The sequence below is a fragment of the Anomaloglossus baeobatrachus genome, chromosome 6, assembly GCF_048569485.1.
Source record: "Anomaloglossus baeobatrachus isolate aAnoBae1 chromosome 6, aAnoBae1.hap1, whole genome shotgun sequence".
NCBI classification, from domain to species: Eukaryota; Metazoa; Chordata; class Amphibia; order Anura; family Aromobatidae; genus Anomaloglossus; species Anomaloglossus baeobatrachus.
In genome coordinates, this window is record NC_134358.1 from 294,657,450 (window position 1) to 294,801,628 (window position 144,179).

General features: G+C 44.7%; 1 protein-coding gene across 1 annotated transcript; it reads right to left on the minus strand.

Moving 5' to 3' along the window:
- Positions 1 to 9,090: 9,090 nt before the first annotated feature.
- On the minus strand, positions 9,091 to 100,039 carry UBE2QL1 (ubiquitin conjugating enzyme E2 QL1). The gene is made up of 2 exons (XM_075314882.1): positions 98,817 to 100,039; positions 9,091 to 9,924 (listed from the first exon to the last, which is right to left on the minus strand). Exons 1-2 carry the CDS (start codon positions 99,609 to 99,611, stop codon positions 9,793 to 9,795), a joined length of 927 nt encoding a protein of 308 aa, XP_075170997.1. The 5' UTR covers positions 99,612 to 100,039; the 3' UTR covers positions 9,091 to 9,792.
- Between the last annotated feature and the right edge of the window lie 44,140 nt (positions 100,040 to 144,179).

The following is a 144,179-nucleotide window of genomic DNA, read 5'->3' on the forward strand; positions in this document are numbered from 1 at the left end:
TTACATTTTTTTTTATTTTTTTACATATTATTTTTTAGATTATTACACTTAGCCTCAGCATTGGACTTAAATATTTTAATTTAATCGCTGGTTACATAGAATACAATTCTTCTGTACTGGTCAGACACAGCCTTTTAGACCATACTCTGAGGTCATTACGTGGCTTCGGGTTACCTTGGTAATTATTGGGATCTGCAATTCTGAGTACGGGGTCTTGATATAGTTCCAGAGTAGCCACTACTGCGATTGACAGTAACATCTCCGGTGTTCAATCTGACCAGTACTAAAAACGATCAGGACCGATGCAGCTATAATACATAGCTGACATACTGTAGTTGTACTTTCATCCTTCAAGAGGTGCTATTTATTTATTCCTAAGAGCTGTAAAAAGTCAGGACTGAATAATAAGTCCCAGTAATGACCACTGCAAAAACAGGTATTGGCAATTATTAATGAAATGGACAGCAAGCATGCTGATGTGGGTCATAAATAGACAATACAAGGCATTACACAAGGAATGCTGAACATTAACTGGATTAACTTGTTGATCATTGGTAACCCCTGTGGCATTTTGCATTGTTCTGGTGATAATCTATCTGAATCTCTGTGTTCTTATTGAAGGTACATCTGTGCTTGGTATGGACAGATGGCCTCAGGCCTTTGTCATAAAGACCTGTCCTACATATTTTTAGCTTCCAGGCAGATGATGACCACTGCAACCTTGTATGTAAATGACCCTTAAATGACCCGCAAAGACTGGGACCTGATAAGATGGTATATTCATGTGGTGACGTTACCATGATGGGCAATGTATGCTTGAGGTAGTACTGTGGAATAAGGCTAGGTTCACACACTGCGTTTTATTGACGCTGTGTTTTCTGCGGCAAAAACCGCACAAAAACGCACCCGCAGCAAAAAAACGCGGCAAAAACCGCACGCGTTTCGCCACGATTTGGTGCGTTTTTTTGGTGCGTTTTGCTGCGTTTTTGCTCACTGCGTCTTTATGCGTTTTTTATCAGTGAACAAAAAAAAAGGTCTGATGTCATTTCCTTCTTCAATGTGTTCTTCATTCTCCACTAGTGTATGCAGAAGAGCAGACAGCTGCAGAACTACAAGGCTCAGCATACTCCATCCAATAGTCTATGCAGGAGAGCAGACAGCAGCTGCAGAACTACAAGGCTCAGCATGCTCCATCCAGGACTGTATGCTTGAGGGAGAGTCAGGGGGAGCAGACCTACAAGGCTCAGCATCCTCCATCCAATAGTGTATGCAGGAGAGCAGACAGCAGCTGTCGAACTACAAGGCTCAGCATCCTCCATCCAATAGTGTATGCAGGAGAGCAGACAGCAGCTGTCGAACTACAAGGCTCAGCATCCTCCTTCCAGGACTGTATGCAGGATTTCTTTGCCCCCCCCAAACAAAAAAATGACGTGGGCTTCGCCATATTTTTGTATGCTAGCCGGGTACAGCAGGCAGGTACGGGCTGCCCCCAACCCCCAGCTGCCTATTTGTACCCGGCTGGGAACCAAAAATATAGGGAAGCCCTTTTTTTTTTAATTATTTCATGAATTTCATGAAATAATTTAAAAAAAAAATGACGTGAGCTTCGCCCAATTTTTGAGTCCAGCCGGGTACAACTAGGCAGCTGGGGATTGGAATCCCCAGTGCAGGGTGCCCATGCTTTCTGGGCACCCCCGCTGTGAATTGCAGACCCACAGCCACCCCAGAAAATGGCGCTTTCATAGAAGCGCCATCTTCTGGCGCTGTATCCAACTCTTCCAGCTGCCCTGATGCCCGGTGGCTCGCTGGGTAATAATGGGGTTAGGGCTAGCTGTATAGCTGGCCCTAAGCCCGAAATTCATGGTGTCACGCCAATATTAGACATGGCCACCATGAATTTCTAGTAAAGATAAAAAAAAAACACAACACACAGAAAAATATTTTTATTAGAAATAAAACACAACACAATTAGTGACTCCATCTTTATTGAAATAAAGAACCCCCCTCCACAGTAATCCTGGGTCAAGGGTCCCGCACCATCCAATACGGATCCAATATCATCTGATCGGTTTGCTGGAAGGCAAAGCGATCAGATGATGTGTCAGGTTCTAGGGGCTGAATCACATCACACATCAGCTGATTGTATAAAAGCCGTTTATACAATCGGCAGATGCATCGGTGCAAAAAAAAAAAAAAATACTCACTTATGTGCTGATTACCGGCAGCTCCTGGAGCGATGGGGCGGGAGTCTGATCCTGTCCGATCGCTGCAGCAGCTGCCGGTAATCAGGGATGAAGTCTCCTGATGCATCCGCTGATAGCTTAAACCGGCAGGGCGCCCGCGTCACCGCGATACTTACGATCACCTGATGCGTCAGGTGACTGCATCAGGTGATCCATCGCCAGGTCCTGCATCTATCGGAGGTGTCCCAGCACCAGCACCAGCGTCTGCACACAGCCGGAGCGGGGGTGGCGATACCGTGAGAGGAGATGGGAGCGGGCATGGCACCGGGAGGCTGCAGACAGGTGAGTATAACTTTTTTTTTTTTTCTACTGTTCACTTTTGATTTTGCAGCCGCTTCCACCTCCCGGCCAGACATGGCGCCGCACGGCAGCATACATGCACAGGACGGGAGGTGGAAGCGGCGGTGACGGTACCGGGAGGATTCACGCTTCTGTATTTGCTGACAGAAGTAATCCTCTTCCTGTACATGTTACGACCCACCTCCTGCGTTTATAGCTGCGTTTTCGGTCTTAGAAACGCACTAAAACGCACCAAAACGCAGCTATTTGCGTTTCTCATTGCGTCTTTCAACATCCCATTGCACTCAATGGATGAAAAGCGCAGTGAAAAACGCGGGAATAATTGACATGCTGCGTTTTTGTGGCACCACAAAAACGCAGCTGAAAAAACACGCTGTGTGCAGACAGCAAAAATGAAAACTCATAGACTTTGCTGGGGAAGCAAAGTCATGCAGTTTTCTGAGCAAAAACGCACCCGAAAACTGCGCAAAAACGCTGCGAAAAACGCACTGTGTGAACTTACCCTAAAGCTTAAATAACTTACTGCTGCCTATGATTGTAAAGTGCCAGAACACAATGTGTATCTAGTTTGCGGCTTGTGGGCTGCATAGTTGAGCAAAGCACCTACAATAGGTATCAACTGGACCATGGAGCGATGGAAGGTGACTTAGTGGTATAAATCACATTTTTTTTTATATCATGTGGACTGTATAGTGCAAGTGTGTTACTTACCTTGGGAAGAGATGGCACCAGGATGAAGTATGGAAAGAACTTTAACCAGGGGAGGTATGATGCCCTGTGAAATACTTTCCTGACGGCGATATTCTCTGTCTGTCACACTGCAAAAACTGTTCAGGTATGGTTTTGTAAGAATCTGTCAGCCACAAAACTCAATTTAAACTACAATGGATATTGTTATCCCCCCCAAAAAAGCTAAATTTATTAATTATGCACATGTGTGGAACTTGGTGCACTCTTTATGTGGCCAAACTCTCAGTTCACCGTTCTGCCCACTCACCCTTTGTTGACTGACAGATTAAGTACTGTCTGTAATGAAAACTCAGCTGTGCACTCATACACTGACACTGCAGGAATCTTGGGGCAGCAGGTTAGGGGTCACGCATATTTGCATATAAAAAAGTTGGTCTGATTTTTATCCAGAAAAGTTGGACAGGTGAAATTTATTTGGTATTCCATATGTCCCGCCAGATTATTTCTCGCCTACCATCCGTATACAGTTCATGTTTTTTCTCAGTAGCTATGATTCTACTAATCATTTTTAGGACCGTTTACAGTGTTCTATTTACAGAATGGTATAATGTATCCAGAAAAATTGGATGGCATACAGAAGGTCCGTGGGCTGTCCATTTTTTTTCTTGCACCCATTGCCTTCCATTGGCGAGTATCTGCATTTTTACAAGACCAAATACAGCATGCTGTGATTTCTTCCTCAGGTCAAATACAGTTGAGAAGAAAAAAAAAATCATAGATCAGCACTGACTCATTGAATAACATTTGTCAATTTTTTATCGGATTGCACTGGTCGCTTTTATAGGCAAGTGTGAGCGAATCCTTAAATTGAACCACTGTGTATCAGTGTAGCGATATATCATATTTTATATATTATATTAATTATTATATTTATATTATATTATATATATATATATATATATATATATATATATATATATATTTTATACATTTCAGACAGGATGCCTTCAGAGCTTGGATAGAGTTCAATCCTCAAGTCAGAGATTTTTTAGTGGTAAGAGGGGTCCTACACAATATTAGGGAGGTATTTTTAATGTTATGGCTATTTGGTACATACAGAATACCGTACACTTTTTACATTTAGCAGCTATATTTTGATTTCAAGTGAGCATATATCTGCCAAGGACAGTGCTACTCTACAGGACTTGTGTTATTGCTGCTCAGTTCCAATCATTACTATTGCAATGCAATAATATAGCCCATAAACTGAAATGAGGTATTTTTGTAAAAACAAAAAACAACAAAAAAAACCCCAAACAAATAATTTGTGTGCAAAAAAAATTCACAATTATCATAATATATGGATAACAAGACAGATGTTTGCAAAATCATACTGCGAGAACCTAAATACAGGTCCCTAACACATTACAAACGGATGAATCTGTTGATGTTTCCTGGTTCTTCACCATATAGCAATACCATGTATATTTTTGAAACTCTATTCAATTCACCAAAAAAAATATCTTAATCTACCTTTTAATTATTTCCTTTAGAACGACTATACCAATCACAATAAGTTCAACAAATAGTACATAGAGGTGACTATAAAAAAAAGTGGGGGTTGTTTATCTGTTTAATACCCTGAGCCTGACCCATTGGGCCCTGCCTGTCCACAGAGTTTTTAGGCACCCTAGGGTTTAGATGTTGCCCCCGTTCCTCGATGGCTGTCCCTTTTTGAATCTTTTGCACCCTATTTTAAAATGCCAGTTTGGATTTCGGGGTAACAAAAAGAGCTTAGAGTCCCCTTATTACAGGTTCTACACCAAAAAGCAAAGTGTGTACTATGCTAAATAATCCCAGTATAGACATAAGGCCCCTTTACACACTGAGACTTTCAGCAATCCCACCAGCGATCCCAACCTAATAGGGATCGCTGGTAAGTTGCTAGGAGGTTGCTGGTGAGAGGTCACACAGTCAGACGCTCCAGCGATCCCACCAGCAACCTGACCTGGCAGGGATCGCTGGAGCATCGCTACATGGGTTGCTGGTGAGCTGTCACCAGCAACCAGTGACCAGCCAGCAGCAACGCACTGAAGCGATGCTGCGCTTGGTAACTAAGGTAAATATCGGGTAACCAACCCGATATTTATCTTGGTTACCAGCGCACGCAGCTACACGTGCAGAGAGCAGGGAGCAGCGCACACTGCTTAGCGCTGGCTCCCTGCTCTCCTAGCTACAGTACACCTCGGGTTAATTACCCGATGTGTGCTGTAGCTACACGTGCAGAGAGTAGGGAGCAGAGCACACTGCTTAGCGCTGGCTCCTTTCTCTCCTAGTTACAGCACACATCGGGTTAATTACCCGATGTGTACTGCAGCTACATGTGCACAGAGCAGGAGCCGCGCACACTGCTTAGCGCTGCTCCCTGCTCTCCTAGCTACAGTACACATGGGGTTAATTACCCGATGTGTGCTGTAGCTACACGTGCAGAGAGTAGGGAGCAGCGCACACTGCTTAGCGCTGGCTCCTTGCTCTCCTAGTTACAGCACACATCGGGTTAATTACCCGATGTGTACTCTGCTACACGTGCAAGGAGCAGGAGCCGGCACTGACAGTGAGAGCGGCGGAGGCTGGTAACGAAGGTAAATATCGGGTAACCAAGGACAGGGCTTCTTGGTTACCGATGTTTACCGTGGTTACCAGTGTCCGCAGAAGCCGGCTCCTGTTGCCTGCACATTTAAGTCCCCTTTACACACTGAGACTTTCTAGCGATCATGCTGCACAGCGGGAAACAAAGGACCAAAGACTGGTCCTGAACGATTTGTAGCAATCAGCAACTTCACAGCAGGGGCCAGGTCGCTGATGTGTTTCACACACTGCAATGTCGCTGGGGAGGTCGCTATTATGTCACAAAACCGGTGACGTTACAGCGATGTCATTTGCGATGTTGCAGTGTGTAAAGCCACCTTAAGGGTGGGATATTACTTCTAGTCCATGTCAGGGTGAGGGTATGTCCCCCTCCCAGACACCCTATTATACTGGGAATGTCAAACGGGTATATAAAACCAACCTTTAATATCCTCTATTCATGTATATACTGGCAGTAAAAACTCACACATGTAAAAATCGGTAAAGAAAAACAACCGTGTTGCACCTCAAACTATTTAGATTTGTGGGTCAAATTCCCACCTAGTATCTGTTACATATATAATCCATATCAATAAAGGATCAGAACAAAGGCATCTATTTATATATTATTGTGCTCATCTCACTCGACACGTTCCGCCTGCTTTGGGTTCATCAGGAGTGGCAGATGTATAGTCAGATATTCAAACTGGGTACAGTCTTCCGCATTGTGTGCTAATGCTATGCTGTTACCACCAGTAGGTAGGATAGTAATGTAAACATCCTAAGGCTGCAAGAGTAACACAGGTAGTGTGCACATGGGTGTGCACACATTAAATGTTGGTTGTATATACCTGTTTGACATTCCTAATATAATAGGGTGTCTGGCAGGGGGATAGACCCTCACCCTGACATGGACTAGAAATAATATCCCACACTTTAGTCTATACTAGGATTATTTATTAAAGTACACACTTTGCTTTTTGGTGTAGTACCTGTTATAAGAGGACTCTAAGCTCTTTTTCTTACCCCAATATCTACATTTCAAATAGTGTGCAATAGGTTCAAAAAGGCCATCGAAGAACAGGGGCACCATCGCAATCCTAGGGTGCATAAAAACTCCGTGGACAGGCAGGGCCGAATAGGGTCAGACTCTGGGTATTAAACAGATATACAAGCCACCCTTTTTTTTACAGTCACCTTTATGTAGTTTGTTTAATTTATTGTGACTTTTCGTGGTTCAGCTGATAGACTAATGTGTATGAGGCCTCCAGGCTTGTCTGTCCAACAGATGATGTCGGGGGACAGAAGGATCCGATTTCGGACTGCCGATCATTTCTTTCTCTAAGCACAGTCTGGCGGCAGCTCTCTTACAGGAGGAGTAATGGGCCATAGATCAGTGGTGGTTTTACTACAGGTTTTGAGAAAGATAAGATTTTAAGGAAGAGATTGCCAAACTTTTATTTGAATTATGCACTAAAACATTTTGACCCCACTTTTGTGGGAAGTCTGATATACATGTAGTAAATTATGCCTACCTTTTGAACTTTACTTGATACATCTGTTGTACCAAATACTTGCATTCTGCATAAAATAAAATTTCAGAAGCATCTCCTATTAAAACTTTAAGCCATTATGGTGTTACTGTTACTGGAAATGTATGATTAAATAGTCAATTGATTATTACTAGTGTCTTGGTAAACGGTAGAACTTACACACTCTTGTGTGGAAAACCCCGCCTAAACTGCCTCGAGAGAAATAAGTGGGAAAAAAGTATTTCTATATTTATTTAGAAGGACCACTAATGCCCATTTATACACCTTTATTTTAGGGGAGGTAATTCAATAGGGATTAGTGGAGTATATACACTCTGACACTGTGCAATCAGTGCTGCCATAGTCAGACTGTGTAGGGACAAACTACTAACAAGAATGCGATATATAGGGACTAATTCATCCAACCTCTTACTTTTAAAATTTGGCCGACAACGTTGAAAGTGGTAAATTTAATGGGCAATGGGGAGTTCAGCAAAAATTTTGGAACATTTGGCGTTTTCACAGTAGATTAAATCACCACAAATCTTCACCGCCAAAATGGGTGAAGTTGGGAAAGGAGCAGGGCATGACCTCCCCGTCATATTCATCAAATGTGCTGGTGTTTTGTATGCCGGAACTGACACTCCAGTCGCTGACTGGAGTAGCATTTCTGGCTTGTCGCACAGAAGAGCACATCACTCAGAAGTGCCAAATTCATTAAGTAGTATGCGCCTCTTAAGGAACTTGGCATCTTCTACTCCAGCAACACTGGCATAGCACGAGCTTGTATTACACCAATCTCTAGGAGTCGTCCCTATAATTTTCAATGTATTGATACGTTTTCAGGTGAAGAATGGCAGAATGCAGAGTTTTAAGGAAATATATTTTAGAATCACTTTATGCCAGATACAGGCATCTACTCAGACCAGATACTGTTTTAGAATTAAAAAGTAATGTCATCACAAAATGACGGTTCAAACAAAGCACAGGTGCTCAGTGATCCCTTGTCATGGCCAAAAAGTTCAGAGCAATTTCTGTGGCTATCATCAAGGCATGGCGATATATGCAATGCAAGTAAGTGGGAAGGTGCACTGAACTGTATGGCCAGGGAACAAGAGTGCCTGTGCTTGGTTTGAACAGTCATCTTGTGCTGATAGACTCTCATTAACTATGAAAATTATAGAAACAAAAATATTATGAAAAACAACAACGGTAAAATGATAAGATTGAATGTGACATTACTGTATATGCTGTAGGATAACGACAAAGTGATGACAACCTGAAATCTGATTGTAAGTACTCCATGTTGACTGTAAAATCGCACATAATTTGTGATTTGGACTAATTTGACTTTACTTATTTTTTTAATATATCATTGTTTGTTACGAATAACAATGGAAGCCAAAGTCTGTATTCATATTCGCTGTAAATAGACAACACTTTACCATCAGCCAAGATAACAGAAACACACAGGGACAGAAAAGAAACAAATATACACCTTACATTACACGGTAGCAGACTTCATAATGAGCTAAGAGAAATGTCAGGCTGAGAATCCCGCCAGGGTACATCTAATTACTGTAGTAATGAGTCAATTTGAGGAGACAGGGGGACCTTTACTAATGGCATGAAAGCCTAGAAGTCGACCCCCTGGCTGCGGCTCATTGTGGTGGCTACAATCAGAAGAAATCTGCAAACACTTTTGAAATGATTTTATTTTACAATAGTTCCACACTATAACTCTTTATTTTTTTTCCACTGTTATATTTCGTCAGTTATCCAACACAGATCACATCGAACACAAATGAGGTCTAAAGTTTGAGTCACAGCGGACCACAGCTCCACATAAAGACAAATCTTCAATGTTGTGTTGACCTGCCAGGAAAAGAGACAAAGATAAACAGCACAGCAAACATGGACCTGCAATGCACTGCTTGCCTATTAAATATTAAAGGCTTCATGTACATTTACATAGATTGAGCAGCAGTGACTAGGACATCCACTGTTGCTTTTTGGCGCTGCTGTCAATGGAAGAAGCCGAAAAACCATGCGTCTAGGATGGACAATGAAGCAATCTCCGACTCCTCTCTACAGTGACCTGAAGATGTTCAGTCATCAGTCTTGAAGAATGACTGTAACACGACATTCTGTGCCACGCACTTTTTCTTCCTCCGTGTCTTCCAGTGTAAACACTTCTGAACATAAATAAATTAGGTCTTTCTGTCAATCACATTCTTAAACTGAAGCTGAAGTAGAAAAAGACAGATGGATGATGTATGATGTACAGCACTGAGGAGATGGCATGGTGACTTTTTTTCTTATATATATATTTAATTTTTCTCTCGGTGAGGTGGTTTTCTGCCACCTGTCTTGAAGTCTATTTACCAGGGTGATATACGTCAACCATCAGATACTGGCGGAGTAACCCAACCATATTTCTCATGGGTCTTCACCAAACTCTTAAATGTTGCTTCTGCCTCTTTGCGGCTAAAGGCCTTTTTAGATTTTCCAGCTTTTCTGCAGATGCGACCCTAAAGGAATAAAAATACAGAACACTATCAATAACCTTCAAACAATGTGATTCACAATGCTAAATATTTATCAGGACATTGTGCCTAGGCATCTGTGTGCGTTAATTTAGTATATTAAAACACATGAATAATTTAAAGCATAATTAAAAATAAAGTGATAATGAAATCATCTACATAATCTTAGCTTATCCAAATGCTCTAGGAATATATCAAATGAAACATATAATGAAAGCAAGCTTTACTACACAGTGTAGGTAATTTAGGATTGTGAATTGGTTTGAAGCAGAGGTTTCAAACACGCAGCCCGTGGGCCGCATACGGTCCCTCAGGCTTCTTCTTGCAGTCAGCCGGCCCGTGTACCCCGTGATGATCGTGGTCACTGCCTGTAGTAGTCATCGCTTTATTTCATTTGAATGAACTGCTGGCGCCGTGCAGAGCTCTCTGCTGAACTAAACCTAAGGCAGCAGTCGGCCAATAACAGCAGGCTAGCAGCTGACGTAGTGATATGACGTCAAGTACTGGACTATGATTGGCCGGTAGCTGCCATTGGTTTAGGGCTGCAGAGAGCTCTGCACAGTGCCAGCAGTCCATTCAAATGAAATAAAGCGCTGACAACTGGGGGCACCAGATGCAATTGTCACGTGGTCCATGGGCCAGCAAGTCAGAAGAAGCAGAAAAGAGGAAACCTAGGGAACGGAGGATAAGTAAGAAGATTTTTTTTATGTGTATATGAAGAACGGCATATAAGGGGAAAATACTACAGGATGGGCACAAGGATGGACATTTAACTACAGGATTGGAACAAGGATGGGCACATTACTACAAGGAGACCAGGATGGGCACATTACTACAGGATGGGGACAAGGATGAGAACATTACTACAAGATGGGGACAAAGATGGCCACATTATTACAAGGGCACCAGGAGGGGATTATTAATGCAAGATGGGAACAAAGATGGGTATATTACTAGAGGAAGGGTACCAGGATGGGCACATTAGAACAGGATGGGGACTAGGATGGGGACATTACTGCAAGAAGGGGACCAGGATGGGCACAATACAGGATGGGGACTAGGATGGGACACATTATTACAGGATGGGGACTAGGACAGGACACATTATTACAGGATGGGGACAGTAGTACCAGATGAGGACCCCATGGGAAAATTACCACAAGATGTTGGCCAAAATTGATATATGGTGCAATTGTAAAACAATAATACTTACTAAAAGGAAATAAAATATAAAGAAAAATCAATTCAAAATAAAAGCATGGAATTTTTTTTACCGTTAAAAATGCTTTTTTATATATCAACTTAAATAACAAACAATTATAAAAATATGATAGAATTTTTTTTTAAAAAAAGTGATTCTAAGGTGTATAGAAAAAAAATTATATGGTATTACTAAAAATGTCACTTTGTCCTGCAAAGAATACGGCCCCCCAAATATTTTTTTTTCTATGTGCGGCCCATACACCCAGCCGAGCTTGAGACCCCTGGTTTAAAGTAACTCCTTCTATACTATGTTTCAACTTCTCTGAACCTCTCTTCACCTTATATTGGAGACTCCCTTTAACATAACAAAAACATTGACATCTGCTGATTAATATAATGAAAGAAGAGGCTTATAGGAGAAAATATCTCTATGGTTCATGAAAACAAGTTAAAGGTACATTCACACATATAAAAGGTACACACATTGACCTTTGCAAGATTTTTGAGTTATTCGTAGGTGTCAAAAAAATTACAAGGTTTGATGTTTTAATGGAAGTTTCTTCAAGCTCTGGCAAAATGAGCAATGCGGAGGTGGGATGGGGCAGGTCATGACGAGCTCTGGCGTACTTTAAAACAGAAATCTTACTTCAGTCTAAGACTGGAGTAATATTTGTGGCACGGTGCATGGAGGCACACGTAACTCGTCAGACGTACCTGATTCATTAAGTGGCATGAGCCATTTAATGAATTTGGACCATCTGACTTCTCCACAAACCATCAAGAAAAATGCTGGTTTGATGAATCAAGGCCATTGTTTTATTCTCTGAATAATTGATAAACAGTTTTGTATCGTAGCATCAGATCACACCCTTTCATCACTTTCCTTTGCCATTAGTTGTATGTGGTTCAGGTAAAAAAAGAACTGTACAGACACTGGTGACATATATAATACCCAACATTTCCAGCTATATCACACAAATGATTTTAACCCCTTAACGACTGCATTACGTTGTAAAACGGTGGCAGTTAAGGGTACTTATTTCTTACTGCCGTTTTAAAATGGTGGTGAGAAATAAGGCTATGTTCGCACGTTGCGTTTTTTTCCGCGTTTCTGCAGCGTTTTTGGCAGCAGCGTTTTTGCGCAAAAACGCATGCGTTTTTGATTTCCAGCAAAGTCTATGGGAAAAGCAGAAATCCTGTCTGCACTTTGCTTTTTGTTCAGCAGCGTTTAATTTGCATATTTTTGGTCAAAAACCATGCTGAAAAAGAAGCAGCATGTCAGTTGTTTTTGCCATTTCTGCAGCGTTTCCTTAACATTGGAGTCAATGAGAAATGGCAAAACGCATGTTGGAGTGAATATTCTGCGTTTAATGTGCGTTTTACATGCTTTTTACCAGCGTTTTCCTGATCAAAAATGCAGGTGCAGTAGGGAAAGAACCCAGGCACAAACGTCATTACCTACATCACTTCCTTTTTACTATAAATACAGAGCTGAGTAGGTTTCAGTGCCTGCTACTATTGTGATTTCTCATAATATAAATACTTTGAGCTACTGAAATATAAAATGGCTTGGTTCCAGCGAATGAAGATAGATGTTGCTAAATTAATTGCTATGGTAAGTACATGATTTATTTTCTTTTTTATACATATTTATCTTTAAATATAGTTTTAAACTTATTGCTAAATGCCTTTAAAAATAAACTTAATATTCCTTGACAACTACACAAATTGTTGCAATCCTACAACTAAAGTAATTAGTGTGTTTAACATGTTAGAAATACATACCTTCTTTAATTGTTGTATATGTGCTATGATGTTTGTTTCTTGATTTTGCTACACAAATGTTATAATGATAATGTAAAGCTTTATAATCTTATAAATTTAGTAATCACTTCATTACAATTTTTTAAAATTATGTAACAGGTTGAATCCATGCCATGCCTATGGGATCCTACATGCCCTGAATATATGCAAAAAAACAAGAGGATGGACTGTTGGGGAACAATTTGTGCAGAACTGTTCCCACAATGGCATGAGGCTGATGCAGCCTTACAACATAAAATTGGTATATTTGTTGTTTAAATTAATTAATTTATAATTTTACTCTAATTTTTAGAATTAATTTTTCATTTTTGTTTTTTATTTACTTGCAAAATTAAAATAGAGCTTGACGTGCGGAAAAGGTGGCGTTCTGTTAAGGACAGATTTCACAAGCTAAGGAATGAAGGCATGAAAAGTGGCAGTTCACCGAAAAAACCCAATTTTATCTATTATGATGAACTGTCATTTTTATGCACAAGTCGGAAAACTAGAGAGTAAGTATTCATGTAACAGTATGTTAACATTGTTTTATAAAAATAATGTTATCATCACAATAAATTACATTGTTGTTATTATTGCAGGTAGAATTAGAAAAATTAAAGATGTTAAGAAAAAAAAATACATGCATGGCAGCCATATGTGGGATGCTGACTTGCTATGAGGAAGAGGGTAGTTTCCCTTCATCAGGCTCCATAATTTCCAAAATCGAACAGATTTTTGACGAAGTCAAAAACCCACCAACCCAAAAGAATACTGCAACTATTGCCCCAAACCCAATCTACATACCAAAACCTTATTCTCTAAATCAAAATACCTATAATCAAAATGTGCACCAACAATATTTGCAACAAGCCATACAAACTCAAAACCCCCAATCTAGCCAAATGAATATACAACCCCCGTTAAATGTAAATTTGCAGTCACAACAACAACCTCATGGATATTTCAGTAGCCAATTATTTTCAGATCATTAATTTCATAATGTTCTAATCTTATTTTTCTGTGTGATGTTTATAAAAAATTATGTATTCTTCATACATATAAATTATATGTTGCACATATGTTGTAATGTGCTTAAAAAAGGCTTTATGACGTTAATAAAGCTTTGTAAAGAAATAAATTAATTTTTTGCTCCAAAATCTGTGTTTGTATACTCTAATTTTGCTACATATGAAGTGTTTTCATGTTCAAACTTGATGATTTTAGAGTTATCATTGCTTCAGGAAATGACATCATAACAAATTAACATAAACTAGACAGGAAAGGCAGACATTTTTGTATTTGAATCATTTAACTTTATTTTTGAGTCCAATAACATGACAAACGCATATGCGTTTTTTTGAAGAAAAACGCATGTAAAAAGCGCTAAAAACGCACTAAAAACGCGATAAAAACGCATGCGTTTTTAGCGCTAAAAAATGGTCAAAAGCCATTTGGTCAAAAACCAAGGGAAGGAAAACGTGCAGAATAAACTGCAGGTACTCCGACGCAACGTGCGCACATAGCCTAAGTCTGTAATGCCCCCCAGTATCTCAAAATCTCCAGGATTTCAACACTTGGGTGTAGCTGAGACCCGGGAGATCACGATCACGATTCTGGTCTCCGATCACGTGATTGCTGTTATACTCCGTTTAACGGCGATCATATATAAAGAAAATGCAGCTCCAGGAAAAAAAATATTTCTTTATCAACTGGTGTGATCAAACATGTCTCAGATGGGAGAGAAATGTCCTGACCCAGTCCAGTAAAAGTCCCTTCGGCCTCCTTCCAGCTCAGTAGCTTGTAAAATGGCAGGTGCATGCCTTGTGCACCTGACGAAATGTGCCTTAAGTTCTCTCTCATTTAAAATGGTAAAACATTTCAAATGAGAGACAAAAGTCCTTCCTGGTCCCCACCAGTACCGTCATTAGAGTGGAGTCCCTGGCAGCACCCTTCTCCTCTTGAAAAATGGTGGGCGCATGCACACTGCATGCATGCCTGGCTCTCACCCAGCACTCTGCAAGGAGTGTGACTGCGATGACATCACTGAGGTTACCGCAGTTCACACTTGCACTCTGTGTTACCCGGCAAGTGTGATCTACAGTAACCTCACTGACGTCACTGCAGTCACACTGCACACAGAATGCCTGCTCTATCTGCATTCTCTGAGCGTTCCCCCATATACTGGAAGACTGAGTAGTCGTCAGACCTTCAATATTGATTATGGCAGACCACGATTAGGGATTTTGCAGAGAAATTGGTGAAGAAATGTTTCTCTTGGTTTCATTCTTTTACTAATTTTCTATTTTATGTCTTGCAGGTTCGCTTTTGTGGACTACGTCGGATTTGGTGAACTGTTGGAATAGCTGGATTTTTTTTCATTGGGATTTTCTTTATAAATTGGTGAAAGAGTGAATGTGTTAAAAAGTGTTTTTTCAATTTATTTTTTCTATTATTGACTGGGTTAGTAATGTCGGGTATCTAATAGACACCTCAACATTACTAAACCTTGGGCCTGATGCCAAGTTGACATTATATAGCTGCCATCAACCCCATATATATCTATGATTGCCACCGCACAATGGAAAATGGGAATAGCTAGGGCAAGGCACCAGGATTGGCGCATCTGATGGAGGCCCCAGTTCTGGAGCAGCTGTAGCCTGCTAATTTTAGGCTGGGAAGGGCCCCACCCACTCTGAGAATACCAGCCTGCAGCTGTCTACTTCATCTTGGCTAGTGATCCAGTTTGGGGGGAAACCACACTTTTTTAAAAAATATTTATAAGTAAATTATTTAAAAAAACAGCTTGGGGTGACCTCTGTTTTAGATTACAAGCCAAGGTAAAGCTGCCACCTGCGGACGGCAAGCTGTAGCTGTATGCTATACTCTACCTGGCTATAAAAAATAGGGGGAACCCCACATCAGTTTTTAAATTATTTATTTTTTTGGTAAAATACAAAGCTAAACTCCTTTTAGTTCCACATGAAAGGCACAAAAGGGTGCAAGCTTAGAATATGTAGGGGGTGGGACATTATATAGGTGTTTTACATCTATCTCTCTATCAATCCTGAGATTTACCCACCACGCCAAATTTTGAAAAGGAAATATTCGCAGGTGTGCTCTGCCATATTGGTTAAAATTGGTGTGAGTGCAATGCGATGTTTTCTCTCATTGCACTGGCAGATTTTATACGCAGATGTGAGTGAACCCTAAGGCTATGTGTCCACGTTGCTTTTTACCTGCTTTTTACCTGCTTTTTCAACTGCAGCGTTTAATGCCAAAATGGATGTGTTCTGCTTTTCAAGCAAAGTCTATGGGAATTTGGGTTTCTTGTGCACACTATGTTGTTCAAAAAGGTGCCTTTTTGTGGCAGAAATTTGGGCAAAAACTCAGCTTTGCAGTTCAAAACTAAAATGGCAAAAACAATTGACGTCAATTGTTTTTGCCATTTGAGTTTTGAACTTCAAAGCTGAGTTTTTGCCCAAATTTCTGCCACAAAAAGGCACCTTTTTGAACAGCATAGTGCGGACAAGAAACCCAAATTCCCATAGACTTTGCTTGAAAAGCAGAACACATCCATTTTGGCATTAAACGCTGCAGTTGAAAAAGCAGGTAAAAAGCAGGTAAAAAGCAACGTGGACACATAGCCTAAAAGTGAGAAATGTGGTGCTACAGCAACATTTTTGTTAAAGAGAAAGAAATTGTTCAATATGAAGACTTACTGTTATCAAATTATGTGAAGCACCTGTTGGTTGAAAATACTCACTATACCCCTGGATAAAATTTGTGAGGGGTCCAGTTTCCAGAATGGGGTCACTTGTGGGGGGGGTTTCTGCTCTTAAGTACCATAGGAGCCCTGCAAATGTGACATGGTGCCCACAATCTATTTCAGATTTTAAAAAATTCATATATTGCTACTTCCTTTCCGAGTCCTCCCATTTGTCCAAACAAAACTTTTAGACTAAATGTGGGGTATCGCTGCACTCATAAAAAAGTGGGTAACAAACTTGGTTCACTTTTTGGTGTTACCTCTTGTAAAAGTGAGACATTTGGTGCTAAAACAATATTTTTGTTGAAAATTTTCAATAAGACAAAAAAATATTATCAAATTTTGTGAAGTACCTGTATGTTCAACATGCTCACCATACCCATGGATAAAATTCTTGAGCGGTCTAGTTTTTAAAATGGGGTCATTTGTGAGGGGTTTCTGCTGTTTAGGTACCTCAGGGGCTCTGCAAATAATATATGGTGCTCGCAGTCTATTTTATTTTAGCCAAATTTGTGTTCCATTTTGCTGCGCAATCCCTTTTAAAAGTAAATAAATATTGAGGGTAAAGCAACATTTTTAGGTAAAATGTAAATTTATTTTTTTTTTCATTCCGCTTTGAATTCATTCCTGTGAAGCACCTGAAGGGTTAATAAACATCTTGGATGTGGTTTTGAGCAGTTTCGGGGGGCAAATTTTAGAAAGCTGTCACTTTTTGGTATTTGCTGTCACTTAGGCCTCTCAAAGTTACTTCAAATGTGATGTGGTCCCTAAAAAAATGATTTTGCAAATTTTGTTGTAAAAATGAGAAATTGCTGATGAACTTTGAACCCTTCTAAGTTACTAATAAAAAATTGTTTGTTTTTTTTTTTTTTTTCAAAAATTGTGCTGATGTAAAATTAGACATGTGGGAAATGTCATTTATTAACTATTCGTGTGTCCTAACTCTGTGGTCTGTGAAATTTTCACCAAATGTTTGATTTTTTCACAAATAAACACAAAAAACACCATCCTTAATAAACTTGTAACATAAAGCACAATATGTCCCTAAAAAAATGTATCAAAATCACTAAGATTCGCAGAAGCGTTTCAGAGTTATTACATCATAAAATGACAGTGGTCAAAATTGGAAAATTTGGCCTTGGTCATTAAGGTCAAAATTGTCTCTGTAACTACGGGGTTAAATGACAAATCACATCAATTAATTGTTTTCAATTAAAATGGGAACATTGATATATTTTTATCAGACTATGGAGAAAGACTGCCATTCACTGAGTAGGACCGCCCACTTGACCCATATTGATACAAAGAACAGGGATTTCAAATTAATAAAAATCAAGGTTTTCTGAAACTTTTCACACAAAAGTGTATATCAATGTGCTCAGTCCCTCCTGCTCTAGAACATTCTGTTTACACATCAGGTATCATTTTTATCATGACTGGTTCCTTTAAGAGGAATCTCTCAGGATGTTTTTGCTTTGTAATCTAATAGCAGCATGATGTAGAGGCTGAAACTTGTGATGTGTCACTAGGCTGTGTGCTGCTGTGTCAATAAAATCAGTGTGTTAGGCTGCTTTCACACTTCCATTTTTTGCACAATCCGTTTTGTCATTTCTTATCTGTCATTGAAAAATTTAATGAACCCATCCCGGGGAGGAGAGAGGGAGGGGGAGAGGGAGAGAGGAAGAGAGAGGGAGAGAGGGAGGGAAAGAGAGGGAGGGAAGGAGGGAGGGGTGCACACAAAAACGACGACGCACACACGGCGCACACAAAAACCATTGCATTGTGCGCTGCTTCTGCCCACACAAAAACCATTGCATTGTGCGCTGCTTCTGCCCAACGGTCACTCATTCCATGACTGATCCGTCGCAGGACGGATGCAACGCAAGGCCTTCAGTCGCAATTTTGCAGGATTCAGTTTTTTTTCAGAGCGACGGATTGTGACTGATGGAAAAAAACGGAAGTGTCAAAGCAGCCTTATCAGCAGATTATCGAAACAGGATTAGGGGTCGTGGCTCTTTGCCAACTGCTCTGCTAACTCCACCCAACCACTAAATAATAGCTTTTTGTCAATGTACAGAGTACACAGAAAGCTGTCAATCAGTGGTGTGTGTTATACAAGGCTTAGCATTCTGCTAGATCTGCAGCAGAGGAAACTGTACTTGTATCAAAATGGCAGCAGGCAGACTAGCAAGTGACAAACTAGTGATATCAGACCCTACAGCATGCTGCTCTCAAATTACATAGCACAAACCTGGTGACAGATTCCATCTGGATGAGAGAAGTGCATTGCAGATGATATTTAGTAACGGTTCAGTACAAGTTCTGTAGTGTGTTAGTGTGATGCATCTTTAATTGATGCGTCATATACTTTTCTATCCTACTTCTGACTTCATTGTTTTATCGTGGGTGCTAAATAGAAAATGATCCCATTTACAAAGTGGAATGAGGCCACGGATGTAATTCCTGCTGGTATTACTCTTACTTCTAACAGGTTCCAAGCTTTTAATCTATTTTTAGCAGCAAATAAGACAAAGAATGCTCACAGCAGCCTGACTGTTTAGAGAGATTATTGCACTGAGCGATGGCAAATGTGTGGGCGGCAGTGACCTGAGCCTTTCCTATGATTAGGACAAACCGAACTTACATTTCCAAATAACGATTTCATATTTGGTTATCATCGGAACTAATGTTATTACATGGTAAGTAAATATGTAGCTAATTTATATTAATGCGTCAGGAAAAGTAGAATATTTTAATACTCTAGTTCCAGACATATTTAAAGATTGTCCTGAATCGAATGTGATTGGCTACACCAGTGATTAGGATTAGGATGTAATTCCTAGAGAAGTGAGCAGAGCTGTCCATCATCAGGGCCAAACTAAGAAGGTGTAATATACCAAATATGAGTATTACAATACTTTGCAAGCATTAATGATTTGCACTCCTTATTTAAAGGGGTTGTCCATTATTGATTACTCCAGCTTAATCATTACAGGGCCAATTAAAATAAAAGCAATGGATACTAACATCTTGCAGTAGTGCTATTACAGTGATATCGGCGCCACTATTCTTGGTGGGTTACACGACATTGCGTCACAGGTCTGCATTAACCAGTCAATAGTCCATTAGTTGAGGTTACGTCCACAGAGCAAAAATAAAGGCTACAGCTAATTACCAGACGCTCATTAGATGGAGCAGTCTCGTGACATAATGATGCATGACCCACCGGTAATAGCACCAGCATCTATGGAATGGCACCTCTGCGGAAGGGGAGTATATCATTTTCTTAAATGGTGTCCCAAAGTGATTAAGTAGGGGTTGTCCATTAGTGGTCAATCCCTAAGTATGCACTGCTCTGTATGAATGTACATAAGTACTGTTCGTTATAATGGTATGGTTCACAATAATTGTACATGACTTTGCAGTGTTACAGAGATAATTAAAAAAAATTCCTTAAAGGGAACCTGTCTCGTGCAATATGCACCCAGAACCAGGAGCAGTTCTGGGTGCATATTGCTAATCCCTGCCTAACCATCCCTATATCTAGTAGCATAGATAAAGAGATCTTTAGAAAATTATTTCTAAAGATCCTTTATGATATGCTAATGAGCGCAGGAACTCGCAAGGGTGTTACTTCGCCCAACTAGTCCGCCCTCTTAGCATGTTAGCACGCCCACAGCAGCGTGCTAACATGCTATTCAATGCCCATCACCCAGCGTTATTAGTAGTGTACCTGTGTGTGTGTTTTTACAGCCTCAGACACATGGTTTAGGCTCAGTGCGCATTATCAGAAGTCACCGAACCTCCGGTTGTGCGCACTATGAAGCTGGTGTACGCGTCTCGGCTTCAGAGGGATCTAATGTGCCTGACCGGAAGTGCTGGGGACTTTTGATAATACGCACTGTCGCTAAACCCGGCAGTGACAACAGACACAGGTAATCGCATCACTGCCAATGACACTGGGCAATGGGCATTGACTAACATGCCAAGATGCACCTGTGGGCGTGCTAACATGCTAAACGGGCGGACTAGTCAGGGGATATAATGCCCTTGTGACCAGTCCCTGTGCTCATTAGCATAACATAAAGGATCTTTAGAAATACTTTTTCTAAAGATCTCTTTATGGATGCTACTAGATGCTGGAACTGTTAGGCAGGGATTAGGTGTATGCACCCAGAACTCCTCGGGGTACTGGGTGCATAGGGGGCCTGACAGGTTTACTTTAATTTTATATACAGACACAATAGAATTTGCTAGTCAATGTGATCGGTTAACATTCTATATAGGCTCCAGCCACTGGATAGAGCTTAGGGCAGTTTGAACAAAAGAAGCTCAGTGCTGAGAGTAGTTCATCATGAAATGCAGAAATTTGCAGGAACAGCAGTCAAGTCTGAAAACCTTGAGGCATAATTCCCTCAGCTAAGACTGCATACCCTCTGAAATGGGGAACTGCTAGATTGATCACAGGGAACTGCCCTATATTTCAGTGGATAAAGCAGCAACTACTAAGGGAACAGTTAAGGGGGTGTTACACGCAGCACCCGCCCCTGTCGTTTGTGCGTCACGGGCAAATCGCTACCTTTGGTACACAAAATCATTTGGAGCAATCACACATCCTTACCTGCCTAGCGACGTCGCTGTTGCCGGCAAACTGCCTCCTTTCTAAGGGGGCGTTTCATGCGGCGTCACAGCGGTGTCACTAAGCGGCTGCCCAATAGAAGTGGAGGGGTGGATATGAGCGGGACGTAACATCCCTCCCATCTCCTTCCTTCCTCATTGACGGCGGCCGCAGGTAAGTTGCAGTTCGTCGATCCTGAGGTGTCACACGTAGCGATGTGTGCTGTCTCGGGAACGACGATCAACCAGCGTGCTCAACAATCAACGATTTTTTAAAAAGGAATGACGTGTCAACGATGGACAATAAGGTGAGTATTTTCCATCGTTAACGGTCGTTCCTTGCTGTCACACGCAACGACGTCGCTAACGATGCCGGATGTGCGTCACGGAATCCATGATCCCGGCAATATATCGTTAGATCCGTCGTTGCGTGTAATGGGGCCTTAAGAGTACACCAAGGACGTAGATATAAAGCCTGAGGCCTCTCCTTGGGATAGACTGCACTGAAGTCCACCAACCTCTGAATGATACACCCAACCAGTAAATTGAAGTTTGACTTTTCTCTCCTGTTCTTTTGAACCCATATTTAAGATATTATCACCACACTGCGGTACCGGAGGATACAGTACAGCGTGGTGTTTCCTACACAATTCTATTTTCCACTATGTTGTCGATTACGTGAAATAGAAGGCACGACCACCATTGCACTCAGGTATCACCACTTGCCCATTACCCTCATATCTGTGCACCACAAATGCTTATACAATATATGTAAACATAAGGTATTATAAAATAAGTTCCCATAGTACTGAATATGTATGGCAATAAAGGAAAAAAATATAGATTTTTTTGTTTGAAATATACACATGTTCGAAAGAGTTCTCTATCTCTAGATAGAGTGCCTCAGCCTTCCGGTTAAATAGGTCAGTTGCAGGTAATTCATATATGTCAAAACTCTTATACAAAGGTTGGTATAAAACATGGTCTCAGTTGGGAGGATAATGTCTCACACAATTTACTGCATCACTGAAAGAATAATAATAGACCCTATACAACAGAGATAAAAAATCAAGGCTGAAAATCAATCATTGAGAAAACATCTCTACTTGGTATTGTGTGTTCTGAGGCCTTTTATTGATGAAGGGGTTAATTGTCTTCAGCCCAGCAGGGTTCCATTAGGTATGAATGCTGTATTTCAAGGCCACTATCAGCAAGACTAACAATACCTGAATGTCTCTAACAAGAAGAGAAGTAGTGGAGAATGCCTCCCAGCTTCACCTACAGAATGAGTAACCTTGATCTGCTTTACCGCACAGATGTAATGAAGTGAAGCTTAGCTTCCTGCTGAAATCAGTGTGTGCCAGGCATTCGTTTTAGATAAAGCTACAAACATATAAAGAACGCAGTTATTGCAATAAGTGGTCAGCACGAAAAAGAGACAGATTACATCTCTACCTGGACCTGCTCGAGAGACAGCTGCGTCTATCACCAAACACTGTTGTAGCCACTCTGTGGGTGTCATAAGTGTAAATGATCGCTTATCGCAGTGGAAGAGAACCTCTGCAATGTAAAACCTGAAATGTATACTATGGGTGGTTAAATGTATTATGGGCTAGGTGTAAGAATTGTCAGCGTGCTGGGTGGCTCTGCCTATTCACATACCTCCACCCATGGGTATGTCTAGTCTGATATATAAGAATGATTGTTTGGTTACTTGGTCTCTAAGTGTTGGGAAGCAGTTTACTTCCTGGAGGCACCCTGTGAGGAGTCCATGTGGGTGTAGAGCTAGCTGCAGACTTCACCTGAAGATACACTGGCTAAGAGGCCTTTGTTATGTTGCTGCAGTGCTGGTTTATGTGTGTGAATAAACCAGCTGGACTGTTTAAATAGAATACCGTTCTTGTGTGCTTTAATCTAGCAGCCAAGCGAGGGTACCCCAATTAATTTGGTGAGAACAGCCTTACATAAGTGATGGAAGAGACGTTATGACCAATATCTTTGGATGGTTGATGCCCTCTTTGTCCAGGAATGCTGGTGTAGCTGCTCATCAAGACAAAATGAAAGACTTTGCTGTCTATCACTTCAGGAGATGTGATGAGCTCCTTACTATGGTCAAAAGGACAGTACCACACTTTATTTAAACTCCCAGCATACTGTTGGGAGTTGCCAGTTGTCAAGCTTGGTTACACCCTATACTCTGGTGCTATTGTTCTGTTGTGCTCATCCTGGTACCTGGGTGCTGGACCAGGGCACGGGATTTCGTGTGTTTGATATGGATTCAGTACTCAAGAAATTAAAAAAATAAAAGGAAAAATAAAGAAAATAAGAACGAAGTGAGCGCTTCATACTTACTGAGGCTCCGTTGCGGCTGTACACTGCTCTCGCAGCTTCTTCTTCACTTACTGGGTCAGGAAGAGCCGGGTAAATTGCCAGGTTTGTCGCATCTAATGGATGCAACAATCCCGGGCAGCTGCAGGCTGCTATTTTTAGGCTGGTGTCTGGCCTAATAACCATGCACCTCCCCAGCCTGAGAATACCAGCCCCCAGCTGTCAGGCTTTGACTTGGCTGAGTATCAAAATTGGGGGGTGGGAGGGGGAAATCGCACATCGTTTTTTTAAACTATTCATTTAAATAATTTAAAAAGCCACATTCGGTTCCTCCTCTTTTGATACACAGCCAAGATGAGCGCATGGCTGGGGGTTGCAGCCTGTGTCAGTGAGCTTTATCTGTGCTGGATATCATACAGGGGGACCCTACGCAAATTTTTTTAATTTATTTTTACTGTACGATATAGGTGCACACAGTATAATATATTGATGCACACAGTGCCTGTGATTGAAAGCAGTCAGCTAATATGCTGCCACTCAGGGTGGGAGCACATCTGAATGCAACTAATTATAGGTGCCGGTATGCGGGAAAGCAATGAATATTTACAGTGGGTTTATTATTGGTCTGGGAAGTGAATGATCAGCCTGGAAGCAGTGTACCGCCATGACGGACGCTTGTTATGTAAAGCGCACGCTCTTATCCCTTCTACCAACATTTTTAAATCCCCTGATTCTGGTCACCATAGACTTATATGGGGATCAGAATCCAGACCGAAACCAGATTTTAAAAACAAGATAACATGGACCCGCCGGCCCTGGTTATCTGCGAGTCCACTCATCACTAGTCAAGGCAATTTGGTTGTAAAAAAATGCATATAAAAACTGCAGAGTCTGCAATTTTATTGCTATAGGAGAAATGAGGTAAGCACATGCCAGACGTGTCTAGTAGCAATTATGATCCTCTGGGGAGATTTTAAAAACGCTCAATCCTTGTTCCTCCTGATAGCACAATTAGGGGACATGTATAAATCACTCCATGCACATGGCTGCCCAGCTGGCAACTATCTTAGCCATCTCTCCGATACACAGGACCACTCCTTTGGCCAAGCTATTATGTACAGTCTATGAGGGAGTCACTGGTACGGCCTAAGACACACGGCATGAAAATCGGTGCGAGTGGAGTGCGATAAAAAAAAAAAAATCGCATTCCACTCGGACCAATATTAGCCTATGTGTCAGCACACATGAGCGTATATTTTCCCAGCCCTATTCGGACCGAGAAAACAATCGCAGCATGCTGCGACTGTAATGCGAGACTCATTCTCTCGCACCCATTCAAGTGTATAGGGCGAGAGGAAAATCGCACTGCACTCGCGGTACACCGATTTACTGCGAGTGCAGTGCGAGAATGGCAACGGAGGAGAGAGGGAGATAAATCCCTCCCCTCCTCAGTGCTGGCCCGCCCCTCCTCAGTACCGGCCTGCCCCCCGCAGCTGAGGTCCGCTCGCACGGTCGGACCTCAGTCGCAGGGACACACGCATGACACTCGGCTCTGCTGTACTGCCAGTGTGAGCCGAGTGTCATGCGAGGGGATTGCAGTAATCCCCGTGTGGCCCCAGCCGCAGACGTCTGGGGGCAGCTTATCTCCTGAAAACAAAAGACTAGGCAGTCCAAAATTGAACACACTGGGTCCTTAACTCCCCCAACAATCATTTTTGTACAAACATTTTGTGACATTTGTCATTTTCACATCAATTTGAGCACGCTCCCTCATAAGCCCGCTCTTCTCATTCATGATGATCTGCGCCGTACGTTGAAAAACATCAAAACGCCACTCAAAAAAAAACAAACAAGCAAAAACATTTTCTATTTTAAGTGAGTTATTACTGTGAATGCCATTTAGACAATTTTTTAAATAATTTGACTAGAACTATGAAAATTACTATTATTATCGTTTTTCTAAAGTCACATGTCATTTGCTAATAATGACAAGGGGGCCTCCAAACCATCAAAAAAGGTTCAAAGTGTCTTTAAAGTCATGTCGGTGCATGGTCATATGGGACACTTTTTTTGGTGGCTAAGGGGGGCTTTACACGTTGCGACATCGCTACCGATATATCGTCGGGGTCACATTGTTAGTGACGCACATCCGGCGCCGGTAGCAACATCGCAACGTGTAAATCCTAGGTGTGACGATGAACGAGCACAGAAGCGTACAATATCGCTGATCTGTGTAACTTTGTTCATTTCCATAATGTCGGTTCGATCGCAGGTACGATGTTGTTTGTCGTTCCTGCAGCTCCTCACATCGCTGTGTGTAAACCCGCAGGAGCGACAAACATCTCCTTACCTGCGTCCCGACGGCAATGCAAAAGGGATAAGGTGGGCGGGATGTTATGTGCCGCTCATCTCCGCCCCTCCGCTTCTATTGGCCAGCCGCTTAGTGACGTTGCGGTGACGTTGCTGTGACGCCGAACGCACTTCCCCCTTGAAGGAGGGATTGTTCAGCAGTCACAGCGACGTCGCCGACCAGGTATGTGCATGTGACACTGCCGTAGCGATAATGTTCACTACGGCAGCAATCACCACATATCGCATGTGTGACAGGGCGGGTGCTATCGCGCTAGACATCGCTAGCAAATGCTAGCGATGTCGCAACGTGTAAAGCCCGCCGAAGCCTTGGCCTTCTCAAAGCCACCACATCTCCACCACCACCATAATTTTACATTTTAAGCACATATTTACACGTCTTTTTTCCACCAGGCATGCCTTTTTGGAGTTTGCAGTTCATTGACCTACTGCTTTATTCTTCATAATAAAGGTTTTCATGCAAAGTATTTTAAGCTGTTCTTTATGAAATAATCATCTGATTGAACATATATAATAGGATAAGCATGCAATGAATTAGAAGTGAATTAGGCATTTTTTTCTGAATGGAATTTCTCAGGAAAATTTGCGCCAAAAGGTGAATTCGAACATTGTTTGATCCACTCACATCTAGACATCACATTTCTGGCTACATGCAGCCAAAAAAAGTTTCTTGCAGTTCATTGCTCTGAAGGAATCCATATGTATTACTAGCTGTGTAAAGAAAAACTATATTAACTGAGTTATCCTTTAAAAGCTGTAACTGACATCCTTAAACCAAATGTCTGGTATTAAACATAATGCACTGCTGTATCATAAGAATTGCTTGTAAATTAAAGTATATGCATGAGTAAATAGTTTGATAAATTGGCCAAATGCTTATTCAGCCGACAGCTATTCCTCGCTCCTTGGCAAGCTTGCATGTTATTTTAATTGAGAGAGTGAAATAATCAGATAGCAAACCGTTTGTGCACCAGCTTATCTTCACCGCAGGAAAAGATTAGGCATGTTGAAATCCAACATGCCTGATCATGTTTACATTTATCATCAGTGGAAATCCAGAAGGCCTCTATACATACACTGAGCGACAGTACAAACACATCACTTTTGGTTTTGCTCCCGTTTTTCATGAGCTGAACTCTTAAGATCTAAGAGTTTTTCTATGTACATAAAAGGCCTTTTTCTCTCAAATATTGTTCACAAATTTGTCTAAATCTGTGTTAGGGTACCTTCACACTTTAGCGATGCAGCAGCGATTCGACCAGCTATCTGACCTGGTCAGGATCGCTGCTGCATCGCTACATGGTCGCTGGTGAGCTGTCAAACAGGCAGATCTCACCAGCGACCAGCCCCCAGCCAGCAGCGACGTGCAAGCGACGCTGCGCTTGCACGGATCCGGCGTCTGGAAGCTGCGGACACTGGTAACTAAGGTAAACATCGGGTATGGTTACCCGATGTTTACATTAGTTACCAGCGCACACCGTTTAGTTTAGCGCTGGCTCCTTGCTCTCCTAGCTACAGTACACATCGGGTTAATTAACCCGATGTGTAATGCAGCTACATGTGCAGAGAGCCGGAGCCGGCAGCACAGGCAGCGTGAGAGCTGCGGAGGCTGGTAACTAAGGTAAATATCGGGTAACCACCTTGGTTACCCGATGTTTATCTTGGTTACAGCTTACCGCAGCTGCCAGATGACGGCTCCTGCTCCCCTGCTCGCTTCATTTGTCGCTCTCTCGCTGTCACACACAGCGATGTGTGCGTCACAGCGGGAGAGCGCCTTTGAAGAAAACGAACCAGGGCTGTGTGTAACGAGCAGCGATCTCGCAGCAGGGGCCAGATCGCTGCTCAGTGTCACACACAGCGAGATCGCTAATGAGGTCACTGCTGCGTCACAAAAAGAAAAAAAAGAACCAAAATTTGAGTTTGCACAACCATCATATAAATCATCAACAGAAATTCTGTATATGTTAAATATCTTTATTACATCATAGATACATCATAGATACAAAAATAAAGTGCTGGTACCCACAGACATTAAAATTCCCTACCCCATAAAAACATCCATAAAACAAAAACTGGTGCAGTGTGGAAAAATACTTGTAATTATTCAATGAAGAAATTCAATATTGCACATTTGAGAGCTCTGGGTATGACTATAATCAACCATATAGCATAACTGCTGGTCCAAATCATTCCATAAATAGCATAAAGTGCATAGTGCAAGGGGGGTATAGGGTGGCTGACCCGGTATAATTAAAGGCACAAAGGAAACAATATCATCACCTGTCCTAACCACATATTATATACATATATACCTCTTTAGTGAAGTTTATGAAGGAAATACCGGGATCAATTTTTACAGTCAGCCACCTATAATCCAGCAAGTGAAATTAGAAGCACAGCCCAGAAATCAGACCACACTGCCCAGCACCTCGACGCGTTTCGCTTCCGCTTCGTCAGGAGGTGCTGGGGCAGTCTAATGGTCATTCTTATATAGTGCAAAGAGCACCTGATGTTCTCCATGGCGCGCGCCGCAGGCCGGAAGCCGCGTCATCCACCGCAGCCGGCGTCCCGGAAGACGCTGTGCGCATGCACAGTAAGCGTCTCTCAATTGGGCGCCGGCCAGGGAGGGGAGGCGGTCACCACCATGCAGCGCGCGCACTGACGTCAGTCCGGCCAGCAGCCATGTTAGAAGAGGGCACAAGTAATGGCAACATACATAATATAATTTCAGACAGCCTGACACACAAGCTAATAAGGCAGACATAAGTTATACATGAATGGATTCTGGACGCATTATGGTAAAGATATGTTAGATGTAAATACATACATAACTCAGTATGTCATCCCATATAGGGGCGGACAATTGCTCAATGCTGACCTCTAGAGGATAATCCCTCATGAATACCATTAATGAGTACAGGGTCCAGCATTGATTTTATTTAGAATATATAACATACTTAATATCATCATATCAAACAGTAAGGTGGTTGTTTAGATGTTATCTTCATCCCGAAAGGGGAAACGCTTCCAAATTATTGTTCATGATCCATAAAGCAGTTCATACAGTAAAAGATCAATTTCATCCGCCAGAATTCATTTAATGTATTGTGCAGCCAGGAACACTGTATGTTGAAGTAAATGAATAAAAGAATGACCTAAAATCACAAAAAGGTGAGTAAGTCGGTTGGCAGCTAAACCATATATTGACTCAGTGTCACACACAGCGAGATCGCTAATGAGGTCACTGCTGCGTCACAAAAAGCGTGACTCAGCAGCGATCTCGGCAGCGAACTCGCTGTGTGTGAAGCACCCCTTAGTGAACTCTTCTACTGTGCCAAGATAATCCATCCACCTCATTGGTGTGGCATACTAAGATGCTGATTAGACAGCATGATTATTGCACAGGTGTGCCTTTGGCTGGCCACAATAAAAGACCACTCTGAAATGTGCAGTTTTATCACACAGCACAATGCATAGATGTTGCAAGTTTTGAGGGTGCACGCAATTGGCATGCTGACTGCAGGAATGTCCACCGAAACTGTTGCTTGTGAATTGACTGTTATTTTCTCTACCATAAGCAGTCTACAAAGGCGTTTCAGAGAATTTGACAGTACATTCAACCGGCCTCAAAACCGCAGACCACGTGTAACAACACCAGCTGTCACGGGTGTGTCACGGCTGACAGACAGTCATGTGATTTCTGGCAATAGAAGGTCACAGCATTTGGCTGCGCAAAATGCTCTCTGACTTTCTATTGTTGCTGCTGTCAGTATTCATTGTAATAGGTAGCTTTCCTGCTGGATTTTCAGCTCTCGTCCATTAGGACCCAGCAGGAACTCGCTGCTGATTATCAGTATCCTCTTGTTGCTTAAACACTCCCTTCTTCCCTGGACTGGTGGTGATGATATTGTTCAGTTCATTCTAGCTCTGGTTGCAAGCAGGTGGACTTGCTCTCATCTGTAGTATTGTTGCTGAAGCTTTGCTAAACTCCTGCCTGAGTAATCTGTGGATACGTAGTTCATGCTTTTTCCAGGTGTCCTCCTTGTGTCTTCCTTTAGCGTTTAGTGGGGTTGACGAAGAGCTTATCCCACTCGTTCCCTATTTAGGGTCCAGCACTAGGGATACCTAGGGTCATGTATCTAACTCGGTGCATATGTGTGCAACCTATCTAGGGTGGTGAGGGAGCCCAGGGACCAGCTGTATGTTTGGTCAGGGGTCACCATCTCCCCCTTCCCTAGATGCAGGTGTCCCCTTCCTTTACCTTTCGCTGCTTGCTTGGTATTTCGCCGTACCTAGTGTGATACCAACCCAGGACCTCAACATCCAGCATCTTCACCTCCAAGATCATCTTTGACCAGTCCCCTGGACAGCTGCTGCAACAATCGGTTTGCATTACCAAAAAGTTTTGCACAAGCTGTCAGAAACGGTCTCAGTGAAGCTCATCTGCATGCACGTCATCCTCATAGGGTCTCCGCCTGACTGAAGTTCGTCATCGTAGCCAACTTGAGTGGACAAATGCTCACATTTGATGGAGTCTGGCACGTTGGAGAGGTATTCTCTTCATGGATGAATCCCAGTTTTCACTGTACAGGGCAGATGGCAGACTGTGTGTATGGCGTTGTATGGATGAGTGGTTTGCGGACGTCAACACTGTGAATCATGGGGCCCATGGTGGCGGTGGGGTTGTAGGATGGGCAGGCATACAGCTCTAGCAAAAATTAAGAGACCACTTCCAAAATTTCAGTTTTTCTAATTTTTCTCTTTACAGGTATATTTGAGTAAAATGTAACTTGTTCTTTTATTCTATAAACTACTGACATGTTTCCGAATTTCCAAGCAATACATTTTGTATTTATTTTCTGAAAATGAGAAATGGTCAAAATAACAAAAAAATGCATTGCTTTCAGACCTCAAATAATGCAAAGAAAACAAGTTCATAATCATTTAGAAACAACAATACTAATGTTTTATCTCAGGAAGAGTTCAGAAATCAATATTTTGTGGAATAACCATGATTTTTAATCACAGCTTTCATGCGTCTTGGCATGCTTTCCACCAGTCTTTCACACTGCTTTTGGGTGACCTTATGCCACTCCTGGTGCAACAATGTAAGCAGTTCTTCTTTGTTTGATGGCTTGTGACTATCCATCTTCCTCTTCATTACATTCCAGAGGTTTTCAATAGGGTTCAGGTCTTGAGATTGGGCTGGCCATGACAAGGTTTTGATGTGGTGGTCTTTCATCCATACATTGATTGACCTAGCTGTGTGGCATGGCGCATTGTCCTCCTGGAAAAATCAGTTCTCAGAGTTAGGGAACATTGCCTGAGCAGAAGGAAGCAATTGTTTTTCTAGGATAACCTTGTATGCGACTTGATTCATAAGTCCTTTGCAAAGATTAATTTGCCCAATTCCAGCCTTGCTGAATCATCCTTAAATCACTGATCCTCCACCAAATTTCACAGTGAGTGCAAGACATTGAGGCTTTTATGCCTCTCCAGGTCTCCGTCTAACCATTAGACAACCAGGTACTGGGCAAAGCTAAAAATGAGGTAAAGAAAATTCAACAAACATCTTTGCGAAGGATGTATGAATCAAGCTGCATACAAGGTTATCCTGGAAAAACAGTTGCTTCCTTATGCTCAGGCAATGTTCCCCAACTCTGAGGACTGTTTTTTCCAGCAGGTCAATGCGCCATGCCACACAGCTAGGTCAATCAATGTGTGAATGAAGGACCATCACATCAAAACTCTGTCATGGACAGCCCAATCTCCAGACCTGAACCCCATTGAAAAGCTCTGGAATGTAATCAAGAGGAAGATGGATAGTCACAAGCCATCAAACAAAGAAGAACTGCTTACATTTTTGCACCAGGAGTGGCATAAAGTCACCCAAAAGCAGTGTGAAAAACTGGTGGAAAGCATGCCAAGACGCATGAAAGCTGTGATTAAAAATCATGGTTATTCCACAAAATATTGATTTCTGAACTCTTCCGGAGTTAAAACATTAGTATTGTTTCTAAATGATTATGAACTTGTTTTCTTTGCATTATTTGAGGTCTGAAAGCAATGCATTGTTTTGTTATTTTGACCATTTCTCATTTTCAGAAAATAAATCTAACATTTTTTCCTTGGAAATTCGGCGACATGTTCTTAGTAGTTTATAGAATAAAAGAACAATTTACATGTTACTCAAAAATATATCTATAAAGAGAAAAATTAGAAAACTGAAAATTTGGAAGTGGTCTCTTAATTTTTGCTAGAGCTATACATTATGGACAACAAACACAGGTGCATTTTATTTATGCCATTTTGAATGCACAGACATACAAATGAGATCCTGAGGCCCATTGTTGTGCCATTCATCCACGACCATCACCTCATGTTGCAGCATGATAGTGCAAGGCTCCATGTTGCAAGGATGTATACACAATTCCTGGAAGCTGGAAGCATCACAGTTTCTGCATGGCCAGCATACTCTATGGACATGGCACCCATTGAGTATGTTCAGGCTGCTCTTGTACGGCGTATATGACAGTGTGTTAAATAATCAGCAACGTCGCACAGCCGCTGGATGAGGAGTGGACCAACATTCCACAGGCCATAATCAACAACCTGATCAACTCTATGTGAAGGAGATGTGCTGCACTGCGTGAGGCAAATGGTGATCACATCAGATACTGACTTGTTTTCTGACCCATTCCCCCCGAATATTGTAAAACTGTCCCTTTTAGAGTGGCCTTTTATTGTGGCCAGCCTAAGGCACACCTGTGCATTAACCATGCTGTCTAATCAGCATCTTGATATGCCACACCTGTGAGGTGGATGGGTTATCTCCGCAAAGTAGAAATGCTCGCTATCACAGATTTAAACAACTTTCTGAACGACATTTGAGAGGAAAAGGCCTTTTATGTACATAGAAAAAGTCTTCGATCTTAGAGTTAAGCTCATGAAAATGGGAGGAAAGCAAAAGTGTTGGGTTTATTGTTCAGTGTATTACATAGTGTATTAGGTACAAAGTTCCTACTTATTCTCATTCATGAAAAATACAATCATGCTAGTCATAGCTACCTCACTATAGTAGCAGAACCAGTGTATACAATGAGGATTTGTTTAATAAGTTATTATTGTAGGATTTAGACTGCGATCCTTGTGTATGAGGCTCAATAACACTCATAAGAGAACGAACCCCACAGTGTAGATTTATAGAAGTTGCAGTGCACTTCAAAACTTGACGTTTCTAGTGTTAAGGGGGCTTTACACGCTACGATATCGTTAATGTTTTGTCGTCGGGGTCACGTTGTTAGTGACGCACATCCGGCGTCATTAACGATATCGCAGCGTGTGACACTGACCAGCGACCTTAAGCGACCTCAAAAATGGTGAAAATCGTTCACCATGGAGAGGTCGTCCCAAACTCAAAAATCGGTAAGGGTTGTTTATCCAGGTGGTTCATCGCTCATGCGGCAGCACACATCGCTATGTGTTACACCGCAGGAGTGAGGAACAATACCTGCCGCCGGCCACAATGCGGGGGGGAAGGAGGTGGGCGGGATATTACGTCCTGCTCATCTCCGCCCCTCCGCTTTGATTGGCCGGCCGCTTAGTGACGTTGCGGTGACGTCGCTGTGATGCCGAACGTCCCTCCCCCTTGAAGGAGGGATTGTTCGGCAGTCACAGCGACGCCGCCGACCAGGTAAGTATGTGTGACGCTGCCATAGCGATAATGTTCGCTACGGCAGCGATCACAAACAATCGCATGCGCGACGGGGGCGGGTACTTACACGTTCGCTATCGCTACAAATTGCTAGCGATATCGCTACCGTGTAAAGCCCCCTTTAGAATTTTAGTGGTAAAACACAAAGGGTTTTTGATCATCTAAGTTATAAAAAAAATAAATACGGTATGTTGTGACATTAAGTAAGAGGTGTTTTCAGTACATTCAAAGCTTTTTCTTATAGAATTGCAGACATGAGCAGAAGTAATCATCACAGGGGAAAAGTATTTGCCTAAAATGTCGTACATAGTCTGTGAATACATGCAGTACATGGTATAATTAGGCCTTGTGCGCACGCTGCATTTTTTGACACTTTTTTCGGTGCGGTTTTGGTACCAAAACTGCATGTATTTCCTTCCCAAGCAATGTCTGAGATTTAATTTTTGCTGTGCGCACGTTGCAGTTTTTTTTGGCTGCATCTTTATGGTGACTACAAAGATGGAGCATGTCAATTCTTTTTGCGTTTTGGAGGCGTGGCAGATCAATTTCCTGCTGACTTGGTGTCTCCAGCAGATTGATCCCTGGTACCTGGCCAGATGTCGGTCCACAGATAAAGTCTATGGGGGCCAGAATCCGGTGCAAAGGGGTAGGAGCAAGTGCTTCATACTTACCAATTCACCGGGCAGCTGCTCCCGCGGCCTCTCATTCTTCTTCCTAGGTCATACATATTCACTGTTTCCCTTGCCCATCGACGTCTGTGATTGGTTGCAGTCAGACGAGCCCCCACGCTGAGTGACAGTGTGTCTGAAGCTTCCAATCACAGACACCAGTGGGCGGGTCTATATTGTACAGTAAAATAAATAAATAAAATAAATTGGTGCAGGATCCCCCCATATTCTGATACCAGCACAGATAAAGCCTGATAGCTGGGGACTGGTGTTCTTAGGCTGGGGATACCCATAATCATTGGGCGCCTGCCAGTCTAAAAATTTCAACCTGCAGCCCCCGGTATTGCCGCATCCATTAGGTGCAACAGTCCCTGCCCTTAATCCAGCTCTTCCCAATTGTCCTGGTGTGTTAGCAATCAGGGTAATAAGGAGTTAAACACCCCTGCAGATCTGACGTAATCCAAACAAGCTCCCACGAGGAGATTCAACCACTGAGCTGCAATCAGTGGTCACGTTACTCAGGTTTGTCGCGGCCACAGCTGAAGTCCGCCACCTGTGACCACAAATCACCTGAGTGACGTCACCGCTGATCACGTGGCTCACTTCAGTTGCTGCATGGAGCGGGCAGTCACGTTCTATGGTGCTCGCTGTGAGCTTCAGATGTAGCAGTGCTGGAAGCATCGTGGGACCTTATGTGGATTACACAGGATCTACCAGGGTGTTTTGGGGGTTAATAAAGTGGTGAAAGAGGGTGTTTTTTGTTTCAAATAAATATTTTTTCGGTGTTTGTGTTTATTTAGTTTCACTTACAGATTAGTGATGGGGGGGTCTCATAGACCCTCTCCATTACTAATCTAGGGCTTAGTGGCAGCTGTGAGCTGCCATTAACTCCTTATTACCCCGATTGCCATTGCACCAGGGCAATGGTAAGGGTCAGATAAAGCGCCAAAATTGGCCCATCTAATGGATGTGCCACTTCTGAGGCATCTGCAGGCTGCTATTTAAAAAACAGCTGGCCAAGCTAGCTATCGCTCTATTTATTGAGATATTCTGTTATTTCTTCGTATCTATCTGTTGTTTATTATTATCTACTCTATTTGTTCTTTCTTTCTATCTATTCTATATGTCCTTTCTATCTATTCTTTCTATCAATAGACTTCACTTAAAAAATGCATTGGATAAAAACGTGGCAAAAACGCATGCGTTTTTTTGGATGTGTTTTTGTCACGTGTGCGTTTTTTGGGGTAAAAAATGTGCATCTTTCTGGTCACCACAAAGATGCAGCGTGAGCACATAGCTTTACTATGTTACATGCTAAGTAAAGAACTAATGCCAGGTGTGTTGTGAATACTATGAGGCCACAATTAGGCACAACATGCACGAGCCATCTATGGTGGAAACACATGTATAATCCATCTCTAAAAGTAGTGCCATTTTCAATATTCTGTGTATAACAAAGTAATGTGATCTAAATATCACCAAACAGATCTAAGGATAATGTACCGTGAGATGCCGAGGAGAGAAGTACTAGAGAACAGGTATGTTTCCCCTCGGTTCATTTCATATGACTGCATGTACTGACTGTGGAGCGGTTGGCCCATGCAAATGGGCTGGGAAAAGCTGGGAAAGTTATATCTGGCTCAGCAATAAGTTAGTCACTGAAGCCTGTTTATTTCAGTGTAATTTTGGGTTCGGTTTTTCCTGGAGCAATCAGTAGGAATGGCAGTGGAACTGGTTGCTCCAGTCTCCACATTCAATCCAGGTTTTGATTGGTCACTGGATCAGCTGAAATAATCAGGAGGCATTCAGAACAAAGAGACTGCTGAGGAGAGCAGTACAGGCTCATGGCTGCTAGTGCTGAGACTCCATACCTCCACTTGCTGTGCTGAGGAACCGACACAGTAAGAGAATACTGTTTTGTTTGTTACATAGGTTTATTTTGTAGCTAGCATTCTGTTGGTAGTTAGTGGCCAGATGGCCTAAAGGCCACTTTTCACACAGAGATAAATCTGCGGCAGATCTGTGGTTGCAGTGAAATTGTGGACAATCAGTGCCAGGTTTGTGGCTGTGTACAAATGGAACAATATGTCTATGATTTCACTGCAACCACAGATCTGACAAAGATTTATCTCTGTGTGTAAAGTGGCCTTTAGGCTATGTGCGCACTTACCGTATTTTGCCGCGGATTTTTTTGCGGTTTTGCTGCATGTTTCGCTGCAGAAAATGTTCATAACATCTCTGCAGTGAATCACCAGCAAAACCTATGGGAAAAAAAAATCCTGTGCGCACTAGGCGGATTTTGACAGCTGCATGTTTTGCTGCGGGATTCCCGCAGCAAAAACAATTGCATGTCAATTCTTTTCGGCACGTCGCTGCGGGATTTCCCTCCATTGACTGCAATGTAATCGTGACATCCCGCAGGGAATAACGCAGGCAGCAAATTCTGTGCGGTTCACTGCGTTTTCCTGCGTTATTCCCTGCGGTATTTCGCGGTTTACCTCCGGTAATGTACATCGCTGCCTGCGGTTTTGCAGGGAAGTGATGTCATTACAGGAAGAGGAAGTCGTGCAGAGAGTAAACAAACACACAGATCACAGACACAGAACACATAAACACAGACACATAAAACACACATAGAAAGCAAACGGAAATATAGAAAACAAAACACGTGGGCTCCGCTGTATATTTACCGTCCAGCCGAGTTAAGCACACAGCAGTGGCCCGGTATTCTCAGGCTGGGGAGGGAGAGGGGCAGGGTTAATGTCCCCCGCCTCACTCCCACTCCCGCAGCCGAGAATATCAGCCGCAGCTGCCCCGGCACTGTCGCATGCATTATGCGGCAGTACCGGAGTGTCCCCAGCTCTTCCTGCAGCCGTGTAGCAGTGGCAGTCAGGGTAATACAAGGAGTTAATGGTGGTGGATCACCGCCATTAACTCCAGGCTTGATCATGGCAGCGTCTATGAGACAGCTCACATGATCAACCCGTAAGTAAAGTGAATAAAACACACAGAAAAATCCTTTATTTTAAATAAAACACAAACAAGCCTCGTTCACCCTTTTATTAACCCCTCTCGAAACAAAGCTCCGGCGTAATCCACAGCTCCAGCATAATCCACAGGTCCTGCGCTGCTTACATCCAGCCGTCACTGACACAGCGCTGAATGAATGCAGCCTCGCAGCAGACAGCAGAGGTAATTACCGGTCATTTCCCACGGCCGGTAATGTGAACTCACTGCCGACCGTGGGAAATGCAGCGATCTGTCCTCTATCTATCTATCTATCCATCTATCTATCCCTCTATCTATCTATCCCTCTATCTATTCTTCTGTCTCTTTATCTATCTATCTACTATCTAAGAAGGAAATGATTATTTTTTTTCTTTTTTGTCAATGTGCTTTATTGCATTGAATGCAATAAGCACATGTACCAACCCGCACGCGGCAAAACCGCGGCAATACCGCGAACAATACCGCGGTAAAACCGCAGCAAACCGCATGCGGTTTTCGGGTGCGGTTTGCCGCGGTTTTTTACCGCGGGTGCGGTAATCTTTCAGTGCCTGCGGAATTTTCTTGAGAAAATTCTATTTTCCAGTGCGCACAGGGCCTTAGACGTTTATTTTCCTGTTTTTGCATGTGTAACACTGAGGCATAAGTGCACACAAATAAACACGGCAGTGGCCGTATCTGTGTGGAACCTGCCAGTCTGCTGCTGTCATCTGTGAATCCATAGCCACTCGCTTGGACCAAAGCAAAGATCCCAGCTGAGCTATATCCCGTCTCACAGTACTCACAGGTGATGTAATGAATATACATGTATTATATATAAGGACATTCTTAAGAATAATCTGCACTTAGGTTCAGGTTCAAGGCCATGGAGGCAGCAGGTTCCATGGGGTGTGTAGGCGAATTGCATCTGCACCAGGAACTGGCGCGTGTCGAGGAAGTGATTTGTACATAATTTCAATAAGTATAAATCGTTGGGAATGTGTGAAAGTATGACAGAACCGCACATGCTCAGAATTATTGACCGGACAAACATCCAAAGGATATGGAAAGAGTAGGAATGGAGAATGAAAAGGAGAAAGATATTGCCTACAGAGACCAACTTTAGATGTGTACTTTTTTTTAGTAACAATTAGGACAATTGCAACAAAACCCCAAAGTATCCTAAATGAGTACTACTTGGATCTGATAGTTTTGGCTATTGAATTTCTTCAGAAATCGGGTAATGAAAGTGAACTATAAATACATGCCAATCAGGCCCACTATGATAAACCCAAACAAAAATCGGAATTATCTGAAATTTAACAGTTTAAACATTATGATATGTCACAAAACAGAAGAAAGACGCCTGTAAGACAAGTCCTTACAATACTGAGGACAACCTGAACACCAAACTATACCAATGGCAAGATATTCCAGCATAGAATAAAATAAAAAATGCACGTCCTAATGATAGCCAGCGTTCCACGTCTTACAACAGTGAAATCTCTAATCCAAGACCTAACCAACGTTTTCTTTAGGTGGAATAAGTAGGTAGAAATTGAAACAGCATACCAGAAGAAAACACCAAAGTCAAAGAAAATTTAATTCACACCCAGTCCCAAGTAAGAACCAAAACCTGATAGTCAACATCTCATCCCATACACTAAGGCGGGCTTTGCACGTTGTGACATCGCAAGCCGATGCTGCGATGTCGCACGCGATAGTCCCCGCCCTCGTCGCAGGTACGATATCGTGTGATAGCTGGCGTAGCGAACATTATCGCTACGCCAGCTTCACATGCACTCACCTGCCCTGCGACCGTCACTCTGGCCGGCGACCCGCCTCCTTCCTAAGGGGGCGGGTCGTGTGGCATCATAGCGACGTCACACGGCAGGCGGCCAATAGCGGCGGAGGGGCGGAGATGAGCAGGATGTAAACATCCCGCCCACCTCCGTCCTTCCGCATAGCCGCCGGCGGCAGGTAAGGAGATGTTCCTCGCTCCTGCGGCTTCATACACAGCGATGTGTGCTGCCGCAGGAACGAGGAACAACATCGTACCTGTCGCGGGCACCGGCATTATGGAAATGTCGGTGAATGCAACGATGATACGATAACGACGCTTTGCGCTCGTTCATCGTATCATCTAGCATTTACACAGTACGATGTCGAAAGTGACGCCGGATGTGCGTCACTTTCGATTTGACCCCACAGACATCGCAAGTGCGATGTCGCAACGTGCAAAGCCGCCCTAACACCCACTGAACTCAAGACCCTGATACAGTACTTATACTACTACTAATTTTTATATTACTTTAATTTTTTTCTGACTGACAAAGGCTTACACAGATGCTACCTCTCCGTCTGACTTAAGGCTCACGACTAGTCTGAGTCATATCTACTTATATCAGCCATAACAGGAACTCATCTCCACCAACAATAAAATCCTTAGACTTCAGATCAGCCAGAAACCTTAGCCCCTAGAGAAAATATCACACCACAGAGTCATAGCCCTCATGTATCTACATACATAATTGCCAGTTGTGTCTGTCACCCTATTCCGGCACGCACCGCAGCACTAATAGTGACGTCACCGCTCTTCCCACACACACGCAGTAGCAGTCACATACTGTAGTAGATCACAAACACACACAATCACACTACAGATCGCATCCACACACTCACCACATCCAGCGATATCGCTTGCTTCTCGGCGGCGTAAGGACCTGCAACGCTGTGCATTGTGCGTTGAGCTTCCAGGACCTGCAGGATGATCAGATGTCCAGAAGCTCGTGGTATCACTCAATGTGCTGAGTGTGTGCCGGTATGTGCGATTCGTGAGTGTGCGTTCTGATGTGTGTGTGTGCGTTCTGATGTGTGCGTGTGCGTTCTGATGTGTGCATTCTGATGTCTGCGTTCTGATGTCTGTGTTCTGATGTGTGAGTGTGCGTTCCGATGTGTGTGTTCTGATGTGTGAGTGTGTGTTCTGATGTGTGAGTCCACCAGATGCAGGGGAGGACAGCATGCAACACAATCACATACACATCAAACTGCACAAAACAACGTACCACCTCTAATTATAGTCACAACAGCTTACAAGAGACAATATAGTGTAATCACACACACAGCACACAGGGGAGACATCACATAGTGAACAGTACACAGTTCGAGAAACACAACACCAGATACCAATATACAGCACACAAGAAAGAGACAGTGCACAGGGGTGAAAGAGGTCAAATGACGCAACACATTCAATACACAAATGCAGAGGGATGACATACAACACATATGTTGCAAAGCACAAACAGTGTGACACATGCCAACTGCTCCTGTCAGCACCACTAAGCATACACAGATTTTCATTTCACCACACTCCCAATGCGATAGCATCGGGCCTATTTCTAGTAGGTATATAAATAAGGGTCTGGACAAACATTGGCTGCGCCAATTTACAAAACATCACCTGAAAGGGAATCTGAAACCAGATTGTGCTAACCCAAATGAGAGAAGCATGATGGAGGGGCAAAGACTCTGATTTTAGACATGTATCACTTACTGGGTTACTTTCTGCAGTTTTGATAAAATCAGTGTTATCTGCTGTAGATCTACCACTTCTCTGAATGCTGAACCCTGTATAATTTCGCTCACACCACTGACTAACAGTTATCCACTTACACAATGCAAAGGCATGAAGCTACAAATCAGTGGTTGGAGCGGGGTTATACAGAACCCACGAATATAGAAGATTACATGGCAAAAAATAGGGATAATCTGCTGATGAAAAAAACAGTAGTTTTATCAAAACTTTAGGAAGCAGTCCAGTAAGTGCCCCATTGCTGAAATCAAGGTCTCTGTCCCTATATTATGCTGCTCTCAGATTAGGTGACAAAAATCTGGTGACAACCAAGATGAACAAATCACACTATTGGACCTAAAAATATGAGGTATTTATTGATTAAACCTACCAAAAAAGGGGGAGCTATCATGGTAATGGATATAAGAAATCACATAAAAGCTTAACAGCCAATTTTCAGATTTATCTACATATATAAAACTTAACTCTGACCTCATGCCTCATATAAGGCAACAAAGGGGAAGATAAGTAAAATGGCATCCATATCAAATCGAAATCCCATCATTCCAGTCTACTTCTCATCTGCAGACTCTGGGGCCGATTCATCAAGGTGCAGATGTTAGAAATCTGGCGTAAACATCATAATATTTTTGAGCAACTCAACAGTTGCACAAAAATATTGTGACTTTTGGGATTTACAGTCCCGGATAGCTACGCCAATATGGGCATGGCTTGGGTGGGATGGGGTGTGGTCGCGCCCTCTTATCAAATTCATCAAGAGACATAACTTCACATTCCCAAAAAGTTATGCCATAGTAATTTACTCTAGAAGTGTATACAAGTGCGTACATTTCTGGTGGTGGTGTACGCTGGTTACCAGATTCACCTAATTCATTAACCAGTTCACGACCTATGATGTACCAGTAGATCATAGGTTGTGTTGCTCCCTTTGATGCGGGCTCACATGCTGAGCCCACACATCTCCTGGCAAATGTCGGTTGATCTGATCAGCCAACATGTGCCTCTAACAGCGGCGGGTAGATCACTGACAGTGGGAGTTAACACATGCCAGCCAGGAGCGCTTCATTCCCTGCTCCCATTAGACAGCCTCCTTATTTTTTTTTTTTAGCTCTCAGTAACACCATCCTGATCTTAAGCTTCACTGTATACCATGATCTAATAAAAATAAGCTTCCTGAACACCCCAGATAGACAGATCTCTCCACAAAACTTACCAATTATAATAGCCTAATTTTCTTTTCGAGTTGCCAACTTAAAAAAGAAATCCATTGACTCCTTTACAAGTTGAATTATATGATATCTGATCCACACCCTGGATCAGAGCGTTGCCACACAATAACCAAATAAGTTAGCAAAATAGGTTACCTGAGCCCTTCTGAAGAAACAATTCCAACACTGTCAGTCCTCTGCAAACACTAGACCACATTGAGACAGCAGCATATGCCTTAGAACCAGAGGCAGCGGTCCATTTTGTTGCATACATGACCTTTGCTGCATTTTCAGAACCCCTGAGGTGCCCAAACAGCAGAAACCCTGACAAGTAATCCCATTTTGGAAAATATACAATAAAGGATGATGAATTAAATCACTGACATACAGGCAAATCCTACCCAATCAGAGGCCATTGCAACTTTTAATTACAGTACTACGAGTTGTAAATGTGACAGCAAACGCGACTGTCTCTATCGGTGAAACCGGTAAGCTTTTGCACAAGAGTGACTGTCGATGAAAAATATGTGTGTGCCTGTAGGAGGCAAGATTCTGTTCTGCATTCTACCTTTGGTGTCATCTGCCAATTCAGGGACACAAATTAATTTTTTTGCCAATCCTTGTTATACCTGGTCTAAGGGGTACTTTGCACGTTGCGACATTACTACTGCGATCTCGTCGGGGTCAAATCGAAAGTGACGCACATCCGGCGCTGGTAACAACGTCGCAACGTGTAAAGCCTAGAAGCACCGATAAACGATCGCAAAAGCGTCGTAAATCAGTGATCTGTGTAGTGTCGGTCATTTCCATAATTTCGCTGCAGCAACAAGTACAATGTTGTTACTCATTCCTGCGGCAGCACACATCGCTGTGTATGAAGCCGCAGGAGCGAGGAACATCTCCTTACCTGCGTCCCGCCTGCAATGAGGAAGGAAGTAGGTGGGCGGGATGTTTACGTCCCGCTCATCTCCGCCCCTACGCTTCTATTGGCCGCCTGCCGTGTGAGATCGCTGTGACGCCGCACGACCCGCCCCCTTAGGAAGGAGGCGGGTCGCCGGCCAGAGCAACATCGCAGGGCAGGTAAGTGCGTGTGAAGCTGCCGTAGCGATAATGTTCGCTATGGCAGCTATCACAAGATATCGCATCTGCGACGGGGGCGGGGACTATCGCGCTCGGCATCGCTACAATCGGCTAGCGATGTCACAGCGTGCAAAGTACCCCTTAATCTTCTCCACTTTGAGAAGATAACTCATGTATTCATTTTGTTGAGACGATACCTATCCAGGGCTTTCATTTTGGATGGTCGTCTCAAAGAGGTTTCACTGTATAACATGTATCTAAATAATAAAGCCAAACTAAACATACTGACCCAAGCTGCATAATAAGTATGCATTTCAAAGGTAAAATTTTACAGAGCGGAATCCTCTTTCAGTGGCAAGAATTGTAAATGGCAATTGTGTAACCATGCCATGCAGTGAACTCGGCACAGAGGTGAATGGCAGGAACAGGTCAATCCCAGTGTGAGTGGATCAAACATTTCTAAATCCCAGCTTACATAGCCCTTAATTACACCTAGCTTAGCGCATTACTAATATATCCCATTCCAAACACACATTCATGATGAAAACCATTCGAGTCAGATACGATATAAAACTAGAGAATATAAGAATAATGCTACCTTTGAATGTTTATGCTCTTAAAGCAGATAGGCACACTGCACAGTTAATAGTTATTATTATTATTATTATTATTATTTATTATTATAGCGCCATTTATTCCATGGCGCTTTACAAGTGAATAATTTAATCAATAATACTTATATATCTACTTTACAACACCATCACCTTGAATTATATTTGTTGTTAGGATGCTAGAACGCTTTAAAGGTTTAGTGGCAATTTTATTTTTTTTCAATGAAATGTAAAATAAAGCTTATTTTCTTTTTAGGCATCACCTTAGAAGAGGCTTTGAGGAACCAATATATTGGAAAATAAGACTTATTTTTTAAAGACCCCCATCTGGGCATTCAAAAATGCATTTGTTTATTCTTCAGATGCTTCTAATGAATTTGTGCAAAATGAAAATAAATAATGAAAAAAAAAAATCACACTTCCTTTTTTATTAAAATGTTGCTTAGCTCCAAATTTATTATTTTCCCAAGTGCAACTAGAGAAAATGAACCCCAAATTTGGTGTGTAATTTCTCCAGATTACGCCAATACCCCAAATGTGAGCAGAAACATTTGTTTGAAAACGCAGCAGGGCTTGACAGGGAAGGTTTGCTTTTGGGGTGAAAATTTGCCTTGAATAGATTGTCAGCACCATGCTGCATTTTCAGAGCCCCTGAGGTGCCCAAACAGCAGAAACCTCGATAAGTAATCCCATTTTGGAATCTATACCCTTCAAGGAACTTATCTTAAAGGTGTGTTGAGAATTTTGAACCCACAGGAGATTCATCAAAATATATTTTTTTAATAGTGTGCAGTAAAAATAATACAATAAATGTTTCCACTAAATGTTACTTTTGACAAGTGGTAAAACGAGAAAATGACCTCCATACTTTGTTATGCAATATCTTTGGAATGCGCCAATACCCCAAATATGGTTGGAAACTACTGTTTAGGCCGAGGCCACACGGGGGACTACTGCGATCCTCGCATGACACTTGACTCATGCTGGCAGCACAGCGGGAGCCGAGTGTCATGAGAGTGTCACTGCGACTGAGGTCCGATCATGCGATCGTACCACAGTTGCGGGTGGCGGGCCGGCACTGAGGAAGGGAGGGCGGGCGCTGAGGAGGGACGGGACGGCTCTGTGGAAGGAGGGATTTATCTTTCTCTCCTCCGTTGCCGGTTATTGCCATTCTTGCCATGCACTCGCGATACACCTGTGTACTGTGAGTGCAGTGCGATTTTTCTCTCGCCCCATAGGCTTGAATGGGTGCGAGAGAGACAAGGATCGCATTGCACCCACAGCATGCTGCAATTGTTTTTTGGTTCGATTAGGGCTGAGAAAATTATCGCTCATGGGTGCTGGCACATAATATTGGTCCGAGTGGAATGCGATGTTTTCATGCCGTGTGTCTTAGGCCTTAGAGTGATATTTTGACTGGAATAGATTGTGGGAAAATGTTGCTTTTGTAGAGCTTGTAAACTGCCAAAACTACAGAAACCCCCGCACAAATGACAGCATCTTAGATACTACATCCCTAAAGGAAGTCATCTTAGAGCGTAGTGTACACTTTGAAATAACTGTTGCTTCACAGAATATTATAACATAGAGATGTGAAGCAAAAAAAAAATAAATTTCCCACTAAATTTTTACAAGAATGTTAAAGAAGAAAATGGACTCTAAATAGATAACATTTTTCTCCTGAGTATGCTAATACCCCATATGTGGTTAAAAATGCTGGAAGAGACATTAAGCACAAATAGGGTCTTATCTTAAAACACTGTCAGCAAAGGTGCTGTAAGGGTAGACTCACCTGGTGTGGTTGTGAGAGTCCCAACCATTGTAATGGAATAAAGACGGCTGCAGCAGAACCCACGTGGAGATGCAATTCAAATTTGGAGAGAAAAGGGTTAATAGACCGCATTGTTGTAGAAAAAGAGGATCCATGTAGAAGGAATAATTTTATTTGTCTACGCGTTTCAAAGCCTTATGGCTTCTTCCTCAGGACAAATCACTCCTTCTACATTAAAAGGTATCAACCACTGAGGACTTCAGTTCTTTTAAACAATTTTTTTTCCTTCTACATTGATCTTTTTTCTACAGCGCTACGGTCTATTAACCCTTTTCTCTCCAAATTTGGACTGAATACCCCATATGTGGCCAGAAACTACCAATTAGGAGCACTTCAAAACTCGATAAACAAACAGTGCTATTTTGGAGTGCAGATATTACTGGAATGATTAGCGGGTTTCATGTCAAATTTACAGATTCCCTGAGGTGGCAAAATAATAGAAACCTCAACTGACCTCTTTTTGGACATTATGATTCTCTCAGAACTCATCTTCACTTGTATTGACGATATTTTTTTATATATATATATCAATTCGGTTATATATAAAACAAATTAAAACACAACTACAAAAACAAGACAACCTTAGATGATCACATTGTATATAACATTTCAGTACACGCATGCAGGCATGTTGGGTAACAAATAGGGTCATATTGACAAAAGCTGAAGATATGACAATCTTATCATTATAGTAGTTCTACATATTTTCCTCACCATCATATTTTGTCTTGGACAAACCCTAACCGACCCATTTTCCCTCAGATGTTGATATCGATTGTTGTTTCTTTTAATAGGTGTGTCAATAGTGGAACCAGTCCAGTTCCTGCACAGAACTAATATCCCTAGACATCCACCTCTAATCTGTTCCAAGAGCCTTTTCATTTCTCTGTATAATACCGTGTGGACATAACAAATGGTCTGATACCATGTGGACGTAACAAATGGTCTGATACCATGTGGATGTAACAAATGGTCTGATACCATGTGGATGTAACAAATGGTCTGATACCATGTGGACGTAAGAAATGGTCTGATACCATGTGGACGTAACAAATGGTCTGATACCATGTGGACGTAACAAATGGTCTGATACCATGTGGACGTAATATATGATCTGATACCATGTGGACGTAATATATGGTCTGATACCATGTGGACGTAATATATGGTCTGATACCATGTGGACATTAGAAATGGTCTGATACAATGTGGATGTTAGAAAGAGGGGTTTTGCCTAACTTTCTGCCCAAGTATGCTATATTGGACTTTGATATCATGATATCATTATAGGTTATAATATGTAGAGATCTCATTTCCCTACAGTTTACAGTTCACAATTAGATGTATTACTTTTGAAACCCGAGTAGCCCCATAACTCTGTAATATTTAAAACATTTTGGGAACCTGTTTTTGAGGACCACAGAGTAAAAAGCAACAGATCATCCACAAAGAATGTAACTTGTATACTTTCTTTATTAATGAGAGTCCCATGAAAGTTTTGCGGTGTGACAAAACTCTGACCAAAGACTCTAATGCTAGACTGAAGGGTAACAGGGGAAGCAGACATACTTGTCTGGTACCTTTGAGAAGTGCAAATGGAGATGGTAGGAAGATATGAGTGTAAATTTGGACTTTTTGGGGCTGTGCATATTGATTGGATATAAGTATAAAAAGGGCCGGTAAATGACATTTTGTCTAAAACATGATATAGCCAGTTCCATCTAACATTATCAAAAACCCTTTGAGCATCTACTGCTAATAGAGGAAGGGTTTCATGTTCATCCTGTTTTGTGCTAAAAAAAACCTTCCTGATGTTTAATGTTTCCAATCGTCTCTTGACAAAGCCTGCCTGTGAAGGGGAGATCAATTCTGGCATAATGTTGGCAAGACGGTCAGCCATTATTTTGCATGGGATCTTAAAGTAATGTTAAGTTGAATGAGTGATACTGGCCTATAAGATCATGGAGATAAAGGATATTTTCCTTGTTTGTATAGTAATTTAGGCTCGTTTGAAGTGTCGTTTGCCATTCTTGCATTTTATTATATACATCTGTTAATAAAAGGAGATACTTCTACCATGACTTTGCAAAGTTAGACTGCGTAGCCTTGGGCCAGGGTCATTGTGATTATGTAGGCCTTTTATTGTCGATGTTATATACTCTAATGTCTTTTTTGCGTTGCGTAGAAGGGTTGTGGGGTTCAAACAATATAGGGAAGGTAACCTTATCTAATAGTATTTTGAGGAATTTCTTGCTCTGTATTGTCTGTATATATGTTTTTATAAAAGGATGCTAAAACATCTATGGGAGTTGGTTTGAATTACTTCATTATGATGTCTTAATTGTAATTGACCGTGTGTGAAAGGTCTATTCCTAATAATGTTGGCCATCATTCTGCCCGCTTTATTTCCAAATCTGGAGATTAACTTCTTGTACTGATTTGTAAAACTGTTCACATTTCTCAGCTCAAATGTTAAAGGCCCTTTGTTTGAGGAGCCATTTCTCCATGTAGTTTGCATTGGTTTTTTTTGCCTGTTTTTTAAAGGATGCACATGCCTCTCTCAAGCTTAGCAATTACCTTGTTATACTATATACGAACTGACCTCTTTAATGAAGAGACATATACAATTATCCTGCCCCTGAGAACATATGAAAGTATCCTGCCCCTGAGAACAGTTTTTGCAGTCTTCCACAATAACCTGGCATTTTCTTGACGTTTGCTATTATGAAATATAAAATTCAGACCCCCATTGTTTAAGGCTACTTTCACATGGCGCTTTTACTTTTGTTCAGTGGTCCAGTTGGGGCATCCATCCGAACCGCCCCCCCCCCCCACCCTGCAAAACATGTTTCAGATGCATGCGCCAACAGGGCCATTGACTAATGGAGCAGACTCCGTAAGCGTGTAACTTACGTAAATGTAAGTAAAAGTGCAGGGCCAAAGCCTTGAAGAACCTACTTAAATTTCACTTTAAAAAGTTGTGAATCGCCATAAGTAGTCTGCCCCTATTGGGTATATATCTGTCAGGTCCATCAGCACAGGGGCATGGTCAGATATTACTATGTCTTGTAAAGAAAATGAGCGGAGTCTACCCATTTTATAACTTTAGACAGAAAAGTAATCGATCCTGTACCATGAAACTCTGGCATGTGAATAGTGTTTGACCTCTCTGTTTTGTGGCTGTAGCTGCCTCCATGCATTATGTAGGTCACTGAAGTGAAGTAGTGGGGAGAGCGCTCAGTTATGGTCCCTAGGTATTTGAGGTAATTCCTTTGAATGTTTAACGCCTACCGGGATACAGAAAACTGAATTAAAGTCTCCTCACAAGATTTATTTGGATTGGGATCTTCTTGTAGTGTTATGTCTAGTCAGATTTGTTGTTTCATTCAAGGCATATACAGTGAGGAAAATAAATATTTGATACACTGCCGATTTTGCAAGTTTTCCAACTTACAAAGAATGGAGAGGTTTGTAATTTGTATTGTAGGTACACCTTAATTGTAACAAAAAGAATCCCCAAAAAATCCCATTGTATTATTTTTAAATAATTATTTTGAATTTTATTGCATAAAATATATTTTTTGATCACCTACTAACCAGCAAGAATTCTGGCTCTAACAGACCTGGTATTTTTTCTTTAAGAAGCTCTCCTACTCTGTACTCATTATCTGTATTAATTGCACCTATTTGAACTTGTTACCCATATAAAAGACACCTGTCCACAAATTCAATCAATCACATTCCAAGCCCCCCACCATGGTCGAGACCAAAGAGCTGTCTAAGGACACCAGGGACAAAACTGTAGACCTGCACATGCTGAGTGGGCTACAGGACAATAGGCAAGCAGCAACTGTTGGCTCAATTATTAGAAAATGGAAGAAACACAATATGACTGTCAATCTTACTCGGTCTGGGGCTCCATACAAGATCTTGCCTCATGTGTTAGGATGATTCTGAGAAAGGTCAGGAATCAGCCCAGAACTACGTGGGAGGACCTGTTCAATTACCTGAAGAGCACTTTGACCACAGGCTTAAAGATTACCATTAGTAACACACTACGCTGTCATGGATTAAAATCCTACAGAGCATGCAAGGTCTCCATGTTCACAGCAGCACATGTCCAGGCCTGTTTGAAGTTCACTAATGACCATCTTGATGATCCAGAGGAGGCATGAGAGAAGGTCATGTGGTGAGGTGAGACCAAAATAGAACTTTTTGGTATCAACTCCATTTGTCGTATTTGGAGGACAAAGAAGGATGAGTAGAACCTCAAGAACACCATCCCAACCATGAAGCATGGGGTGGAAACATAATCCTTTAGGGTTGCATTTCTGCAAAGGGGACAGGATGACTGCACCATATTGAAGGGAGAATGGATGAGTTCATGTTTCATAAGATTTTGGCAAACAACTTTCTTTCCTCAGTAAAAACATTAAGATGGGTCATAATTGGGTCTTCCAGCATGACAATGACCTGAAACACACAGCCATGGCAACTAAGGTGTGGCTCCGTAAGAAACATTTCAAGGTCTTGGAGTGGCCTAGCTAGACTCTAGACCTGAACCTTATAGAAAATCTTTGGTGGGACCTGAAACTCAATGTTGCCCAATGGCACCCTCGATTTCTGAAAGATCTGGAGATCTGTATGGAGGAGTGGGCCAAAATCCCCGCTGCAGTGTGTGCAATCTTGGTCAAGACCTATGGAAAATGTATGACCTCTGTAATTGCAAAGAAACGTTTCTCTACCAATTATTAAGTTCTGTTTTTTTATGGTATCAAATACTTATATCATGCAATAGAATGCAAATTAATTATTTAAAAATCATAAAATAAAAATTTTCTGGATTTTATTTTTGCATTCTGTTTGTCACAGTTGAAGTGTACCTACAATAAAAATTACAGACCTCTCCATTCTGTGTAGGTGGAAAAACGTGCAAAATCGGCAGTGTATCAAATACTTATTTTCCACACTATTCCAGGGGTAAACAAGGTGGTGGTATGGAGTCTGCCCTCCCCATACATATATGTATCTTGTTTGTTACTGTTAAGAAGATTGCTTTTTTGTTTACAGTAGGTAAACCATAGACTCCCCACACCCATAAACTGTGCATCCTCTTGATGTCAAGCTCTTCAAGATGGGTCTCTTGAAAAAGAGGTATATCGAGAGTGATGTGATTTAGATGGCGTAAAACCATTAAGCGCTTTTGCGGAGAGCCCAACCCTTTAACATTCCAAGTAATCACATGCATTGTTGACCCTCAGTGGATGTGATTATCGTAGAGTCACCCTGGAAAAAATACATCTGATAGAAATATATTGCTGTATATAGGAGTAACATTAGGAAATCATTATTATGAAAAATTCTATCCACCAAACATGTTAACACTATCTATATAGAAACCTGTAAACATAACACAGAACATTATAGATTAATTTGAAGATTCTAAAAGAAGCCACCATATCAAAAGAGCAAGTCTTTTCAAATGTTTAGACTCCATGTCTTCCTAATCATATTACCGGAATCCCATCTCCCCTATATTGAGGTGCATAGAGTAATTGACGATGGTTAAATATACATTAGAATTGGCTGTTTACTCTCAGTGTACAGTGCAGGAGAGCAAAGAGGGGGAAAAAAAAAGAAGAGAATGAGAAAGAAAGGAAGAGTAGAAAAGAAAGATAAAGTGGAGAAGAAGAGTAGAGAAAAGGGAAAGAAAAAAAATCTGCGTCTTTCCCCATACTGCATTTTCCTTAATATCCCGATGTTACCATTGAACAATACTTTTCTATTTAAGGTTGCTATAGATGTGTCCCATTATAAAGTTTCTTTTGTTGCGGTATCTTTTTCCCCTCAACAGAAGAGGGCACCGATGGTGATTCAGGGACTTTTTTTTCCAAGTTCTGCATCTGATCCCTCGGTGTAGCAGAGGTCGTATCTCTGTTGCCTCCATTGGAGAACAAACGTTGGGATCTGCATGAAGGTGATCGTTATAAGATTCGGCTTCCATAGGATTGGTGAAGGTGGGAAAGATCCCATCTTGGTGGCGTACATGCGAGGTTGCTGGATAATGCAATTAAAAACGGATATTCTTCCAATGCAGTGTTGAACAGATGATGTTAAATGATCTGTCACGCTGTGACATTACCCCTCAAGTCTCAACTCTGGGACCGCAAAAGTGGCGGATATAAGGGTGGTAGGCTATGTGCGCACTAGGCGTTTTTTTCACGCTGCGTTTTTATGTGCGTTTTTGTCTAAAAAACGCACCCGCGGCTAAAAAACGCGGCAAAAACGCATGCGTTTTTGCCGCGATTTGTGCGTTTTTTGCTGCGTTTTTGCTCACTGCGTTTTTAATCAGTGCACAATGCCATTAAAGATTGTTGATGAAAAAAAAAAAAAAAAAAGGTCTGATGTCATTTCCTTCTTCAAAATGTTCATTGTATGCAGGAGAGCAGACAGCTGCAGAACTAGTGTATGCAGGAGAGCAGACAGCAGCTGCAGAACTACAAGTCTCAGCATCCTCCATTCACTAGTGTATGCAGGAGAGCAGACAGCAGCTGCAGAACTACAAGTCTCAGCATCCTCCATTCACTAGTGTATGCAGGAGAGCAGACAGCAGCTGCAGAACTACAAGTCTCAGCATCCTCCATTCACTAGTGTATGGAGGAGAGCAGACAGCAGCTGCAGAACTACAAGTCTCAGCATCCTCCATTCACTAGTGTATGCAGGAGAGCAGACAGCAGCTGCAGAACTACAAGTCTCAGCATCCTCCATTCACTAGTGTATGCAGGAGAGCAGACAGCAGCTGCAGAACTACAAGTCTCAGCATCCTCCATTCACTAGTGTATGCAGGAGAGCAGACAGCAGCTGCAGAACTACAAGTCTCAGCATCCTCCATTCACTAGTGTATGCAGGAGAGCAGACAGCAGCTGCAGAACTACAAGTCTCAGCATCCTCCATCCAGGACTGTATGCAGTTTTTTGCCCAAAAAGAAAAAAAAATGACGTGGGCTTCGCCATATTTTTGTATGCTAGCCGGGTACAGCAGGCAGGTACGGGCTGCCCCCAACCCCCAGCTGCCTATTTGTACCCGGCTGGGAACCAAAAATATAGAGAAGCCCTTTTTTTTTAATTATTTCATGAAATAATTAAAAAAAAAAATGACGTGGGCTTCGCCTAATTTTTGAGTCCAGCCGGGTACAACTAGGCAGCTGGGGATTGGAATCCACAGTGCAGGGTGCCCATGCTTTCTGGGCACCCCCACTGCGAATTGCAGTCCGCAGCCACCCCAGAAAATGGCGCTTTCATAGAAGCGCCATCTTCTGGCGCTGTATCCAACTCTTCCAGCTGCCCTGAAGCCGGGTGGCTAGCTAGGTAATAATGGGGTTAGGGCTAGCTGTATAGCTGGCCCTAAGCCCGAAATTCATGGTGTCACGCCAATATTAGACATGGCCACCATGAATTTCTAGTAATGATAAAAAAAAACACAACACAGAGAAAAATATTTTTATTAGAAATAAAACACAACACAATTAGTGACTCCATCTTTATTGAAATAAACCCCCCCTCCGCAGTAATCCTGGGTCAGGGTCCCGCGCCGTCCAATCAGGATCCAATATCATCTGATCGGTTTGCTGGAAGGCAAAGCGATCAGATGATGTGTCAGGATCAAGTGCCTGAATCCCATCACACATCAGCTGATTGTATAAAAGCCGATTATACAATCAGCTGATGCATCAGTAGAAAAAAAAAAAAAAAAATAATACTCACTTATGTGCTGTGGTGATTACCGGCAGCTCCTGGAGCGATCGATTGGACAGGAGTCTGATCCTATACGATCGCTGCCGGTAATCAGCTGATGAAGTCCGCTGACGGCAGGATCAGCTGATAGCCGGCCGGGCGCGAAAAAGCCGGCGACACCGCGATCAGCTGATGCGTCAGGTGACTGCATCAGGTGATCAGCGCCAGGTCCTGCAAGCAAGGTCCTGCCCCGGGGAGACTGCACACAGCCGGAGCGGCGGTACCGGGAGGAGATGGGAGCGGGCATGGCACCGGGACCCTGCGGACAGGTGAGTATATGACATTTTTTTTTTTCTACTGTTCACTTTGGTTTTCGCCGCTGCCTCCACCTCCCGCCCAGACATGGCGCCGCACGGAGCTGACATGCACAGGACGGGAGGTGGAGGCAGCGGTGACGGTACCGGGAGGATTCATGCTTCTGTGTTTACCAACAGAAGGAATCCTCTTCCTGTACACGTCACTGTAGTACCCACCCCTTGCGTTTATAGCTGCGTTTTTAGTCATAGAAACGCGGCTATATGCGTTATTCATTGCGTTTTTAACATCTCATTGAATTCAATGAGTGAAAAACGCAGTGGAAAACGCAGAAATAATTGACATGCTGCGTTTTTGTGGTCACCACAAAAACGCAGCTAAAAAAAAAACGCTGTGTGAGGACAGCACTTCTGAAAACCCATTGACATTGCTGGGGAAGCAATGTCACTGCGTTTTCAGCACAAAAACGCGGTAAAAAACGCCGCTAAAAACGCGGCAAAAACGCCTAGTGCGCACATAGCCGTATAGTGCAGTATCAGTCTGAGGATAGAGTCACACAAGTATTTCCTCCACATTCGAGAAAAAACATCTGAGTATTCTGATCAGACTTTGATCAGAGTGACATGAATTTTTCTTAGACTTGGAGAGAGAAAATAAGTTTCTCCACTTTCTGTAAGTTGTCTATATTAATGGTTCTTTACAGTTAAGAGAAGTCAGATTGTGGAATGGTTGAAAACTAGAACAACTTAAAGGGCTGGATCTTTTCCTCAGTACATACAACATTATCGGTTATAAATTATTTAGTGACAAAATGTATAATTAGTAGAGGAAGTTTGAACTAGATGGATCTAGGTCTTTTTTTCAACCTATGTAGCAACCCTTGGTGATAAAAGAAACTATTCCTCTTTGATGACTTGTTGGCCAAAGTGATCAGGGAACTGAGCTCAGCATCGTGTGATATCGATCTCTACATGTTTTTTGAGCTCAGTAACTGATTGACTAAAGTGGTGACATAGTGATGTGACTGATGTAATTACAACACCTTGACCGCAGTGGCGGTGGGAAGCTGACGCTGGACCCTGAGAGGTGTGGGGTTCACCCGAGCCTCAAACCGCCCCTGAGCCGTCTTCATCTCAGGCTGTGGTGCCAGCTAGCTCACCTGCGCCACCTGTCCGCTGGTCCAGGAGGCTGGCTGCTAGGCGTCAGGTGTCCAGGGTCTTTGTTCGTTTTGAGGCTAAGCCCGTTTTGCCCTACCGCATATGCGCTGGTTTGCGCTGCCTTTCCTGGCTCTAAGTGCGGGGGATTTGCGCTACTGCGCATGCGCGTGATGACGCCAGTGACGCGGAGGCCGCTGATTGGCTAGAGGTGATGTCACCGATGACGGGGTGGCCGCTTATTGGCCGTCGATGATGTCAGCGGTGACGTGGCAGATGCTGATTGGCCGTTGATGATGTCATTTGTGATGTGGCGGTCCCTAAGTGGCCGCTGACGTCACCATTACTATCTGGTGCTTGACTTGAGGCAGGGCTTAAGGCCACTTTATACACAGCGACATCGCTAGCGATGTCGCTGGTGAAAGCACCCGCCCCGTCGGTTGTGCGTCACGGGCAAATCGCTGCCTGTGGAGCACAACATCGCTAGGACCAGTCACATATACTTACCTGCCTAGCAACGTCGCTGTGGCTGGCGAATTGCCTCCTTTCTAAGAGGGCGGTTCGTTCGGCATCACTAAGCAGCCACTCAATAGAAGCGGAAGGGCAGAGATGAGTGGGCCGAACATCTCGCCCACCTCCTTCCTTCCTCATTGCGTGCGGCCGCAGGTACGGTGATGTTCTTTGTTCCTGCGGTGTCACACGTAGCGATGTGTGCTGCCACTGAAAAACGACGAACAACCTGGGTCCTGCAACAGCAACGAAATTTGTGATTAAAACGACGTGTCAACGATCAACGATTAGGTAATTTTGATCATTAACGGTCATTCGTGCGTTTCACACGCAACGATGTCGCTAACGAGGCCGGATGTGCATCACGAATTCCGTGACCCCGACATCTCGTTAGCGATGTCGTTGCGTGTAAAGCCCCCTTTAGTCTTTAAAAAACTCTGGACGACGTACATGGCTGTGCATGTGTCATTCTGGCTCTGTGGCACTAGCAGGGCAGTGCAGCCATATAGCGGCAATAGCGTCAATACAGCAATGTAGTGTCTGTGACAGGGCTGCATGTGATACTGGACGTGGTAGGCAGGGTTAGGCGTCCGGTGCCCTTCATGCCAAGATTCATGGCGAGGCACAGTCGGGGCCAGTTTTCCCGCTTCTGCCCAGCCACTCCAGTCCTACTGTGGCAGCTCAGTGGGCTGCGCCTACTGTCCCGGTGTGCCCCCTACGTACACGGACAGTCTCCCTCAGGACTCTGAGCTGTACACCAGTACAGAGACGTTAGAGCTATTGTTAGTTTTGCTCTAACCGTCCTGCCACATAACAGGGAGTACCTGGTGTGTTTATATTTTATGTGTTTATATTTAAATGTACTTTTTACACTTTAGGGACTGCTTTGCTGAAAGTGGACATCTCCTTTAAAATAATGGGGTTGAGGGCTATTCAGTATAGTTCAGTGGTCACATCTGCAGCATATCAGAGTGGGAGAAGAGCCATAAACCTCTCTGATCTTCCTCTACGTTCAGAATTCTCCATACTATGTGCCCATATTTAGCAGACACAGGCGGGACATAAGCAGTCCTCTATAAGAAGTGATGGTGTAGTGGGGGGGTGCTGTGTCCTATATTGCATATCAAATGAGTGCTAGTAACAGCCCTGAACAGGCAGTGAGACGTCAGCAGTAGTGACGGGCGAATAGTAACTATTTGTGTTTGGATAATTCGGAACAAATCCCAAAGTACTATTCCGAATAACGAACCTAATGCAAGTCAATGGGGATCCTGAGCATTTTTCTTGCAGTGATGAATACTGGAATAGTATTCAGTATTCGGTAAGCATTATCCGAACAGGAATAGTTACTGTTTACCTACACTGGCTTATTAGGCAGCCTATGTAATCTGTGCTATCTGCTGTGCCATCCTCTCCATCTCCTGCAATGCTGAGTGCAGGCAAACCGGCAGACGGAGCCAACTGAACGCTGAGTGGGATGACGTCACCAGCACGGAGAAGCAGCCTTAATATTTTCATGACTCGTCCTCCTCCTGCACTTCGTCCTATTCCTTGCTGCCTGCTTTACACGGCAATAAGGAGAGGAATTAACAGCTGCGAGCCACACAATAGGGGTTGCAAGCCACATGTGGCTTGCAAGCTACAGGTAGGAGATACCTGTTCTAGGTCATCTATTCTATGCAATCTCTGAGGACAACATTCTTCCTTGTGAGCCGCAATACGGTTGTGTTCGGCCGTTTTATTTAATTGCGCTTGCATTGCATGTCGCACTGTTACGATGGACTCTTTTTGTGTGAATAATATTTCAGGTAGTAGTTTGTGAGATACTTTAGAAGCCAGTTGTTTGCAGTCTAGAGCTAGTAGTCCATATTCGTCTGCTGGAGGTTTTCGCCATTGGATATCTGAGTGGCACGAAAAGCTGGAAGGCTTGTTGCGCAGCTATTGTCTGAGACTCGTTAGATTTTGACCACTCAGCTTGAGATAATGTTCCATATATGTGGAACTTGTGTCCGCACGGTTAAATCTTCAATCGGGGTGTCTGAGGTGTTTGTTATGTGATAGTAAATGGCATAAATCAGTGGGGGTTGCCAAGCCCAGAGAAACACGTCCTTACATGATCAGTGCCAGAACCGGAAGTCATAATGACTAGTTTGATCCCACAGGTGGGTTCCAGAAATAAACACACAGTTGGTGCTACAGAGTGAAAATTGTAAATATGCCAGCTAAATGCTCAATATATTTTCATGATGGTCTTCATGAGGGAGCGGGGTGGAGTGCAAGGTGATAAATTCATTAAGAGGTGCAAGAGCCAAGTGGCATGTGTCTCGCCACAAATCTTATTCCAGTCAGAGTAAGGTTTGTGTAGTGAGGTACCCCACCGGAAGCCATGCCCCCTGTCTAACTCCAGTTCAGCCCACTTTGTTGGAGCTGGGTGAAAATAGTATGAAAGCGCCAAAAGCTACAAAATTTTGGACAGCCGTCCATTGCACAAAAAACTGAAACTTTTCTAAGTTTTCTGGCATAAGAGCTTTGATGAATCAGGACTATTGTGCCTAAATTGTGCTTCTGGAGACAAGACACCAGAGCTGCATTTATGCCTCATAGCCCTAGGCACTGAGACTGAATAAACCCCATTTAGTTTCCTGGTACATTTCCCAACACAAACTGTTTTTCAATTGTGCTATGAAAAGGGACATTGTCTTCCAATCGCTTTTTCAGATAAAGATTTACTATAAACATATGAAAATACACTCACACACCAATATGCCCTTTCTACATGCATACATGGAAACACATACTCTTGCTAAATGCGTAAATATCATACAGGCACATACACATCTACATATCATACAGTCACATACACATGTACACTGTCAACTTAAATGCACTCAATAAATATCCATAGGTATAATTAATTAGCTTAAAGCCTGCTTTTCACGTTGCAATTTTGCATACGATACCGTATGCGATTTGCAACGCCCCCATCGTATGTGTGGCACGTTCAATTTGTTGAACGTGCCGCACAAACAATTAACCCCCGTCACACGTACTTACCCGTCCATACGACCTCGATGTGGGCGGCGAACGTCCACTTCCTGGAGTGGGAGGGACGTTCGGCGTCACATTGACGTCACGCGGCAGCCGGCCAACAGAAGCGGAGGGGCGGAGCTGAGCGTAAACATACCGCCCACCTCCTTCTTCCGCATTGTGGGCCGGGAGCCGCAGGACGCTGGTAAGATCTGTTCATCGTTCCCGGAGTGTCACACACTGCAATGTGTGCTACCCCGGGTACGATGAACAATCTGACGTGCAATTCTAGAGAAAGGTACGATGTGTATGCGATGAACGTTTTACCGTTCAATTACAATCGTACATACCTGTCACACACTGCAATGTACCTTACGATGCCGGATGTGCGTCACTTACGACGTGACCCCGCCGACACATTGTAAGATACATTGCAGCGTGTAAAGCAGGCTTTAGTCTGTGTTTTCAGATTGAGTATTTGCTGCACTTTTGATGCTGCACATTTTCGATGCACAAAAAGTAGTTTCTACAGTTCCAGCAAAGTGTATGGGATTTATAGAAATCTCATGCCTATTGTGCTTTTTATGCAGTGTAAACTGACTTGTGGTGCACTTTTGATTTCCACAACATGTCCATTTTCTTTTGCTGTAAGTATGTGTTTTAATTGCGGATTTTCCCCATACAATTTAAAGAGATGTGGAAAATCGGCAGATAAAAAAAATACGCATGTATGGCTTTGGTGCATTTCCGAAGCAAAAATGTATCAAAAACCCTTTAAACCTTAGTCAGAAGCCTCCCATACAGCCAAGGCAGATCTCTTGCTTTGCTCTGAGGAGGGGAAACACCCTGAAACATGTCTGCAAATAGATTCTGGTTTAGCTTGTATCGAAAGTCATGTGTCAAAGCTTGTTAGGGTCAATATTGATTTTTACGATTGCTACTTCCAGTAGGTGGCATAAAGTTAAGTATTCTTTCTTTCTTAATAGGAAATTTGCATATTTAATTTCCCAGAGGAGAATTGCATTGCCTAAAGGTCTCTTTTTAACACTGGTAGGTGACTCTCCCACCATGGAGAGAGGTTAACCCTTAAACTACAGTTTAAGGCCTCTCATACAGCCAAATCAGATCTCTTGTTTTGCACTGAGGAAGGGTAACACCCCAAAACACATCTGCAAACGTTAATTGGTGCAGAAAATCTGCTGTAAAAAAACCCTCACCAAATACTCATCCTTAGTTTGCCTAAGGGTTCAAAACTATACAGCCACACCAAGAATCCTTAAAGGGGTTGTCTACTACTAGGACAACCCCTTCTCATTCCCCATGTTTGGCCCCATTAAAACAAAAAAGTTTATACTAACTTCCGTGCTGGTGCGGTTCCAATGGTGCTGGTGTTCAGGCTCCCATGGCTCACGAGAGGTTGTAATGTCACGCGAAGCCACGAGCCCAACCTCCGCCAGCTTCTGTCTCTTCACCTTCATATGCATGAGTAATCAATAGGACGTGAGCTGCTAGCCACAGCTCTCACTTCTTATTGATTACTTATATGTCTGAAGGCAGGGAGAGTGAAGCCAGGACTAGTGTGACGTCGCAACCTTATGTGAGCCCCAGGAACGTGAGAGCCAGCAATTCTGGAAGCACAGGAGTTTTATTTTAATGGGACCAATCATGAGACATGAGAAGTGGTTATAATAGTAGTGTACCACTCTAAGGCTGTGTGCGCACTCTGCGTTGAGTTAGTTGCAGTTGTAAACGCATCCTCTGGCAGAAATTGTCTTTGTCAAATTTGGTTTTGACCACAAAAACGCTAAAAATACACTTGCATTTTTACCGTGTTTTACCTGCTTTTTCATTGCTTAAAGTCAGAGGCGTTTTGAATACAATAAACTTCTAAATAAAGTTTAAACATACAAACACTATGAAAAAAAAGGAAAAAAATGATCACAAATATCATGATTAAAATCATACACAAAATAGCTAATTTTATTAAAATTATAACTGTTTTATAATAATTATGTATAAAATAACGTTAAATTATAGATTTTCATTAATTTAATTGTCGGACTATGTGTGTGTGTGTAAAGGCACATATCATGCCCTTAATTTAAAGTAAAAAACGCATGCGTTTATTTTGTCAAAAAAGCATGCTTTCTGCAACAAAAAAGCATGTAAAACGCTAGGATTTTGATTTAGGATGCTTTTTGCAACTTCTCATTGACTCTAATGTTAGCAAAACGCAGCCAAAATGGCAAAAACAATTGACATGTTGCTTCTTCAAACGCAAAGATTTTGACAAATTTTCTGCAACTGAAACGCTGCGTTTTTAACAGCATTGTGCACACAAAAAAGCCCTATTTCCCATAGACTTTGCTTGAAAATCAAAACGCATGCATTAAAACGCTGCAGTTCAAAACCCTGCAGAAACGCATGAAAAAAACGCAACGTGCGCACACAGCCTAAAAGGAAACTATCAGCAGATTTTTAAAACCTAAAATGTCATCTCTGCAAAGTCCCTTTAATTTTGATGAAATCTATCCCTTTTTCTTTTAGAAATTCTGGTTTCTGTTGTTGAGATCATCTGCTAATTTCTCCTGTAAATGAGCTGCAATTGCAGTGGGCTTGGCACTGCACTTACAGCTCTCCAGCTCTTATACAAGTCTGTGGGTGCGTGTGAAACATCGCACTGTACTCAGATGTCATTCGATTAGATATGCACATAGACAGACAGCGGAGAAGATGGAGAAAGTAATCTCTCCCTCTTCTCCATACCTGTGATCCAATCACATCTTATGCTCTCGCATCAGATGCCATACACTAATGGAACCAAGGCCTTAAGCCTGCTTTACATGTTACGATTCTGCATACGATATCGTATGCCATCGTAACCGCCCCCATCGTATGTGCGGCACGTTCAATTTTGTTGAATGTGCCGCACAAACGATTAACCCCCGTCACACGTACTTACCCGTCCATACGACCTTGATGTGGGCGGCGAACGTCCACTTCCTGGAGTGGGAGGGACGTTCGGCGTCACATCGACATCACGCGGCAGCCGTCCAATAGAAGCGGAGGGGCGGAGATGAGCGGGACGTTAACATCCCGCCCACCTCCTTCCTTCCGCATTGCTGGCCGGGAGCCGCAGGACGCAGGTAAGATCTGTTCATCGATCCCGTGGTGTCACACGTGCTACCCCGGGTACGATGAACAACCTGACGTTCAATTAATGAGGAATGAACGACGTGCGTGCGATGAACGTTTTACTGTTCATTCGCAATCGCATGTAGCTGTTACATACTACAATGTACCTTACGATGCCGGATGTGTGTCACTTACGACGTGACCCCGCCGACACATCGTAAGATATATTGTAGTATGTAAAGCCCGCTTTAGAAATGTTGCATTCTTTGAGTGTTCCCAGCCAATTTTGGAAAGACATTTCAATGGATTTCATAACTGATTTGCCTACCTCTGCTCATAATACGGTCATTTGGGTGGTTTTGTTAGGGTTAAAAAAAATGACATTTATATCACCTTACTGTCCTTACCTAATGCCAAGACTTTACTCAGTTCTTTGTTCCTGAGATGCTATGTGCACACGTTGAAGTATTTGGTTGTACACATTTCTGCACCAGATCTGGCAGGAAAAAAAACGCATGTTTTTGCCTAGCTTTTTGCATATGTATTTTCCATGCGTTCTTTGTGCATTTGGGAGGAAAACCGCTAGCAAAAACACTGAAAGAATTGACATGCTGTAGATTATTTTATGCACCAAATCTGAAAGGGAAAAATAAGCAACATGTGCACATCTCAGAAAGCCCATTGACACTGCTGGCATAAATGACAAAACTAAACCCAAGTAAAATATATACTTGTACCGTGTTAGCCAGTAGAGATAAAAAATTGTTTAACAGAACTGAAGTCCTCAGTGGTTGATACCTTTTAATGGCTAACTGAAAAGATGGTAATAATAGCAAGCTTTCGAGACTACTCAGGTCTCTTCTTCAGGCTCAATACAACACAAAATCTGAAGAGTCACATATATATTTTACCTGTATCAAAATGTAGGATACCAGAATGTACCGCATCTTTATGGAAGTGTCGCGGGCGGAGGAGGGGACGCCGCGCTCTCCCACTGCTCGGGTCCGGCTGAGACGATGACACAGTTCTCGGTAAAACACACGGCTGGAAAGACGGTTCCCACGGACGGCTGCACTTGCTTTCCCCAGTAGTTGACGGTGACGGTCCCTTTTTCCTGCACCTAAGATGATGATGGTTGCGATGGGTTCCCACCGGTAACCCGCTCCCCGGCTTGGATATGGGCCGGAGGAGCCCTACTTTGCCCGCAGGCGCTGGCCCTGAGAAACTGGTGCCCTGGCGGTGTCCCTCTGTTATGGTTGGACTGTTGCCTTCAATCGGGACTTGGTTGCTGGGAGACAATCGTCCCCTTCACTGACGGATTTGGCAAATTATGGCGACTCCTAGCCTTGCCGGGATCCGAAAGGCCCCTGCCCTGGTGCTGACTGCTCTTTGTATACCGCTCCGGTACCGCCGGGCCACCACCCGTCCGCGGTCCTTCCAGCAACTTCCAAGCAGTCACCCCTGCAGACAGTCACCGCCGTCTGCTGACCTTGCTGTCTCTCAGTCCGGGGCACACACCCGGACTAACTTCAGGCTTTACAAACTGTCATTTTCCCTTTCCTCAGCTTCTCTCCTTTGCTCCTCTACCACTTCACTTCACTTCTTTAACTCATCTGCCTGGTTTTCCCGCCTCCAGAGCTGTGAACTCCTCGGTGGGCGGAGCCAACCACCTGGCCCACCCCCTGGTGTGGACACCAGCTCCTGGAGGAAGGCAACAAGGATTTTTGGTTAGCTTTGGTGTTCCTAACTGGGGTGTAGGGTGTGGTGGTGTTATGACCTGTGACCCCTGGCTTGCCCAGGGCGTCACAGAAGTAAAGACACTTCTACAGAAACATGTACAACTGGACAGCAACATATTTTTCTTATTTACTGTCCTGTTGTGTATAAATATGTGACTCTTCAGATTTTGTGTTATACCATGCCTGAAGAAGAGACCTGAGTAGTCTCGAAAGCTGCTATTATTACCATCTTTTCAGTTAGCCATTAAAAGGTATCAACCACTGAGAACTTCAGTTCTTTTAAACAATTTTTTAAAACTAAACCCAAAAAACACATTACAACCACACTGTGTGCACATAGCCATAAACTCCACGGAATTCAATCTAATATTGTCTCGAATAGAGGAACGCCGCTCATTGCCAAATTTTGGAAAGCATTTTGCTCTCGATTAGGGATTACACGGTCTCATTCGTTGGTGTTTGACCCTCAGTCTAAAAGGCAAACAGTACACGTGAATCAGAATTTGGAGCAGTATTTGCTTTGTTTTTGATAATAAGGAAGAGTGATTCTCTTTCCTTCTGCTCGCTAAATTTTACATCAATAATTGCCGCCACAAATCCTCTATTCTATCTCCTTTTTTGTGTCTATGGTCACATCCCCAGTTCTGTACATTTTAGGAGTCTCACTTATCAGGGGTATCTGGGAAGGACATATTTGTCTCATCATTATCATCTACTTGGGAGAAGGTTCAGCAACATTTGCCTGGTATGCATTCTAAGTATAAACGTGCAGATGATTGTAGACGTCTGCCTGGTCCGGACATGTGTGTGGTCGATCTGGTGTGGTTATCTACCAAAAACATTAAACTTAAAATACCTTAATTGACGTTATGAAACCGGTTTATTGGTCTATACAAAATTAGTCGTAATCAATCCTGTTGCTTTCAGACTGGCATTAAGGGCATTTTTTAAAATCCATAATGTATTTCACTGATCTCTGTTAAAAAAGTACATGGCTTCGGGAACAAATGTTCCGTTACGTCCATCTCCAAAATTCCAGTTGAGAGGTGTAAGAAGCTTGTTGATGGTCATAGGAAGTGAATTATTGCAGGTATTTATTATAAAGTATGTGCAACCAAATATTAAGCTGAGGATACCAACAATTCATGTAACATAACACTTCTTAGCTACATAAGCTATCTGCAATTTAACAATGACAGTAGATGTATCGATTTTCTGCTTTTCCAAGATGAAGACATCTGCTCCTTTGGAATTTGGGGGTATTAGTTCTAAGAATGAAAATATTTGGGTAGTATTTTTTTCATATATAATGGCAATACTTACTATATTATAAAAAATATAATTCCCAATGTTATTGTATTTTGACAGCTTAGGTCTTCTCCCCTTCTTTTATGTTTTTCTTCACATCTCCACTGTGTTTAAAGATGCATCTATATTGTTGTAGTTATTCAGAATCTCTTTATGGTTTGATGATTTTAACAATGAAGATGTATTATTGTGCTGTGTACAGATATACCGCAGTTGACTGATTTTCACTTTTGTTACCTTATTTTACTACTTTTACAATATTATGTTGCCTTCACACCCTTCTAGCGTCTTATATTATAGGGGTTGTTGAGGCTTTCACGCACGTCTAGTCAGGATGTGGCTGAGATTATACATATTGCATACTTTCGGTCACATGACCGCTTGGTTTATGCACCGGCACCGCAGAATCCTCACAGTGCATGCTTTCATACAAAGGCTAGAACACCCCTTTAAGTCAGACAATGTTTCTAAACATATCTTGCTTGATTATTGTAACTCAATATTTATATTCCAAAATCTAAATGCCTAACGGGATTCTGAAACCCAAGTATATAGGCTATATTCACACCATGCGTTTTTGCTGCACTTTTTTTTCTGCAGCCCAAACCTGCCCTCTTTGGAGTAAGAACACTACGTTCAAAACAACTGTTTTCTAGTGTGTTTCCGTTGTGATTTTTTTGTATCTATTTTTGTGTGGATTATGTGTTTTTTGTCTACAATACATGTTCATTAAAGTGAGTTTTATTCACCAAAACCAAATTAAAAAATCTTCTAAAAATCCAGTGAAAAATGCCACTGCATTCTTTCACTTTCTCCTTGCTTTCTATGGGTGGAAAAAAATAAATAAAAAATCGCTGCAGTTCTCAAATACAGTCAGGGAACAAAAACAAAAGTGTGCGTTACATTTCTGAAACTAATTGCTTTTACTGATACTGTAAAAAGTAGCTTTTAATAAATATAAAAAAGCAGCAAAAACGCTGCATTTGAACATAGCCTTAAAGGGAACCTCTGCTGCCACTGCTGGTTTTTGGCTTAAGGCTACTTTACATGTTACGACATCGCTAGCGATCTCGTTAGCGATGTGAAATTCTAGATCGCAAGTGCGATCTTTTGAGGTCGCACATAGGTCATTTTATGCATGTGCGATCTCAAAAGATCGCACTTGCTATCTAGAATTTCACATTGCTAATGAGATCGCTAGTGATGTCGCAGCATGTAAAGTACCCTTTAGTGCACATAATCAGAATGTACCCGGACTTCATGCGCAGAAAACCAGTGGTGGCAGCCAAGAGGTGAGCGCGACCTTACCTCTGATACTACACATTCATTAGCCTGCTAGTACGCCCACAGGGTACCGCTAACATGCTAAGGAGGCCGACTAGCCAGGGGAGGTAATGTCCTTGTGACTAGTCCCCACGCTCATTAGCATATCATACAGGATCATTAGAAATACTTTTTCTAAAGATCTCTTTATCTATGCTAGTGTATACAGGGACAGTTAGGCAGGGATTAGCAATATACACCGAGAACTGCTCGTGGTTCTAGGTCCATATTGCACCTGATAGGTTCCCTTTAACATACATATTTTCCTGCATCTTTTTTTGGTGCAGTTTTGTCACATACACTGAAGGGTTTCCTAGTACAAGCAAAGTAAATGATTCCTAAAGTCTTATGCACACATTCCATATTTTTTCCTTGTAGGTTTGAAACAATCTGCAAAAGCCTCAATAGCCATTTTAATGAATGGGGATATGAACATTTTTTTTTGCCCAAAAATGGCAAATGTATTCTAAGAGTGATACCTTTTATTTTTATCATTTTGGGGCAGAAAAGTATTTACATCGATTCTTCTGGCTAATGGTACCACAATATAATTTTGTATTGTCCATAATAATGAAATGGGGGGGAAACATGCATAAAAAAACATGCTAAAAAAACTTGCATATTTTATGCTGCATTTTTCATGCCAACGTTCCAATATTTACAGCAGAAATGTCTGCAGGAAATAATACTTAGCGTGTGGACACACCATGTGGTTTGGTGCTGATACATTGCAACCTCCACAAGGTTAAAAAGGTCAAGGTACCTGAACAAAGTAAAGCAGCAAAATGTACTAGAAAAGAGACCCTGGTAAAGCTTTGTTTGTCACAGAGTCCATATTTGTTATTCTACATGTGTTATTGTAGTCTAAGCGGATACAATTAGATTTCTGTTAATAGATTCCCACAATGGTAGACTAAGCATTACCTTGGATGATATAATAACTGCTAATGAGCTAAGGTGCGAATTCCCATGCCTCACTGATGATTGTCATAGAAAATAATTAAACCCTCTCAGAAGAGGAATAGTAGTCTAAAGGAAATACAATATTGTGTATTATGATGTTTTCAGATCTTTTTTAAACACTTTTTTCACCCTTTAAGGACTTTTAGGACACAGACTGTTTTATTTTTTGTCTTTCTTCATCATCACATTCCATGAGCCATACATTTTATTTTCTCATCATCGTAGCAGTATGGCGGCTTGTGTTGTGTTTGTCAGCGGCATCATAACCTTTTAGAAAACTTATTAGCTCTTTATTGGGAGAGCGAGAAAATACACAGCAATACTACTTTTTATGGGTGATATTTAATGCTTCTTTTTCTTTGGATGGGTTGTATCTATTATTAGCATTATTTTGGTTGACTTACAATCTTAAGGCCGCTTTACACACTGCGATATCGGTATAATATCACTAGCGTGCGTACCCGCTCCCATCGGTTGTACGACACGGGCAAATCGCTGCCCGTGGCACACAACATCGCTCAGACCCGTCACACTACTTACCTGCCTAGCGACGTCGCTGTGACCGGCGAACCACCTCCTTTCTAAGGGGGCGGTTCGTTCGGCGTCACAGCAACGTCACTAAGCGGCCGCCCAATAGAAGCGGAGGGGCGGAGATGAGCGGGACGTAACATCCCGTCTACCTCCTTCCTTCCACATTGCGGACGGCCGCAGGTAAGGTGAGGTTCCTCGTTCCTGCGGTGTCGCACATAGTGATGTGTGCTGCTGCAAGAACGACGAACTACATTGTACACGCAGCAGCAACGATAATTGGGAATAGGAGGGCATGTCAACGATTAGCGATTTTGCACGTTTTTGCGACGATGCAAAATCGCTCATAGGTGGCACACGCAACGACATCGCTAAAGCGGCCGGATGTGCGTCACAAATTCCTTGACCCCAACGAGATCGTCGTAGCGTGTAAAGCGGCCTTAAGACCCAACTTATTACAGCTGTATTCTCACAATGAGCTTTTGGTAAGTTTTTGATGTTGCATTTGGCTTTGACAAAGCTTTACGAATATACATAGGTGTGGATTACGAGTTTTTGATGTGTTTCTGCAGTAAAAATGCACTAAAATATTCAAGTGCGTTTTTTTTACCTGCAACTTTTCCACATCTATGGTGAAAATCCGCACATAAATCTCAGCGTATCCACAAGAAAGAGAAATTGCCATGGTGCGGCTATGAATCGCGCACCGCAGGTCAGAATACACTGAGTGAGGCCCCCTTCACACGCACGTGTCTCCGGTACGTGCTAGGTCCGTGCCCACATGTACCAGAGACACGGGCACACGTAAACCCATTAAAATCAATGGGTTTATGTGCACGCACATGTGCAGCCATTGGCCCGTGCCTCCGTGTGGAGCAGACGTGAGCCCGTGTGCTCCCCACGGATGCATGTCCGTTTTTCTCCGGCATCACTGGTGTCACACGGCCCGCACCCGTACCACACGGATGTAGTGTGGATGCGGTCCCGTGTGACACGCGCCGGAGAAACACATGTGTCAGAGAAAAAAATAAAACTTTACTCACCTTCTCCAGCCCTCCTGTCGCTTGCTGCCGACCGCCGCTCATTATGCTCATTTAATATTCACTTCACTGCAGCAGAAGCGGCAGCAGCGGGGAGTCGGCAGGGCTGGAGACCGAAGATCAGCACCACGGACAGCGACGCCAGGGATAAGTGAGTTGAAAGTTCTCGTTCTCCGTGTGTTATCACAGTAAAATGTAATGCTGTACTGCCAGCATGTAAAGCGGCCTTTAGGCTATGTGCCCACGGGACAATGTACCCGCAGATTTTGCCGCGGAAAACCCATGGATTTATCTGAATTTTCCAGATGAATCCGCAAGTTTACGCAAGTACAGACACTCACCATGTTATCCTATGGGATTTGGGCAGTGCTGTATCAATGCTGCGGTATGTGCGTCTATGGAACATGCTGCGGATGTGCCGCAGACGCACGTAACTACATGTCAATTATTCCTGCAGAAATATCTGTGGATGTCCCGCCTTTCCACTATGGAGATAGAAGGCAGGACATCCGCACTTGTTCCGCAGGTTTACCGCAACAAAAATGCTCGAATGCCACAGCAATGGATAGCTGCGGATTCCGGGGAGCAGCTGCGGGAAACCTGCAGACAAACATGCGGCAAAATCTGCGGGTGCGTTGTCCCGTGGGCAGATAGCCTAAGGAGTACTTTGCACGTTGCGACATCACTAGCATCGGCTAGCGATACCGAGCGCGATAGTACCCGCCCCACATGCGATATCTTGTGATAGCCGCCGTAGCGAACATTATCGCTACGGCACCTTCACACGCACTTACCTGCCCTGCGACGTCGCTCTGGCTGGCGACCCGCCTCCTTCCTACGTCACACGGCAGGCGGCCAATAGAAGCGGAGGGGCGGAGATGAGCAGGACATAAACATCCCGCCCACCTCCTTCCTTACGCATTGCCGGTGGAGGCAGGTAGGAGATGTTCCTCGCTCCTGCGGCTTCACACACAGCGATGTGTGCTGCCGCAGGAACGAGGAACAACATCGTATCTCCTATTGGTGCGACATTATGAAAATGACCGACGCTACACAGATCACCGATTTTCGACGCTTTTGCGATCGTTTATCGGCGCATCTAGGCTTTGCACGTTGCGACGTCGTTACCGGCGCCGGATGTGCGTCACTTTCCATTTGACCCCGACGATATCGCAGTAGCGATGTCGCAAAGTGCAAAGTACCCCTTAATGTGTTTACACAGAGAAAAAGAAGCATCAAAAAATACATATATTCCGCACCTAAAAATCTAAATACTAGAAAGTCTCAAAAACGAAGCAGTTTTATTTAAAGCATTACACATCAAACAGAGATAAAAAAAAATAACGCAGCATCAAAAAATGTGATAAAACTACACACAAGAGAACGCAAAGAAAAAAATGCAAGTAAACAAAAGGTGCAGAAATTCTGCAGCGGCAAAAACTCAACAAACACTTCCAGCAAAATGGATGGTATTTGAAGAAAGCGCTTATTTTTCCTCTTGCTTTCAGAGGTATTATTTTGGGGCATATGTGACTTTTTATTACAGTTTGGGAGGTGGAATGTACAAAAGAAACAAGAACATGAAATGTGTAATTTCTAAAGAACATTTATTTTGTCTAGATTTATGAAAATTTATTGGAAAAACTGGGATTTTGGGAAGGGTGTTTTCTTAAATGCTTAAAAACATTTCTTTTACATTATTTTTAGCAATTTTTATGTTTTGTCCCATGATTATATGTAATTCACTGCACTTCTTTTTGTAGTGCAGTGCATTACCTAACAACAACCAAACCCTCCTCTCCTTGGATTTCTGCTTCACCTGCCAGTGTAGTATTTCTACAATGCTGTGAATTTCTACTCCGTCCAGACACAAGAAGATGAGCTGCCTGACTGAGCACACAGAGGCAGTCAGATTAATAATGGAGTCAGAGAGGGTGCCTGAAGGTGAATCATTTAACATATGTGATCAGCAGGTACAAAGAAAAAAGCGAACAAATTGCAGCAAATAACAGCTGTTACAATTGCACAAAGGCATTTGGCTCCTTGTGACTCTCATGTGACCACCAGGCAGAAGGCTACGTTCTCACTAGTAGTTACTTGCATTTTTTAATTGCAGTATTTTGCTTTGACAACATTTAATTACTGTGGAAACACACCAGAAATGCATATGCAATTTTTTACCTGTGGATGTTCCACATTTAAAGCGCACCATTCAGCAGGATTTTCCTACATAACCTAAAGCCAGTGCTATACTGGCACTATCAGGCTGATCCTATATACAGTGCTGGCCAAAAGTATTGGCACCCCTGCAATTCTGTCATATAATACTCAGTTTCTTCTTGAAAATGATTGCAATCACAAATTCTTTGGTATTATTATCTTCATTTATTTTGCTTGCAATGAAAAAACACAAAAGAGAATGAAACAAAAATCAAATCATTGATCATTTCACACAAAACTCCAAAAATGGGCCAGACAAAAGTATTGGCACCCTTAGCCTAATACTTGGTTGCACAACCTTTAGCCAAAATAACTGCGAACAACCGCTTCCGGTAACCATCAATGAGTTTCTTACAATGCTCTGCTGGAATTTTAGACCATTCTTCTTTGGCAAACTGCTCTAGGTCCCTGAGATTTGAAGGGTGCCTTCTCCAAACTGCCATTTTGAGATCTCTCCACAGGTATTCTATGGGATTCAGGTCTGGACTCATTACTGGCCACTTTAGTAGTCACCAGTGCTTTCTCTCAAACCATTTTCTAGTGCTTTTTGAAGTGTGTTTTGGGTCATTGTCCTGCTGGAAGACCCATGACCTCTGAGGGAGACCCAGCTTTCTCACACTGGGCCCTACATTATGCTGCAAAATTTGTTGGTAGTCTTCAGACTTCATAATGCCATGCACACGGTCAAGCAGTCCAGTGCCAGAGGCAGCAAAGCAACCCCAAAACATCAGGGAACCTCCGCCATGTTTGACTGTAGGGACCGTGTTCTTTTCTTTGAATGTCTCTTTTTTTTTTGTGACCTCTATGTTGATGGCTTTTCCCAAAAAGCTCTACTTTTGTCTCATCTGACCAGACAACATTCTTCCAAAACGTTTTAGGCTTTCTCAGGTAAGTTTTGGCAAACTCCAGCCTGGCTTTTTTATGTCTCGGGGTAAGAAGTGGGGTCTTCCTGGGTATCCTACCATACTGTCCCTTTTCATTCAGACGCCGACTGATAGTACGGGTTGACACTGTTGTACCCTTGGACTGCAGGGCAGCTTGAACTTGTTTGGATGTTAGTCGAGGTTCTTTATCCACCATCCGCACAATCTTGTGTTGAAATCTCTCGTAAATTTTCCTTTTCCTTCCACATCTAGGGAGGTTAGCTACAGTGCCATGGGCTTTAAACTTCTTGATGACACTTCGCACCGTAGACACAGGAACTTTCAGGTCTTTGGAGATGGACTTGTAGCCTTGAGATTGATCATGCTTCCTCACAATTTGGATTCTCAAGTCCTCAGACAGTTCTTTGGTCTTCTTTCTTTTCTCCATGCTCAATGTGGTACACACAAGGACACAGGACAGAGGTTGAGTCAACTTTAATCCATGTCAGCTGGCTGCAAGTGTGATTTAGTTATTGCCAACACCTGTTAGGTGCCACAGGTAAGTTACAGGTGCTGTTAATTACACAAATTAGAGAAGCATCACATGATTTTTCAAACAGTGCAAATACTTTTGTCCACTCCCTTTTTTATGTTTGGTGTGGAATTATATCCAATTTGGCTTTATGACAATTTTTTTTATTTTTTTTCATTGAAGACAAAATAAATGAAGATAATAATACCAAAGAATTTGTGATTGCAATCATTTTCAAAAAGAAACTGAGTATTAGCTGACAAAATTGCAGGGGTGCCAATATTTTTGGCCAGCACTGTCTGCTTTTAGTTGTGAGATCAGATGTATAGGTTTTGAAACACAAGCAAGTAAAGTTTGTAAAATGAGCAGCATTTTGAGTGGCAGCAGCTGAGGATCAGCTGATCGTTGGGGTGGGTATCCATAGTGATTCCCGCCCCCCTGCCTGTCTCCTGTTATTTATGCTAAATCTATTATAGAATAATTTTACTAAGTGACTAGAAGGACCTATGCTGCTGTCATACCCATGTGACCAGAAGGGGCGTGGCCTCAGCCAACATAGCTGATACTAGGAAGCAACATTATTTTTCTGTTGGCAGATGCTTGACTCCTTTTGGTCACATGGGTAGGACATCAGCATACGTCCTTCTAGTCACTTAATAAAACAATTCCATAATGGAATTAGCATAAATAACAGGGGGAGGACAGACAGGCAGGGGGGTGGGAATCGCTATGAATACCCAACCCCAGCAATCAGCTGATCGGCAGCTGCTGCCACTCAAAAAGCTGTTCATTTTACAAACTTTACTTGTTTGTGTTTCAAAACCTATAAATCTGATCACACAACTAAATGTATGTATGAATCAAGAATCAGCATGATAATGACAGTATAGCACTGGCTTTAGGTTATATAGGAAAATCCTGGTGATTGCTGCCCTTTAATGCAAGTCTATGGGGAAAATCCACACGTAAAACAGAACAATAAGAAAAAAAATTAACATGTTTTGGATTTCAAATACACACCACATCAGTTTCCAGTATGAAAAATGAAGCACAGAGGGCAGGCGATTTCTATAAATCCCTTCCACCTTGCTGGAACTGTAAGATGCTGCATTTTTAGATCAGTCAAAATACGTGGTATCAAAAACTCACTATAAACTCATTGTGTGAACACAGCCTTATGCGGGCGTCACACGGTACGATCTATCGTGCGATTGCACGAGCGATCGTACCCGCCCCAGTCGTTTGTGCGTCACGGGCAATTAGTTGCCCGTGGTGCACAAAGTCGTTAAACCCCCGTCACACATACTTACCTGCTGAGTGACCTCGCTGTGGGCGGCGAACATCCACTTCCTGAAGGGGGAGGAACGTTCAGCGTCACAGCGACGTCACACAGCAGCCGGCCAATAGAAGCGGAGGGGCGGAGATGAGCGGGACGTAAACATCCCGCTCACCTTCTTCCTTCCGCATTGAGCCGCGGGACGCAGGTAAGCTGTGCTCATTGTTCCCGGGGTGTCACACGGAGCGATGTGTGCTGCCTCGGGTACGATAAACAACCGGCGACATTAAAAATTAACAATTTTTTAAAAATAAGCGACGAGTACTCGACTCAAGATTTGTGAGTGATTCTGCGTCGCTCGGAGGTGTCACACGAAACGACGTCGCAAGCGATGCCGGATGTGTGTCACGAAAACCGTGACCCCCGACGATGCATCGCGCGATAGCTCGTCTCATGTGACGCCCGCATTAGTCAAATACAATACGTCTTACAAATCCAGCAAAGTGGATAGGACGTATAGAAATCTCATGCCCTGTGTTTATTCTTTATTCGGAGTAAACCAATCTGCAGTGCGAGTCTCAAATACGCTGCATCTCAATTTCTCTTGTGGCTACGCTGAGTTTTATGTGCAAATTTTCCCCATAGACTTGCACTGGAAGTTAGAAATTCCTAGGTAAAAAACACATATAATCCGTACATTACGTTTTTCTCAAAGCCAAATACCAGGAAGAATTAAAAACAAAGCAGCTTAATTTACAACATGGCATACCAACAAGAGATAAAAAAAAAAAATCACAGCATCAAAAACACAAGTAAAACACTCAGAAATGCACTAAACAAAAAAAAAAGCAAGTGACCTAATTTACAGAATAGGGGAAGAAATTATGCAAAAAAAAAAAAAACTCTGCCACAATAGAAATACAACTCAAAATATGTCAATGCTTTCATAACGAAGTGGAACTAGCATCAAAGAGAGGCAAGCCTAATATTTAAAGGGAGTTTGCCACCCCCAAAATGCTTTGGGAGGGGGAGTGACGGACACCCTTTAATACTTAAACATATGCATCATTTGGTTTGCAGTGATTCATAAAATTTCTTGGCATAGCCAAAGCTGACTGAGATGTTTACTTCAATTTCACCTTATAGCATTTGGCAAACTGTACAAATATTAGGTCATAATTTATCAAGTGTTAACAGGCTTTTTGGATTGTGCGAAATCAACGAAAGGTCTCATTAAAAACAGATTTAAACAAAATATGTCTGAGGTATGTTTGGGTGTGTACATCGCAAGGCTAAGGCTGCTCTCCACATTAAATCATGAAAATCATGAGCTATATAAACATTACATGCCAAGTAAAACAAAAATTATAGAAAAATAGATAATATTGAAAAATTATTCATACCCCATAAATTTTGCCACATTTTCTTTCATGTTACACTTAAATGTATTTTATTGAGATGTTATGTGATTGACCAACATTACGTAGCAGGTATTTGTGTAGTGTAAAGGAAATGATACGTTTTTCTAAATATTTTAAAAATATAAATCTGAAAATTGCGATGTGCCCTCGATAATCTGACACTCCGAAATAACAACCTCAGTGACCAATTGCCTCCAGAAGTCAGTTAGTAAATTAATAAATTGAGTCCACCCGTGTAAAATTCTCAGTACAACTACAGTTGTTCTGTGAAGGCCTCAGAGGTTTGTTTAAGAAAATTGGGGATCAAACAGCAGCATGAAAACCAAGGAGCACACCAGACAGGTCAGGGATAAAGTTGTGGAGAAAAGTAAAGCAGGGTTACATTATAAAAAAAAAAAAATAATATCTCGAGCTCTGAACATGTCACGAAGCAATGTTCAATTTATCATCCAAAAATCAAAGGAGTATGGCACAAATGCAAACTTACCAAAACATGGCTGTCCACCTAAACTGATATCCCAAGCAAAGAAATCACTACAAAAGCACCCAAAAGGCCCGGTGTCACTCTGGAGGAGCTGCAGAGTTCCACCTCTCAGGTGGGAGAATCTGTACACAGTACAACTTTTAGTTGTATACACCACAAATTTCACCTTTATGGAAGAGTGGCAAGATGAAAGACTTTTTGGAAAAAAGCCATTAAGCGAGCTTTACACGCTACGACATTGCTAGCGATATCGAGCGTGTAAGCACCCGCCCCCGTCGTGGATGCGATATCGTGTGATCGCTGCCGCAGCGAACATTATCGCTACGGCAGCGTCACACGCACTTACCTGGTCGGCGGCATTGCTGTGACTGCTGAACAATCCCTCCCTCAAGGGGGAGGGACGTTCGGCATCACAGCGACGTCACCGCGACGTCACTAAGCGGCCGGCCAATCAAAGTGGAGGGGCGGAGATGAGCGGGACGTAACATCCCGCCCACCTCCTTTCTTCTGCATTGGGGCCGGTGGCAGGTAAGGAGACGTTCCTCGCTCCTGCGGTGTCACACACAGCGATGTACGCTGCCGCAGGAGCGACGAACCACATCGATAATCAACCATTACCGATTTTTGGTTTTGGGATGACCTCTCCATGGTGAACGATTTTCACCATTTTTGAGGTCGCTTAAGGTCAGTGTCACACGCTGCGATATCGTTAATGACACCGGATGTGCGTCACTAACAACGTGACCCCGACGATAAAACATTAACGATAACGTAGCGTGTAAAGCCCCCTTAAGTCCCTTGTGTAGTTTTCAAAAAGCCATGTAGGGGACACAGCTAGCATGTGGAAGAAGGTGCTCTGATCAGATAATACCATAAGGACAGCATTTTGGGTTAAATACAAAACACTGTGTGGCAGAAAACTAACCCTACACATCACCCTGAGAACACCATCCCCACTGTGAAACTTGATTGTGGCGCTATCATGCGGTGGGGTTGATTTTCTTCAGCAGAGACAGGGAAACTGCGCTGTGTTAATGGGGAAGATGGATGGTGCAAAATACAGGACAACAATAGAGCCTGGAGGTAAACCTGTTGAAGGCTGCATAAGACTTGAGACTGGAGCGTAGGATCACCTTCCTGCAGGACAACGACCTTAAACATCCTGCCAGAGCTACAATGGAATGGTTTAGATCACAGCATAGTCCAGTCACAGTCCAGACCCAAATACAATTGAGAATCTGTGATAAGACTTGAACCTTTCTGTTCACAGACACCTCCATCCAATCTCTCTGAGCGAGAGCTATTTTCCAAAGGTGAATGAGCAAAGCTAGTGAATACATACCCTACATACCCCAAAAGACTTTTAGTAGTAATTTCAGGGAAAGGTGGTCCTACAAAGTATTGGCTCAGGGGGGCTGAACACAAATGCAATTTTTAGATTTATATATTTTTCAAATATTTAGAAAACCATGTCTCATTTCCTTTACACCTCACAAATAGTTGATACTTAGTGTTCATATATTACATAAAATACATAAAGTCTGGGGGTCTGTAAAATTCAAGGTCAGCACACGAATGGCAACAGAATACAGTGATTAACATTGTAGTGGAGAGGAGAAGCTTTGTAATTTATTGTTTTATTTATTATTTTTGTGTACGTTAAAAAAAAAAGTCACAAGTGTCTGAATGAGGACTTAAACAGTGTGGGACTGATGGAGATAACTGAGCAGTGTACTCAGTCGGTAACAGTATGGGACTGATGGAGATAACTGAGCAGTGTACTCAGCCTTAAACAGTATGGGACTGATGGAGATAACTGAGCAGTGTACTCAGCCTTAAACAGTATGGGACTGATGGAGATAACTGAGCAGTGTACTCAACCTTAAACAGTATGGGACTGATGGAGATAACTGAGCAGTGTACTCAGCCGGTAACAGTATGGGACTGATGGAGATAACTGAGCAGTGTACTCAGCCGGTAACAGTATGGGACTGATGGAGATAACTGAGCAGTGTACTCAGCCGGTAACAGTATGGGACTGATGGAGATAACTGAGCAGTGTACTCAGCCGGTAACAGTATGGGACTGATGGAGATAACCTAGCAGTGTACTCAGCCGGTAACAGTATGGGACTGATGGAGATAACTGAGCAGTGTACTCAGCCTTAAACAGTATGGGACTGATGGAGATAACTGAGCAGTGTACTCAGCCTTAAACAGTATGGGACTGATGGAGATAACCTAGCAGTGTACTCAGCCGGTAACAGTATGGGACTGATGGAGATAACTGAGCAGTGTACTCAGCCTTAAACAGTATGGGACTGATGGAGATAACTGAGCAGTGTACTCAGCCTTAAACAGTATGGGACTGATGGAGATAACTGAGCAGTGTACTCAGCCTTAAACAGTATGGGACTGATGGAGTAACTGAGCAGTGTACTCAGCCGGTAACAGTATGGGACTGATGGAGTAACTGAGCAGTGTACTCAGCCTTAAACAGTATGGGACTGATGGAGTAACTGAGCAGTGTACTCAGCCGGTAACAGTATGGGGCTGATGGAGATAACTGAGCAGTGTACTCAGCCTTAAACAGTATGGGACTGATGGAGATAACTGAGCAGTGTACTCAGCCGGTAACAGTATGGGACTGATGGAGTAACTGAGCAGTGTACTCAGCCTTAAACAGTATGGGACTGATGGAGTAACTGAGCAGTGTACTCAGCCGGTAACAGTATGGGACTGATGGAGTAACTGAGCAGTGTACTCAGCCGGTAACAGTATGGGACTGATGGAGTAACTGAGCAGTGTACTCAGCCGGTAACAGTATGGAACTGATGGAGTAACTGAGCAGTGTACTCAGCCGGTAACAGTATGGGACTGATGGAGATAACTGAGCAGTGTACTCAGCCGGTAACAGTATGGGACTGATGGAGATAACCTAGCAGTGTACTCAGCCGGTAACAGTATGGGACTGATGGAGATAACTGAGCAGTGTACTCAGCCTTAAACAGTATGGGACTGATGGAGATAACTGAGCAGTGTACTCAGCCTTAAACAGTATGGGACTGATGGAGATAACCTAGCAGTGTACTCAGCCGGTAACAGTATGGGACTGATGGAGATAACTGAGCAGTGTACTCAGCCTTAAACAGTATGGGACTGATGGAGATAACTGAGCAGTGTACTCAGCCTTAAACAGTATGGGACTGATGGAGATAACTGAGCAGTGTACTCAGCCTTAAACAGTATGGGACTGATGGAGTAACTGAGCAGTGTACTCAGCCGGTAACAGTATGGGACTGATGGAGTAACTGAGCAGTGTACTCAGCCTTAAACAGTATGGGACTGATGGAGTAACTGAGCAGTGTACTCAGCCGGTAACAGTATGGGGCTGATGGAGATAACTGAGCAGTGTACTCAGCCTTAAACAGTATGGGACTGATGGAGATAACTGAGCAGTGTACTCAGCCGGTAACAGTATGGGACTGATGGAGTAACTGAGCAGTGTACTCAGCCTTAAACAGTATGGGACTGATGGAGTAACTGAGCAGTGTACTCAGCCGGTAACAGTATGGGACTGATGGAGTAACTGAGCAGTGTACTCAGCCGGTAACAGTATGGGACTGATGGAGTAACTGAGCAGTGTACTCAGCCGGTAACAGTATGGAACTGATGGAGTAACTGAGCAGTGTACTCAGCCGGTAACAGTATGGGACTGATGGAGATAACTGAGCAGTGTACTCAGCCGGTAACAGTATGGGACTGATGGAGATAACTGAGCAGTGTACTCAGCCGGTAACAGTATGGGACTGATGGAGATAACTGAGCAGTGTACTCAGCCGGTAACAGTATGGGACTGATGGAGATAACCTAGCAGTGTACTCAGCCGGTAACAGTATGGGACTGATGGAGATAACTGAGCAGTGTACTCAGCCTTAAACAGTATGGGACTGATGGAGATAACTGAGCAGTGTACTCAGCCTTAAACAGTATGGGACTGATGGAGATAACCTAGCAGTGTACTCAGCCGGTAACAGTATGGGACTGATGGAGATAACTGAGCAGTGTACTCAGCCTTAAACAGTATGGGACTGATGGAGATAACTGAGCAGTGTACTCAGCCTTAAACAGTATGGGACTGATGGAGATAACTGAGCAGTGTACTCAGCCTTAAACAGTATGGGACTGATGGAGTAACTGAGCAGTGTACTCAGCCGGTAACAGTATGGGGCTGATGGAGACAACTGAGCAGTGTACTCAGCCTTAAACAGTATGGGACTGATGGAGATAACTGAGCAGTGTACTCAGCCGGTAACAGTATGGGACTGATGGAGTAACTGAGCAGTGTACTCAGCCTTAAACAGTATGGGACTGATGGAGTAACTGAGCAGTGTACTCAGCCGGTAACAGTATGGGACTGATGGAGTAACTGAGCAGTGTACTCAGCCGGTAACAGTATGGAACTGATGGAGTAACTGAGCAGTGTACTCAGCCGGTAACAGTATGGGACTGATGGAGTAACTGAGCAGTGTACTCAGCCGGTAACAGTATGGGACTGATGGAGATAACTGAGCAGTGTACTCAGCCGGTAACAGTATGGGACTGATGGAGATAACTGAGCAGTGTACTCAGCCGGTAACAGTATGGGACTGATGGAGATAACCTAGCAGTGTACTCAGCCGGTAACAGTATGGGACTGATGGAGATAACTGAGCAGTGTACTCAGCCTTAAACAGTATGGGACTGATGGAGATAACTGAGCAGTGTACTCAGCCTTAAACAGTATGGGACTGATGGAGATAACCTAGCAGTGTACTCAGCCGGTAACAGTATGGGACTGATGGAGATAACTGAGCAGTGTACTCAGCCTTAAACAGTATGGGACTGATGGAGATAACTGAGCAGTGTACTCAGCCTTAAACAGTATGGGACTGATGGAGATAACTGAGCAGTGTACTCAGCCTTAAACAGTATGGGACTGATGGAGTAACTGAGCAGTGTACTCAGCCGGTAACAGTATGGGACTGATGGAGATAACTGAGCAGTGTACTCAGCCTTAAACAGTATGGGACTGATGGAGTAACTGAGCAGTGTACTCAGCCGGTAACAGTATGGGGCTGATGGAGATAACTGAGCAGTGTACTCAGCCTTAAACAGTATGGGACTGATGGAGATAACTGAGCAGTGTACTCAGCCGGTAACAGTATGGGACTGATGGAGTAACTGAGCAGTGTACTCAGCCTTAAACAGTATGGGACTGATGGAGTAACTGAGCAGTGTACTCAGCCGGTAACAGTATGGGACTGATGGAGTAACTGAGCAGTGTACTCAGCCGGTAACAGTATGGGACTGATGGAGTAACTGAGCAGTGTACTCAGCCGGTAACAGTATGGAACTGATGGAGTAACTGAGCAGTGTACTCAGCCGGTAACAGTATGGGACTGATGGAGATAACTGAGCAGTGTACTCAGCCGGTAACAGTATGGGACTGATGGAGTAACTGAGCAGTGTACTCAGCCGGTAACAGTATGGGACTGATGGAGATAACTGAGCAGTGTACTCAGCCGGTAACAGTATGGGACTGATGGAGATAACTGAGCAGTGTACTCAGCTTTCTCGGTCAGTCCTAAAAGAGAGAGCAATATTGCGCATGCCGGAGGGGGGCCTCTATGTGCACCTTGCACAAAACTGTGCATATGACTCTTCTCAAATCTGAAGTAAAATTTGTGGCCTAAGGAATTTGTTGAACAACATTAATTTGCTAAGTAAAAACAGAAAACGTCAATACTTTTTTGTGCGAAATCGCATATTGCAAAAATGTTACAAAGTTTCGGAGCTTTTTATGTCACTTTTCTGGCATAAATGCTTTGATGAATCGGGGCCTATGTGCCTTGGCTGACAAGGCCAATGCAGGTCACTGGTGGCTTCTCCCCATCTCATTTGATTTAATGGCCTCTTCCTAAGCACAAACATAGGTGTAGACATGCCAGCCTAGGGGAACGTGGAGAGGAGAAGCCAATAATGTGGAGTATTTAAAAAAACCTGGCTGAATAAGAGTCATGAATGACAACGATGTAGGGATATATTATTCAGAAAGGATAGGGAAAAATAAAAAGAGGGAGGTCTGTGTTGTAAAATCCAACTAGCAACCTGTGCTAATGAGTGTGGAGTCATTATGAGTAGATATCCATGGGGCTGACATTAATGGCAAGTTTGCTGGAGTTTGCTTTAAATCTCTTGACATAGATGACGAGAGGATGAAATGCTGTAACAAATGGAAAAGTCCATATTATGAGGGTTATGAATTCTCCCGACACTTTATTGAGACATATGCCGGCGTCACACGGGACGATCTATCGTGCGATCGCAAGAGCGATCGTACCAGCCCCCGTCGTTTGTGCGTCACGGGCAATTAGTCGTCGTCACACTACTTACCTCCCGAATGACCTTGCTGTGGGCGGCAAACATCCTCTTCCTGAAGGGGGAGGGACGTTCGGCGTCACAGCGACGCCACACAGCGGCCGCCCAATAGAATCAGGTGGAGATGAGCGGGACGTAACATCCCGTCCACCTCCTTCCTTCCGCATTGCCGGCGGGACGCAGGTAAGCTGTTTTCGTCGTTCCCGGGGTGTCACACGGAGAGATGTGTGCTACCACGGGAACGATGAACAACCATAGCACAGAAGGAGGACCGACTTTTTGAAAATAAACGACATGTCAACGAGCATCGATAAAGTGAGTATTTTTGCTCGTTCACAGTCGTTCCTAGGTGACACACATTACGATATGTCTAACAATGCTGGATGTGCGTCACTAACGACGTGACCCCGACGACATATCGCCCGATATATCGTACCGTGTGACGCCAGCAATAGAGTCTGTTGGTTGTACTAAAAACTGTACATTTTAATCTTGATATACAATAAAAAATGTACTGTGTTTGCCAGAAAAATCGAGGTAAATACTTTTATGACCCCAATAAAGATAAAAGTATCACTCATACCATACTTTTGTCTTTTTATGGGTATTAAAGTATTTACATTAAGTTTATATCCAAAATTCCAAACAACTATTTCTTTCAGATACTCGATAAACCAACGAAAGGAAATAATTCGCTGGATCTGGTCCTGTCAAACAGACAGGATCAAATAACAGATTTGCAGGTCAAGCGAGAGCAAATCAATGACCTGAGGGTTCAGTAAAAGCATTCCAGGTTTTCAAAGACATCTATAGGAAATGTGAAAGAAGAAATCAAGGTAGCAACATTAGTTAAAAAAACAAAAAACAAATTGCAAATGAAATTAAAATAAATATTATATGGTCACAAAAAGAACAGTGAATGGTTTAAAAAAAAAAAAGGATTAGCTGTTTTTTTTCTTATTAAAAATATAAGTATAAAACACATAAATTAATAAAATCTGCTTTATAGGGTAGAATGACTCATGCATTTATCTATACCACATTACCTATATACTATACTACGGTAGCAATAGTACCTGGGCGTTGCCCAGGATAATATCTGTCTCTCTGTCTCTTTCCCAGTCTCTGTCTGTCTGTGTCTGTCTGTCTGTCTGCCTTTTTTCCTGTCTGTGTGTCTGTCTCTATCCATGTCTGTGTCTGTCTCTGTATCAGTCTCTCTCTCTTTCCCCGTCTGTCTCTTTCCCCATCTGTCTCTTTCCCCATCTGTCTCTTTCCCCGTCTGTCTCTTTCCCCGTCTGTCTCTTTCCCCGTCTGTCTCTTTCCCCGTCTGTCTCTTTCCCCGTCTGTCTCTTTCCCCGTCTGTCTCTTTCCCCGTCTGTGTCTGTCTGTGTCTGTCTGCCTCTGTCTGTCTCTCTCTTTCCCTGTCTGCCTCTTACTCTGTCTGTGCCTATGTCTGTCTGTCTTTCTATCGATCTCCCCACCGACAGCTTATTACCTCAAACAAACTTCTTATGCTATGAATGTCCTTTGTGCCTATAGCAACCAATCACAACTGCTATTATTAACCTTTAGCTCGCAGCTCCATTTACTGTAATGGCGGCAGATTTTTTGGAGAGTAACTAAAGCGCGGGGTTAAATTTTCCCGTCAAAACAGTCTAATACGATCCCTGAGTCACATGGGGCGTCTGTACAAAATTTCATGATTATAAACGCGATGGTGCGGATTCCTTTAGCGGACACATACACATAGCTTTATATATTAGATAGATGGCAAAAAAAAAAAATCTGATAATATAGGTTCACTAAAAGATGACAAGAGGAATATAATTGTACATAACAAGCATTAGTCTAGAGATAGTAATTGGTGATGGGTGAACCCAAACTGTAAAATTCAGGATCCGTACCTGATACCTAGTATCCGTGCACTGACCCCAAACACGGACTTCTCAAGGAACTCCAGGTAACTATCAGGATTCGGCCACCCAGATAATTAAATAAAAAAGATAGGGAATAAAACAAGAGTGTTACACTTACCAAGACCCCTGCGCTCCTTTAACACTACTTCCGAGGCCGCCCATTACCCTCATACATATTAATTACTTCCCCCACCCACCGGCAGTCCTGGCATCTCTAATTGGTTGCATTCAGACCGTGCCCCCACTCTGTGTGACAGTGTGTCTGACTGTTTGGAATCATACATGCTGTCTTTGTCACTATAGTGGTGCAAAAATAAATAAAAAAACAAACTTGCGTAGGGTCTATCTGTATTATGATATCCAGCACAAATAAAACATACGGCTACAGGCTGCAGCCCCAGCCAGCTTTTTTGAACTAATTAAAACAAATAATTTTTAGAAAATGGTGTGCGCTCCCCTTCAATTTTGATACCCAGCCATGCTAAAGCTGACAACTTGGGTCTGGTATTCTCAGGCTGAGGAGACCCATGGTTATTGGACTTTCCGAAGCCTAAAACTAGCAGCCTGCAGGCACCCAGAATTGTCGCACCCATTACATGCGACAATTCCGGCATTTTACCCAGCTCATCCTGATTGCCTTGCTGTGGTGACAATTGGAGTAATATGAAGGGTTAATGACAGGTGACAGCTGCCACTACACCCTAGATTAGTAATGGGAGACATCTATGAGACCCACCCATTACTAATCTGTAATTAAAAAGAAATAAACACAAACACTGCAAAAATCCTGTACTTAAAAAAAAAAAAAGTGATTTTCTGCCAGGAGATGGAGGTCTGAGGTGAGGTTACGGAGATCAATGAGGTCACCTGAGGTCAGTTAACCAGTGTTCACAGGTGGGGCACTGTGGGAACCTCCAGCCATGACCGCACATAAACTCACTGATGTCACCGCTCACAGCTGCTGCTAAGTCAGTCTCTGCCTGCAGCCGCAGAGGGCAGCAATATTCTGTACCCATGCGCTGCGACTGCAGGATGTAGCAGAGCCAGTATCTATACTATTATTTGGCTGGAGGGAGCCCAATAACCATGGATTTTCCCAGCCTGGGAATACCAGCCCTAGCTATCAGCTTTACCATGGTTGGATATCAAAATTGGGGGAGACAACATGGCATTTTTTAAAATTATATATTTAAATATTTTTTAAAAATCCACAAGCGGGTCTTCTTATTTTGATATACACAAAAGATAACGCACACAGCTGGAGGCTGCAGCCTGTAGCCGTATGCTTTATCATGGCTGGGCATCATAATTTGGGGGGACCCTACACAATTTTTTTTCATTTACTTTTACACCATTTTAGAGGCTCAGAAAACATGTGTGATTCCAAGCAATTGCACCAGCTGACTGCAACCAATAAGAGACGCCAGAACTACCGATAGGCGGAGGAAGCAGTGAATATGTATGAGGGTAAAAAGCGGCCCAATAAGTAGTGTTACAGCCACGCAGGAGACTCTAAGTATATCGCTCCTGCTTTAATCCCACTAGCCCTTTCTACCACCATTTTAAACTTATACTTATATGAGGATCAGTGTCAAGGCAAGTATTAGGGATTAATTCTGGTCCCAAACAGTTTTTTTAAAAAAAAAAAAATCCAGTTGTATCCGCTCATCCTGAATATCTGCAGATTCACCCATCTCTAACAGTAACTTATTCCCGACATGTAGTAGTAAGTCACATGTTGACTGCTGTGTGTAAGAAGTGCACTGAGAAGCTAACGTAAGACCAACCATATCTGAGAGATGTCGTCTGTGACATACAGCCAGCATTTTTCTATAGAAACAGCTTCATCAATGGAAGAAAACATTTACGTGTCTCAGAAAACGGCAACTTCCCTTCCCATTTTTTTTTCAAAATTTCTAATATTTTTTTGTCACCACTTAGAAAAAAAAGGTGCAAAACTACACATGCTTGGTATCCCCGCAATGATACTGACCTGGAAAATCATGTCACCTACATATTTTTAATGAAGAATGAAAAACGTAGTAACAAAACCTCATAAACGATTGTGGAATCATCTGTTTCACAATTTAATTTACTTTTTCCTGTTTTCCAGTGCAATGTATGTAAAGCAGGGGTGGGACTCAGCCGGTTCTGTCCGGTTCGGGCGAACCGGTTGTTAAAATAGCAGCTGGTTCCCCGAACCGGCAAGAAACGGCTCAGGCGATCTGGTTCCCTGTATTCATTTGTGTTAGTGTCTTTAAGAAACTAACACAAATGAATCCCCGTACCTCCGTACGCACCGCACTTCCGGGTTCAGTGGAGCCTGTCTGCTCCCTGACCTGGCGTGCAGCGACGCGCTGATGCTGCAGAGCTCACGGCAGCGTGGTGAGGTAGCTCCTCCTGCTACCGCCTGTCAGAGTGCCGCGGAGGACGGAAGACAGAGGAGAGGCCGCCGATGCTTGGAGCAGATAAGCGTTCATAGAGCCGAAGATGCAGGGAGCAGGGAGAGGAGCTGCATAAAGATGGGAACTATGTGGAAGAGGAGCTGCATAAAGATGGGAACTATATGGGAAGAGGAGACCACATAGATGAGAACTATATGGGGAGAGGAGGCTACATAGATTGGAACAATATGGGGAGAGGAGCTGCATAGAAGGGAACTATATGGGGAGAGGAGGCTACATAGATTGGAACAATATGGGGAGAGGAGCTGCATAGAAGGGAACTATATGGGGAGAGGAGGCTACATAGATTGGAACAATATGGGGAGAAGAGGCCGCATAGATGGGAATTATATGGGGAGAGGTGGCCACATAAAGATGGGAACTATATGGGAAAAGGAGCCATATGGTACAGGACCTGCAGGGGAAAAGGAGCACATGGGATGAGATCTGCTGGGGAAAGAGGCCATAATGGGATGAGATCTGCTGGGGAAAGAGGCCATAATGGGATGAGATCTGCTGGGGAAATAGGCCATAATGGGATGAGATCTGCTGGGGAAAGAGGCCATAATGGGATGAGATCTGCTGGGGAAAGAGGCCATAATGGGATGAGATCTGCTGGGGAAAGAGGCCATAATGGGATGAGATCTGCTGGGAAAGAGGCCATAATGGGATGAGATCTGCTGGGAAAGAGGCCATAATGGGATGAGATCTGCTGGGAAAGAGGCCATGATGGGATCTGCAGGGGAAAGAGGCCATAATGGGATGAGATCTGCTGGTGAAAGAGGCCATGATGGGATCTGCAGGGGAAAGAGGCCATAATGGGATCTGCAGGGGAAAGAAGCCAAGATGGGATCTGCAGGGGAAAGAAGCCATGATGGGATCTGCAGGGGAAAGAAGCCATGATGGGATCTGCAGGGGAAAGAGGCCATAATGGGATGGAATCTGCAGGGGAAAGAGGCCATAATGGGATATGCAGGGGAAAGAAACCATGATGGGATCTGCAGGGGAAAGAAGCCATGATGGGATCTGCAGGGGAAAGAGGCCATAATGGGATGGAATCTGCAGGGGAAAGAGGCCATAATGGGATATGCAGGGGAAAGAAACCAAGATGGGATCTGCAGGGGAAATAAGTCATGATGGGATACGCAGGGGAAAGAAGCCATGATGGGATATGCAGGGGAAAGAAGCCATGATGGGATATGCAGGGGAAAGAAGCCATGATGGGATATGCAGGGGAAAAAAAGCCATGATTGGATATGCAGGGGAAAGAAGCCATGATGGGATCTGTAGGGGAAAGAGGCCATAATGGGATGGGATCTGCACAGGAAAGAGGCCATAATGGGATGGGATCTGCTGGGAAAAGAGGCCATAATGGGATGGGATCTGCAAGGGAAAGAGACCATGATGGGATCTGTAGAAGGACAGGAGCCACATTGGATGGGATCTGCACTGGAAAAGCAGGGGAAAGAAGCCATGATGGGATATGCAGGGGAAAAAAGCCATGATTGGATATGCAGGGGAAAGAAGCCATGATGGGATCTGTAGGGGAAAGAGGCCATAATGGGATGGGATCTGCACAGGAAAGAGGCCATAATGGGATGGGATCTGCAAGGGAAAGAGACCATGATGGGATCTGTAGAAGGACAGGAGCCACATGGGATGGGATCTGCACTGGAAAAGCAGCCACATGGGATGGGATCTGTATGGGGAAGGTTGTCCGTTCCAATTTTAGCAGGGCTCCTTTAGTAATAATTTTTAAAAATTGTAGAAAAACCCGTTTAATACAATATGGCTGACAGTGACTGGAACAACAGGTGCTGGACAGGGGAGTGAAGGTATAGGAGGGTAAGGCTCCTTTCACATTGTGTTTTACCTTCCGCTCACAGGTCCCGTCGGAGCATCCGTCCGAACCGCCCCTCCCCCACTCTGCAAAGCGTGTTCCGGACGCATGCGCCCGACAGGACCATTCACTGTTATGGAGCGCACTACGTTAGCGTGTGCTCTGTTTGTGCCATTTTTTGCATATATACGTTTCTGCAGACGGACACCCGAACGTAGTGGAGTGGGGTGAGTGGGGGAGGGGCGGTTCGGACGGATGCTCCGACGGGACCTGTGAGCGGAAGGTAAAACGCAATGTGAAAGGAGCCTAAGAAGGGGAAAGAGATTTTACTTTAAATTACTTGTATTTTTTGGTTGAGGAAAGTGCGTGATAATGGGTGTGGCTAACAAAATGGGTGTGGTTTTCAAATGGGCGGAGTTTACAGAGAACCTGTTGTTAAAAATTTGAATCCCACCCCTGATGTAAAGTGAATTAGGTCACTCAAAACTATAATTCACCCAGTAAAAAACAAGTGGGCATTTGTCTATGATGGCAAAATAAATGAATAAATGACTTAAAAAAGTAGTGGAAAGATCAGAAAAATACAAAAACGAAAATTTACCCTGTCATGAAGAAGTTGAACATGTACATTTCATCTGTTTTTATCAAAGAGCAGCAAGTGCCAGATAATATTCAGCAAGAGTGCAATTAGGTTCACCATCATCACTAACCTAACACCAGAAAAATATGGCTGCACATGAGCAAATCATTCCTATGCAGAACGGTTTAACATTGAAAGTATAGGAGTAACGTTATAATTTCATTTTCCAAATCCATACCACAAAAAAAAGGATGACACAAGTTTTTAAAACATACACACGGATGGGTAAAACAGACCAAGGCACATGTATATATTTTTTTATACAGATGTGTGCACAGGGTCTTAGAAAGGGTCAGAATCACAAGATCAGAGGGTGGCTGACATGGTACTGATATTTAACAGGGTGGATCCATCCATTATTGATATCAGCGGTGTACAACATTTTTGAAGGTACTAGAAGAGATGACCTTCAAAAGTATACACGGTAGGAGAGAACAGTATAACAAGCAGCATTATTCTCTGAAAGATGACTCGTGTCTAACCAACATGTTGGGTTTTTATGAAGAGGAATATGCAAATCTGGATATTGGTATTTTGGTTGATGTGATTTAATACTGTGCCACATAACAATCTTAAAACTGAAGCTCCAGAAGCAAGGACTAGAGGAAACTATATTGAGATGGGTAAGGAATTGGCTAAAAGATAGGAAACAAAGAGTAGTCATAAATGGGATAAAGTCAACAATAGGGGATAGTTATATTAATGACCTTGAGGCCACAGTCTTATTGTTGCATATACACATAATGGAAATATACTCGAGACTACAGAACAGGAGGAGGACTTGAGTATTCTGGTTACAAGTAGAGATGAGTGCACCCGCGGAAATTCGGTTCGGCAGGTTCAGCTGGACTTTAGATAAAGTTCGGTTTAGGACCTGTACTTGACCTGAACCCCAATGGTTCACTAATCAAGTCACAAGTCACTAATTGGGCAATTTGGGTCTCTGCCCACATACAGCCAGCCATAAACAGATCACTTCCGGGAGAGGGTGAGCAGAGTTTTTCCATTTTTGTTTTCTACACACTACATAAGATTATGCTGTTGCTACCCTGCAAATGTGTAACGCCTGCCTGGATCAACAGACTCAGATGGGATGTAATGGACAGGCTAGAGGGAAGCCACTCACCAAGCAGGACCCCCAGAACCCTGAAACCCTTTAACCCCTATACAGAGATTTGGAATTACACAGGGCCCTGGAGATCACTACCTGTGGAAGGCTGCAGTCCGATGAGAGTAGTCGTCAGGCAGGGTCAAACCAGGAATAGCAGAACAGGGACAGAATCAGCAGGCAAGGACGTAATCAAAAAACGTAGCAGAGGTCAAATCCGGATTAGGCAGCAAGGTACAAAACAGCAGGCAGAAGGGTAGTCAGAAAACACGCAGAAGTCAGCACACAGGAATCACAAAACAGAATAGGGCGGATCAGGATCCAGGAAATCAGAACTATCTCTGGCAGAGGTCAGCAGACAGGAGGGGAACTAAGAAGAGTGTGGTGTCTTCCCATTGGCTATAGCTGAACGCTGGCAACTTCAGCTGGAAGACACACGCCACCCACAGTCAGCCAGTGGTACTGCAGATCCCACGATAACCCAGCCCAGTGGATGATCAGAGCCTGCGACCACCGGTGCCGCTGGCATCGACTCCTCTCACATCACCAGCACCATCCACGGCAGGAACACGGCGTCGCCTGGCGATTGGAGCAGAAGTCGCTGGAGCGGACTCCGGTGGTGACGTAACAAAATGGCTCGCATTGGGCTGAGCACCAGGCGTACCGAGCACAGCGCTGCTCGCACGAGTGGTTTTCATACACACCCGAAGTCTGCTTTTTTTTGTAAAGTCTGTGTTTGGTAGGAACACCGAACCTCAGGTTTGCTCATCTCTAGTTACAAATAAACTGAGCAGCAGCACTCAATGTCAAGCAGCAGCTGCTAAAGCAAACAAGATTTTAGGTTGTATAAAAACAGGACTAGATCCCGTGATCCCAACGTATTGTTATCCTTCTATAAATCACTTGTAAGGCCACATCTAGAATATCGTATAAGTGATTAAAGCCTCCCATATGATGAGAGGTTGTAATAGTTTTTTAGCTTACAAAAAGACGTCTCAGAGGAGATCTCATTTATATGTATAAATGTATGTGTGGTCAATATAAAGGACTGGCACATGACTTATTCCTTCCAAAGACCTTACATAGGACCAGAGGGACTAATACATTATCTGTCAGTGGTATAGTAACAGGTACAAAACACTATTATGCTAATAATCAAGCTAAAAAGTATACCAAAAAAGCTTTTTATCTTATTTTATAACAAAGGAATAAAAATTGAACATTAATAATGCATTATTATGTAAAAGAAAATAAAATAATACAGGTATCGCTGTGTTCAGATGGTACTCATAAAATGGACACTATAGCACATCCCTCAAAAAAGCAAGCCTTGAGTGCCATAACAACAAACCCAAAAGAAAAATCCCCCAAAAATTGAACAGGTGCTTTTTTTTTCTATTAGATCCTCTCTTTCTAAAATACCGTTTTGGCAATGCATTGCATGTTCTTGAAACTAGTGCCCTTACATGGTACAAATGGCCCTGCTAAAATTACAAACCCTTGTAAGCCTGTCAATGTAAAAATATAAACAATGCATTAAAAAATAAATAAATAAAAGGTCATAGAGGCCAAATCTGATGGTGGTAATAAGGGTTATATATAGTGTTACTAAAATAGTCTTCAATTTTACTATTTATTTTGCACTTGGTGATTCTTACTTAGAAAGAAGCAGCCGTGTATTTATAGACGTTTTTAATGGTGCATCATATTTACACTTTATACTTTTACTACATCTCGTAACCTTAAAGGCAATAAATAAGGAGAAGGGTTTTCATTTATCGGACACTTCCCGGATAGACAAATACACATTCACTAGTCAGTGATACCAGACCATGTTTGACACTTTATAGCCAGACAATCAATGAAGAATGCATCGGTACAGTAAAGGGATAGAAGGCAAAGGGAGTTTTGACATTTACTGTTGTGATGAGCAGAGATACAGAAGGTGGCAGTCATGAGTGTGGCACGGCCTGATGTGATCTCAAAGGGGATATGGGATCAGACGGTCACAGCGTATTATTGATCGCAGATCTGCTTTAGTGCCCGCTCATCATTTACCCTGAATTTGAGCATATTTAATTCAATCTGATATTGAAGGAGTTAAGGTTCATTCCTATCCTGCAGCATTCTAACAGGTAGTTGTAACTTTGGTTGTAGCCACTCCATACTGCGATAAATATCCACTCCTTACTATGCCGGCTATAGCTCATACCTATGCTTTCTATGTTATAAAACACATCACTGCTTAGCTGTGGTGTTGTTCTATTGCAGTTGTAACGTTTCTTGGTGAAGAAATCCAGGAGCGCTTTTTAGTATGTCCTTCACCACCCATTTGTCTTACCTTCCTCATGTTGTATTACTGCAGTGGCGTAATTAGCATCTCGCTGGTCTTCACTAGTCAGGGTGAGTTTAAGGCCAGCAAGGGCCTAGGTACGTGATTGGCGCACGGGGGTGGTGAGGGAAGAACCTATATAGAGATGTAAGGGAGTACAGGGATTAGCCTCAGGTGAGTGTTAGGAGGTGACCCCGCTCCCTTCGCCATAGCGCCTGGGTCTTCCGTTGTATTGTTTCCCTGGTGTACCCTCTGTGTTGTGCCATTCGCTGGGTGTCTGCCCTCCCCCCGGTGTGACAGTGGAGGACCCTCACCATGACTGGGTGACAACGCTATTAGCCCTATAAAACCTAAGATGACCAACAACAACTTTCTCTTCTAGAAGCTGAATTCAGGATCAAGAGCCCATAAACAGGGCTACGAGCCCATACATTCCAATTTTCTGGCTGAATGTATATAGTTAAAAAGGACAACCCAGTTATATGGAAAAAATGTATTTTAACTCCTTTTTCACTAAAGAAGGCATTTAACAGGCAGCATGCCTTCACAGCCTTGATTTTACCTGGGAAGCAGCAAACTACTAGCCTCTGAACAATAATTCTTTTTTATTTCTGCTGAAAACCCACATGACAAGTCTTATACAAAGCTCCGAAAACCTAAAACAACACAGGAATAAAAGCTCTACAAAGGCCAACTGAGAAGAAAAGCCCATTTCCATTTTGTCAGGATTTCAGTATGCCAGCAGTGAAGTATTACCCTGATGTGGAAATGCCATTTTATCACTACTATTGTGCAAATGATAGCAATTATGAAAGGTAAAGCTGCTGGAGATTAGATGCCTAACCTGATCTCAGAGTGAAAGCGAAATTGGGGTAATATGCTCCAGTGATTGTAACAGAACACCAGGACCGATGCCAAAATGTAATAGATAATTGCTGGAAATGGAAAGACACTAGACCTTGCCAACAATGAAATGGGGTTAATTTAAATAAATAAACACCTCAAAATCCTGTCTCTATTACATTGGTATCAGGACAGAAGTCTCTTGATTATTAGAAATTTGTATACGAAATGACGCTGAGCAAATGACACTCATAAGAAAGCCATTTTTTTTTTTTTTTACTCAAAAGTATTTCTATTTTATTTTTTGAAAATAGGCATGAATCCTATTGAATTATATTGATATATTTTTATTTATTATAGTTGGCCGTCACATGCCAACTAGCATCTTATCTGCTTCTCTCACTGCTCTATTAAGGCCAGAGGATGAGACGCTAGTTGGCATGTGACAAGTATGCAAATAGCCAAATCCTAGTGCGTGTGAGGCCCCCTTCACACGTCCAAGTCTCCGGTACGTGCTAGGTCCGTGCCCGTATGTACCGGAGACACGGGCACACGTATACGTATACGTTGTCGTAGGTCCTGCAATGTTGGTGGAGGGGTCGCATACACCTGCTGTTTGATGTGATCTCACAGAAAGAAGTCCAATGGAGTAAGGTCAGGTGAGCGTGGAAAGTCTCCATGAGGTATTGCTTCACGTCCGCAGCCTTGTGAGTTTTACACGTTCTAATCATAGCATTTCTGTATGCAAGGTGTCGATTTGTATTGAATTGATGATGCCCTACAACTTTGTAATTCACTTTTTTCTCGATCTCCTTCCATTTTCGAGATAAAAATGCTAACTCCGTTTTTTTCCACCAGGTGGTGCTATAGGTGGTTTCATTGCGTAGCGCATGGCTACTTTACTGTACCTAGACACCACTTCTATGCCTATAGCTGCCGCCGTTCTCAAGTTAATGGTGGTGGACAGGATATGGGTGGACACACTGTATAATAGGCAGCTGCCACAATTTTTTTTATGTAGAAAATACCCCTTTTGGCCACGTTCGCACGTTCAGTATTTGGTCACTATTATACATCAGTATTTGTAAACCAAAACCAGGAGCAGGACAATCAGAGGAAAGGTATAATAGAAACACGGGCACCACTTCTGTATGTTTTACACATTCCTGGTGTTGACTGATATAAAATACTGAACAAATACTCAACGTGTTAACGTGGCCTTAGGATGACTATAGGAGTCAATCTTTGTGTTCATCAGTACAAACCTTCAAATCATCCTGGATAAAGGGTCATTTTGACAACAAAAACAATTAGGGTATAAATTAATGACATAAACAATTTAGTAACTCCCCCCCCAACAGCCTCTTATAAGATAATGGAAAATGGAACAGCTGACTTTCCCTTCTTATTTCTTTCCTTTGTGGTCCTGGTTGGCTACCCTAAAGATCATTAGGCCAATATTGGCATCAGGCACAAAGAGCTATTGATAGAAGCCAGAAAAAAAGACAAAACACTATTTCGATTGCCCAACGGCACTGTAGACAAAGAAGGACATTAATAACAAGGGTATACCTCAGTGACAACCGGCGTAGGTGACGCAGTGTATGGAGTCTAACCCTCGCTTTCTGTATAAGATCTGTTTTATAGAAAGGATATTTGTCAAGATAATGAGGGGGCTTCTGCTACCAAGAACTACCCCCTTCCTGAGCTCCTTCCTATGAAAGATCACCGGTCACTGAAAACGTGTAATAATTTCAAGAAGGATTGTATTATTTTTTTTTACTACAGATTTAGCGCGCGCGCGCACACACACACACACACACACACACACACACACACACACACACACACACACACATATATATTGAAGTCCCTGGTATTAATAGCTGTAAATTTGGGGGCTCCTTATGCAAAATAGTGATGTTGGAATAGATTTTCGATGTGTATTTACATAATCTAAAACATACAATGTGCATTTTTTATTACTGTGTTTCCCCAAAAATAAGACAGGGTCTTATATTATTTTTTGGCTCCAAAATATGCGCTAAGGCTGGGGCCACACGGGCACTACTGCGATCCACTTGCATGAGACTCGGCTCGTGCTGGCAGTACAGCAGAGCCGAGTGTCATGCCTGTGTCCTTGCAACTGAGGTCCGTTCGTGCGAGCAGACCTCAGCTGCGGGGGGCGGGCCGGCACTCAGGAGGGGAGGGAGGGATTTCTCTCCCTCTCTACTGCGTAGCCGGCTATTGCCATTCTCGCACTGCACTAGCAGTACACCGGTGTACCGCGAGTGCAGTGCGATTTTTCTCTCGCCCCATTCACTTGAATGGGTGCGAGAGAAAGAGACTCAGCTTACAATCGCAGCATGCTGCGATTGTTTTCTCAGTCCGATTAGGGCTGAGAAAATAATCGCCCATGTGTGCTGACACACAGGCTAGAATTGGTCCGAGGGGAATGCGATGTTTAATCGCACTCCACTCGCACCGATTTTCTCGCCGTGTGGCTTAGCCCTTAGCTTATTTTCAAGGGATGTCTTATATTTCTTTGCTGTATTCTTTAAAGAGAATCTGTTCTTTTTTGCAGATCATACTAATACCTTGTTTCCTGAAATAGGGTTTGGGCACCCCTTTCAGGATATGTAAGTTGTATTGCTGTACGTTGACCTGTTGTGTTGCTGTAAGCCCTGGAAAATTTATAGTCGCACGCTGGTTGTTAATGCAAAATTAATTTTCACCCCTTCCCCCGCTAATAATCCCGCCCACCCCTCTGTGTCGGCGTCTGTGATTGGTGGTAATCAGAATGCCGTATTAATCGCCCGATGATCGCATCACAATCCTCAGACTGGCCGTTGACTCTTCTAACCTGAGAGTGACAGTGGCATAGAAATACATGCTGTCATGCTCCAATCAGGAGAGTAGAAGAGTCCGAAGATGGTGATGCGATCCTTGGGTGAGTCTGACTACAGCCAATCTTCGGACTCTTCTACTCTCCTGATTGGAGCATTACAGCATGTTTTTCTATGCCGCTGTCACTCTCAGGTCAGGAGAGTCAACGGCTAGTCCGAGGATTGTGATGCGATCCTCAGGTGACTAATACGCCATTCTGACTGCACCCAATCACAGACGTCGACGAAGAGTGGTGTGCGGGATTATAGGCGGGGCAAGGGGAGCAAATTAATTTTGCATTAATAGTCGGCGTGCGACTGTAAATTTTCTGGAGCTTACAGCAACACAATGGGCCAACTTATAGCAATAAAAAGGTACATATCCTGAAAGGGGGGCCCAAGCCCAATTTCCAGACACTATTAGTATCGTATGCAGAAATGAACAGCAACTGGGGCTTATTTTTGATGTAGGACTTACATTAAAAAAAAAAAAAGACCCCAAAAAATCCTGCTAGGGCTTATTTTTAGGGAAACACTGTATCTGATACTTTCCAATACTCATTTCTCCAAGACTATCTGTAAAATGATTCTGGTGTCTTGAGGTTACAATACGTCCAGTGGAGAGATTATTGCTTGGCTGCCAGAGTAGACTTTGTTTCATTTTCCCCATATATAATTTTCATTTCACTATGTGTTTTCCATAAATATTGACAGTGTATGTAACCTTTACCAAAATCTGCATTCACTTCACTCATCATGTAAAAGCTCCTACCCTATATCATCAGATCTACCTAGAAATTCCATATTAACTGTGTCCTAATCGCCCTTATAGGTAAAAATCCACATTTATAGTGATATTTCAAGGCGATGTGGTGTAATCTGTAAATCGATATGAAGGAATAGGGGAGCAGATGGCGGTGTAATAGGGCAGTATATATAAACACGACGCAGTCAATATACACAACAAAGACATCAGGTATACAAAGTGACCTCTACCTATTCCACAGTGTGCAGATACGTAGTGTTCTTGTGTCTCTATTATACTGGTACAAGATATATAAAAGGATGTAAATGTCATTTATAAGGTATTTTACCATTCAAGCTTTGCTTTAGTACCAGACCTATAGGTGAAGTTAGATATTTGGTCCAATTTCATAAACATTAAGAAGATAATGAGGGTTAGCCATTGTGATTCTCCACGTAACGCAGTGACCATCAATTATGGTTGAGTGCGCTTTCTTTGTAACACCAGCCTTTCCTTGGCTTGGGCGTTCAATGAACAAAAGTCCATTACAATGTATCAATTGCATTAGACATATCGTCAGCCGTGTTTGTGCTGCCGGCAATATAATAAGGGTGTATTATTTATAGTCATAACAAGCCTGTACTATATGATCAGCCGGTCTTCGGCTAAATAATTATTACAACAACAAAAACATGCAAATGTAACTAACAAAACAATGATGGGTTAAAGCAGCACTTTGGATCACCGGTGGTAGAAGTGCCGGAGGACAGCAAACCTTGCTCTACACAATATTCCTTTGGGCACTATAACCGCAATCTCACAAGCAGATGTGATCTGAAAATAAGTGACAAAGGCTAGACAATGAATTAAAACCTGAGGTCAGCAAATGGTCACTGGCTAATTCCCATCTTCCAACGTTGTGAAGCTCACTGATGATCTGAGAACAATGCTCTGGGCCCAATATCACATTAACACCTAGGGCACACACATTATTGTCCATGCGATTCCATCTGCTTACATTGAACTATAAAGGATGATGATGATATACCCTTAATAGAGATGCAGAAAATAGGCTGAGATTGCTCAGGAGGCTGTTTTCACCTGTCAAGGGTGCCATATTGTACAATGAACTGTACCATGGATGGCACTTCACTGGAAATCCTTTATAATGGTGCAGCTAACAGCAGTGAGTAAAGATCAGATGGCTCTGTTTAGAAGTATTAGGCTACTATATTACTATTTCTCCATAATACGCAAGGCTACTAGGACTATAGTACAACCTCAGTAATATCATGCCTAAATCTGAGCTGCCCATGACAGGCTATGGAACATATGGATAGCAAGTTTGGTGTATTTATGAAGGACACAGTGAGGACTAGATTTGCCCCACCACTGCCCATGACAGAATATGGAATATATGGATAAGCAAGTGTGCATCATTTATGAAGGACACAATGAGGACTAGACTTGCTCCACCACTGGCCATGACAGAATATGGAATATATGGATAAGCAAGTGTGCATCATTTATGAAGGACACAATGAGGACTAGACTTGCTCCACCACTGGCCATGACAGAATATGGAATATATGGATAAGCAAGTGTGCATCATTTAGGAAGGACACAATGAGGACTAGACTTGCTCCACCACTGCCCATGACAGAATATGGAATATATGGATAAGCAAGTGTGCATCATTTATGAAGGACACAATGAGGACTAGACTTGCTCCACCACTGGGCATGACAGAATATGGAATATATGGATAAGCAAGTGTGCATCATTTAGGAAGGACACAATGAGGACTAGACTTGCCCCACCACTGGCCATGACAGAATATGGAACATAAGTTTGGAGTATATAAGAAGGACACAGTGAGGACTAGACTTGCCCCACCACTGGCCATGACAGAATATGGAACATACGGATAAGCAAGTTGGGTCATTTAGGAAGGACACAGTGAGGACTAGACTTGCTCCACCACTGCCCATGACAGAATATGGAATATATGGATAAGCAAGTGTGCATCATTTAGGAAGGACACAATGAGGACTAGACTTGCTCCACCACTGGCCATGACAGAATATGGAATATATGGATAAGCAAGTGTGCATCATTTAGGAAGGACACAATGAGGACTAGACTTGCTCCACCACTACCCATGACAGAATATGGAACATAAGTTTGGAGTATATAAGAAGGACACAGTGAGGACTAGACTTGCCCCACCACTGGCCATGACTGAATATGGAACATACGGATAAGCAAGTTGGGTCATTTAGGAAGGACACAATGAGGACTAGACTTGCCCCACCACTACCCATGACAATGTGGAAGACGTGATCCTCATCTTACCTGCCCTTTAACTAGGCTGGCTGCAAACTGTCTCATGACTGCTTCCACCGTGTAGGCACTGGACCATCCCCTGGGGGTGAGAAGCTCCATGCAGATAGCTCCACCATCCAGCACATAGCCATTCTCCAACCTGGGGCTCAGCACCCTCATGAAAGGTGGGGAGAAGGGGAAGTTGTCCGGGAAGGTAAGGTTGAGCAAGATGTACTCTGTGTTGGTCTCCTTCATGTCCTGCCACAGGGTGGAGTCCTTGTCCACCTGGTGCAGCTTGACATTCCAGTCAAACAGGCTGTCATCCACCAGCTCCACGGAGATGAAGTGGTCGCTCAGTTTGCGGATGTCTTGGAGTTCCTTCATCAGCCGCCTGCTCCTCACCTGGGTGCAGTGCTGCCGGTTGGGGGGCAGAAGGGGTTGCAGTGAGGAGCCCCCATTTTGCTTGTTGCCCCCTCCTGCACTGCCCCCGCCGGGCTGTTTGGGCTCCTTGGTGATGGTAGGGGTGCTGGTCTCTTTGGCACTGTTCTTGTCCTTATGGCACTGCTCGTTCTTCTTGCCCTTGAGGTCAGCCTGGCTCAGGATGCCCTCCGTGGTGGAGGTGTTGCTGCAGCAGCCGGCGCTGCCCCCTCCGCTGCTGCCCCCGCCGCCGCCTCCTGCCGAGCCTCCTTGCTGTTTGTTGCTGCTATTCTTGCCCTTCTTCAGAGACCCCTGCTGGTTGCGGTGATGATGATGATGATGCTTGGGGTCCTCCGTATCTCTATCGTGAAGACGTATCAGTCCTATTTTCCGCAGCAGTGTGGCCATTTTCCAAGGATGCACAATCTGAGACTGGTGATGACTGAACGCGGAGACGGTGCCACAGATGCCACTCAGATCACAGCTGCCAGTGGCCAGCACACCATCAGACTGGCGATCAGAGGCGGCACATAACCCCGGACCCTGGATTACATACACCACTGCGCATCGCTCCCTCTGCCAGGATCGTCCAGATGCCGTCTGTTCAATCCCCTACAGATCTGCATGTGTCATTGGCATGGGCATCCTTCATGGTAGCACCCGTCCGTGCATGCTGCGTCCTCCCTCCTTGTGGTGCAGTGAAATCCTCCTGATCGCCTTGCTGCCAGTCCTATCCCTTCTGTCTCTTATCTGCAGCCCTCACAAAAGAGGGGGGAGGGCAGCTCTGGAGGAGGGGAAGGAGCACTGCAGCTCACATGGAGGCAGCAGGCAGCCCGGACACTCCACTGGCTGCTGCACCATTAATAATGCACTGGCCCCGCCCACCGGCCGCGGACGTCACCAGGCCCCGCCCCCGTGCTCAGTTACCTGTGCTGCATCCTAAATCGCAGGGTCTGCAGCTCTTCTGCATCAGGAGAGGGGGCGGCGGGGGGCTGCGCGCATGTACGGCAATGAACAGGTTACACCTTCACATTCTAGCCCTGCCTTGCAGAGATTACCAAGGACTCCATTTCTTCTCCCGCTGACCCAGTTTTATCGCAGTAATTCCTGGTACCAGTCATCCACAGTGTGCTGGCAGAAGTAGGACAGCAATAAAGCATCTTCCCTCTGAGACAGACAGCTGCTGGTCTGAAACTTCCCCCACAGTGACAGCTGGCAGCGTGATGTGGCCTCTATGCCTCACAGGGGCCCAGGTGTGTACTCCTATATACTGCCGAGCCATGGCTTGTATACAATATTCCCAACCACGGACTGTGGGGCGCCCAGGACCTGACCCAACCAGGAAACCCCATGGCACCCGGCAGTCCCCTGACCACCAGGTCTTCATAGCTTCTAGGCACATCCCCAGCGTCTTACATCTTGTGAGCTGGCGGCATTTGATCTCAAGACTGGTCATTTGCATAAAATAATAATTATTATTATTATTATTTATTATTATTATAGCGCCATTTATTCCATGGCGCTTTACAAGTGAAAGAGGGTATACGTACAACAATCATTAACAGTACAAGACAGACTGGTATATTAGGCGAGAGGACCCTGCCCGCGAGGGCTCAGTCTACAGGGAATGGGTGATGGTACAATAGGGGCAATACTCCGCAATTCTGGATTCTCTTGTCAGGACTGTGCTCGTCTCTGAGATGGATCCGTCTAAATCAGTGTTTTAGGCTACGTTCACACATCAGTTTTTTACCATCAGGCACAATCCGTAAAAAAACGGATCTGGCGCCGGATCCGTTTTATACCCATTGATTTCTATTAGCGCCGAATTGTGCCTGATGACCTTGCATTGCATCCGGCTTTTAACGGATTCGGCGTAATTAACGTATTTGTTTCTGAAAAAAACCCGTATCGCGCTGGATCTGGCACGATGCGGTGTGATTTACAATGGAAGCCTATGGACGCCGGATCCGGCGCGATGCGGCAAAAAATGGATGCGGTTGCCGGATCCGTTTTTTAAAACTGAGCATGCTCCAATTTATTGAAAAAAATGGATCCAGCAAAAAAATGGACGAAACGGATGCAAAAACATGGATGCTCCGGATCCGTTTTTTGATGGATCAGGTATACCGGATCCATCAAAAAAAGGATCAGGCAAATCCATTTTTGCATATTCTGCGCCGGATCCGTTGCATCAGGCACACGCCGGATTGTGCCTGATGCCAAAAAACTGATGTGTGAATGTAGCCTTAGGCTGCTTTCACACATCCGGATTTTTGCTCTGCGGCACAATACGGCGTTCTGCAGAAAAACCGCAACCGGCTTTTATAACGCCGATTGCGTTTTTTTTTTGCATAGACTTACATTAGTGCCGTATTGTGCCGCAGGGGCTTGCGTTCGGTCCGGTTTTTGCCGCATGCGGCAGATTTAGCCGATGCGGCGGCCGGATCGAACGTTCCCTGCAACGTTTTTTGCTCCGGCAAAAAACACCGCATCGCGCCGCATCCGGCCGCTGCGGTGCATTTTTCAATGCATCCCTATGGAGGCCGGATGCGGCGCGATGCGGAAAAAAACGCATCCAGTCGTCGCATGCGTTTTTTTCCACTGCGCATACTCAGTAGCATGCCGCAACCGGAAAAAACCGGACCGGCCGCATGTAAAAACTTATGCAAAGGATGCCGTGTTTTCGCCGCATCCGTTGCATAGTTTTCACAGCCGGATTGAGCCGCAGGGCTCAAACCGGATGTGTGAAAGTAGCCTTAGTGGGACGTGTGAGGTGATCAGCATTTGTGGGATCAGTTTGCTTCGGAATAAATATTGATGTATATGGAACTAGAAAACTTGACCGCGCTCCAGTGTCTGAGCTGTCATAGATGACTCAGAAAATCATTTACATTCAGCTGCTGCAATGAAAGGATGCGTCACTATGGACGAAATCAGTGTCAGGCTGGGACGTCAATGACCAGTGATATTGACTCGGGCCCTTTTCTTCAACTACATGCAAAAATAACCGCACCCCAGTACACAAATGTACTCAGCGTCTATATAAAAATACACTGGGTATTTGTCTAATGAATGATTATATGCTGCTATTGGAAACGGAATCAACTGTAATTCACTCCATACAATCCGCCTCATTCTGATGAAGGGCCAGGTGTAGGACAGAAACGTTAAATTATTCTGGATCTGTTGGATTGTTTGAATCAAATTCTTCTGTTCTTCATGTCCTCTTTCAGTGCTGGGTTTTACATCTATTTACTTTTTTAGATTACAACCCAACTCCGGCACCTTCTCACATTATGAGAGTGCCTTAATTCATCATTCAGGATACTACAAAAAGGTATAAAATAGCCCACTCATTGTATACAGAAGGCACAATAAAAATATATATACTGTGGTATTACACTGAGACTACATGGACCACTTTATCAAGCTTTGCTCGTAGTCTATCATTGGAGGTATATGTGACGCCCTGGCCTATTAGGTTATTGTGCAATCTGCCCTTCTGTGCAATATCCATCTCCTCCTTGGTTACGGGTCCCTAACCATTGGTGTTGCCAAAACCAGCTAATCAAAATCCTAGGAACACTCTGCACCACACCCAAAAGACACACCAGTGGACGGCCTGAGTGGAATAGGGTCACCCACTTGGGGGGTTGGTTAAGGGGAGGTCAGGAGTCAGTCAGAGAAAGGGAGAGTGTAGAGTTGGAGGTGGAAGTGAGAGGAGGTCAGGAGCTGGGCTCCTTGGAACTACTAGGTAGCAGACATTGGTCTGGGCCTGGTAGGAGATGGACCCCTGGTCGCAGGGGATCGTGACAAGGGGCACGGACATTGTCGTGGAGGACAGCCGGCGGCTTTGTACCATCACCGGGCTGGGACCAGGGCACAACGGGGTACATGGACCCAAGGTTAGGGAGTAGCTTCAGGCAACCTGACCATTCGCCCGACGAGAACGGAGCCTTCAAGATCTGCTCTCCACCCGCTCCAAAATCGGGGTACTAGCACAATGAGAGGGATAGGACTTTCCACAAATACGGTCCAAGATATCCCAAGCATGAACCCTGAGAGCAAGCAGTTAGCCATACTGGGGAGCGGGACCCGACTAGTTTTAGGCTACAGGGACCAACAAGAAAGTAACAAGGTGCCACGGGAAAAGGTCACAGATTAACAGGCAACACCAACATAAACGTGACCCAGGCGTGTTCCCCCTCAGCGGCAGCGGTGTCCAGAACTTTGGTTTACTAAGGTTGTCGGTGTCAGCGTTATCGGACTGAGTGAGTACGCAAGTCTCCCCAACGGCACATCCCTGTCACCATCTCTGAGTCCCGGCGCATCCCCCCTATCCGTGGAGGGGTTAAACACCTGGCTGCCCATTCCACCGCCACCGGGTACTCCAGCCGCAGCGGTGGTACTCCATATTACCACTCACCACGGGTGGCGTCACAAACTCTCAATATACCATACCCCTGTAAATACCCCCCTTCATTCGAGTGGCCGCGAGACCCCCCGGGTCCGGACGCTCCTCGAGCCACCGCGGATCCGGATCCGAGCAGCTCGGCTGCTGACACAGGGGCAGTACATATACAGTATAATAGGAGCGTTTTTTGGTGTATACAAGGAGGGTCAAATTGTCATGTGACTAACATGTACTCTATATTTTACAAGTTCCCAATCTTAATAAAAATGTCCAAATCTAAGACAAGTACTGCAATGGTGACATATAAAGCAGTAAGGCCATGGCTCCATGGTAGCTTTAATCTTGCTAGACTCTGTTTACATTATTTTGCAACATCCTATTAAGACTAGACTTTATGTTTTCCTTTAAAGGGAATCTGTCTGTAGGATCACCTCTCCTCCTAAGCCGTCTATATGGGCATGCGGGTCATAGAGCCTTGAATATAATGATACTGTGTGATCTGCAATCCAATGTCTTATTCCAGAGGAATCCATGTTTTTCTTTCAAATTTAATTTTATTGTAGTTATTATTGTTATTATTTTCATCATTACAGAAACAAACCTTCCAAAGTTATGTACAAAACAAATCAGGTATTGGCTTGTTGGGATACACAACTAACAAAGTGATAACACAAACACGTTTTCCTAAATATACAAATAAGTTAAGATCTAGGGGTCAGTCATAGATTTCCTTGAGAATCTACCTCCAGAGCTAATTTGAAATTAAAGGGGGAGTTACCAGTGTGAGACTTGTAATGACTGACTGTCAGATCTCAAAATCACACACAGCTCTACAGTGAGATTAGAGTTTACACAGTACAGCAGTGATACATTTTCGTTGCATTACAAACATTTGCAACAGCAATTGCCCTATCATAGGACAGTACAGCAGAGTTGAACCTTGTGTCATTACAAACACAACAAGCATATTTGCAGTTGTCCTCTCACAGTGCTATCAGCTCTGCTGTACTGCCCCTCCCCCACCCGTACAGCCTGTTTTATGGAAGCTGAAGCACTATGAGAGGACACCTGCAGTGCAAATGTGTTTGTAATGAGACATTGTTCAGTTTTTCTGCACTGTCAGCTATGTTATATCGTATTGGCTCTGCTATACTGTGCTGGCTATGCTGTACTGTGTTGGCTCTGCTGTACTGTGTTGGTTCTGCTGTACTGTGCTGGCTCTGCTGTACTGTGTTTGCTCTGCTGTACTGTGTTGGCTCTGCGGTACTGTGTTGGCTCTGCTGTACTGTGTTGGTTCTGCTGTACTGTGCTGGCTCTGCTGTACTGTGTTGGCTCTGCTGTGCTGTGTTGGCTCTGCTGTACTGTGCTGGCTCTGCTGTACTGTGCTGGCTCTACTGTACTGTGCTGGCTCTGCTGTACTGTGTTTGCTCTGCTGTACTGTGTTGGCTCTGCGGTACTGTGTTGGCTCTGCTGTACTGTGTTGGTTCTGCTGTACTGTGCTGGCTCTGCTGTACTGTGTTGGCTCTGCTGTGCAGGCTCTCCTGTACTATGTTGGCTCTGCTGTACTGTGCTGGCTCTACTGTACTGTGCTGGCTCTGTTGTACTGTGTTGGCTCTGCTGTACTGTGCTGGCTCTGTTGTACTGTGTTGGCTCTGCTGTACTGTGCTGGCTCTGTTGTACTGTGCTGGCTCTGCTGTACTGTGCTGGCTCTGCTGTACTGTGTTGGCTCTGCTGTACTGTGCTGGCTCTGTTGTACTGTGTTGGCTCTGCTGTACTGTGCTGGCTCTGCTGTACTGTGCTGGCTCTGCTGTACTGTGTTGGCTCTGCTGTACTGTGCTGGCTCTGTTGTACTGTGTTGGCTCTGCTGTATTGTGTTGGCTCTGCTGTACTGTGTTGGCTCTGCTGTACTGTGTTGGCTCTGCTGTACTGCACTGGCTCTCTTGTACTGTGTTGGCTCTGCTGTACGTTTTTGGCTCTGCTGCACTGTACTGGCTCTCTTGTACTGTGTTGGCTCTGCTGTACTGATCTGGCTCTGCTGTACTGTGTTGGCTCTGCTGTGATGTGCTGGCTCTGCTGTACTGTACTGGCTCTCTTGTACTGTGTTGGCTCTGCTGTACTGTGTTGGCTCTGCTGTACTGTGCTGGCTCTACTGTACTGTGCTGGCTCTGTTGTACTGTGTTGGCTCTGCTGTACTGTGTTGGCTCTGCTGTACTGCACTGGCTCTCTTGTACTGTATTGGCTCTGCTGTACTTTTTTGGCTCTGCTGTACTGTGTTGGCTCTGCTGTACTGTGTTGGCTTTGCGGTACTGTGTTGGCTCTGCTGTACTGTGTTGGTTCTGCTGTACTGTGCTGGCTCTGCTGTACTGTGTTGGCTCTGCTGTGCTGGCTCTCCTGTACTATGTTGGCTCTGCTGTACTGTGCTGGCTCTGCTGTACTGTGCTGGCTCTGTTGTACTGTGTTGGCTCTGCTGTACTGTGCTGGCTCTGTTGTACTGTGTTGGCTCTGCTGTACTGTGCTGGCTCTGCTGTACTGTGCTGGCTCTGCTGTACTGTGTTGGCTCTGCTGTACTGTGCTGGCTCTGTTGTACTGTGTTGGCTCTGCTGTACTGTGTTGGCTATGCTGTACTGTGTTGGCTCTGCTGTACTGCACTGGCTCTCTTGTACTGTGTTGGCTCTGCTGTACTTTTTTGGCTCTGCTGCACTGTACTGGCTCTCTTGTACTGTGTTGGCTCTGCTGTACTGATCTGGCTCTGCTGTACTGTGTTGGCTCTGCTGTGATGTGCTGGCTCTGCTGTACTGTACTGGCTCTCTTGTACTGTGTTGGTTCTGCTGTACTGTGCTGGCTCTGCTGTACTGTGCTAGCTCTGCTGTACTGTGCTGGCTCTCCTGTACTGTGTTGGCTCTGCTGTACTGTGCTGGCTCTGCTGTACTGTGCTGGTGTGGTGCCCCTGACCTGGTCAGGCACCACTGAGTACTGCACCCATGCTGGGGGCAGTACAATACATGTAATCCAGAAGGCTGATAGAGGTGTGATTACCCAGGCGCATAGTAATCAGGTCTCCCACTTCTACCTTTGATAGGGACCCCTGGGGAGTCCAGGAGGGGGCGTGGCCTCTATCTCCACTCAAGGGGTGTGGTAGAGAGCCTGGTTGCTAAGTTGCGTAGGCAGGCACAGTGGGAAGGGAGTAGTGAGCCAGTTAGTGAGTGCAGCTCAGGGAGAGCAGACGCAGGAAGCAGACCCTGGAGCCTGGCACAATCTGACAACGCACGTGCAGTGGCCCGCGCTAGAAGAAGTAGCCGCCCACGAAGAGGTGTGGCTACCAAGAGAACCCCTGAAGCGTACTGACCTCGGGTGTGATGGAAGGAGCTCTGACCTTACCCGGAGGAAAAGTACAAGGCTGGTGGAAAAAGAAGGAAAAAGCAAAAGTCTGCTATTAAAGGAAAAACTGCAAGAGGTGAAAGACTGTGCAGAGGCGACACTGAGAGCAGAGAGCATGGCGTCTGAAGACAGAGACCCAGATCCAGGCTCCACTGCCTGGTGGGACTGGGAGCTTGCCCAGTTCTGTGAACGGCTGGAGGCCAGGATCTTACAGCAGCTCAGGGAAGGACGCACGGAGCTCCGGGAGATGGCTACAGCGGTGTGGGCTTATGAGAAGTGGACCACACGACGAATGCCACACCGGACGGCAACGACTCAGACCCCGATGATGCTGCCGATGGGTGAGTCCTGTGTTGCCCCTGCCCGCTCGAGTACACCGACCCTACCAGCGCTGCCATACCTAAAGCCCGATGCGATGCCCGCGGCACGCCACGCCTGCTGAGACCCTTGCTGCGACACTGGAGATGACGCCCATGGGGATCCCTGCTGAGAGGCCCGCAGTTCCCGCAGAGATGTCCTGCCCGGCCCGCCAAGACCAGGCCGCCGCAGCGATGCCCTGCCCGGCCTGCCGAGACCAGGCCGCCGCAGCGATGCCCTGCCCGTCCCGCCAAGACCAGGCCGCCACAGCAATGCCCTGCCCGGCCCGCCAAGACAAGGCCGCAGCAGCGATACCTTGCGCGGCCCGCCAAGATCACGCCGCAGCAGCGATGCCCTGCCTAGCCCAGGCCGCCACCATGCCCTGCCCAGCCCGTCAAGACCAGGCCGCCGCAGCAATGCCCTGCCCGGCCCGCCAAGACCAGGCCACAGCAGCGATGCCCTGCCCGGCCCGCCAAGACCAGGCCGCAGCCACGCCAGGCTCGGCCCGCAAAGACCAGGCCGCAAGGCCATTTACCCTGGCCTGCAAAGCCACAGCAGATACCGCTCCCCAGCCCAAGGAACCGGTCCCCTGTCCTCTCTGGAGAGAGAAGACCCTGAATACTTAAAGTTGAAGGCGGATCTGGAGGCGCGGTTCCCCAAGGAGATGGTGGACCGCTATCTGCTCCCCAGGCGCTCACCCAGAGTGTCCTCAGTGACTCCCACGGCTGAAGGCCCACCACCCTGGCCTGTTGATGAAAGCCTGTCCCCAGCGCTGCTGTCTGAGGAGTGTTCAGAAGAACTAAGGGGGAGGGGAGGCCTGAAGGCTGAAGCAGCAATCCCAGAACAGCCGGAGGAGAACGCAGCACCCTGTGAAGCTGAAGGGGGCCTGGAGCCTGAAATGTTGCCATACTGCCGCTGGGATGAAGAGCTGTCAGTTCTGGTCCCAAGCATGTATGTAAAGAATGGACGTCTGGAACACCAATAGTGTGAACAGGGTGCAAGACTCAAAAATATACAACTAAACAATAGGATAAAGAGTTGCACACCAGTCACAATGTATAGGGGAATAATGAAAAGCAGAACTGCTATGGGAATGCTAGACTGAAAAATACAATGAACTATCTGAAAAAAAGCGGAAAAACATGAAAATGGTATCTGCATAACTGCTATGAATAATAGGAATGAGAGATATTTAGCCATTGTATTGATCAATGTAAAGGAGCCCCAAACCAAACGCCAAGGTAATCTCTATTTTTGGGGTCCCTAACCTATGTGTGACCTCACCTGCAGTTAAAAAACTTGCTCTGTATGGGAAGCAAAGGACCAAGCTATATATGTGAAATAAGACACATGGCTATGGGTGGGGCCGGGTTTTTAGACAAAAAATGCATACTAAATAAAGAATGGACGTCTGGAACACCAATGGTGTGAACAGGGTGCAAGACTCAAAAATATACAACTAAACAATAGGATAAAGAGTTGCACACCAGTCACAATGTATAGGGGAATAATGAAAAGCAGAACTGCTATGGGATTGCTAGACTGAAAAATACAATGACTAAAGCGGGCTTTACACACTGCGATATCGGTCCCGATATCGCTAGTGTGCGTACCCGCCCCCATCTGTTGTGCGACACGGGCAAATCGCTGCCCGTGCTGCACAACATCGCCCAGACCCGTCACACATACTTACCTGCCCGGCGACGTCGCTTTGACCGGCGAACCGCCTCCTTTCTAAGGGGTGGTCCGTGCGGCGTCACAGCGACGTCACTGAACCGCCGCCCAATAAAAGCGGAGGGGCGGAGATGAGCGGGACGAACATCCCGCCCACCTCCTTTCTACCGCATTGTGGCCGGGAGACAGGTAAGGTGAGCTTCCTCGTTCCTGCGGTGTCACACGGAGCGATGTGTGCTGCCGCAGGAACGAGGAACAACTTCGTTACTGCTGCAGTAACGATTTTTGAGAATGGACCCCCATGTCACTGATGAGCGATTTTGCACGTTTTTGCAGCGATGCAAAATCGCTCATAGGTGTCACACGCAACGGCATCGCTAATGCGGCCGGATGTGCGTCACCAATTCCGTGACCCCAACGAGTTTGCATTAGCGATGTCGTAGCGTGTAAAGCCCCCTTAAGGCTAGCTTCACATCAGCGTTTTTTTGCCTTAAGGCAAAAAACGCAAACTGCATGTCACTGGATCCTTTTTTTTTGAAGAACAACGCATGCCACCACAAGTGACCTGAACATTTTTTAACTGGATCCGTCTACCGGATCCAGCATAAAAACGGAGCGATCACTTGCGTTTGCATGCTTTTGGGTGCTGTTTTTTTGCTTAGTTTTGACGGATCCGTTTTTATTCTCAGCAGCTATGTCATCTGCCATCTGCTACATGGCCGCTGACAGCAGACACAGACAGAGCTGCGGGATCAACTTCACCCGACTTCATTAACATCCCGCGGCTCTGCCTGTGTGTCATGGGCTGATTTTCGGTCACCGGTGAAGGTTTCCCCTGAGTGACTGAAGTGATGTGCGCTAACAGCGGTGCCGTCACTGAGGTAACCCACGGCCACAGCTGAAGTTCTCCACCTGAGATCTGTGGCCGCAGGTAACCTGAGTGATGTCACCGCTGACAGCGCTACTCACTTCAGTTCCTGCGGGGAGCTCACAGACAGCGGTTGTGGTCTGTGACCGCTCTCTGTTAGCTTCTGATCAAGCAGAGCTGGATGCGACGTGTGACCTATGTGGATTACGTCGGACCAGAAGAGGTATTTGGGGACTTGAATAAAGTGGTGAAAGAGGGTTGTTTTTTTGTCATTTATTTCAAAGAAAGGATTTTTGGGTGTATGTCTTTATTTTCTTTAACTTACAGGTTAATCATGGAAGGTATCTCGGGTAGACGCCTGCCATGATTAACTCCTTTATTACCTCGATAGCCACCGCACCAGGGCAAATCGGGATGAGCCGGGTAGAGTCCCAGGACTGTCGCATATAATGGATGCGGCAATTCCGGGCGGCTGCTGGCTGACATTTTTAGGCTGGGGGGCTCCCAATAACGTGGAGCTCCCCATCCTGAGAATACCAGCCTTCAGCCGTGTGGCTTTACCCTGGCTGGTATAAAAATTGGGGGGGACCGCACGTCGGTTTTTTTTATAATTATTTATTTATTTTACTGCAAGATATAGCCCCGCCCTCCGGGGGCTGTGATTGGTTGCAGTGAGACAGCTGTCACTCAGCGTGGTGGCGTGTCAGACTGCAACCAATCATCAGTGCCGGTGGGCGGGGAAAGCAGTGGATACGAGATTGAATAATGGGCGGCCGGCAATTTTAAATCAGGAGAAGCCGCCAGAGGAGTGTCACAGACGTGCAGCACTGCGCAGGTGATCGATGAGTGGGTGAGAGTGAGTGAATGAGTCAGTGACACTCACACACACTCATTCTCACACTCAGAGTGCTTTACACGCTGCGACATCGCTAGCGATCTCGTTAGCGATGTGACACGCCAGACCGGCGCTATTAAACCGACCTATGTGCGATCTCGACAGATCGCATCTGTGATCTGGCGTGTCACATCGCTAACGAGATCGCTAGCGATGTTGCAGTGTGTAAAGCACCCTTTGAGTCTGAGAGTGAGTGTGTGTGTGTGTGTCTGTGAGTGAGTGAGTGTCACTGACTCATTCATTCACTCTCACCCACTCACCGATCACCTGCGCGGCGCTGCACGGCTGTGACACTCTCCTGGCGGCTTCTGATTTAAAAATGCTGGCCGCCCATTATTCAATCTCGTATTCACTGCTTTCCCCACCCACCAGCGCCTTTGATTGGTTGCAGTCAGACACGCCACCACGCTGAGTGACAGCTGTCTCACTGCAACCAATCACAGCCCCTGGTGGGCGGGGCTATATCTTGCAGTAAAAGAAATAAATAAATAATTATAAAAAAACGAGGTGCGGTCCCCCCCAATTTTTATACCAGCCAGGGTAAAGCCACACGGCTGAAGGCTGGTATTCTGAGGATGGGAAGCTCCACGTTATGGGGAGCCCCCCAGCCTAAAAATGTCAGCCAGCAGCCGCCCGGAATTGCCGCATCCATTATATGCGACAGTCCTGGGACTCTTCCCTACGCAAAAGTCCCCTGAGCAGAAAAAGAGAGAAGAGGTGACGGCCTGGGACCTAGAAGAGAAGCGGTTCCTGAGAAAAATCCTCCACCAGGAAAGAGGACCCCCTTTGCCGTGGTGTTGTAGAAGAGTTCAGCCTTAAGTCAGGATATGGCTTCATTGTCGCACCCGGTATGAAAGAAGGGATATTCGTCAGTAGAAGAGATGTAAGAGCCCATTCGCCCAGAGGACATCCAGGAAGGAATTTATGCATGGGAGACCTGGTGGAGTTCACTAAGCATCAAGGAGAGCGTGGGTGGTATGCGCTAGACATTATGCCATGCACCAGAAATCTTGATTGTGGCCCAGTTGCTTCTGCCCAAACCCCAAAGTCAATAACAGAACAAGAAAAAGATAAAGAAAGAATAGAACAAGACAGAGAAAAAGAAACAGAAACAGAAGATGAGGATAGAGAAATAGAGGACAAAGACAAAGAACCAATGGAAGATACCACTACAGACGACGATAGAGACTGTCCAGCGCCAAGGCCCTGGTAAAAAGGAGTTCATGTAAAGTCAAGTAAAGAAAGTTGAAGTTTTAAAGTTTGCAACGTTTACAGAAAAGTTCAAGTAATGTGCTCACAAGTACTGTTGTGAGAAACCCCTTTTGAAAAACAAGGATCATTAGGCTATGAACTGGCTATAGCCACAAACTCTCGCAGTGTATGATAGTTACCTTGAATGGTACCACCACCAGAGCACGCCCGTTTATGGGGCCTGGATCCTCTGTGACCAGAGAGCACGCCTGTTTATGGGGCCTGGCTCTCCACCACAAAGAGGGTACCCTGTCTGCATCGACTGTGGGAGCCGCCTCTACATCCTGCCAGAAGAGGCCGAAGGCGCGGCTCCACAAGGCAGGGTATACCCTGCTAACCACCAGACCAAGAAAGCCGCCTCTACATCCTGCCAGAAGTGGCCGAAGGCGCGGCTCAATGGGAGAGGTAGATTGGAGGAAAGGTCTGGGGAAACAGATGGCCCAGACCTGGTTGCTAAAAGGACCGGTGACCTGCCTCCTGAGAGGGTTTTGGGTGGGTAACGGACTTGTGGGTGGAGGGTGGTGATGTATGGTACCGGGTATGTTTTATAATGTTTTAAATGCGCTTTTACTGTTTTATGCATTTTAAATGTTGTCTTGCAGCCCGAGGACGTGCTGGTGATAACTAAGGGGGAATGTGGCGCCACTGACCTGGTCAGGCACCACTGAGTGCTGCACCCATGCTGGGGGCAGTACAATACAGGTAATCCAGAAGGCTGACAGAAGTGTGATTACACAGGCGCATAGTAATCAGGTCTCCCACATCTACCTTTGATAGGGACCACTGAGGAATCCACAAGGGGGCATGGCATCCATGTCCACTCAAGGGGTGTGGTAGAGAGCTTGGTTGCTAAGTTGCGTAGGCAGGCACAGTGGGAAGGGAGTAGTGAGCCAGTTAGTGAGTGCAGCTCAGGGAGAGCAGACGCAGGAAGCAGACCCTGGAGCCTGGCACAATCTGACAATGCACGTGCAGTGGCCACTGACGGGGGAGATCAGTCACCTGGTAGTGCCGCCCAAAATCCACCCAAGGCTAGAAAGAGCAGAGGGATGGCTGAGTACGGGGACTGCCAGGGAGGTACCAGGCCCGCACGGGTTTCCAGGTTCCCAGAGCAGGGGCCTATTGAGTTGGCCTGCTCAACCTGTAGGTGGAGGGGGTACTTGATACCCTTCACCCAACAACACAGAGTCCAGAGCCACGTAGAAAAGAGAGGGCCCATAGATCACAAGAGGCAAGCAGCCGGAGTGACCTGGTCCAGGCTACAAGCAAATGGGCCGAAACGAGGGGAGAATAGGCAGCAGCAACTTCCCTGGGCGACCCCAGCAGGACTACAAGTCGGGGTCACCCCAAAAACGCCAGGGCTAGGAGGGCGAGTCGGTAGTCATCCTCAAAAGTCAGCCTGACGGAGTGCCTGGTTTCCTCTGGTTCATCCCAGCTACGCCCAGGTACTCACCCTGCCATCAATTGTGAGTAAATACCCTGAAAGACTGTCTGGACTGTGCCTGAGTCATTCTGCTACTTGTGGTTCCACACACACTCCAACTGGACCCTGGGGCCTGCCTCACTCTCAGGAGGCCACGACACCCAGCTGCACACAACACCAGCCCCAGGCGTCCCCTAACCTGCAGCAGCGGTCCCCTGACCGCAATACCGAGAGTGGCGTCACGAAAATTCAAAGATAACTTACCTGTGACCAGACCATCCCACGTGGAGTCCCTGAAGGTAATGCTACACAACACCTGTGGGGCTTCACACTGGCTCTCCTGTACTGTGCTGGCTCTGCTGTACTGTGCTGGCTCTGCTGTACTGTGTTGGCTCTGCTGTACTGTGCTGGCTCCACTTTACTGTGTTGGCTCTGCTGTACTGTGTTGGCTCTGTTGTACTGTGTTGGCTCTGCTGTACTGTGCTGGCTCTGCTGTACTGTGCTGGCTCTGCTGTACTTTGTTGGCTCTGCTTTGCTGTTAGTTGTGATCTCACTGCAGAGCTGTGTGTGATTATGAGAGCAAAGTGACAGTCTTTACATGTCTCACACTGGTAATGGCCCTCTTTTATATAAAATAAGCTCTGGAGGCAGCGTCTCATGCAGATCTGTGTCCAACTCATATAGATTTTAACTGCTCATTTACATATAAGGAAAATGTGGATTTCTCTGGAATCCATTGATATCACAGATATCAAGGTATCATGTTATTCAGCTTCCTATGACCTCCATGCCCATACAGATGGCTTAGCAGGGTCTATCCTACTGACAGATTCACTTTAGTAAATGCCAGATTTAATGCTACACCATTGCGCAATCTTCATGATTTTGGTTTGATTGAAAAATGTATTGAGTATTTTTGTCAATATATTACACGGCACTCCAAAAATCATTGTGCAGCCTTGGCTTAAATATGCCCATACACCCATCATTAGTTGTCAAATGCTCATGGGTATACTATAAACCTATTCCTTTCAATGCTCCATAGAAGTGATAAGAGTTTATGAGTCTTTATTATGAAGTAAGCCAATGAAAGACCCTTTGTATGGGTTGTTCTTCAAAAAAATAACCAATTTTTTTCCCTCAACAGTGCAGTTCATTTCTACCAAAAATTGCCAATATTGGCTGACGTAAAAAGGGAACCTGTTAACATGTTTTTACATATGGTAGAAGTGGTGTAACTGTGTAGGAGCTAGTCCAGCAATAAAAGTGCTATCTTTTTTGCAGCGATCCGATGTTCCAATCATAAAAAATCTTGTTTACAAGCTATATGCAAATCAGGCTGACAGTGCACTGGGGGCGTGTCAGTGCACTTGGAAGAAATTGTATAGTGCATTGACACGCCCCCTACGCTCCTCAACCCTAATTTGCATATGGCTTTTACACTAAATTTCTCATGACTGACACATCGGATTGCTAAAAAAAATGTAACATTTTATTCATGGGCAAGCACCTACGGTCACACCACTATACCCATATGCTAAAAAGTGCTCTTAGGCCTCCCTTAATATGTATCAGCACCTTTAAAGTACTGTATAATCCATATATATATATATATATATATATATATATATATATATATAGTATATTCATTTAGATCAGTTCAAATAAGCAAAATGATCCGGGTCACCATTTCCAGAATAGAAATATATGTTGCCTGTATGTATTTCTTTGACAGTCCCATTCATCTGAAGGGGGTTTACAGAAATCCATGGACATGCTTCAGGATCAGCCACATTCACACATACGGAATTGATTTTCAGTTGCAGAAATGAACAAACCCTTAAAGTGAGGAGCTGTGAATCCGATCAGGCAGGCGTTGTAGTGTCCTATGTACTGTTTTGTTATTTCACTGTTTACTGATTTAGCTTCACGGTATATTAAAACTGCAGCATCATAATAACAAGCGTAGTGTGGAAAAAGAGGCTGACTTCCCTTTACAGCTATACGCTGCAAATAGATGTGAAATAATGACTTTCTCAAGGTCACGCTGAACAGGTCATCAAACGATTGCCGTGGCAACCGAAACAATGACTCCATGCAGAAATGACAGATGGGTGCTTATCAGTTGTAGATCAAGTCAATTTTTAAGGACCTTTTGGGGAAAAAATCCTTTAAATGGTAAAATAATTGGTAAATATGATTCGCCTGATTATGGCGAAGCTAAATATTGCACGAAAACAAGCATAGATTTATCTGGCTGTTAATGTTATATTTTTTTATCACTGATAAATCAATAATATACAAGGCTTTATGAGAATAGGCTCTTTTCTGAGCTGTATTTTTGATTTCCAGTACATAGGTGCTATGACTTCCCCTGATGAGCTATGAGGCGAAACGCATAGGGAGGCACTTGGCTGATATGCAAGGGTCAGTCACATCAGGGCCAGCTATGGACTGCCTTTGTAAGGGCGGAAGCTAGTGGGGAGTAAAAGGGTCAGTATTAGTCCCATACAGGGATAGTGACCGGACCTCCGCTACAGCCATATCTTGCCGTTATTTGTACCATGGACTGCGGAAGATGTTTGATCTTCCATACGGATTATGATTTTGATGAGATCATTCCAACTTAGAACAAATGTATATATGAATATGTGTGACTGTATTTCTATTGTGCTTCATGCTTTTGGGCATTTCCCACTGTTCTTAATAATATAACATCTGATATCTTAAATCTAGATCCCATATTGGGTATAGTTTTTTGACTAATACAATAATTTGTGTGGTTGGTAATTGACTTGGATCATTATTCTAGGTGCACACTTGTGCTTTGGCTCTTAAAATTACATTTAAACCGCATTTATGCTGATTGTCATATATACCCTTTAGATACGTATAGTATATCAGTAAACTCATATGCACATTTTGAGACATTTTTGGTCCTATTATATTGAGATTATACGTTAAAACGAGGTTACAAAGGTAAATCTGGTTTACAGATATCACATATGGTATATGTACAGTACATATGTTATAACAAGCTAACTCTCCTGCATATATTTGTCCTTTGAGGTAAATAAACAGCTCCCCTCTATTTATTATTATTATTTATTATTATAGTGCCATCAATTCCATGGCGCTTTACATGTGAAAGGGGTGTACATAATAGGGCAAGTACAAAAATCAGAAACAATACAAGACACAGACAGGTACTGGAGGAGAGAGGTCCCTGCCCGCGAGGGCTCACAGTCTACAAGGAATAGGTGAGGATACAGTAGGTTAGGGTAGAGCTGATTGTGCGGCGCTATATCAGACTGAGGTTTACGGCAGGTTGTAGGCTTGTCGGAAGAGGTGGGTCTTCAGGTTCCTTTTGAAGCTTGTCAAGGTAGGCGAGAGTCTGATGTGCTGTGGCAGAGCATTCCACAGTATGGGGGAGGCACGGGAGAAATCTGGGATGTGATGGTGGGAAGTGGAGATGAGAGGGAAGTAGAGAAGGAGATCTTGTGAGGTTTGAAGGTTACGTGCACGTAAGTACCAGGACACTAGGTCACAGATGTAGGGAGGAGACAGGTTGTGGATGGCTTTGTATTTCATGGTTAGTGTTTTGAACTGGAGTCGTTGGGCAATGGGAGACCAGTGAAGGGATTGGCAGAGAGGAGAGGTCGGGGAGTAGCGGGGGGGCAGGTGGATTAGCCGGGCAGCATAGTTTAGAATAGATTGTAGGGGTGCGAGACTGTTAGAAGGGAGGCCACAGAGCAGGAGGTTGCAATAATCCAGGCGGGAGATAATAGGGGCATGTACTATGGTTTTTGTAGCTCTTTAGGAAAGGAATGTAAGGATTCGGGAAATATTTTTGAGTTGGAGGCAGCAGGAGGTGAAGAGGGCTTGAATGTGTGGCTTGAAAGAGAGATCAGAGCCTAGGATTACTCCCAGGCAGTGAGCACGTGGCACTGGGGAAAGTGAGCAGCCATTGACATTGATGGATATGGCAGGTGGGTGGGTTGAGTGAGGAGGAGGAAAGACAATGAATTCTGTTTTGTCCATGTTCAGTTTTAGGAATCAAGCAGAGAAAAAGGATGAAATAGCAGACATACATTGTGGGATTCTGGTTAGTAGGGAGGTGATGTCAGGTCCAGAGAGGTAGATCTGCGTATCATCAGCGTAGAGATGATACTGAAAGCCGTGGGGCTCTATGAGCTGTCCCAGGCCGAAGGTGTAAATGGAGAACAGCAGGGGTCCAATAACTGAACCTTGGGGGATCCCGACAGATAGGGGGTGAGATGAGGAAGTGGTGTGAGAGTGGGAGACGCTGAAAGTTCGGTTGGTTAAGTATGAGGAGATCCAAGATAGGGCCAAGTCTGTGATGCCCAGAGACGAGAGAATTTGTAGTAGAAGGGAGTGGTCTACTGTGTCAAAGTCAGAGGACAGGTCCAGGAGGAGGAGGACAGAGTAGTGTCGCTTGGCTTTTGCAGATAGTAGGTCGTTAGTGACTTTGGTCAGGGCAGTTTCAGTGGAGTGATGGGGTCGGAAGCCAGATTCTAACCGGTCAAAGAGAGAGCAGGAAGAGAGGTGTGAGGACAGTTCGAGATGGACATGCTGTCCCAGTAGTTTTGAGGCATAGATGAGAAGTGATATGGGGCGAAAGTTTGGCACAGAGGAAGGGTCCAGGGAGGGCTTTTTGAGGATGGGTGTGATGGAGGCATGTTTAAAGCATGAAGGGAATACACCAGTATTAGTGATAGGTTGAAGAGATGGGTTAGGGTCGGGAGGAAGACTGTGGTGAGATTGGGGATGAGGTGGGATGGGAGTGGATCAAGCAGGCAGGTTGTGAGATGTGATCTTGAGAGTAGAGTGGAAAGATGATCTGTCATGGTGGAGAAGCTGGATTTGGAGGAAGAAGGCTGAGTAGTTGTAAGGAGTGGCTGTGGTGATTGTGGGCCAAATCTTTCTCTGATGTTGTCAATCTTCTGCTTGAAGAAAGAGACAAAGTCTTCAGCTGAGATGAGAGGAGACGGAGGTGGTGCCGGGGAACGGAGGAGAGAGTTGAAAGTGTTGAATAGCTGTTTAGGGTTGTGGGATAGAGAGGATATGAGGGATGAGAAGTAGGTTTGTTTTTCAGCAGTGAGTGCAGACTTGAAAGTGGTGAGAGCTTGTTTGTACAGTGCTGGCCAAAAGTATGGGCACCCCTGCAATTCTGTCAGACAATACTCAGTTTCTTCCTGAAAATGATTGCAATCACAAATTCTTTGGTATTATTATCTTCATTTATTTTGCTTGCAATGAAAAAACACAAAAGAGAATGAAACAAAAATCAAATCATTGATCATTTCACCCAAAACTTCAAAAATGGGCCAGACAAAAGTATTGGCACCCTTAGCCTAATACTTGGTTGCACAACCTTTAGCCAAAATAACTGCGAATATCCGCTTCCAGTAACCATCAATGAGTTTCTTACAATGCTCTCCTGGAATTTTAGACCATTCGTCTTTGGCAAACTGCTCTAGGTCCCTGAGATTTGAAGGGTGCCTTCTCCAAACTGCCATTTTGAGATCTCTCCACAGGTGTTCTATGGAAATCAGGTCTGGACTCATTGCTGGCCACTTTAGTAGTCACCAGTGCTTTCTATCAAACCATTTTCTACTGCTTTTTGAAGTGTGTTTTGGGTCAATGTCCTGCTGGAAGACCCATGACCTCTGAGGGAGACCCAGCTTTCTCACACTGGGCCCTACATTATGCTGCAAAATTTGTTGGTAGTCTTCAAACTTCATAATGCCATGCACACGGTCAATCAGTCCAGTGCCAGAGGCAGCAAAGCAACCCCAAAACATCAGGGAACCTCCGCCATATTTGACTGTAGGGACCGTGTTTTTTTCTTTGAATGCCTCTTTTTTGTCCTGTAAACTCTATGTTGATGGCTTTTCCCAAAAAGCTCTACTTTTGTCTCATCTGACCAGAGAACATTCTTCCAAAACGTTTTAGGCTTTCTCAGGTAAGTTTTGGCAAGCTCCAACCTGGCTTTTTTATGTCTCGGCGTAAGAAGTGGGGTCTTCCTGGGTATCCTACCATACAGTCCCTTTTCATTCAGACGCCGACAGATAGTACGGGTTGACACTGTTGTACCCTCGGACTGCAGGGCAGCTTGAACTTGTTTGGATGTTAGTCGAGGTTCTTTATCCACCATCTGCACAATCTTGCGTTGAAACCTCTCGTCAATTTTTCTTCTCCTTCCACATCTAGGGAGGTTAGCCACAGTGCCATGGGCTTTACACTTCTTGATGACACATTGCGTACCGTAGACACAGGAACTTTCAGGTCTTTGGAGATGGACTTGTAGCCTTGAGATTGCTCATGCTTCCTCATAATTTGGATTCTCAAGTCCTCAGACAGTTCTTTGGTCTTCTTTCTTTTCTCCATGCTTAATGTGGTACACACAAGGACACAGGACAGAGGTTGAGTCAACTTTAATCCATGTCAACTGGCTGCAAGTGTGATTTAGTTATTGCCAACACCTGTTAGGTGCCACAGGTAAGTTACAGGTGCTGTTAATTTCACAAATTACAGAAGCATCACATGATTTTTCAAACAGTGCCAATACTTTTGTCCACCCCCTTTTTTATGTTTGGTGTGGAATTATATCCAATTTGGCTTTTTGACATATTTTTTTTTTCATTGAAGACAAATTAAATGAAGATAACAATACCAAAAAATTTGTAATTGCAATCATTTTCAAGAAGAAACTGAGTATTAGCTGCCAGAATTGCAGGGGTGCCAATACTTTTGGCCAGCACTGTATATAACGAAGTGCTCAGTGGAATTGGACCTCTTCCATCTGCGCTCAGCTCTATTTGATATATTGGTCTGATCCCATTTATGTACACACCTTGGATGGCCAAACCAATGTTGCTTTTATATAGGTGAATGATCACTTTATGTATATTACGTCATTTTTAGATATCTAATATATAAAGCTGAATGTGTGTGTGTGTGTGTATGTCCGGGATTGGCATCTGCACCGTCGCAGCTACAGCCACAAAATTTTGCACACTCAGACGTCTGGACCCCGAGAGCGTCATAGGTTATGTTTTGAGGGGAAATTTTAACCCCGCGCTTTACAGTTAATCGCCAAAAAACCTGCCTCTATTAAAGTGAATGGAGCTGGGAGCCACAGTGCAGCCAGAACTTCAGAAGAATGCGCAGCCACACCCTTATATGGAATGTTGGCGTGTCACAATGCAGCCAGGGAAAGAGACAGACGCAGACAGGGAAAGAGGCAGACACAGACAGGGTAAGAAACAGACATATACAGAGTAAGAGACAGACACAAAGAGACAGACACAGACAAAGAGACAGACTGACAGGGAAAGAGACAGACAGGGAAAGAGAGGGAAAGAGAGAGACAGGTTAAGAGACAGACACAGACAGGTAAAGAGACAGACAAAGAGACAGAGACAGACACAGGGAAACAGACAGACAGGGAAAGAAAGCGAAAGAGACAGACAGGGTAAGAGACAGACAAAGAGTCAGACACAGGAAAAGAGACAGAGGGAAGGAGGGAAAGAGACAGACAGGGAAAGAGAGGGAAAGAGACAGACAGGGTAAGAGACAGACAAAGACAGGTAAAGAGACAAAGAGACAGACAGGGAAAGAGAGGGAAAGAGACAGACAGGGAAAGAGAGGGAAAGAGACAGACAGGGAAAGTGACAGAGATAGACAGACAGACAATGAAAGAGATAGATAGACAAACAGGGAAAGAGATAGATAGACAGAGAAAGAGACAGAGACAGTCAGAGACAGACAGGGAAAGAGACAGACAGACAAAGAGATAGAGAGAGACAGAGAGATATATACAGAGGGGGAGACAGACAGAGAATGGGAGAGAAACAGAGAGACAGTTACTATCCCAGGCAGCGCCGGGTGCTATGTTGTGAGGCTAATTTTTAACCCCGCGCGTTCCAATTTAACAACCAATTTTGCTCCTATCTACATAATGGGGAAAAAGTGAAACGAAAAGTGTTGGGGGCAAATTGACAGCTGCCAGATGTGAACAAGGGGGACTTAAAGAATGAGAGCGATGGCGCCAAAGAGTATATACCGTACAGTTGCTAAGGTGGGGCCCCGACATGGGATACTCACCACACTCGGGGATATGAACACACACACAAAATGCGCCACACGCTACCACGCACTTGAACACATATAACACCCTCAGCACACATTTCACCACACATACACCAACCTCGCCACATAATCGCCCTAAAACACACACAATAAGTTTTTGTTAATACATTCTATTTTGTTAACAGCAGTTATTAACCCGGGCGAAGCCGGGTAGTACAGCTAGTCCTAAATAAAGGTTATGTTTTAATAACACATGGTGCTATATTGGGTCTAATAAACATGTGAAATCTATGTTTTGAATACCTACTGGTTGTCAACAGTTGCTGTATTCACATATATGACAGTGCCATATTTTCAGAAGTGGATTTACACATTTTTACGCTCTAGGCCAAATCACATAATTCTGTGCTTCCTCCCCGTGGTGCTGGTGTCACTCACTGCTGCTAACTCTGCCCCCTTATAGTCTTCTGTCACAATTACGTTTAGGGTATGTGCGCTGCGTTCTGTCGTGACAAATAAAAAGCAGCGTTTTGTCACTGTATGTGCGTTTCGAAAAGCATCCAAAATGCTGCGTTTTGGATGCATTTTGAATGCATTTTGGATGCATTTTTGATAGTGCGGTCCCACTCGGCTCTGCTACATCCCCATAGAGCATGGCTGGCTGCGAGACAGAGCTGTGCGATCCGAATGAACTGGGATGAACTTCACCTGACTTCATTGTCATCGCGCATCTGTCTGTGTGCCAAGGCCTGATTTGCGATCACAAGTGAAGGACTCACTGGTGACCGCAAATCCCCTGAGTAGAGATGAGCGTGGTTCGCAGTTCGAGGTTCTTCAGTTCGCGGCTCGAGTGATTTTGGGGGCTGTTCTAGATCGAACTAGAACTCAAGCTTTTTGCTAAAGCTCGATTGTTCTAGATACGTTCGAGAACGGTTCTAGCAGCAAAAAGACAAGCTAATTACTAGCTGGCTTTCCGCTGTAAGGCTATGTGCCCACGCTGCGGATTTGCCGCGGATTTGCCGCGGATTTGCCGCGGATTTGCCGCGGATTTGCCGCGGATTTCCCGAAAATCTGCAGCAGCGGCACTTCCAAGCCTTTTCAATGGCATTTTGTAAATGCTGTGTCCATGCTGCGGATTTTTCTGCTGCAGATTTGCCGCGGATTTGCCGCGGATTTTGATGCGGAAAAATCTGCAGCATGTCAATTGTTTGTTGCGGATTTTGGTGCGGATTTGGGTATAGAATGGGGAAAAAAAAAAAAAAATCCGCATCAAAATCCGCGGGTGCGGATTTGCCGCGAAAGTCGCGGATTTTCATGCAAAAAAATCCGCAGGTACATTCTACCGTGGACACATAGCCTAATAGTGTAAGTCACTCTGTGACTCACACTATTATGAAATTTCAGCGTATAGTGTGTGGGAACAGCACATTCAGATCACTGCTGTTTGGATAATGGCGATCACCATTTTTTTTTTTTTCCTTGTCTTCCTTCCCTAAGCGTGCACGTGTAGTGGGGCGGGCAAGCATGTCAGCCAATCCCAGACACACACACAGCTAAGTGGACTTTTAGCCAGAGAAGCAACGGCATGTGTGATAGGATGTCCATGTCACATGTCCATGCATTATAAAAACGGACATTTTCCTCCAGCACGCCATTATCTGCCTTCTGCGTCTTGGTGTCAGTCACCGCTGGCGTAGCTCCTGTCTCCGATACTGCTGTATACGCTCTATGAGAGAGGGGAGCCAGCACAATCTGAAAATGGCATGCATCATATAAAAAGTGCAAATTCACAGATTTATTCCAACTGTACTGTAATATAAATGAGATTTTTAGCAAATAATTGATCAATTCTTTGAGCCACCCCTGCCAACGTCACGGCAAATCTCAATAGGGGGGTCCTACTCTATATTCTGTATAACCACTTCTATGTTGCAAAAGAGGCAATTGTGGATAGAGGCCAGCCCAGGTCCCAGCATGTGGAGCAAGCTCTACACATACGAGGACAATATCAGAACTGACCCTCCCAGTGCCAGACAGCAACCATTGATAAAGGCGGACCAGATCCAAGTATGGTGCTTAATTAGCAATGCCTGTGGAAAGGGTGAGGCAACTGAATGTGTACAGCTACCAACAGGAGGAATATATTGCAAACCAAGATCAGGCGTGCATAGCATGGTGGTGACCAGCCACCAGACATTTGTAGCATAACTACAACCAAACAGAGAGAGAGGGGAGCCAGCACGATCTGAAAATGGCATGCATCATATAAAAAGTGCAAATTCACAGATTTATTCCAACTGTACTGTAATATGTAGATGTGGTATGTGTAGAGCTTGCTCCACATGCTTGGACCTGGGCTGGTCTCTATCCACAATTGCCTTTTTTGCAACATGGAAGCGGCTATTTACAGGTTACAGGTATGAGTGCTCCATTATGGTTCTGCTTTTAACTTTATCTAGGAGGCCGCATGGCACATGAAATACGTAATATAGGTTAGGACCCCCCTATTGAGATTTGCTGTGACGTTGGCAGGGGTGGCTCAAAGAATTGATCAATTATTTGCTAAAAATCTCATTTTTTTTATTATAGTACAGTTGGAATAAATCTGTGAATTTTCACTTTTTATATGATGCATGCTAATTTCAGATCGTGCTGGCTCCCTTTTTTCTCTGTTATGACTGTAGTTATGCTACAATTCCAGTGACTGACCATCAGCATACCATGAACGCTTGATTTTGGTTTGCAATGTATTCCTCCTGTTGGTAGCTGTTCAGATTCAGTTACCTCACCCCTTTCCAAAGGCAATGCTAATTAAGCACCATTCTTGGATCTGGTCCGCCTTTATCAATGGTTGCTGTCTGGCACTGGGAGGGTCAGTTCTGATATAGCCCTGGTATGTGTAGAGCTTGCTCCACATGCTTGGACCTGGGCTGGTCTCTATCCACAATTGCCTTTTTTGCAACATGGAAGCAGCTATATACAGGTTACAGGTATGTGTGCTCCATTATGGTTCTGCTTTTAACTTTATCTAGGAGGCCGCATGGCACATGAAATACGTAATATAGGTTAGGACCCCCCTATTGAGATTTGCCGTGACGTTGGCAGGGGTGGCTCAAAGAATTGATCAATTATTTGCTAAAAAACACATTTTTTTTTATTATAGTACAGTTGGAATAAATCTGTGAATTTTCACTTTTTATATGATGCATGCCAATTTCAGATCATGCTGGCTCCCTTTTTTTTCTCCGTATACGCTCTATATAAAGCGCTATACAGAATAGGGATAGAAGTTTCTATAAGTCCTTGTAAGGGCTAATACAGGCAGTGTCAGAGCCATAGGTGACAGTCAGGTCCGTGAAAACAGATTTTAACAGCTACACAAGATGACAGCGTCTGTGTAGCTAAGGTCAGGGATTTCTTCGCTGCATTTCCCCATTAGGAGGGATAGAAAGGGAGGCTTCCTTTCCTCTACCCAGACCCACAACCCTGCCACTGTACCCTCCTGCGCTTTGCACACTCAAACTTATTGTTACTAAGCCATTATACTAGCAAACACTGAGTAAACTTAGTGGCATCCTAAAAGTGGCTGTTGGACTTCCATTAGTGTCCCACTGGTGCAAACCTATGTGCAGCACCTCTGCATTGCACACTCAAACTCATTGTTACTAAGCCATTATACTAGCAAACACTGAGTAAACTTAGTGGCATCCTAAAAGTGGCTGTTGGACTTCCATTAGTGTCCCACTGGTGCAAACCTATGTGCAGCACCTCTGCATTGCACACTCAAACTCATTGTTACTAAGCCATTATACTAGCAAACACTGAGTAAACTTAGTGGCATCCTAAAAGTGGCTGTTGGACTTCCATTAGTGTCCCACTGGTGCAAAGCTATTTGCAGCACCACTGCATTGCACACTCAAACTCATTGTTACTAAGCCATTATACTAGCAAACACTGAGTAAACTTAGTGGCATCCTAAAAGTGGCTGTTGAACTTCCATTAGTGTCCCACTGGTGCAAAGCTATTTGCAGCACCACTGCATTGCACACTCAAACTCATTGTTACTAAGCCATTATACTAGCAAACACTGAGTAAACTTAGTGGCATCCTAAAAGTGGCTGTTGGACTTCCATTAGTGTCCCACTGGTGCAAACCTATGTGCAGCACCTCTGCATTGCACACTCAAACTCATTGTTACTAAGCCATTATACTAGCAAACACTGAGTAAACTTAGTGGCATCCTAAAAGTGGCTGTTGGACTTCCATTAGTGTCCCACTGGTGCAAACCTATGTGCAGCACCTCTGCATTGCACACTCAAACTCATTGTTACTAAGCCATTATACTAGCAAACTATGCTGCCAGTTTAAGGGCCATAGTTGCATTGTCAGGGATAGTTATTGTTGTTTATTCTGCTGTTAATAAAGATAGACCACCGCTGCAATCTACACCACCTCTCAATTTTTACTACCACATTTTAAGTGCACAATCTTGTCGCAATCAAAATGAGTGGCAAAATGACAGATGCTGGTGGAAAGGGGAAGAGGCGTGTTGGAAAGGAAAAAAAGGGTTTGTCCGTGGGGAAGGTGGCAAAGCTCCATTAACATCTGCTGAAGATAGACCATCTTCCAGCAAAAGTAAGATGTCTACTACTTACCGTGCACAATCCGATGTGCTCCCTTTTTTACGGACACGAACAACTGGAACAAAGGTAGATGATGGCCAAAAAAAGAAAATGCTTGAATGGATCTCAAGTGGTCCAACAAGTGCCCTCTCCTCCACCTCAACTACCGCATCCAAAAAACACCAGTCCTCTGAGTTGTCATCCCAATCACACTTGCTTTCTCCCAGCTCTGAAGTCTCCATCCGCCCTGCACAGTATGGTGGAACTGAGATGGCTGAGTCTTCAGAGCTGTTCAGTCACACTATAGCCTGGGAATCAGAGGTCAGCTCCCAATCTACAGTGAGTACAGACCAGGAAATGGTCTGCAGTGATGCCCAGAACCTTTGTGACTCAGATTCAGTCCGTGATGACCAAGTTTCTGAGCATAATGTTGACCCTTATTCACAAACTGAAACACCTGTTGTAATAGACAATGAGGAACATACTGATGACGATGAGACGCAGATACCAGATGAGGGTGAGGGGAGTGCAAACACAACAATTGATGAGGAAGTTCTAGATCTCACCTACTGTCAACCCACAGTCAGGCCCTCGAGGAGGTCAACAGAGACGGTGCAACTGACGACGAAGTTACCTTGCGCCTTCCTGGACAGAGTCGGAGTACTGGTAGCCCGTCTACAACTGCATCCTCAGCCACCACTGTGCCTCTGAGCACTAGTCGGGGTGGATCAGCAGGTCGCATGCCCTCTAAGCCTTGCCTAGCCTGGTCCTTTTTTGACATAGCAAAAGATCGCCCAAATTATGTGACCTGTAAAATTTGTCGTGATTCTGTTAGTAGAGGGCAAAACCTCAGCAGTTTGACAACTTCTTCCATGAATCGTCACATGAATAAATATCATATGTCCCAGTGGGAAGCTCACCGTGCTGCAATGCGGCCTAGTGGAGCGAACCATCCACCGCCTGCCCCTTCCAGTGCATCCGCGCGCTCTTCATCTTCTAGGACTGTGGGGACATCTTTCACACCTGGTTTTCCACGCACAACTTCCACCACTGTAACCGCAACAGGCAGTTTGCTTGGTAGGTCGTCAGTTGGTTTGGAAGGGGAAACAAGTGCGTGTGTACAGCTCTCTCAGACATCGATAGCACCAACGTTGGATGAAGGCAACATCATGTCTCTGCCTGCACTTTCCTCACAAACCTGCATTTTTCCAGGGACACCCTACTCAACACCGTCTACACACAGCAGCCAGATCTCTGTCCCTCAGATGTGGACAAATAAAAAGCCATTTCCTGCGACCCATGACAAAGCTAAGAGGTTGACTTTATCCCTCTGTAAGCTCATGGCTACCGAAATGCTGCCTTTCCGCCTGGTGGACACACAGGATTTTAGAGACCTTATGTCTGTCGCTGTGCCCAAGTACCAGATGCCCAGTCGCCACTACTTCTCTAAGAAAGGTGTGCCCGCGCTACACCAGCATGTTGCACACAACATCACCGCTTCCTTGAGAAACTCTGTGTGTGAACGGGTGCATTTCACCACTGATACTTGGACCAGTAAGCATGGACAGGGACGTTACATGTCGCTGACTTGGCACTGTGTAACTATGGTGATAGATGGTGAAGGGTCTGCTGCACAAGTCTTGCCGTCCCCACAACTTGTGTGTCAATCCTCTGTCTGTCCAAGTTCCGCCACTGCTTCTGCCTCCTCCACCTCATCTGGGTCCTCCACCTCCGCCCCAAGCCTGCCTGATCAGGCCACCAGCATTCTCACTGCGCAGAAGGAATCACGCACCCCTCATTACTATGCTGGCAGCAGAGCGCAACGGCATCAGGCGGTCTTTAGCTTGACATGTCTTGGAAATAGGAGTCACACAGCGGATGAGTTGTGGGCAGCTCTGGAGACTGAGTTTAATAAATGGTTGTCTCCACTCAACCTGCAGCCTGGTAAGGCCGTGTGTGACAATGCTGCAAACCTGGGTGCGGCCCTTCGCCTGGGCAAGGTGACACACGTGCCTTGTATGGCTCATGTGTTGAACCTTGTTGTCCAGCAATTTTTAACACACTATCCCGGCCTAGATGGCCTTCTGAACAGGGCACGAAAACTGTCTGCTCACTTCCGCTGTTCAACCACCGCTGCTGAGCGACTTGCATCGCTCCAGACGTCTTTCGGCCTGCCGATTCATCGCCTGAAATGCGATGTGGCGACACGCTGGAATTCGACTCTCCACATGTTACAGCGACTGTGGCAGCACCGCCGAGCCCTGGTGCAATACGTCATGACGTATAGCCTGTGCCAACGAGATGCAGAGGTGGGGCAGATCACCCTGATGGAGTGGTCTCAGATCAAGGACCTATGCACCCTTCTGCACAGTTTCGACATGGCAACGAATATGTTTAGCGCTGACAATGCCATTATCAGCATGACAATTCCAGTCATTTACATGCTGGAGCACACGCTAAACACTATTCGGAGTCAGGGGGTGGGACAACAGGAAGGGGAGGAACTACTATGCGCAAGACACAACAACATCACCAAGGTCCAGACGTTCATCATCACCAACGCGGCAGGCATGGGACCATGGGGGACAGGGATCAACAAGGGCGCATGGTAGCAGGCGAAATGTTGAGGAAGGTGCAGGAGAACATGAAGAAATGGAGGACGAACTGTCCATGGACATGGAAGACTCAGCGGATGAGGGAGACCTTGGTCAAATTTCACTTGACAGAGGTTGGGGGGAGATGTCAGAGGAAGAAAGAACGGGTAGCACCTCTATGCCACAAACATAGCGTGGACTTGGTCCGCATGGCTGCGCAAGACACATGAGTGCCTTCTTGCTGCATTACCTCCAACATGACCCTCGTATTGTCAAAATTAGAAGTGATGATGACTACTGGTTTGCCACACTATTAGATCCCCGGTACAAGTCCAAATTTTGTGACATAATTCCAGCCATAGAAAGGGACGCACGTATGCAGGAGTATCAGCAGAAGCTGTTACTCGATCTTAGCTCGGCTTTTCCACCAAACAACCGTGCAGGTGCAGGGAGTGAATCTCCCAGTTGTAACTTGACAAACATGGGACGGTCTCGTCATCTTCAACAGTCTACCCGTACCAGTAGGACCGTATCTGGTGCTGGTAACAGCAATTTTATTGAATCTTTTCATAATTTTTTTAGACCCTCCTTTGCAAGGCCACCAGAGACAACAAGTCTGACACATAGTCAACGGCTGGAGAGGATGATACAGGAGTATCTCCAAATGAACATCGATGCCATTACTTTGCAAATGTAGCCTTGCTCATTTTGGGCTTCAAATCTTGAAAAATGGCCAGAGCTCTCCACTTACGCCTTGGAGATTTTGTCGTGTCCAGCTGCCAGCGTTGTCTCTGAACGTGTCTTCAGTGCTGCTGGGTGTGTGCTGACAGATAAGCGCACGCGTCTATCCAGTGACAATGTGGACAGACTAATGTTCATCAAAATGAACAAGTCATGGATCCACAAGGAATTTACTACCCCTGTGTCATCCTGGGGAGAGTAAATGCTTGTGTATTTTGAATGTGCTTGATGCAACTCTAGCTGTGAAGTGTACAACTAGGGCACAAGTGCTGCCACTGATGGGGTGTCTGTGTGGCCCAATTTTTGGGAAAAAGGGAGACTCTTCTTGGAGTAACCCTTGCTGTGTTTTTAAAAATGATCCAAGATGCACAGAGCTGGGATCAGGAAAGACTTTGCTACCTACCCCTGTGTCATCCTGGGGACGGTTAAGTATGGCGTATTTTTGAATGTGCTTGATGCAAATCTAGCTGTGAAGTGTACAACTGGGGCAGAAGTGCTGCCACTGAAGGGGTGGGTGTGTGTGTGGCCCAATTTTTGGAAAAAAGGGAGACTCCGCTTGGAGTAACCCTTGCTTGCAGTGTTTTTAAAAAGGAGCCAAGATGAACAAGTCATGGTTCAGGAAAAACTTTGCTACCTACCCCAGGGTCATCCTGGGGACGTTTAAGTATGGCGTATTTTTGAATGTATTAACCTACAATTTGGCCACCAACCATAGCAAGCCAGTTCAAGTACAAATATAACCAGGTAGTAACACAGTGGCAGAATCTAAACCTAAAAATACTACCCTGAATAAGACACAAACCAGTACATAGAAAAAATGTAAACTTTATTGTTAAAAATATTTTTAAAAAAATATTAAAAGGTAGTACAGCAGAAAAAATGTGAAGAAAAGTGTCACACAGTAGACACCATTAATAGAGATGAGCGAACCGGCCGTGGTTCGGCTGAAGTTCGGTTCGTCAAACGGAAGTCTCGTTCGAGTTCAGTTCGGCGAACGTTCGACGAACCGAACTCGAACCAATAGGAAATAATGGGAGGCAATCACAAACACATAAAAACGCATTATAAATGTACACATACAGTTAATAAACATTGCCATAACACTTATTGGTCCCCGCGATCCCTCCTGCACTCTGTCTCCTGCCGCTATTCCATCCGATGATCGCTGAATCCTCCCGGTGATCAGCACTGCCATCAGTGATGCAGGACCTATCGTGACTTCAAAATAGCCATGTGACCAGTCACGTGGCTATTATCTCATTGGCTACAGACTGGTCACATGGCTTTGACGTCATGTCCTGTCCTAGGTCCTGTCATTGCACTCTCCGGTACACGGTGCACATTTGTGTATCGCCGTGTACCGGCGACATGCTCTAGCACACGGTCGACTCCCCGTTCCGTTAGGGACCGGCTGACACAGCCGGTCATTAACGGAGATCACCGTTGCCATAGCAACGCAGTTAGCGGTGACGTCACCGCTAACCGCGGCTCCGGGAATTACATGATCGGAGCACCGTTGCTATGGTAACGCGTCTGTCAGCGTTACCGCTGTTACCGCTAACAGCCAGCAGCACTGATCTCTCACGGAGTGAAGGCTGCATGGGAAGCAGCGTCTTCCCCCATGCAGCAGTGATGGAGCAGAGCTGCATTTGTTGAACGAGAAAGACAGAAGACCATGGATCGTGGAGGGCTGACAGGGGGTAATAAAGATGGAGTCTCTAATGTGTCTGTGTATTTATTTCTATTAAAGTATTTTTTCTCTGTGTGGTGTCTTTTTTGTAACCCTTTATTGGAGATTCTTAATGGCCGGGTCAAACGTGCCTGACATTAAGAATCTCTGGCTTAATACTAGCTAGTAAAACAAAGCTAGTATTAACTCATTATTACCCAACAAGCCACCCGGCTTCAGGGCTGTTGGAAGAGTTGGATACAGCGCCAGATGATGGCGCTTCTATGAAAGCGCCATTTTCTGTGGCGGCTGCGGACTGCAATTCGCAGCAGAGGCGCCCAGAAACCTCGGGCTAACCTGTGCTGCGGATTCCAATCCCCAGCTGCCTAGTTGTACCTGGCTGGACACAAAAATGGGGCGAAGCCCACGTCATTTGTTTTTTAATTATTTCATGAAATAAGTGAAATAATTAAAAAAAAACGGGCTTCCCTATATTTTTGGTTCCCAGCCAGGTATAAATAGGCAACTGGGGGTTGGAGGCAGCCCGTGGCTACCTGCTTTACCTGGCTAGCATACAAAAATATGGCGAAGCGCACGTCATTTTTTTGGTGGGCAAAAAACTTCTGCACACAGTCCTGGATGGAGTATGTTGAGCCTTGTAGTTCTGCAGCTGCTGTCTGCTCTTCTCTATACAGACAGACAGCAGCTGCAGAACTACAAGGCTCAGCATACTCCATCCAGGACTGTATGCAGAAGTTTTTTGCCCCCTGAAAAAATTATGTGGGCTTCGCCATATTTTTGTATGCTAGCCAGGTACAGCAGGCAGGTACGGCTGCCCCCAACCCCCAGTTGCCTATTTGTACCCGGCTGGGAACCAAAAATAAAGGGAAGCCCTTTTTTTATTATTTCATGAATTTCATGAAATAATTAGAAAACAAATGACGTAGGCTTCGCCCCATTTTTGTGTCCAGCCAGGTACAACTAGGCAGCTGGGGATTGGAATCCGCAGCACAGGTTGGCCTGAGCTTTCTGGGCCCCACTTCTGTGAATTGCAGTCTGCAGCCGCCTCAGAAAATGGCACTTTCATAGAAGCGCCATCTTCTGGCGCTGTATCCAACTCTTCCAGCACCTGCCTGCTATACCTGGCTAGCATACAAAAATATGGCGAAGCTCACGTCCTGTTTTTGTAGTTTTTTGGCCAAAAAAATAAAAAATGCTTCCCTGGATTTTCCATTGCCAGTGAAGGTAACACCAAGCAGTGGGGGTTAGCAGCCAGTAGCTGCTTGGATTACCCTTAGCTAGCAATACAAAAAATGCAGCGGGAGCCCATATATATTTTTTTTAATTATTTATTTAAATAACTAAAAACAAAATGGGCTTCCCTGTATTTTGATTGCTGGACATCACAGTGCTGTAAAAATAAATCTTTAAAAAAAATGACGTAGTGCTCCGCGGTATTTTTGATTCTCAGCGCAGATAAAGCAGACAGCTATGGGTTGCCACCCCCATCTGCCTGCCGTTACCTTGGTTGGCAATCAAAATACAGGGAAGCCCATTAATTTTTTCTATTTAAAAAATAGTTAAAAAAAAATGACGTTGGGTCCCCCCATTTTTGATAGCCAGCTAGGGTAAAGCAGACGGCTGTAGCCTGAAAACCACAGCTGGCAGCTTTACCGTGGTTGGGGATCCAATGTGGAGGTCCCCCCAGGCTCTTTTTTTATAATTATTTGATAAATATTAATAATTACACAAAAAAAGTAGGGTCCCCCCCAAATTGGATCACCAGCCAAGGTAAAGCGGACAGCTGTGGTCTGGTATTCTCAGGGTGGGAAGGTCCATAGTTATTGGGCCTTCACAGCCTAAAAATAGCAGGCCGCAGGCACCCCAGACGTGGCGCATCCACTAGATGCGCCAATCCTGGCGCTTCACCCCAGCTCATCCCGTGCCCTGGTGCAGTGGCAAACGTGGTAATAAATCGGGTTGATACTAGCTGTAAAGTCACCTGAGATCAAGCCCAGCAGTTTGTGATGTTATGGCGTCTATTAGATACCCAACATCATAAACTGTCAGTACTAACAAAAAAAAAAAATCGACAAAAGAAATTTATTTGAAAAAACAGTCCCCAAAACATTTCCTCTTTCACCAATTTATTGTAAGAAAAAAAATAAAGGGGTCCCACGACGACTCCGGACCCTCTAGAATATGGGGGGAGACACTCAGGGAATGTATCCCCCATTTTCTAGGAGTGCAGACCCTTCATGTGAGGAGTGTGGGTGCAATGAATCTGCACTCACTCTCCCCGGGTCCACAGCAGCAGAGCCCATGTCGTAATGCTTGCTACCAAAGCTGCAATGCCCTGCTCATGAGGTAAGGGCATGCCTAATCAGGAGAACTATTCTACATTTCCAAATATTGGTATTTGCTGATTTTATTGCTATTCCACCTACTATATATTGGGGATAGGATCTTGGAGATGGAATACCCCTTTAAGTCCAGTTATCCAGCTGAATGAATACTTAACAACAGAGCTCGCTATTTAGATGTGTTTTCTTGTGGCGTATAATGGACTCTCATGTTTGGTAGTCGTTCAGCAGGGAAACTATAAAAGCAAATCCCTCCATTTGGAAATGTAGTATATAGCTCTCCTGATCAATTATGTTCCTTACCTCATGACCAGGGCATTGCAGTAATAATAATAATTTATTCATTTATATAGCGTTATTAATTCCATAGCGCTGTATGTCTTTGGAGTGTGGGAGGAAACCGGAGTACCCGGAGGAAACCCACGCAAACACGGGGAGAACATACAAACTCCTTGCAGATGGTGTCCTTGGTGAGAATTGAACCCAGGACCTGAGCCACCGTGCCGCCCATTTAGCTTACAGATGCATAACCACCACTCACTGTGTCTGAACACAGGAAGCTGAGCTGACAGCCGCTCTGTGCATGCGGCAGCGTCTATTGTGAAGGAGAGGGCCGTGGGGGGATCAACGCTGCACAGGTACCGTTGGACACCGGGGAACACCGGTGGGGTTATAGGGGGTGACCTGGCAGGGCCTGGGGAGGAGTTTTCTGTCGCATGTGTCATGGCACATGCGACAGAACTCAGAGGAGTAGGGTGAATGCGGCCGGCGTGCTGCTGTGCGCGCGGCCATCTTGGATTTCTGGGAGGGCATCAGGGGGGGCACTTTGGCGACACCGGGGGACCAGAGGGGACCGGGGAGGAGATTTATCATGTTTGTTCATGCCAGATGGGAGATAAATAATTTTTTACCGACACTGTCATTTACTGTAACGTGATCATCGGTATACGGTGTATACCGGTAATCACGTGAGCGGGGACCGGAAAAACCGTCCTGAATCATGATCTCCAGGGTCTCAGCTAGCCCTGAAACCCCGGAGATTTTCTGACGCTGGGGGGCATTATTCACTTATTTCTGCCTTCTGTTTATAAACGGCAGATCAGAATAAGGCTACATTAACACGACCGATCCATTTTTGCGGTCTGCAAAAAACAGTCCGTTTTTTTTCACGGGTTCATCCGTGTGGCATCCGTTTCCGTTCCGTAGACGGTCCGTATGTCATCTGTTTGTCATCCGTGTGCCTTCTGTTTTTTTTGTGTACTGCAAAAAAACTGAAGGAGGGAAAATACATAAATTTACCCAGGATCCATAGCTTCATCCTACATGAGGCGGTCACATGTTCACTCCAGTGCCATTTTCTACTGCTTTTCACAGCGTAGAGCGCTCTGGTGATTTTCTTGTGCTTGTGCACTTCATATCAGTCTTTTCTGTCATTATAATGGCAGAAAGACACATAATGTCCCACTCTCCTGCATTTTGTAATTTTGCACCCTTTGGTGCCTTTCATGTGGCACTAAGGGGTGCTTAGCTTTGTATTTAGCCAAAAAAATGAAAAAAAAAATGACGTATGGTTCCCCCTATTTTTGTAGCCAGCTAGGGTAAAGCAGACGGCTGCAGCCTGCAGACCACAGCTGGCAGCCTCACCTTGGCTGGTAATCCAAAACTGAGGGCACCCCACGCTGGTTTTTTAAATTAAATAAATAATTAAAAAAAAAAAATTGGATCACCAGCCAAGGTAAAGCAGACAGCTGGGGTCTGATATTCTCAGACTAGGGAGGTCCATGGTTATTGGACTCTCCCCAGCCTAAAAATAGCAGGCCGCAGCCGCCCCAGAAGTGGCGCATCCATTAGATGTGCCAATCCTGGTGCTTCGCCCCAGCTCATCCCGTGCCCTGGTGCGGTGGCAAACGGGGTAATATATGGGGTTAATACCAGATGTGTAATATCACCTGGCATCAAGCCCTGGGGTTGGTGAGGTCAGGCGTCTATCAGATATCCGACATCACCAACCCAGTCAGTAATAAAAAAAAATAGACGACAAACACATTTATATTTGAAAAAACACTCCCCAATACATTCCCTTTTTAACCAATTTATTAGAAAGAAAAACAAATCCAGGTCTGGTGTAATCCAAGGGGTTGCCATGACGATCCACACTGTCCCAGTCAATGAAGAGCAGGATGTTCCCCATTGGCTGGGAGAGCAGTGCAGTGACCTGAGCTAACATCAATGGGTCAGCCCAGGTCACTGCAGGGGATGACAAGTGCTGCTGTCAGCGAGGTACATTACCTGCGCTGATCTCCTGCACTGCTGACAGCACCTGTCACTGAGTTCAATGACCGCCGCCTTCATAGCCAAGTATCGCGAGAGGCCCGTGATGTCACCGCTAGTCAGTCTCGGGTCGGAAGCGAGAGAAGGTGATGTGACAAGCGGCGGCCATGGAGGACAGTGACAGCGCTGAGGTCGGGACTTCATCACCGCAGGTAAGCCGAGCGGGACCATGTGTGCAGAGTGCCAGGTGGGCGGAGCCTAGCGGGGTAATGTATGCAGAGTGCCAGGTGGGCGGAGCATACCGGGACCATGTGTGCAGAGTGACAGGTGGGCGGAGCCATGTGTGCTGGCGGCGGAGTGCGAAGTGGGTGGCGCTGAGGACGTCAGTGTCGTGGACTGCTTGGCTGGGGACAGGTGAGTGTGTGTGTGTGTGTGTGTGTGTGTATGTGTGTGTGTGAGTGTGTGTGTGTGTGTGTGTGTGTACATGCCGCGTGCAGGAGGGGGCGGAGTGAGCTGAGCGGGGAAGTGTGGGCTTCCTGCACGTAACTAGGATAAACATCGGGTTACTAACCAAAGCGCTTTGCTTGGATACCTAATGTTTATCTTGGTTACCAGCTTGTGGCAGGCTGCCAGCGATGGCTCCTGCACACTGTAGCTGTGAAAAGCCCTGCTTTTTGCTGCTAGAACCGTTCTCGAACGTATCTAGAACTATCGAGCTTTAGCAAAAAGCTCGAGTTCTAGTTCGATCTAGAACAGCCCCCAAAATCACTCGAGCCTAGAACTGGAGAACCTCGTGTAGTGGGTGGGCCTACCCCCTACTAGTTTAACATAGTTACCCGGCATTGTGATTATTAAAAGTGTTGAATTTTATGTTTTTATGTGATGTGTTAGGGCACCCCCTAGTGGCCGGGTGGGACGGCTGTTGCCACCGGGGAGGAGGAGTCGGCCGGATATCTAGGCGAGGTCTAAATGTGTGTGGGAGAGAGATCCGGGTCAGCGGAGTGCGAGCATCTGCAGCGGCAAGTGCGATTGTGTGAGCGGAACATCAAGGGACACCAGAGGAGGAGGAGGTGGACGTAACCTCAGAGCCTATTCTGCCGGTGTGGGTCCGGTGTATGCTTGGCTGAATAGTGGGTGCCCGAAGGAAGTAGAGTACGGAGGGCATATCCCCACCCGAGGTGACGTTTGGTCAGAGTGTCCCCAGCTCCACTAATATTGCCGTGATCCGCTGACCGGAGTGGTTTTTACCGGAGTGTCTGTCAAGCTGTGAGATCCGGGACAGCAGTGTGTGCACTTGGGCAGAGTGTGAGCGAAACAGCACGGGACACCGGAGATAAGGAGGTGGACGCAACCTCAGAGCCTATTCTGCCGGTGTGGGTCCGGTGTATGCTTGGCTGAATAGTGGGCGCCCGAAGGAAGTAGAGTACGGAGGGCATATCCCCACCCGAGGTGGCGTTTGGTCAGGGTGTCCCCAGCTCCACTGAAAGAGTCTACAACTGCCTGTTTCTTTGCTGTCTGCTGTTCGGATTATTGAACTGTGCTGAATAAATGTTCTCTTTTATTGCATTCAACTCCTGCCTGAAGTCTTTTTGTGTAATGGAGAACGAAGACACTGACACACATTGTTTTAACTCTAAGGAAGTGATGAAGCCAGGGATGTGCCTGCACCATAGTGCTGCCACGACTACAGAGGCAGAGGCCTCCCTGGCTGGCCACTTCATGTGGCGTAGTCGGCAGGATACGAGTCCCTTGCCGGAGAACCAGGAGTCTGAAGACCAAGTAGTGCCTGAAGCACGGAATTCGGACTATGAAAGAAGATTCCCAGTCCCGTGGTGGGAAGAGAACCTAGTACCCGTAGCGTTGGACCGGGTACAAGATGGCGGTAAGGAGGCCGTTATCTGTGAGGAAGAGAAGGCGCGGAAAATTGGCGCCAAAAGAAGAGCCTGGGGCTGGCCGGCGCCGAAGAAAAAGGACAGAGTACTCCGCCCAAAGAGGGGAGGCGCCAGCTCCAGGGCATTAAAGACGAAGAAAAGGAAAAAGAAGTACCTCAGCGGAGGAGTCGAGATGATGCGCAAGGCTGGGGGTGGAGTTTGTTCAAGAGCGGGAAACGAAGACCCGCCTCCACTTCCTCCAGTCTCAGCGTCGACACCACCGCCATTACCCGTGATTCCGTTGAGAACCGAGATGGAGAGCTTTGGGCAACCTGCGGAGTTGGCGACGACTATGGCCCTCATCAGTCTTGGCCGAGGCCGACCCCGGTTCGCCCCTGCTAACGAGGCCGCGATAGCGGATCTCCCCATTGGGCCGGGAGGCTCTACAAGACCGGACAAGGTCTCTTGGAAGACCTCATGGGACGCTCAAACCGGGAGCACCATTACAGAAGTGAAGGCGACCTATGCTACCCCGCCCATGCCAAGCCGTCCGGGGGTTGCTGTTTTCCCTTGGGACACCCCGCAGCTTAACGCCGCCGCCACACCATTTGTCCCGGCGCCGGAGTCGGCCGAGGAGTTAGCCGGGCGTCTAGAGGAGGACCACCTGGGCTTTTTCTGGGACCCAGTCATCGCCCCGCCGGAGAAGGCGCGCCCCAGTGTTCCGCCCCCGAAGCCTGATCCCGTCCGGGAACGGCTCCTGGCTGAGACCATAGTCCGGGAAATGCTGTCCGGTCCCGGTGGAGAGGATCTGGCCCAGCAGTTTGTGACCGGGGTGGTTGTTAAATTCAACCAGCAGGAGGGGTATGGATTCATCCGTGAAGTAGAGACCGGGGATGACTACTTCTACAACCGAGTTCACCTGGACGTAGAAGGACTCCCCAAGCGACTCCATACCCTGTGGCCGGGCGAGAAAGTCAGCTTCTTGCCGGACAAAGGTAGCCGCGGTCTGTTTGCGGTGTGTGTTTCCCGCATGCCCACTACCCGGGAAGCGGAGCAGTGGCAGGAGGAGATTGCGTGGGAGGAGCAGCAAGAGCGACGACAGAGCCGTACCAGACCGGCCGCGCCTCCTCAACCCCGGCGCGTACCGACGGCTGCCCCGGAAACAGAGGCAGAGTCAGCCCTCGATCCGGAGAGGCTTCCAACCGTGGTGGCGGTGACGCAAAATGTCAACAACAGACCAGTTTTCATGCTGGACGCGTCGCCCGCCGCACCACCACCGTCCCGGGCAGAGACGCCATCACCGCCAAGAGGTGCTGCAGCAGCTGTGCCGGAGGAGCCGTGCTACGCTCCGGTGTCTTTCAGGCGGATCCGCCGCCAGCCAGGACAATCTCTGGGGGCCTATATCCAGGCTCAAGCGGAAGAATGGAAGAGAGCCTGGCCCCCAGAGTAAGCTGTTCGCTCCAGCACCTGTGAAGACCGGAATTGTTGTAAACCGGCAGAAAGTTGCTTTTGTTGAAAAGTTTTACGGGCCTGTTGCCCTTCAGCAAAGACCGGGAGCGCTATTGAAGCCTCCGGGCACCTCCAGGAAAGACCGGGAGCGCCACTGAACTGGTGCCGCTGTTGAGGACCGACCCAGAAGGTTTTTATGTGCTAATATGTTTAAAGTTTAGAGCCTTGCCGGGAGGCTCGGATTTTTAAGAGGGGAGGCATGTAGTGGGTGGGCCTACCCCCTACTAGTTTAACATAGTTACCCGGCATTGTGATTATTAAAAGTGTTGAATTTTATGTTTTTATGTGATGTGTTAGGGCACCCCCTAGTGGCCGGGTGGGACGGCTGTTGCCACCGGGGAGGAGGAGTCGGCCGGATATCTAGGCGAGGTCTGAATGTGTGTGGGAGAGAGATCCGGGTCAGCGGAGTGCGAGCATCTGCAGCGGCAAGTGCGATTGTGTGAGCGGAACATCAAGGGACACCAGAGGAGGAGGAGGTGGACGTAACCTCAGAGCCTATTCTGCCGGTGTGGGTCCAGTGTATGCTTGGCTGAATAGTGGGTGCCCGAAGGAAGTAGAGTACGGAGGGCATATCCCCACCCGAGGTGACGTTTGGTCAGAGTGTCCCCAGCTCCACTAATATTGCCGTGATCCGCTGACCGGAGTGGTTTTTACCGGAGTGTCTGTCAAGCTGTGAGATCCGGGACAGCAGTGTGTGCACTTGGGCAGAGTGTGAGCGAAACAGCACGGGACACCGGAGATAAGGAGGTGGACGCAACCTCAGAGCCTATTCTGCCGGTGTGGGTCCGGTGTATGCTTGGCTGAATAGTGGGCGCCCGAAGGAAGTAGAGTACGGAGGGCATATCCCCACCCGAGGTGGCGTTTGGTCAGGGTGTCCCCAGCTCCACTGAAAGAGTCTACAACTGCCTGTTTCTTTGCTGTCTGCTGTTCGGATTATTGGACTGTGCTGAATAAATGTTCTCTTTTATTGCATTCAACTCCTGCCTGAAGTCTTTTTGTGTAATGGAGAACGAAGACACTGACACACATTGTTTTAACTCTAAGGAAGTGATGAAGCCAGGGATGTGCCTGCACCATAGTGCTGCCACGACTACAGAGGCAGAGGCCTCCCTGGCTGGCCACTTCACCTCGAACCGCGCTCAACTCTAACCATTAATGTTAGCAGAGGACAAACTGTCAGTTCAAAGTAATAGTCCTAATGACAATACAATATTAATTCATGATGACAAATATCCTAATAAAGAATACTTCACAAGAAAGGACACAGGTTTTAAATGTGTTAGCAACTGTGACAAGATGGTATTAGAGACGCAGGGATGTTTAGAGTAACAAAATAACGTGAAAAGGGCTTAAAAATGGAGCCCAAAAAAATCAGGAAACAATAACATCAAAAAACATGCTAAATGGAAATACAGCCTCACCATTCACACCCTAAGGGTTTTTTGCATCCAAAACACTGTGTTTAAAAAAGCAACGTGCGCATGGAATTTGCCGACTTATCATAGACTTTGCTGGGGAAGCAGAATGCATGCATTTATGCTGTTGTTTTAAATGCTGCGTAAATGCGGGGAAAAGCGCAACGTGCGCAGATAGCCTTACTCTTTTATATAGTGCAGAGATATTTCACAGCACTGTTCCTCATTGGGGATCATAATTGAAATTCCTAATTTACCTATCAAAGTATTTTTTGTAACAAAGCCATAATATCCAGAGGAACAGCATGCAAATATAAAGAAATCATACACACTCCATGCTCATATGATAATACTCTTAGTTGGATTCAGATCTAGGACTTCAGCATTACAAGGTAACAGTACTAACCACTAACCACCATGGGGCTCTGGTACATCACTTGTGGGCCATACTGTACAAGAAAATGTTTTGATCTAAAAAGAAAAAAACAACCAAAATGTAATAAGATAAAAGGAAGCAAAGTAATCCTACTCAGGAGCTGCGGTGCAATGGATATTGTCTGCATGTCATGCTACATTTCTCTTTAATTGTCAGATGAGACTTTTCCAATAGGTAACAGCTGATTTTAGGGAATTAGATCATAACAGACCATCTATTCAGCTTCAATAAAAGGGAATGCATACGTAAAATCAATTATCCTAAGCCGTCTATATGGGCATGTAGGTAATAGAGAGTTGAATAAAGGGATACCTTGATTACTGGGATCCAATGTCTTATTCAAGAGAAATCAACAGATTTCTTAATAATTTGTATACAAAGAGAACAAGAAGAGTACGGCACAATAATTGTATGCAAAAATAGTACAAATTTTATTGTCATAAAAAATGATGTACATATAAGTATATAGGAGAAAGACCTAGAACACTGAGGTCACAGAATGGTGTGGACAGATTAAAGAGATAAAAACAGAGACATAGTACATAATAGAAAACGCATACCACAACCCATATGTAAATAATATTGCATGTACCCTAAATTACTATAGTTGAATCAATTCATGCAAAGAGATGTAAATGCCTATTTTTTGGACTATAAGACACACCGGACCATAAGACGCACCCTGGCTTTAGAGGAGGAAAATAGGAAAATAAAATTTTAAGCAAAAAATGTGGCCATGACACACTGTTATGGGGCGAAGATCTGCTGCTTACACTGTTATGGGGGTAAGGTCCCCAAATTCTATACTAAGGTACCCCAGCCTGGTAATGATCTTCCTGCTTTGTATATACAGTATATGTCCCTCATCCTGGTATAGCCCCCATCCTGCTATATACAGTCATCCTGGAAAATGGCCGCATCCTGCTATATACTGGCACATGGCCGCATCCTGGCATATGGCCCCATCCTGCTATATGCCCCATCCTGGCATATGGCCCCATCCTGCTATATAACCCAATCTGAGATATGGCCCCATCCTCCTACATACCTCCATCCTGCTATATACCCCCATCCTGCTATATACCCCTATCCTGCTGTATACCCCCATCCTGCTATATGCCCTCATCCTGCTATATTCTGCCATCCTGGTATATGGCCTGCATCCTGTGGCACATAAAAAAAAATAAACGTTCATACTCACCTTACCTCACTCCCTGCAGCACCGCTCCTCCTCCGTCTGTGCCAGTAGCAGCGCCGGAGTGTGGAGCCGGCCACGATCCCTGCAGCATTGTGATGTCCTCCTGTCTGTGCCGGCGGCGGCTGCATGTGGACACGTGCGCACAGCGATGATGTCATCGCTGTGCGCACCGCTAGTCTCCACATAGCCGCCGCCGGCACAGACCAGAGGACATCGCGGTGCTGCAGGTATTGTGGCCGGTGAATTATACTGATTCACTGCACCCCGCGCTGATGATGATGTGCGGGGGGCAGTGAATACAGCCGCACATGATCACTCCAGGCTGTAGTTGCTAGGGGTGATCATGCGGGCCGGCTGTTTAATATGCGCGCATTCCACGCCCATCACCCCGCCCACCTGTCAGCGCCGGCTTCAGTGCTGAGAGATGATGGGCGGGATGATGGGCATGCATATTATATGAGCGGGTCCACGTGGTCACGGCAGGCTGCTACAGCCTGCTCGTGACGCCGATGACCCACTCCACCGCAGCACCCTCATTCCTCGCAGCCCTACATTCAGACTATAAGACACACCCCCCACTTTCCCCCAACATTTGGAGGAAAAAAAGTGCGTCTTATAGTGCGAAAAATACGGTATGTAAAGACGGGATGTATCCCAGGTAATGGTGTTTATGGGGGGAATAAAGAGCACTACCACAGTATCAAAATACACCCTGGGTCAATACGAGAAAAATTATTAAGTATATAGCTCAAATATCTATACCTGTGTAACAGGGGAGACCCAAAGGAAAATCATGAATACATGTGATCTGGCCGGTGGACAAATATGAACGTGAAGCTTATAGACAACTCCGTGACAAGACAACATACTTACGTTTGGCTTGCAGTCCTCTGACCTCCTGGAAGGTTCATTCTAATGACAAATTCCATTTAAGGCTATTCTCACACACCAGCACAGTCACACCTGCCTATTTGGGCAAATAAGAGCCTGCAGTATCTAGTAAGACCACGTGTTTGCAAAAAATACCTTAGTACGATCATAAACTCACACTCTCATTGGTGAGACTGACTGCTGCATGGGATAGCTGCATCATGGGATCCTTGCCTTAGAGGGGTTGACAATGTTATTACAGTACAAATGTTATTTTAATGTTACATATGTGCCATAAGAATGCTATGTCAGGTGACATTATTATGATCTACCCTACTAAGCAGCACTTGTAGTTAGGTGTAAGTTTGACTGATGTCTATGATTACCTATGCTAGTACTAACATGCCCAGGGCTGTCGCAATGGGTGAACATTGCGATTTCTGCACCCTGGCACACTACAGAAATACCATTCTAATCACCATAGACATTAAAAGTCTATACAACAGCATCGAACATTCACAAGGCATCAATGCGTACCACATGGTTCTTAGGCGGGCTTTGCACACTACGACATCGCAAGCCGATGATGCGATGCCGAGTACAAGAGTCCCCGCCCCCGTCGCAGCTGCGATATCTTTGTGATAGCTGCTGTAGCGAATATTATCGCTACGGCAGCTTCACATGCAGGCAGCCAATAGGAGCGGAGGGGCGGAGATGAGTGAGATTTAAACATCCCGCCCACCTCCTTCTTCATATACGGGGGGAGCCGCAGGACGCAGGTAGGAGATGTTCCTTACTCCTGCGACTTCACACACAGCGATGTGTGCTGCCGCAGGAGGGAGGAACAACATCGGACCGTCGCGTCAGCGTAATTATAAATCACAGAGTAGGAGGAGAAATCGGGCTAAATGCTGCGCTAAAAACCACAAATCCAGGAGATGTAGTAAATTCTTTCCTTTATTTTCACAGGTCAACGCATTTCAAAGGCATCTCCGCCTTCTTCATCAGGACAAAGAAAGAACTTATTGTCAGCGTAATTATG

Coding starts and splice junctions, on each gene's coding strand:
- UBE2QL1 (XM_075314882.1), bottom strand. CDS start 99,611: ATGGCCACACTGCTGCGGAAAATAGGACTGATACGTCTTCACGATAGA. Junction 9,925..98,816: donor CCAGCCTAGTTAAAGGGCAG/GTAAGATGAGGA, acceptor TTATTCCTTTAG/GGTCGCATCTGCAGAAAAGC.